Raw genomic sequence first — 141280 nt, 5'->3', positions numbered from 1 at the left:
CGGACGGGCGGCGGGGCCGGGATTGGAACCCGCATCCCCCCCCCCCCCGGGCCCGCGCTCCCGCCGCCGGGCCACGCGGCTTCCCCGTACGGCGCCCGGCGGACGCCCCCTCCCCTCCCCGGCCGGGGTCCCGGGGCCTGACCTTCATGCCCACGAGGTTGTTGTGGAAGTCGACGCGGGCGCGCAGGTCCTTGTTGGCCTTCTTCCCCAGGAAGTCCTTGACGAACTTGGCGCCGTACTTGAGGTTGTCGCCGCAGCCGCCCCACTGCCAGGCCTCGCGGTTCTCCAGGTCGGGGGCTTCGTCGCAGGTGCAGCGCTCCAGACGCCCGGCGCTGCAGGCCTTGGCCAGCGCGTGGGTCAGCCCCGCCGACGAGATGGCGAAGAGGAAGGCCGTCTCCTTGAAGCCTGCCGCGCCCCGGGGCCGGGGCGGAGGGGAAAGGCGCTGAGGACCCCCCGCCCCGGGCCCCCCGATCCCCCCCGCGACCCGGCCCGGGTCCCCTCGGATTCATTTCTCCCTCCCTTTCGCTCTCCGCCTCCCCCCTCGGGACCGTCATCCGCCGGATCGTCCGTTCCAGGCGCTCGGTACGGTGCCCCGCTCGTAGCAGGCGCTCGGCGGGCGCGACCGAATGACTTTATTGAGCGTTTGCCGCGGGCCAAGCGCTGGGGGGGGCCCGGTCGGACGACACGACGAGCCGACGGTCCGGAGGGGGTCGTTCGACCCCCCGCCTCCCCGGCCGCTCGTTCTCCTTCGTTCGATTCGACGGGCGCAGGGCGCCGGGCTAAGCGCTCGGGAAAGCGCAACGTGACAACGAACGGACGCGTTCCCCGCCCGCGATGGGCTGCCGGTCCAGAGGAGGCGGTTCGAACCCTCTCAGTCCTTCATTCCTTCGACTGGATTTATCGAGCGCTCGCTGGGTGCGGAGCGCTGGGCTAAACGCCTGGGGGAGCACGGCGCGACGATGAACGGACGCGTTCCCCGCCCGCCACGGGCTGACGGTCCAGGAGAGATGCTTGACCCCCCCCCCCCCCCCGGTTCGTTCATTCGATTGGATTTACTGAGCGCTTGCCGTGCGCAGAGCACCGTACGAAGCGCTCGGGAAAGTAGGACGCAACGTGATCCTAATGTCGGTATCTGTTAAGCGCTCACTGCGTGCCGAGCACCGTTCCAAGCGCCGGGGGAGGTACGGGGTCATCGGGTCGTCCCCCGTGAGGCTCACGGTCAATCCCCATTTTCCAGATGAGGTCGCCGAGGCCCAGAGAAGCGAAGCGACCGGGCCCCGGTCACCCGGCTGCCGAGGGGCGGAGCCGGGATTCGAACCCATGACCTCTGACTCCCAAGCCCGGGCTCTTTCCGCTGAGCCCCGCTGCTTCTCTATAAATAGCGGCGTTCCGCGCCCGCTACGAGCTCACGGTCCGGATGTGATCGTTCATCCCCTGTCATTCATTCGACCGTACTTACTGAGCGCTTGCCGTGCGCAGAGCACCGTACTGAGCGCTTGGGAGAGACAATGCGACAATAAACAGACGCGCTGCCTGCCCGCAACGAGCTGCCGGTCCGGAAGAGATGTGTGAGCCCCCTCCCATTCATTCGTTCACTCACTCAATTGGATTTATTGAGCGCCGTGTGCAGGGCACCGTGTCAAGCGCTTGGGAGAGGACAACGAAAGGACAGACAGGCTCCCTGCCCACGGCGAGCGGTCAGTCCAGAGGAGATGGTGCAAGCGCCTCTCATTCATTCATTCGTTCGTTCATTCATTCAGTCGGCTCCACTGAGCCCCGTCACCGGGCCCCTGCCCCCTTTGCCCCCGGGCCCCGCCCACTCGCCCCCGGGCCCCGTCCATTTGCCCCCGGGCCCCACGCCCTCTGACCTCCGCGGAGCAGGCTGGCACGGTAATAATAATGATGATAACAACGTTGGAACTCGTTAAGCGCCCACTAGGTGCCGAGCACTGTTCTAAGCGCTGAGGGACGCACAGGCCGATCAGGCTGTCCCACGCGGGGCTCACGGTCTTCACCCCCATTTCACAGATGAGGGAACTGAGGCCCAGAGAAGTGAGGCGACCGGCCCGCAGTCACACGGCTGCGGCGCGGCTCAGTGGCAAGAGCCCGGCCTTGGGAGTCAGAGGTCGTGGGTTCGAATCCCCGCTCTGCCACCTGGCAGCTGGGGGACGGCGGGCGAGGCACTTGGCTTCTCGGTGCCTCAGTTCCCTCATCTGGAAAATGGGGATGAAGACCGTGAGCCTCGCGTGGGACAACCCGAGGCCCCTGGATCTCCCCCCAGCGCTTAGAACGGTGCTCTGCACGTAGGAAGCGCTGAGCAAATACCAACGTCATTAGGTGGCGGAGCCGCGATCCGTACCCGTGACCTCCGACTCCCCAGCCTGGGCTCTTTCCACTGAGCCGCGCTGCTTCCCTAGCGCCCCTCAGCTGCCCTCCAGGAGGCTCCTCCCCGGGACCCGCCCCCCCCCCCCCCCCCCCGGTCCCCAGGGCACGCCCCGGTGTCACCGCGGCCGTGCCCCTTGCCACCGGGCCGGGCCCGTCTGCCTCCGGACCCCGCTCCCTTGCCCCAGGCCCCGCGACCTCTGGCCTCCGCGGGGCAGGGCGGCCCGGCAGTGCCCCCTCGGTAGCCCTCCGGGGGGCTCCTCCCCGCCCCCCGGCCCCCTCTGACCTCTGCGGAGCAGGCTGGCACGGTAGCGGCCCTCCAGGGTGCAGTTCCAGCGCTCGAAGCGGAACTGGTACTGGCACTCGAGGGCGCTCATGGTGACGGCCTCCATGAGGGTCTCGGCGACCCCGGGGTCCCTGCGGCAGAGGCGCCGCTGCTTCTTCTCCAGCTTCAGCCTGTCGCACAGCTTGTAGTGCGCCCGCAGGGCCGCCTCCTCCAGCTCCGGGCTCAGCGGCAGGATGGCCAGCGGCTCGCTGCCCGTCAGCCTGAAACACAGGGACCGTCCCCCGGCGCGGGGTCACCGTCTGGCACCCGGACCCCGGCGCCCCGCCGGAGGAGACGTGGCCGACCGGCCCCCGGGCGGGGATGCTCCGCCGTCCGCTTCCAAGCGCTCGGTACCGGCGCTCGGCGCGCAGTGAGCGCTCGATGAACGCAACGGGGCGAAGGAATGAATAATAATGACGACGTCGGCATCTGTTAAGCGCCCGCTACGTGCCGAGCGCCGTTCTACGCGCTGGGGTGGACACAGGGGAATCGGGTGGTCCCCCGTGGGGCTCGCAGTCTTCATCCCCATTTTCCAGATGAGGGGACTGAGGCAGCGAGGAGTGAAGTGACTCGCCCGCGGTCACCCGGCTGACGCGTGGCCGAGCCGGGATTCGAACCCATGACCTCCGACTCCAAAGCCCGGGCTCTTTCCGCCGAGCCACGCCGCTCCCGCGTCGCACCCTCCCAAGCGGTCGGCACGGTGCTCGGCGCACGGCAGACGGCCAGCTCGCGGAGGGCGGCGTCTCTTAACTCCCCGGTCCCGTTCCGGGCGCTCGGTCCGGCGTTCCGCACGGCGGTGAGCTCCTCGAGGGCAGGGATTGTGTCCGCTCGCTTTATAGCTACTCTTCCGGGCGCTCGCTACAGCCCTCCGCACGTAGTAGACTGCCGGCCCCTCCAGGGCAGGGACCGTGCCCACCGCCGACGGTACTCTTCCAGGCGCTCGGTACGGCACTCGCACACACACTAGGCGCTCAGTAGAGTGGACGCCTTGGGTTGCCGCTGCCTCGATCGGTGGTATTTATCGAGCGCCTCCCGCGTGCAGGGCACTTTGCTGAGCGCTTGGGAGAGTACCGCAGGGCAGAATTAGTAAATCCGTGCCCTGCCCGCGAGCTTACAGTCTAAATAACGACAGTCGTCATTATTACGGTGCCGGTTAGGAGCCCACTACGTGCCGAGCACCGTACTGAACGCCGGGGTAGGGACAAAGGAATCGGGTTGGAACTCGGTCCCCGTCCCACACGGGGCTGCCGCTCTTAGAGAAGCGGCACGACGTAGTGGGTAGGGCGCGGGGCCGGGAGGCAGGAGGTCCCGGGTTCCAATCCCGGCTCCGCCCCCGGTCTGCCGCGTGAGCTCGGGCGAGTGGCTTCCCCTCTCCGGGCCTCGCTTCCCTCCTCTGTAAAATGGGGACGGGGACCGGGTCCAGTCCGAGTTGCCTGGCTCCATCCCAGCGCTCAGTACGGTGCTGGGCACCCAGCGAGCGTCCGGCAAGACGGCAATTCTTCTTCTTCTTCCCAAGGCGAGGTGACCGAGGCCCGGGAGAAGTGAAGTGACTTCCCCGAGGTCCCACGGCGGAGCTGGGCCGCGGACCCGGGACTCCCCGGGCTCTACCCACTAGGCCACGCTGCTTCCAAGAGTCTGGTCCCGAGCGCTTAGCGCACAGTCGCCGCTACCAGCGGCAGGGCTGGGGTTCCCAGGGCCCGCAGAGGGCGCCGTCCCCGGGGGGACCGCCGGCCGCCCCGGCCCCCCGCCCCCTCCCCCAGCCCTCACCCCCCACCCCGACCATGTGGCCGCGTCAATCAGCGCCGCCTGTATCTCACTGCCATCAATCAGGCCTCGTGTCACCGGTCACTCGGCCCGCGCTGTGGGGGAGGGGCGCTGCCCCTCCGGGGGTGGGATCCGGGGACCCCCTTGTCCCCCCGGACGCGCCGGGGGGGGGGGGGAGAAGCGGCCGGGGAGGCGAAGCCCTCCACCCTCCCGCCCCCAAACTCCCCATCTTTTTTCTATTTTCATAATATCCGTTAATAATGATAACGTCGGTATTGGTTAAGCGCTCCCCATGTGCCGAGCACCGGGGGGAGGTCCGGGGTCATCGGGCGGCCCCACGTGAGGCTCGTCCCCATTTTCCAGATGAGGTCACTGAGGCCCGGAGAAGCGAAGTGCCTCGCCCACAGTCGCCCAGCCGACGGGCGGCGCAGCCGGGAATCGAACCCATGACCTCTGACTCCCCGGCCCGGGCTCTTTCCACCGAGCCACGCTGCTTCCCTCGAGTGACTGGTCCGAGGTCGCGCGGCCGGCGGAGCCGGGATGAGAACCCGGGTCCCCTATCGGCTCTGCCACCTGTCAGCTGTGTGACTGGGGGCAGGTCGCTTCACTTCTCTGTGCCTCAGTTCCCTCATCTGGAAAACGGGGATGAACCGTGAGCCTCCCGCGGGACCACCCGACGACCCTGGATCTCCCCCGGCGCTTAGGACGGCGCTCGGCACGTAGTGGGCGCTTAATAGATCCCAGCGTTATTTATGTTGTATATATTTAGTGGGCTCTACCCACTAGCCCACGCTGCTTCGTCCGTACCAAGGGGATGAAATATTGGTTTTCCCTCCCGGCTCTTCAACTGGGAGCGCCGTGTGGGACAGGAGCTGGCCAGGGAATGTGTCCATTTATCCCAAGCGCTTAGCACAGTGCTCTGCACACGGTAAGCACTCAATAAATACCACGGATTGACCAACTAACACCAGGGGGTCAGTTCTAGGGGGGCGGACGCGATGAGCCAGAAATTAGATATGATAATAATAATAATGATGGTAATAATGATGTTGGTATTTGTTAAGCGCTTACTAGGTGCGGAGCACTGTTTTAAGCGCTGGGGGAGATACGGGGTCATCGGGTTGCCCCTCGTGAGGCTCCCGGTCTTCATCCCCGTTTGACAGATGGGGGAACTGAGGCCCAGAGAAGCGGAGTGACTCGTCCACGGTCACCCAGCTGACAAGCGGCAGAGCCGGGATTTGAACCCATGACCTCTGACTTCCCAGCCCGGGCTCTTTCCACTGAGCCACGCTGCTTCTCTCACAAATGCGGTGCTCTGCACATAGTAAGCGCTTAACAAATCCCAACAATATTATTACTATTAAATACCTCGACTATCATTACTACCGGCAACGCACCTCAGGTGGCAAGTGCTCAATAAATACCATCGATAAGAATCAGTTGGGATCCGTTAGGTGCTTACTGTGTGCTAGACACCGGGGCGGATAGAATAATGATGATGACGGTATCTGTAGGCGCTTACTACGTGCCGGGAAGGTGATCGGGGCGGACGCGGTTCCCGTCCCCCGTGAAGCTCCCGATCTTAAAGGAAAGGGAGACCGCGGATTGAATCCCCATTTTACAGGTGAGGAAACTGAGGCCCAGAGAAGTGAAGTGAGTTGCCCAAGGTCCCGCGGCAGGGTGGAGATTAGAACCCGGGCCTCGGGACTCCCAGGCCCGTGCTCTTTCTGCTGGGCCGCGCCGCTTCGCTCCCGGATGGACCGACTGGAAGCAGTGTGGTCTAGTGGGTAGAACCCGGGCTTTCAACCCGGCTCCGCCACTCCATTCATTCATTCAGTCGTATTTATTAATAATAATGACGGTATTTGTTAAGCGCTGACTACGTGCAGAGCACCGTTCTAAGCGCTGGGGGAGATCCGGGGTCATCGGGTCGTCCCACGTGAGGCTCCCGCCCTTCGTCCCCATTTGACAGATGCGGGAACTGAGGCCCAGAGAAGTGATGTGACCTGCCCACGGTCACCCAGCTGACAAGTGGCAGAGCTGGGATTTATCGAGGGCTTACTGTACTAAGCGCTTAAGGACCGTATTAAGCGCCTGACTCGACTGCTGTGTGACCTCAGGCGAGTCCCTTCACTTCTCCAGGCCTCGGTTTCCCCCATCTGTAAAACGGGGATGAAGGCAGCGAGCCCCACGCGGGACAGGGACCGGGTCCGACCTCATTCATTCATTCATTCAACCTCATTCATTCACTCAACCTCATTCATTCATTCAACCTCGTTCATTCATTCAACGGCACTTACCGAGGGCTGGCAGTGTGCGGGGCGCTGTACTGAGCACTCGGGAGGGTCAAGCAGAACGATAAACGGACACATCCCCCGCCCACGACGAGCCCCGGCGCTTAGAGAAGCAGCGCGGCTCGGTGGAAAGAGCCTGGGCCTGGGAGTCACAGGTCGCGGGTTCTAATCCCGCCTCCGCCGCTTGTCTGCTGCGTGACCTTGGGAGACCACTTCGCTCCTCTGGGCCTCAGTTCCCTCGTCTGTCAAATGGGGATGAAGACCGTGACCCCACGTGGGACAACCCGATGATCTTGTATCCCCTCCCCAGCGCTCGGAACGGTGCTTGGCCCCTAGCAGGCGCTTAGCAAATACCATCATTATGATTATTATTATTATTATTATTGTTACGGTGTCCGGCCCGGAGCGAGCGCTTAAATATCACTTGGAAAAAACCGAGCGATGGAATGGAAACTGCCTCGCTGCGGCCTGCTCCCCTAGAGAAGCGGCGTGGTTCAGTGGCAAGAGCCCGGGCTTGGGGAGTCAGAGGTCATGGGTTCGAATCCCGGCTGTGCCACTTGGCAGCCGTGGGACTGTGGGCGAGTCGCTTCATTTCTCTGTGCCTCAGTGACCTCGCCTGTCAAATGGGGATTAACTGGGAGCCTCACGTGGGACGACCCCCAGCGCTTGGAAGCAGCGTGGCTCAGTGGAAAGAGCACGGGCTTTGGAGTCAGGGCTCATGAGTTCGAATCCCAGCTCTGCCCCTTGTCGGCTGGGTGACTGTGGGCGAGTCACTTCACTTCTCTGTGCCTCCGTTCCCTCATCTGTAAAATGGGGATGAAGACTGTGAGCCCCACGTGGGACGACCTGATTCCCCCGTGTCTACCCCAGCACTTAGAACGGTGCTCGGCACGTAGTAAGCGCTTAACAAATACCAACATTATTATTATTATTATTATTAACGGTGCTCGGCACATAGTAAGCGCTTAACAAATACCAACGTTATTCTCTGGGCCTCAGTTTCCCTCCTCTGTCAAACGGGGATGAAGACCGGGAGCCTCCCGTGGGACCACCTGATGACCCCGGATCTCCCCCAGCGCTTAGAACGGTGCTCGGCACCTAGGAAGCGCTTAACAAATACCAACTTTCTTATTATTATTAGGCCCCACGGGGCCTGTCCGGTTTAGGGAGGACGGGGCCCCCGCTCCCGGGATCCCCGGCCCCGGGCGGACGGGGTCAGGGGGGGACGGCAGACAGGAATGTACCCGGACGGCACTGCAGCTGTCGCGGGCGGCCGTGGCCGGGGGGAAGCTCGGGCCGCCCCCCGAGACACGGGGCTCCTGTTCCCCCTGCCCGGCCCGGGGCCAGCGAGGGCCCCCAGCTGCCGGCCCCCATTCGCGGCCGGGCCGAGGTGGGGCGGGGGTCCCGAGGCCCCCCGGGGGGGACCCTGCCCCGACCGGGACCCATCGGGCCTATCTACTCGTGACGTTCATGAGGTCCGCGGTCGTGAAGCGCTTACGAGGTGCCCAGCGCTGGGGGAGATACAATAATGACGACGACGTTGGTATCCGTTAAGCGCTCACTAGGTGCAGAGCACTGTTCTAAGCGCTGGGGGAGATACAATAAGAACGACGACGTTGGTATCCGTTAAGCGCTCACTAGGTGCAGAGCACTGTTCTAAGCCCAGGGGGAGATACAATAATAATGTTGGTGTTTGTTAAGCGCTTACTAGGCGCAGAGCACTGTTCTAAGCGCTGGGGGAGATACAATAATAATAATAATATTGGTGTTTGTTAAGCGCTTACTAGGTGCAGAGCACTGTTCTAAGCGCTGGGGGAGATAAAACATTAATAACAATGTTGGTGTCTGTTAAGCGCTTACTATGTGCAGTGTTCTAAGCGCTGGGGGAGATACAATAATAATAATGGTGGTATTTGTTAAGTGCTTACTATGTGCAGAGAACTGTTCTAAGCGCTGGGGGAGATACAATAACAATAATAATGTTGGTATTAAGCAATTACTATGTGCAGAGAACTTTTCTAAGTTCTGGGGGAGATACAATAATAATAATAATGTTGGCATTTGTTAAGCGCTTACTATGTGCCGAGCACTGTTCTAAGCGCTGGGGGAGATACAGGGTGAACAGATTGTCCCCCGTGGGGCTCACATTTTTTAATCCCCATTTTTACAGATGAGGTCACTGAGGTACAGGGAAGTTAAGTGACTTGCCCAAGGTCACACAGCAGACAAGTGGAAAGAGCCCGGGCTGGGGAGTCAGAGGTCATGGGTTCAAATCCCGGCTCCGCCGCTTGTCAGCTGGGTGACTTTGGGCCAGTCACTTCACTTCTCTGGGCCTTGGTGACCCCATCCGTAAAATGGGGATGAAGACTGTGGGCCAACCTGATGACCCCAGCGCTTAGAACAGTGCTCTGCACATAATAAGCGTTTAACAAATACCAACGTTATCATTATTCATCCCGGCTCCGCCGCGGGTCTGCTGTGTGACCTTGGGCGAGTCATTTCCCTCTTCTGTGCCACAGTTTCCTCAACTGTAAAATGGGGATTCAGAACCGGTTCTCCCTCCCGCCCCAGTGTTTAGGACATAGTAAGGGCTTCACGGGAAACCTCAAACAAACACCTCCCGCGCACCATTTGGCCGCGCACATTCCCCGCCCACGACGGGCTCACAATCTAGAGGGCAGGGACTTGTTTGATCTGCTTGACTTCCAGCTATCCATCAGCGGTATTTATTGAGCGCTTAGGAGATAATACGGTAGAGCGGACAGTCACGTTTCCCGTCTTAGAGGGGGGAAACGGAAACTAAAATAAATTTTTTTATTTCGGAAAATGGGGAGCCTTTCCAAAACCGGACCCCTCCCCTCGCCTGGAAAGACCGATTCGCTGCCTCCTCCAGGAAGCGTTCTGAGATTATTCATTCAATAGTATTTATTGGGCGCTTACTATGTGCAGAGCACTGTACTGAGCGCTTGGGACGTACAAATCGGCAACAGATAGAGACAGGCCCTGCCCTCCGACGGGCTTACAGTCTAATCGGGGGAGACGGGCAGACGAGAACGATGGCAATAAATAGAGTCAAGGGGAAGAACGTCTCGTGAAAACAATGGCAAACAATGGCAAAATCAAGAGAATCAGGGTGATGTTCAGCTCATGAAACAAAATAAATAGGGTGATGAAGATATAGACAGTTGACATTACACCCCCCCCCCCAAGTCTATAGAATTAGGTTCTGTTGCTCCCTGTGACTCTGAGCCCCCTGAGGATTTCTAAGCCTTAACCTCTCCCAGCATTTAATTCACCTGCACGGATGATTCAACGCTATTTATTGAGCGCCTATTAGATGCAGAGAACTGTACTAAGCGCCTGGGGGAGAACAATACCGCAGAGTCGGCAGACACGCCCCCCCCGCCCACAAGGAGCTTACGGTCCAGAGATGTAGGTACACATCTTCCCCTCTTGCCTTCGTTTCGGCTTCCGGCAAACCCCTTAAGGGCAGGGGCTGTGGCTGGTCCTCCGACCCCGTTGGACCCTCCCAGGCGCCCAGTACAGCGCGCAGCAGTCGACAATCAAAGACGACCGTACCGAGGGCTTACGGCGTGCGAAATACTAAACCGAGCGCTTGGGAAGAGTAAAGTTGGTCTTCCCCCGAGGACCTTAGGGGCCGGCGCTTGGCACAGAGTGAGCGCTTAGCGAATATCTGAATTATTACTGGATGCAGAGCACTGCGCGGAACACCGGGGAGAATATAACGGACCCGGTACACACAATCCCTGGCCTCAAAGACGCGTAGGGACTACGCGTATATGATGGAGAATACACTAGGGCTTCCATCGTATTTATTGAGCGCTGACTGGGTGCGGAGCATTCACTCAATTCATTCAATAGTATTTATAGAGCGCACTGTATTAAGCATTCACTCAACGAATTCAATAGTATTTATAGAGCGCACTGTAGTAAGCACTTAGAATATAATGGAGAACACAGAATAGACAAGAGGATATAAAAGAGAGTATACAAGAGAAGAGAGTCTGATAGAGAAAAAATAATAACAGAGAAAATAATAGCAGCTGACCATATTGGGTAGCCAGTACACGATGACTGACTGATAAACCGCCCAGCTCGGACAGACCCCCACCCTCCCTCTGTCTCTGACAACAGAGATCTCTGATTGCCCACCTTCTCACTCTCTGGCCTGAGATTAAGGATCCCAGAGAGGGCCCCTTCCGTCCCCCTTTGCGGGAGGGAGCGGGGGAACCTGACACGGCCAAATCTTGTCCTCGGCTGTCTCCCTCCCGGCTCTCCTTCAAGCCCCACTGGGCCAATAAATAATAATAATGATTACGGTCTCCGTTAAGCGCTTACTACGCGTCAGGCACCGTAAGGCCCGGGGTGGATCCAAGCAAATCGGGTCGGACACGGTCCCCGTCCCACATGGGGCTCACGGTCTCCATCCCCATTTTACAGATGAGGGAACTGAGGCGCGGGGAAGAGAAGCGACTCCCCCGAGGCCACACTGCGGACGCGTGGCAAAGCCGGGATTAGAACCCATGACCTTCCAGACTCCCAGCGCCGGGCTCTATCCACTACGCCACGCCCCCGATGCCGGTCTACTTGTCTCGTTGCCCGTCTGCCCCTTCCAGAGCCCGTTGTTGGGTAGGGATCGCCTTTCCAAGCTCTTAGGGCACTGTACCAGTAAGCGCTCAATAAATACGACTGAACGAACGACGGATGGCACCGGTCAGTGCAGAGACCCACTGGGGCGGGGCTGGGCTGGGTGACCCCGGGTGAGGCCCGAACCTCTCCGGGCCTTGATCCTCCTGCCTCCCGCCCAGCTTCCGAGAAAGCGGGGAAGAGTCGGCCAACGGGATCTGGAATATCGTTTCCCGTGGGCAGGGCAAAGCGGATCCCCCCCCTCTCCCCTCCTGCTCCCCCGGCCGGGGTCGTTCCCCACCCCCAGCTGGGTCCCGTTTGCCCGCCTGACCCCCGGGAGGCCGATCAAAGGTCAGATCGGAGCCGGGGCCATCCAGGCCCTGGAGCCAGGGAGAGGAAATAAGGAAACAACGGGCCCAGAGCGAAAAAAAAAAAGGGAAAGAGGAAGAGATTATAGACCCAGTGGCAGAGAGATAAGAAAAGCAAAGCCGAGAGATTGTGCTGACCGGTGGTAACTTATTGACAGGGAGGGTGGGGTTAAAAGTCGGGTTTTTTACCCTCCCGACCCCCGACCCCCCCAAGGCAACCCTGACGTCCCTCCCTTCCGCCGTCCATCCGGGCATCCGCTGCCCGGGTCAATGCCGGGCCAAGTTGGGCTCTGCCCAGGGCCAGCGGCCGTGGCCTGGGTCAGAGGAGTCGCCGGCCGGCGGGGGGCACGGAGGAAGAGGTGTCCGGCCCCTTCTCTGCTCCCGACCTGCCGTGTGACCTCCGGCTGGTCGCTCGCCCTCTCTGGGCCTGAGTTATAGAGAGGCGGGAGCCTTCGTTTTAGGACTCCAGAGGTTTTCCTCACTGGACTCGGCCCTTTGGGGGTCAGGTTTTTACACACCTACTCACTCTCCCTCTCTCCTCACTCTCTCCTTCTCTCTCCCCTCTCCCTCTCTCCTCTCTCCCTCCCACTTTCTCCTTTCTCCTCATTTTCTCCTCTCTCCCTCTCACTTTTTCCCTCTAAATTCCTCCTTCTCTCTCCTCTCTCCCTCCCACTTTCTCCTTTCTCATTTTCTCCTCTCTCCCTCTCACTTTCTCCCACCCTCTCACTTTCTCCCTCTCAGTTTCTCCTTCTCACGTTCTCCTCTCCCCCTCCCACTTTCTCCTTCTCTCTCCTCACATTCTCCTGTCTCCCTCCCTCTCTCTCCTTTCTCTCCTTTTCTCCCTCTCACTTTCACCTTCTCTCTCCCTCTCGCTTTCACCCTCTCTCTTTTTCCCTCTCACTTTGACCTTTTCTCTCTTTCTGTGTCACTTTCACCTTCTCTCTCCTCTCACTTTCACCTTCTCGCTCCCTCTCGCTTTCACCTTCTCTCTCTTTCCCTCTCGCTTTCACCTTCTGTCTCTTTCACCTTCTCTCTTTTTCCCTCTCGCTTTCACCTTCCCTCTCTCTTTCCCTCTGGCTTTCTCCTTCTCTCTCTTTCCCTCTCGCTTTCTCCCCGTCTCTCGCTCCCCCCGTCCGCCCGATCCGAAGTGTGAGCCCGGCTCCTCTCGAGGGCCTGGTTAATGAACAAATTCCCAGCCAGAACTTTACCAGTTGCCAGGGAGACCAGCGGGCCGGGAGGGCAGCGTGTGCGTCCCTGTGGTCTGCCCTTCTTATGGTCTTTTTTTTAAAAAACATGGTATTTGTTAAGCACTTATTACGTGCCAGGCACCGTTCTGAGCGCCGGGGTGATACAACCCTAACAGGTTGGACGCAGTCCATGTCCCACATGGGGCTCACAGTCTTAATCCCCATTTTACAGATGACAGGATTGAGGGCCCGGAGAAATGAAGTAGCTTACCCGAGGTCAATCAATCAGTGGTATTTATTGAGCAACTATTCTGTGCAGAGCACTGCGCCGAACACTTGGAAGAGTACAACGCCACGGAATCAGCTCAAATTAATTTGAATATAATGAGGAGACGGCTCACACAGCAAACAGGTGGCAGAGCCGGGATCTGAACCCAGGTCCTTCTGATTTCCAGGCCTGGGTTCTAGCCACTGGGCCATGCTTCATCTGCCAGGGATGGTCCCCTCCCTCTCCAAAAGGGGTGTCCACCAAATAGCACCCACCCCAGTGGTTAACACCCAGCCCAGGCACTTAAATGCAGCCTGATAATCGACTTTTTTTCTGCTATTTGCTCTGCACTTACTATGCGCCGGGCACTGTACTACCTTCATTCATTCATTCGATCGTATTTATTGAGCGCCTACCGTGTGGGCAGAGCACTGGACTAAGCGCGTGGAAAGTACGATTCAGGAACGGATAGAGACAATCCCTACCCAACAACGGGCTCACAGTCTAGCAAATAATTATGGTATCTGTTAAGCGGGTCCTGCGTGCCAGGCACTGTATTAAACGCTGGGGTGGATACAGGCAAATGGGGTTGGACACAGTCCCTGTGCCACGTGGGGCTCACAGTCTTAATCCCCACTTTACAGATGAGGTCACTGAGGCACAGGGAGGTCAAGTGACTTGCCCAGGGCCACACGGCAAGCAAGTGATGGGCCGGGATTGGAACCCGTTCATGCTGGGGTAAATAGAGAAGCAGCGCGGCTCAGTGGAAAGAGCCCGGGCTTGGGAGTCAGAGGTCATGGGTTCGAATTCCAGCTCCGCCGCTTAGCAGCTGTGTGACTGTGGGCATGTCACTTCACTTCTCTGTGCCTCAGTTACCCCATCTGTAAAAGGGGGATTAACTGTGAGCCTCACGGGGGACGACCTGATTCCCCCGTATCTCCCCCAGCGCTTAGAACAGTGCTCTGCACCTAGTAAGCGCTTAACAAATGCCAACATTATCATTATTATTACAAGAAAATCAGGATGGACTCGATCCCTGTCCCCCATGGGGCTCACGGTTCTCACCCCCATTTTACAGGCGGGAAAACTGAGGTCCAGAGAAGAGAAGTGACTCGCCCAAGGTCACCCCGCGGACAAGCGGCGGAGCCGGGAGGAGGACCCAGGTCCTTCTGCCTCCCAGGCCCGGGCGCTACCCGCTAGGCCACGCTGCTTCTCGCTCTAGGCCACTTCTCTTGCAGTCGTTACCTCCCGGCACTTGGGCTAATTTCCGTTAGATGCTTTTTGGTGGTTTGGGAATGTTTCCACAAATCCATCCATAGATGGCTATTTACTGAGCACTTACTGTGGGCGGGGCACTGTACTAAGCGTTTAGGAGAGGACAATAGAGTTGATCGACAGGATCCCTGTCCACAAGGAGTGAGAGGTCGCGAGGGAGTTCTAATCCCGGCTCCTCCGCTTATCAGCTGTGTGACTTCGGGCGAGTCACTTCACTTCTCCGGGCCTCGGTGACCTCATCTGGAAAATGGGGATTGGGTCTGTGAGCCCCGCATGGGACAACCTGATTACCTTTTATCGCCCCCAGCGCTTAGAACAGCGCTGGGCACATAGTAAGTGCTTAACACATACCATCATCATCATTATCATCATTAAGGAGTTTACAATCCAGGGGGAGAGGCCGACGTTAGATTACTGTAGGGTTTAGTGAGCACTGTAGGCAGAGCACTGTATTGAACGCTTAGGAGAGACCAGTCATTAGGAGACATGATCAAGTCATATTTATTGCTACTGTTTGTTACACTGTTTGTAATATTGTTATATTTATTGCTATTGCAATTATTTATTGCTATTGTTCTCGTCTGTCCGTCTCCCCCGATGAGACCGTAAGCCCGTCAGAGGGCAGGGACCGTCTCTATCTGTTACCGATTTGTCCATTCCGAGCGCTCAGTACAGTGCTCTGCACGTAGGAAGCGCTCAATAAAGACTATTGAATGAATGAATGGATTTATTGAGCGCTTCCTACTTGCAGAGCACTGTACTCACAACCACGGTCCCTGCTCAGAGTGAGCTGACGTAATAATCACCATTCATTCAATATTATTCATTGAACGTTTACTGCGGGCAGAGCACTGTACGAGGCGCTTGGGAGAGGGCAGCACAACAATAAACAGACACGCTCCCTGCCCACGATGAGCTTCCAGGTCCCGACTAATAATGATAACGATAACGCTGTTGAGTTCCTACTACGCACCGGGCGCGGTACTAAGCGCTGGGGCGGATCCTACGGGACCCCGTGGGCTTGGCTGAGCGTCAGGGCCTAAAGACAGCTTCTCCCTTCCCCCCAAGATCGCAGCCCTCCTCTCTCAGGCTGAGCCGGTCCAAGCAGCCAGACAGCCGGGAGGGAGGGGGCGAAGCCGTCCAGGAAACCTGCGAGTTCCCGAGGCCCGGATTCTTGGGGATTAAGCGGATTCCAGTCCCGCTGCCAGCGGATTCCAGCGGATTCCAGCGTTCGGCGAAGGTCCCCCCTCCCAGCCCCTACCCACCCACCCACCGCATCCCACTGGGACCAGAGACGGAGCCCCGGCCTCAAGCGGGCGGCCACGTCGGCCACGCCGCGGGGCCGCCCCCCGCGAGACCCTCGCCCCCCAAGGCCGGCCCGTCCGGAGGGGGATGATGGGGGGACCTGCCCCCCGGTCCTACCCCCCGACCCCTCCAGCGGCCAGCTCGGCCACACCCCTGCGGGGGCCCGAGGTAAACACCGGTCCATCTTGGCTCTCGACCTCGGCCGGGAAGGCCGGACTGGGTGGGCTGCCTTTCCGGGCTGCGGGCCCTGCCTCCGCCAACGCCCCCCCCCCCAAAATCCCCCCAGCGCTCACGCCCTGATCCCCCCCTCACCTCCGACGGGCTGTGTGACCTCGGGGAAGCCGTTTAACCTCTCTGGGCGTGCCCCCCTCGACCAGGCGAGGCCCGCTCCCGAGAGGTTGGCAGTTAGAAAACATGAATTTGCCTCAGCCTCATCCCTCCCCCGAGTTTTCCGGAAAGGCCTAATTCACTCAATAGCATTGACTGAGTGCTTACTGTGTGCAGAACGCTGTACTACGGGAGGAGACCGTGGGGTTCGGAGAGTCGAGGGACCCCCGAGTCTGCTGTGTGACTCCGGGACAGTCACTTAACCTCTCTGGGCCTCCGTTTCCTCCTCCACCCAACGGGGAATGAAAAATAAAAATATCTGCTCCACCTCCCCTTCGGATTCCCAGTGAGACGGGGGGGGGGAAAAAAAAATCAGTGTCCAATTTGATTATCTCCTCCCTCCCCACCCCTTCCCGCGCTCGGCACCGGGCTTAGGCGGAGGCGATGGTTAAGCGTCGTATTTATTAGGAGAGACGAGATGCTCGGGACCCGCACACTTTGGTACCATATTTTCTCTAAGAGACGAGCACACGACCAACGCACAACGGTAGCCCATTATTGGTGGTGAGATGCACCCTCTGGTTCCCTGTTTATCATCATGGTCCATATTTACTGAGCGCTCAGTGGGTGCAGAGCACTGTACTAAATGCTGGGGAGAGTGTACTACGACAGAGGTGGTAGAAACGTTCCCTGCCCACAACAAAATTAGAGTCTATTCACGTCTGTCGCCCCTTCTAGACTGTAAGCTCCCAGCGGGCAGGGAATGTGTCCGTTAACTGTTCTGTCGTCCTCCCCCAAGCGCTCAGTACAGTGTTCCGCACACGGTAAGGCGCTCAGTAAGCACGACTGAGTCTAGAGGGGGACAGATATGAATATAGCGTTTCTCCCCCACTGCCTCCAACCCGATTTGCTTGTATCCACCCCAGTGCTCAGGAACAGTGCCTGGCACCTAGGAAGCGCTTAACAAATACCATTATTATTAATAATTATTAACATCCCACCCAGAGGGAGGAGCCTACACGCTCCACCCCCGCCCCCTTCTCCCTAGACTTTAAGTTTCTCGTGGGCAAGGAATGTATCTGTCGGTTCTGTTATGTTGTACTCTCCAAAGTACAGTGCTCTGCACACCATAAGTGCCTAATAAATATCACTGATTAATTTGTCCCCCCACTGGCAACTGGGAAGGCACCGTATCTGCTTATTCTCATATTGTCCTCTCCCAAGCGCTTAGCACAGTGCTCGGCACACAGTAAGCACTCGATAAATATGACTGAATGAATGCCTGAATCTGGGATGCCGGCTGAGGGCACTGCCGGGCCTGGAGCAGTAGCAGAAAGGGTAATAATAATAATAATAATAATAGTAATAATAATTGTGGTATTTGTTAAGCGCTTACTACGTGCCAAGCACTGTTCTAAGCGCTGGGGTAGATACAGGTTAATCAGGTTGTCCCACGTGGGGCTCACAGACTTCGTCCCCATTTTCCAGATGAGGTCACTGAGGCCCAGAGAAGTGAAGTGACTCACCCAAAGTCACACAGTTGACAAGTGGCGGAGGTGGGATTAGAACTCATGACCTCTGACGCCCAGGCCCGCGTTCCTGCCACTAATTCTGAAAGGGTAGGTACTGAGTGGCTGCTGGAGCCCGTGCACTGAACTGAGCGCTTGGGGAAGTTAAGCACTTACTATGCGCCAGGCACTGTACTAACTGCTGGGGCAGATTCAAGGCAATCAAGTTAGACACCGTCCCTGTCGCACCCGGGGCTCACAGTCTTCATCCCCATTTTCCAGATGAGGGAACTGAGGCCCAGAGAAGTGAAGTGACTTGCCCAAGGTCACCCAGCATTACATGTGGCGGAGCGCAGATTAGAACCCACATCCTCCGACTGCCAGGCCCGAGGCCTTTCCACTAGGCCGCGCTGCTTCTCCGAATCGGTGGTATTTATTGAGCGTTTACTCTGTGCGGAACACTGGACTGAGCTCTTGGGAGAGCCCAACAATAATAATAATTATGGTACTAGTTAAGCGCTTACTATGTGTCAAGCACTGTTCTAAGCACTGGGGTAGCCACCAGGTAGTCAGGTTGGACACAGTCCCTGTCCCACATAGGGTTCACACTCCTCATTTTCATTTTACAGATGAGGTCACTGAGGCTCAGGGAAGTGAAGTGACTCTCCCAAGGCCACGCGGCGGACCGGTGGCGGAGCCAGAATTAGAATAATAATAACGGCATTTGTTAAGCACTTACTATGTGCCGAGCACTGTTCTAAGCGCTGAGGAAGATACAAGGTGATCAGGTTGTCCCACGTGGGGCTCACAGTCCTAACCCCCATTTTACAGATGAGGGAACTGAGGCCCAGAGAAGTCAAGTGACTGGCCCAAGTCACCCAGCTGACAGGTGGAGGAGCCGGGACTCGAACCCACGACCTCCGACTCCCAAACCCGGTCTCTTTCCCCTGAGCCACGCTGCTTCTCCGACCCGAGGTGAGAGAGCAGTGTTCTTCTCTAGAACCCACGACCTTCTGACTCCCGGGCCTGGTTCTAACCACAACCAGCCCGTCATTGGGCACGGATTGTCTCTATCCGTTGCCGCACTGTATATTCCAAGCGCTTAGTACAGTGCTCTGCACGTAGTAAGCGCTCAGTAAGTACTAGTGAATGAATGAACTGCTAGAGTTGGTAGACGCGTTCCCTGCCCCGAAGGAGCTTAGGGTCCGAAGCGGGACAGAGGGGCAAATTTGTGGAAAGGAGGAGGTGGCGGGGGGGAGAAAGAGAAGCAGCGTGGCTCAGTGGAAAGAGCACGGGCTTTGGAGTCCGAGGTCATGAGTTCGAATCCCTGCTCTGCCACTTGTCATCTGTGTGACTGTGGGCGAGTCACTTCACTTCTCTGTGCCTCAGTTCCCTCATCTGTAAAATGGGGATTAAGACTGTGAGCCCCACGTGGGACAACCCGATTCCCCTGTGTCTACCCCAGCGCTTAGAACAATGCTCGGCACATAGTAAGCGCTTAACAAATACCAACATTATTATTATTATTAACCCTCCCGGCCTGTCCTTCAGTAGCCCCGGGGGGCCAGAAGTCAGTCTGCCTACGGGGCTTGGGCGAGCCCTCTCCCACTCCTCAGCCCTGGGACAGATGTGGGGGGAGGTGGTCAGTACACTGGACACCGGGGACCCCATGGGGGGGGTGGATTTCAACCCCTGGAGGCCCAGAGAGGTCAAGCGACTTGCCTGAGGTCACAGGGCCCCTGCTCCGAGATCCCTCCCCCCCACCCCACCCTCGGGGCTGCAGGGGGAGGAAGCCCAGTGCTCTGCACATAGTGAGCGCTCAATAAATACCACTGAATGAAGGAATGGAGGAAGGGGGAGAGGGGCAGGGATTTCCCCGTGGCTCCTTTGGAAGCTTCGCTTCCTCCTAGAGAACGGAGGGAAAGCGGTGGCTTTGAGCTTCGTCCCTTAGAGAGGCAGCGCGCCTCAGTGGAAAGAGCCGGGGCTTGAGAGTCAGAGTCATGGGTTCGAATCCCAGCTCTGCCACTTGGCAGCTGTGGGCGAGTCACATCACTGGGCCTCAGTTCCCTCATCTGTAAAACGGGGGTGAAGACTGGGAGCCTCACGTGGGACAACCCGATGACCCTGGATCTCCCCCAGCGCTTAGAACAGTGCTCTGCACATAGTAAGCGCTTAACTACCAACATTATTATTATTACCCCACGGGGGGGAAGTCCGCTCCAACGTATCACCCACCCCCGACCCCCCAGACCTGGGGACGGGCCTGCCCTAAACCTGTACCCGGGGGGGTGAACCAGGCCCTCCTCCAAGCCCGGGCATAGGCAGGCCCAAACAGGGTAGGGGGCAAAGGTCACCTTGTCACACTACTGAAGGGGTTGGGGGGGAGCAAGGAGTCGGGGGGGGGGGGGGCAGGGGGATGGGGAGGAAGCCAGCCGGGCCTCGAGGGTCTGGGGGGCGAGGGGGGTCTGGCTCCGGGCCCCTCAGCTGCTGGCTCGGGCCCGGACCTTGTGGTCGCCGCCCCTCTCCAGCCCTCACACCTGCCGCCCCCCCGACCCCCTCCCCAGCCCAGCCGCCAGCTGCCGTCTACCCCACCCCCACCACGGGCGGTCGGGCAGTCGATCCTATTCACCGAGCGCTCACCGTGCGCACAGCACTGGGCCTGGCGCTGGGGAGAGCCCGCCGGGACGACAGGCGGGCGCGTCCCCCCGCCCACCCCCGACCGACGGCCTAGCGGGGGAGGCGGACGGGAATAGAAATCAATAAAAGGGGGGTAGGGACATAAGGGGTGAGGGGGCCGGGGCGCGGGAGGAAGAAAGGGAGCGAGTCGGGGCGACGCGGAGGGGAGCGGGAGGAGAGGAGGGCGCAGTCAGGGAAGGCCTCGTGGAGGAGGTGGGCGTTCCATAAGGCTCTGAAACAGGGGAGTCGTCGGAGGAGCTAAGGGAGGGTTGGGGGGACAGAGGGGCAGGGAAGCAGTGTGGCCCAGTGGCAAGAGCCTGGGCTTCGCTCCCTGGGTCACCCTGAGCAAGTCACTTCACTTGCCCAAGAAGCAGCACGGCGTAGTGGACGGGGTCCGGCGTCGACAGGTCGTGGGTTCCAATCCCGCCTCCGCCACCTGTCTACTGTGCGAGCTCGGCCAAGTCGCTTCACTCCTCTGGGCCTCGGTTACCTCTTCCGTAAAATGGGGATGGAGACCGTGAGCCCCGGGAGGGACGGGGACTGTGTCCAACCCCATTTGCTTTTCTCTAGCCCAGGGCATAATGCAGTGACCGGCACATAGCGAGCGCTTAAATATCATCATCATTATTATTATTATTCTCTGGGCCTCGGTTGTCCCTCCAACTTAAGAATGTGAGCCCCGTGTGGGACGAGGACGACCATGTCCAACCTAATTAGCTTGTACCTAGCTCAGCGCTTAGAACAGCGTCTGACACACGGTAAAGCGCTAATAGATACCCTAAGAAACCGAGGGGCCGAAGGAGGGTCAGCTCTTCTCCCCGGACCCCCGGGTCTCCCCATCCCGAGCCGAGCGGTCCGACCCCCGGGACCCCCTCGGCCGAGGCAGGAGGCCTCCGGGTCCAGAGAGCGGCGAGCAGTCCCCCGGGCCGGACGGCCACTTCGGGATCCCTGGAGGGGTCACCCGGACCATCCCCCTGCCCCCGGGCGGAGCCCACGCCGAGCCGGAGAGACAAGGCCGCCTCCGGACCCGTTTCCTCCAGCTACCGCCCTGGCCCTCCCCGTCGGGAAGTTCATTCATTCAATAGTATTTATTGAGCGCTTGCTATATGCAGAGCACTGCATTAAGCGCTTGAAGTTCTTCCTCGGCTCTACCCCGAATCCTTCCTGCTGTCCCTGGGGAACGCCGGGTCCCGGGAGCTCGGCCGGCTCCCCACGGCGTCCTCGGTCGTCCTGGGGGGACCCTCAGGCTGCGTCCCGCGATTGGCGGGGGCCGTTTTTTAAAAACGGTGTTGGATAATGATAAAAATAACGGTTTTCGTTAAGCGCTTGCTATGCGCCAGGCACTATTCTAAGTGCTGGGGTAGATACGAGCTCGTCGGGCTGTCCCACAAGGGGCTCGCCCTCTTAACCCCCATTTTACAGATGAGGCAACTGAGGCAGAGAAGCGCCTTGACCAAGGCCACACAGTCGATCGCATTTATCGGGCGCCTACCGCGGGCAGGGCGCTGTACTAAGCACTTGGGAGAGGACAATACGTCCATTCGATCGTATTTGATCGAGCACTCACTGCGTGCAGAGCACCGTACTCGGCGCTCGGGAGAGGAGAGGACGACAAAAGGCCGGGGAGAAGGGGGGACCGGCCCTTGGGTGACCCCCTCCAGGGGTGACCCCCTCCAGGGGTGTCCCCCGCTTGGCCTCTCCGCCCTGGCAGCTCCCCGCCTCCCCCCGGGCAGGCCTCGCTCAGAGCTCGTTAACTTCACACTCGATGCCGTCCAAAGTAAAGCCGGGTGACCTTCCCGCTCAGGGCAGCCCAATCCCCTCCCTCTGCTGACCGGCCCCTGCCCCTGTGGTCTGCGTGGCCGCCCCCGGGGGGTCCCCCCGAACCTCCCTCCCTGGTCAGGACCCCCCATCGCCCCCCCAAAACACCACCAGAGCCCCCCCAACCCCAGACACCACGCCCGCTTCCCCCCACACCCCCTCTCGGCACGGCCGAGAGAAGCAACGGGGCTCAGTGGCTGGAGTCGGGAGGACCTGGGTTCTAATCCCGGTTCCGCCGCACGTCTGCTGAGTGACCCCGGGCGGGTCACTTCGCTTCTCTGGGCCTCAGTTACCTCGGCTGTAAAATGGGGATTAAAGAGTGTGGGAAAGGGACCGTGTCCGACCTGCTTAACTCGTATCTACCCCAACACTTAGCATGGTGCTTGGCACATAGTAAGCGCTTAAAGAGTACCACGATGACGATGATGATTAGCCCCGTCAGAATAGATCATCAGCAGGAGATTCAATCTGGCAGCGCTATTTACTGAGTGCCCGGCTCTATACTGAACATTTGGGAGCCAAGACTCATGCTCCAGTCAGTCGTATTTACTGAGCGCTTACTATGTGCAGAGCACAGTGGGCAAGCGGCGGAGCCGGGATTAGAACCCAGATCCTCCGATTCCCAAGCTTGAGCTCTTAGTAAATTGAGGGCAGGGAATGGGTCTGTTAGAGTGTCCTCTCCCAGGCGCTTAGTACAGCACTCTGTACACTCGAAGTGCTTAATAAATAACACGGATTGATTGATTGGGTCCGGTTGCTTCTCGTGCCATAAGGGAATGTGTCCGTTCATTGTTCTGTCGTCCTTTGCCCGGCGTCTAGTATTAGTGCTCTGCACACAGTAAGCACTCAATAAATACAATTAAAGAGCCCCTTCCAGGACCCCTGGTCTGGGACCCCCAGGTCTCACCCCCCCACCCCCACCCGGCCCCAGGGGTGTCCTTGGTGATGGGGGAGGGGAGGGAGGTCAGAGATCAGCCCCTAGACCCCGGGGGTATCTTTGGGGATTCATTCATATGTATTTATTGAGCGCTTACCGTGTGCAGAGCACCGGACTAAGCGCTTGGGAGACGACAGAACAACAGGACGGACACATCCCCTGCCCACAGGGAGCTGACATTCTAGAGGGGGAGACCGACATTAATAGAAATAAATTAAATGAGAGATATGGACCTAAGCGGTGCGGGGCCGGGACGGACGAAGAAAGGGGGCGAGTGGGGGCGACGCGGAAGGGAGAAGGAGAAGAGGAAAAAAGGGGGGGGTGCAGTCAGGGAAGGCCTCTCGGAGGAGACGGGGCTTCGATACGGCTCTGAACGGGGAGGGGAAGGGGTGACGGGCGTGTGTGGGGAGGGGTCAGAGGTCAGCCTGGCACGGCCACGTCCACAACCGAGTCACCGCAGCCCCGCTCTCCCCCGACTGCCTCCTCTCCCCTTCCCCGCCCCCTCGGTCCTCCCCACAGCTGTGACAGATTACGGCTCCCCCAGCTCCCCCCCCCCCCCACCGGCCCGGGCGTCCCCCCCAAGCCCAGCCCCCGGCCTGCGGTCCCCGGAGCGGGCCCAGGCGGAGTGTGGCCCGAGGCCAGTGGGGAGGAAGTGGTCAGGTGGGCAGCCGGCAGAGAACATGATCTCAGACGGTCATCATTCGCGCTGCGCACTGATTCAGACTTCCCCCGCCGCCCGCAACGCCTGGAGTCTCGGCCCAAGTCCACCGGACCGGAGGGACGGAGAAGAAGCGGCCGGCACGCTGCAGGCGGAGAATTCAGTCAGTCATTCACTCGATCGTATTTATTGAGCGCTCACTGTGGGCAGACCACCATCCTAAGCGCTGGGGAAAGTACAATACATCGATGAACGCCGACGTTCCCTGCCCACATCGGGGTCACGGTCCGGAAGGGGAGACGGACATCAATACGAATAAATAAAATGACCGACCGGGACATAAGTGCTGCGGGGCCGGGGCGGGGGGGTGGGGGGCAAGTCGGAGCGACGCGGAAGGGAGCGGGAGGTGAGGAAAAGTGGGGTCGGGTTCAGGGAAGGCCTCATGGAGGAGATGGGCCTTCGATAAAGCTTTGAGGCGGGGGAGAGTCATTGTCTGTGGGATTTGAGGAGGGAGGGCGTTCCAGGACAGAGGTGGGACGCGGGCCGGCGGCGAGACGGGCGAGACGGGGGCCCGGTGAGAAGGTTGGCACCAGAGGAGCCGAGTGTGCGGGTTCGAGAAGGAGGGAAGTGAGCTGAGGCAGGAGGGGGCGAGGGCAAGGTGACGGAGAAGCAGCGTGGCCTAGCGGCTCAGGGCGTCGGAAGGACCCGGATTCTCATTCCGGCTCCACCACTTCTGTTGGGAGACCCTGGCTGAGTCCCTTCACTTCTCTGGACCTCAGTGACCTCATCTGGAAAATGGGGGTTCAGACTGTAAGCCCCACGTGGGACAGGGACTGTATCCAACCTGATTAGCTTGTATCTACCCCAGAGCTTAGTATAATTCCTGGCATAGAGTAAGTGCTTAAGACAGAGCACGGAACCTACGTCCTCTGTAAATTGGGGGTTCAGACCGGGAGCCCCACGTGGGATTGGAACTGCGTCCAACCTGATTAGCTTGCATCTATCCCGGCGCTTAGTACAGAGCCTGACACGTCGGAATCACTTAAATACCATAAAAGTAAAAAGGCAGCCGAGACAGATCGGCTCCTTTAACGTCCGAACCCCCAAAGAGCGGCAGCCCCCCTAAAATCGTGAGCCTCCGGCAGGATCTGCAGCAGCAGGGGGCTAAAATAAGGATGGCTTTTGTTAGGCCTTTCCTACGTGCCAGGCACTGTTCTAAGCGCTGGAAGCAGAACCCAAATCTCCACCGAGGGAGCGGATTCGAGACCCGGGGTCTCGGAGCCGGGCAGGGGGGCGGGTGGGTAGTTCCCACGGCCCGAGGACCCCGCCGGACACCCGCCCGCCTCGGTGTCCGGGGGCAGCCCCGGGATTGGGGGGGGGGGGGGACGAGCCACACGCCCCATCCAAAGCCCCCGTGGCCTCCACACCCAAGCGCGAGCCAGTCGGAGTTCCACAGCAGCCGCACAACATTCACAACGTTGTGCGACGCGATACACACGGCTCGTCGGGCACGGTGGACAGGGATTTTCCTCTGGACCGTCAGCTCGTCGTGGGCAGGGAATGTGTCTCTTTCTTGTTCTACTGTCCTCTCCCAAGCGCTTACTTAGTACAGTGCTCTGCGTATGGTGAGCGCTCAATAAATACCTTTGAATGCATTAATTTCCCCCTCCATCACCGGCCCCGGGGGCTGTCGGAAACCCGCTCCGCGTGGATTTTTGCAAAACGACTCTTCCCCTCGACCGTATCGTTTTTTCCAGACTCCTTTTTGTCCAGACAGCCCCCTCCCAGCTAGAAGACCCTGATCTCCCCCCGCCCCCCGCTAATTCAGTCTGTCTGGAGATGGAGAACCCACCCCAGCTCCTCTCCTAGAGAGGCTCTTCTTCCTCCTGTCTCTCTGGAATTTATTTATTTCAAGATCCGTCTCCCCGGCTAGATTTTCAACTGGCTGGGAGCGGCGATCGTGTCTACCGCCTCCATTGTAATAATAATAATTGTGGTTCTTGTTAAGTGCTTATTTTGTGAGGCCAGCCCTGTTCTGAGCGTCGGGGTGGATACAAATTATTCAAGTTCCCGCGCGGGCCTCACGGCCTGAGTAGGAGGTAGAATAAGAGGGAGAACGGGGATTGAATCCCTATTTTGCGGATGAGGGAATCGAGGCACAGAAGCCAACCGTCTTGCCCGAGGTCACGCAGCAGACGAGCGGCAGAGCCGGGATTAGAACCCAGGCCCTCTGACTCCCAGGCTTGTGCTGCTTCCTCTAGACCAGATGATTGTCTCTATTTGCAGTATTGTACTTTCTAGGCGCTTAGTACAGTGCTCTCCATACAGTAAGCGCTCAATAAATACGACTGAATGAATGAAGCTCCTCGAGGGCAGAGATCACGTCTACTGACTATAGTCCTTTCCCACGTGCTCAATACAGTGAGCTGACCACGGAGGGCACTCAGTAAATACTCCCAATTGATCACCTCCCATCTTTCCCACCCAGATTGTGACCCTTATTAGGCGCTCACTATAGGCCAAACGCTGTACCGATCGCTTTTGAGAGAGCCACAGAAGCCGGACACAAGTCGGAAACAAACCCACGGCCCGCATCTCTAATATATCTCTAATTTATTGATTTCTATTCATGTCTGTCTCCTCCTCTAGACTGTAAGCTCGTGGTGGGCAGGGAACGTGTCTGCTCTATTGTTCTATCGGACTCCCCCAAGCGCTTAGCACAGCGCTCCGCGCACAGTAATCGCTCAATAATACGATTGACTGACGGACCCTAACCCCAAACACTTCCTGATCCCATCGTAATCATACTAACCGTGGCGTCCGCTAAGAGCTTACGACGGGCCAGGGACTGTACGAGGCGCCGGGGTGGATACACGCAAATGGGGTTGGACGCGGTCCCTGCCCCACGTGGGGCTCACGGTGTCCACCCCCATTTTCCAGATGAGGGGACCGAGGCCCAGGGAAGTGAAGCGACTTGCCCAAGGTCACACCCATCAGCGTGCCTGGCCCCCGATTTTGTCTCTACCCCAGATCTTGGCACGTAGTAAAGCCCTCCCTAAATCCCATTATTATTATAATAATTACGACTGAGTCATCCCCGCTAGAACTGAAGAGTCCCGTTTTATGGGAAAATCGTGGGTTTGGATGCTTCGAAAACATCCTCGGGATTGCCTCCGCTCCATCCACATTCCTACATAATCGTCTGGTTCTTATGCTTTGACCGCCGGCCTTTCCCTGAGATTTTATCGTATTGAACCCGGTTCGTTACCCTAGAGGAGCGGCGTGGCCTGGTGGCTAGGGCCCGGGAGTCAGAAGGTCCTGGGTTCTGATCCCGGCTCCGCCACCGGTCGGCTGCCTGACCTCGGGCAAGTCATTTCGCTTCCCCGGGCCTCGGTTCTCTCATCTGTAAAATGGGGACTAAAACCGCAAGCCCCACGCGGGACAGGGACTGTGTCCAACCCGATTATCTCAGCGCTTAGAACAGTGCCTGGCACATAGTAAGCCCAGGCCTGGGAGCCAGTAGGTCCTGGGTTCTCATTCCGGCTCCGCCACCTGTCTGCCGTGTGACCTCGGGCAAGTCGCTTCGCCTTTCTGCGCCTCAGTTCCCCCGACTGTAAAATGGGGATTGAAACCGTGAGCCTCACACGGGACGGGGACTGTGTCCAGCTCAATCTGCTTGCGTCCCCCCCAGCGCTTAGTACAGCGCCTGGCACCTGGTAAGCGCTTAACCAATACCGTTATTATTGTATTGTTACTACGGAAAAATACCCTTAAAAACAAACAAACGGAGAGCAGTGAATCCTGCCAGGTACAGTTCACTACCGAACGTCACCGGACGCATCGTGTTCTACCCAGACAGACTCACGCTGTGGGAAGAGGGGCCCCGTCCGCTCCCCCCGACCCTCTTCCAAATCGAGACAGGAGGTCGGGTGGAACGGACGGTACCTTTGAGGAAGGAAACTTCCGTCTCCCATCCCTTCCCTGACCCGATTTTGATGGCTTCTGCTGGGGGGGGAAGAGTTCTGACCCAGCCATGGGCCACATTTGGCGATAAGTGGTGATAAAGCATGAGTCCTTTAATTATTAAACGCTCCGGGCGGTGTTTAAGCGCAAGCTGCTCTCTGGGGAGAGTTAATCATTGCTCTGTACTACCCCCCTAAACCGGGTTTTCCCCCCCTCCCCAGACCAGGTGGGGGGTAGGCCTTATTACCTCATCTGTAAAATGGGAATTGAAACTGTGAGCCCCGCGTGGGACAAGGACTGCGCCCAACCGATTTGTGCATATCCACCCCAGCGCTTAGTATGGGCCTGGTATGCAGTAGGCGCTTAATAATAATAATAATAATAATGTTGGTATTTAAGCGCTTACTATGTGCACAGCACTGTTCTAAGCGCTGGGGGAGACACAGGGTCATCGGGTTGTCCCGCGTGAGGCTCACAGTTAATCCCCATTTTACAGGTGAGGGAACTGAGGCCCAGAGAAGTGAAGTGACTTGCCCACAGTCGCACAGCTGACAGGCGGCAGAGCCGGGACTCGAACCCATGACCTCTAACCCAAGCCCGGGCTCTTGCCACTGAGCCACGCTGCTTCTCAAAATAATTATGGCATTTGTTAAGCGCTTACTATGTGCAGAGCACTGTTCTAAGCGCCGGGGTAGACACTGGGTAAGCAGCTATTCCCACATGGGGCTCACATTTTTTAAATCGCCATTTTTACAGATGAGGTAACTGGGGCACAGAGAAGTGAAGTGACTCGCCCAAGGTCACATAGCAGACAAGTGGCGGAGCCGGGATTAGAACCCATGACCTCTGACTCCCAAGCCCGGGCTCTTTCCACTGAGCCACGCCGCTACACAAATTCCACTATTATGAAGATTATCACGGCTTCGATACGTTCGGGCGGGGGGGCCGCGATTCGAAACCAGGTCCTCTGACTCCCAGGCCTGGGCTCTCCCTGTTGGGCCACGCTACTCCTCTGGGGTGGGGGCAGAGGGGTGGCTAGCCTAATAATAATAACAATAATAATAATAATAATAATAATAATAATTGTATTTGCGAAGTGCACCACGTGACAAGCACCTTATTAAGCACTGGGGTAGATACAAGATCACCAGGTCCCCCAACGGGCTCACGGGAAGGAGAAAAGGTCTCGATCCCCACTTTCCAGATGAGCTAACTGAGGTCCAGAGAAGTGACTTGCCCCCAAGGTCACCCAGCAGACAAGTCGTGGAGTCAGGATTAGAACCCAGGTCCTCTGCCTCCCAGCCTCGGGCTCTTTCCGCTTGGCCTAAACCGCTCCCATCTCTGCGGGAGATAAGCCTGGGTGTGTATGGAACTTGCTAGCTCCACCCCAAGTCTAACCCTAATCCCCCCGACTGCCACGGCCGCCCTCCTTCCCTACGTTCTGGTCAATCGACGGAGAGTATTTATGGAGCGCTCACTGTGTGCCGAGCGCTATACAGAAGGGGAGGCGTAGACGCCCCCGGCCTACAGGGAGCCGACAGGGAAGACTGACAAATCAGCGGCCGAGGGCGGTCTCCTCCTAGATCACGGTCATCGGTCAGTCGGTCGCCTTTATCGAGCGCTTCCCGGTCATTCAGTCGTCTTTACGGAGCTCTTACTGTGTGCAGAGCACTCTACTAAGCGCTTCGGTGAGTACAGTAGAACAATACATCGGACCTTCCCTATCCGCAATGAGCTTACAGATAATAATAATAATAATAAAACAGATGATAATAATAATAATAATAAATACCGCGGTGATTATCACACCACCAGAACCGGTTCTGGGGAGATGGTCGGGACAGGCTCGAGCAGTGGGAGATGGGGCGGGACGGCGGGGGTGGCCAGGACCCCTCCCCACTTCAAAACCCATCCGGTCACAGCCCCCTTCCCCGGAGCGTCCTCCGTGGCGTAGTGGCAAGTGGCCGGGAGTCAGAGGACGCGGGTTCTAATCCCGCCACTTGTCTGCTGGGTGACCTTGGGCAAGCCGCTTAACCTCTCGGTGCCTCGGTGACCTCGGCTGTCAAATGGGGACGAAGACCGGGAGCCCACGTGGTTACCCTGGTGCCCCAGCGCCGAGAACGGTGTTCGGCACGTTCGATCTCCGGGCTCATCGGGTTGGAAACGGTCCCACGGTCTTCATCCAAGTTTTACAAATGAGATTCCTTCATTCGGTGGTATTTATTGAGCGCTTACTATGTGCAGAGCACTGGACTAGGCGCTTGGAATGGACGATTCGGCAACAGAGAGAGACCGTCCCTGCCCATTGGCGGGCTCACAGTCTAATCGGGGGAGACGGACGGACAGAAACGAGACAACTTAATCGCGATTTAAAAAAAAAAAATAAATATATGGAACGCTTCACGAGATAACGGGTTTCGAAACCAGCTCCTCTGACTCCTAGGCCTGGGCTCTTCCTATTAGGCCACTCTGCTCCTTTGGCAGAGGGGTGTCTAGCCCAATAATAATAATTAATAATCACGATCACTGTTATCGGTTCAGCCTTTTCTACGTGCCAAGCAACGTAGTAAGCACTGGGGCAGATAGGAGATCATCAGGTCCCACACGGGGCTCACAGGAGGGAGAACGGGGATCGATTCCCACTTTTCCAGATGAGGTCACTGAGGCCCAGAGCAGTGAAGTGACTCGCCCGAGGTCACACAGCAGACAAGAGGCAGAGCCGGAATCAGAACCCATGTCCTTCCGACTCCCAGGCCGGGGCTCTAATAATCATAACAATGTTGGTATTTGTTAAGCGCCTACTCTGTGCAGAGCACTGTTCTAAGCGCTGGGGGAGATACAGGGTCATCAGGTTGTCCCACGTGAGGCTCACAGTCTTCATCCCCATTTGACAGATGAAGGAATCGAGGCCCAGAGAAGTGAAGTGACTCGCCCACAGTCACCCAGCTGACAAGCGGCAGAGTCGGCATTCGAACCCATGACCCGTGACTCCCAAGCCCGGGCTCTTTCCATCGAACCACGCTGCTCCTACCCGTTAGGCCGCGCTTCTCCTGACCTGGTTACGTCTGAGCCCCCCCGTTTAGACCGCGAGCCCGTCATCGGGCAGGGGCGGTCTCTCTCTGTTGCCCAATCCTCCATTCCAAGCGCTTAGTCCAGTGCTCTGCACATAGTGAGCGCTCAATAAATACTACTGAATGAAGGAATGTTTTCCCCAGGGCTCAGCGCGACATTACCGCTCTATCGTCAGAAGCAGCTTGGCTCCATGGCCTGGGAGTCGACGGGCCACGGGTTCTAATCCCGGCTCCGCCACTCGTCTGCTGTGCGACCTTGGGCAAGTCACTTCACGCCTCTGGGCCTCGGTGACCTCATCTGGAAAAAAAACGGGGATTAAGGGTGTGAGCTCCACGCGGGACAGGGACCGTGTCCAACCTGATTAACTTGTATCTACCCCAGCTCTGAGAACGGCGCTTGGCGCACAGTAAGCGCTCAACAAGTACCATAAGGATAATTATTATTATTATTAGCATCTTTGGCATTTCGACAGGGAGACGGACAAAAGGGAAGGCCAACCGCCAGCTGGGCAATGAGGGCAGGCTGCCTACCTCGGCCACAGCTGTCACCCCCTCTGCCCGGGGGCCGGGGGGTGGGGGAACAGCGGGGTGACATCTGTCCGGTCGCACAGCTGAACGGAGATGGCTGCCCCCCACCCCCGCTCCCAGAGCACGGGCCACCCCCCAGTCTGAGCACTCCCGTTCCTTCGGTCAGCCCGTCCTATTTACTGAGCGCTTATGGGACGCGGAGCACTCTACTTGGCCCTTGGAAGAGGACCGCATGCGCGGCTCAGTGGAAAAGAGCCTGGGCTTCGGAGTCAGAGGTCGTGAGTTCGCCTCCCGGCTCTGCCATTTGTCAGCTGGGTGGCTGGGGGCGGGTCACTTCACTTCTCAGGGCCTCAGTTCCCTCATCTGTAAAATGGGGATTAACTGGGAGCCTCCCGTGGGACAACCTGATGACCCTGGATCTCCGCCAGCGCTTAGAACAGTGCTCTGCACATAGTAAGCGCTTAACAAATACCAACATCATTATTATTATTATTATTGAGCGCTTATTGTCTGCGGAGCACCGAACTGAGCGCTTGGAACAGGACGACGGATTCATTCGCATTTACTGAGCGCTTACCGTGTGCTGGGCACTGTCCGCTACGTGCTTAGGAGAGTACGACAGAACAATAAAAACACACACCTTCCCTGTCCACGACGAGCTTACCATCTAGACTCTATTCATTCAATTATTTGACACTGTCTCCCCCTATTATTAATAATAATGACGATGGTATTTGTTAAGCGCTTACTACGTGCCAAACGCTGTTCTAGGCCCTGGGGTGAATACGAGGAAAGCAGGTGGTCCCACGGGGGACTCCCAGTCTTAATCCCCATTTCACAGATGAGGGAACTGAGACACGGAGAAGTTAACCGACTCGCCCAAAGTCACGCAGCTGACGAGCGGCAGGGCCGGGATCCGAACCCGTGACCTCGGCCTCCCAAGCCTAGGCTCTTTCCACTGAGCCGCGCTGCTTCCCCCGGGTGACTTGCCCAAGGCCGTAGGGCGGGACTAGAACCCAGCTCTGGCGAATACCAGTCCCGTGCTCTCTCCACTGGGCCGCGTTATTCGGTACTTCTGAAGCAGCCAGTGGAGGGTTACTGCTGTTACCCGGATCCCACGCCGATCCGGATCGATACACAGATGCCTTTTAGGAGAGGAACCGAGAAGCCCCCCTCCCGCTCAGTGCTATTTATTGAGCGCTTATGGTGTACAGAGCACCGTACTAGGTACCGGGGAGAGTACAGGATTCCTCTCACGCCAACCTTCTCGCACCGCGCCTCCATCTCACCTCTCTCGCCACCGCCGGCTCGTCCCCGTCCCGCCTCCCTCCTCGCATCTGTCAGACGATGAGTCTCGCCCCTTTCGAAGCCACCTCCTCCAGGAAGCCTTCCCCGACCAAGCCCGGCCTCTCCTCTTCTCCGTCACCCTGACCTCCTCCCTTTCCTCATCCCCGCGCCGCTCAGGTCCCGACCTCTCATTTACTGATTTCGATTCGTTTCCGTCTCTCCCTCCACACTGGAACTTCACCGCGGTCAGGGAATGTAATCTATCGTCCTCTCCTCAGCGCTCAGTACAGTGCTCCGACTGGCCGGGGCGCTTACGGTCCAGGGAGGTTTCCAACCCTAGAAGAGGAGGTGGTCAGAACGGAGGGGGGGGTGGGAGAAGCAGGGACAAGGGGGCATCTTGCGGTCATCCTGTCCACGCCCCTGCTTCCGGGCCGGATTCTGCCTCCTTGGCAGAGAGGCCGTCCGGCTCCTTGCTGGGAGCTAATCTCCACTCCGATGAGCTTGGATCTACCCCGGCGCTTAGACCAGTGCTTGGCGCAAAGTAAAGCACTTAAAGAAGAAAGAAAAAAAAAAAGAGTCCATCCCACCTTTCCCGGACCAGACCCCCGTCTTGGGCTCCGGTCTCGGACCAGCCCACGATCCAGCTCAGAGTGACGTATGGCCTTATCTGGATCCCTGTTTATCAAATGTACGTATTTACTGAGCGCTTACTGCGTGCAAAGTACTGAGCGTTCGGGGGAGGGCAAGAGAACAATGAGAGAGACACCTTCCCTGCCCGCGCCGAGCTCACGGGTTAGAAGGTATTTCCTCTCCCCTGCCCGCCTCCAGAAAGGGAAACCGGAGGCCCAGAGATGCGCGGCGGCTTGCCCCGCGTCACACAGCAAGTCAGAGGAGAAGCAAGAACCGGAGCGGGCGTGACTCCCGGACGACCGCTGTGGCCACCGACCACGGTGGACAAGCCACCGTCTGAGTCACAATCATACTCAACCACGGCATTTGTCGAACGCTTACTCTGTGCCAGGCACCGCGCTGAACGCCGGGGTGGACACAAGCGAACCGAGTCGAACACGGTCCACGTCCCACAGAGGGCTCTCGGCCTTAACCCCCATTTTACAGCTGAGGTAACTGAGGCCCGGGGAGGTGAAGGGACTTGCCCAGGATGACCCGGCGGACAGGTGGCAGAGCCGGGATTAGAACCCAGATCCGGGCTCCGCCCACTAGGCCTCGTTGCTTTGTTTTCTCAGGGCCGAGAACCGCACCCGCCTTCAACGTGTTTACGATCCAGTGGGGTAAAGGCCGGGGGGGACGGGGGGACAGACACCTGTTATTTATTGTACGGCATAAAGATAGGGGCAGAACTGGCAGCTGGAGAGATTAGCAATCCGGGCCCGGAAGGCCTTCGCGAGGAGATTAATAATCGTGATATCTCTTCGGCGCTTACTGGACGTCAAGCACCGCACTAAGCTGGGGAAGATACGAGTCAGGTCCCACGGGGGGCTCGCAGTCCGAACGGGAGGGAGGAGAAGAGGCATCAAACGCCCCTCTACTTGTTTTGTCTTGGTGTCCGTCTCCCCCCGTCTAGACCGTGAGCCCGTTGTCGGGTAGGGATGGTCCCTATCTGTCGCCCAATTCGACTTTCCAAGCGCTTAGTCCGGAGCTCCGCACCTAGTAAGCGCTCAATAAATACGACCGCACGAAGGAACCGAAGCTCCATTTTGCGGCGGAGGAGACCGAGGCACAGAGAAGTGAAGCGTCCCACCCGAGGACCCGGAGGGGATGAGTGACCGAGCTGGGACGATTGGAAGCCGGGACCTCCGCCCCGCCCCCAGACCCGAGTTCTTTCCACTAGGCCACACCGCTCCGCAGGAGTGAAATTTATCAACACCCCGAGGGAGATAAAAAGATCGTCAGGGTGGACGCAGTCCCTGTCCCACCCGGGGCTGAAAGTCTAAGGGAGAGGGAGAAGGGGTGCTGAATCGCCACTTTACAGAGGAGGAAACTGAGGCCCAGAGAAGCGAAGTGACTCGCCCGAGGTCACACAGCGGGCAAGGGAGGCTTTGAAGACGGGGGAGAGCAGTGGTCCGCCGGACGGGAAGGGGGAAGGAATTCCAAAACTGCTCAGCAGAAAAGAAAAGAAGGAGTTAGTGAGCCGCGGTGTGATGTTTGCTGTTGAGTGTTGGGGGGGTATTCATTCATTCATTCATTCATTCATTCAGTCAGTCAGTCAGTCAGTTGTACTTATCGAGCGCTTACTGTGTGCAGAGCACTAAGGGGGTAGATGAAAGACGTTGGGATCAGACCGGGCCCTTCCCGTTTAACAGGGAGGGAGAGCAGTGGGGGTCCTTATTCTCCCCTTTTAAGGCCCAGCCAAGTTAGGTGACCGGCCCCGGGTCACGCAGCAGAGCCGCCCACACCCCAGACCCTTCGGGCCCGCGCTGGCTCGTCCAGACAGCCGGGCGACACCCTGAGTCCCGCCGCCTTGTTTCCTTTAATAAGAACGATCATAACAGTGGTATTTGTTAAGCGCTCACTGGGTGCCAGGCACCGTATTAAACGCCGGGGTAGACGTCATCAGGTTGGACACAGTCCCCGTCCCACGTGGGGCTCACAGTCTCCATCCCCAATTTAGAGACGAGGTAAGGGGGCCCAGAGAAGTGTCGCCCGGCGGACGAGGGGCGGAGCCGGGATTAGAACCCGGGACAGGCCCGGGCTCCATCCACGACGCCATGCCGCATCTCTAAACCGCCCAAGGGGTCCGCCCCTTCTCGCCCCCCCGACGTTCCCCCAGGTCTGCCCGCCTTCTACTCCGCGAATCTTCCCAAGGTCTGAGCGTTTAACATCCCGACACGCAAACCCGGGTGGTGGGATCGACCGAGAGGGGAGGGGAAGGGGTCTCTTCCGCCTGGCCCGGCCCAGCTGGGGGGCATCGGGCAGGACGGCCGGCTTTCTGGGGGTCCCGGGGGGAAGACAGCTCGGGGGGTGCTCGAACACCACCGACGGACAAGGAGGAAACAGCGAGCACCCAGAGAGACGACCTGCTCCGAGGAAGCTTAGGCGGGAGAGGGGAGAAAAGGGGAAAGGGAGAGGAGGAGGAGGACGAGGAGAGGTGGGGGAAAGTGAGGTCAGGGGTCGTGATTTGTGCCCTTCTGCAAGGTTGCATTAGAGGGGAAAAAAGGGGAAAGGGAGAGGAGGAGGACGAGGAGAGGTGGGGGGAAAATGAGGTCGGGGTCATCATTTTCGCCCTTCTGCCAGGATGCATTAGAGGGGAGAGGCGTCTTACTCGGGAGCAAAGAGACCGACAGAGACGGGCGCTCTCCAGGCTTGCGGCCTGGTGATTTGGGGCCGAAATCCAAGCCGGCCCATTTGACCCAGTGAGTCTCTCTCTCTCTCTCTCTTTTTTTGTTGGACGGTATTCGTTAAGCACTTGGTACGTACCAGCCACTCTATTAAGCGCTGGGGGAGATAGAAGCTATTCAGGTTGGAAGCAGCCCACGTCCGGCGTCCACCGTCTCAATCCCCGTTTTCCAGATGAGATAGCGGAGGCCCGGAGAAGTCAAGCGACGTGCCCACGGTCCCACGGTAGACGACCGGGATTAGAACCCACGACCTCCGACTCCCAGGCCCGGACTCTACCCACTAGGCTCCTCGATATAATAACGTTGGTATTTGTTAAGCGCTTACCATGTGCCGAGAGCTGTTCTAAGCGCTGGGGGAGGTACGGGGTCATCAGGTGGTCCCACGTGAGGCTCCCGGTTAATCCCCATTTGACAGATGAGGGAACTGAGGCCCAGAGGAGTGAAGCGACTCGCCCACAGTCGCCCGGCTGACAAGCGGCCGAGCCGGGAGTCGAACCCATGACCTCCGATATCATGACCGTGATATCAGAGCCTTAAGACTAGACTTGGTGGCCAAAGCGTCTAAGAACCAACCCTTCCCCGGCTCCACGGCCACCAAAGCCCACGCTTCTCCGTCCGCTGCGTGGCCCTGGGCAAGCCACTTGACTCCTCCGGGCCTCGGGGACCTCTCCCGTCCAGGGGGATCGAGACGGTGAGCCCCGCGTGGGACAGGGCCTGCGTCCAACCCCATCTGTCGTGCTCAGTGGAGTCCCCGACGCCTAGGAAGCGCTTAACCGATATCATTATTACTATTATTCTTGCAGGGAAGGATTGTTATTATCCTCGCACCCTCTGAGACGCCCCCCTCGCCAAACACACGCGCAGACCGGTCCGCCAAAGGGGTTTCCACGCCCTCCAACAGCCCTCCCCTCCGACTTCCGAGCCCACCGAGGCCAAGTCGGCTAACCCCGTAATAACCAACGCCACGTGGCTCGGCGGAAAGAGCCCGGGCTTGGGAGTCAGAGGTCGTGGGGGCGAATCCCGGCTCCGCCGCCCGTCAGCCGACCGTGGGCGCGTCGCCTCGCCTCTCTGGGCCTCAGTGACCTCGTCTGCAAAATGGGGATTAACCGTGAGCCTCACGTGGGCCGACCTGATTCCCCCGTATCCCCCCCCCCAGCGCTCAGAACAGTGCTCGGCACATAGCAAGCGCCGAACAGACAGCCACATCATTAAGTCCCCGAGATTCCGTTCCGTCGCTTGTAACCCGGAGGCAAGCGAAAAGGGAACGGATCCTCCCCGGGAGAAGAGGAGAAGAAAGGGAAAGGAGGCGGTTGGGGGGGGGGGGGGAGGGAAAAAAGAGAGAAGGGAGAAAGAAAAACACAAAAGGAAATTTTCCCAGGAAAATGTTATTTTCTTTGAGAACAGGATACACCTGCAGCGGGCCCGGCGCCCCTCATTCCTGGGAAAACTCGTCCCTCTGCTGGCCGGAGCGGGAACTGCGCCTGCGCGCACCGCTAGGTAACAGGTGATGGAGAGGAGGAGAAAAGGAGGCAAAAAAAGGGGAAAAAGAAGGGAAAGACAGGAGGAGAGAGGCGACGGGGGCTAACCGTGGCTCCCCCGAAACCACACGCGGTGGGGACCAGGCGGGGGTGGCCTGATCGGGAGGGAAAAACGTACAGAAGTCATCTACTCCAAGAGAGGGGTGGAGGGAATCCAGGACAATCTGGAAGAAGCCACAGACAAAACCGCTGCTCCCTTCTTTTTTTTTTTTTTTTCTTTCCAAGCTCTTAAATAAATTCATCTGGAAGCAACTGTAAACAGGCAGCGGGGAAACTGGGACTCCCGGTGTCGCCCTGCCCAGCCCGGAGGGAGGTTTGGGAAAGCCCCTCCTTCTTTTTCCTCCCTCCCCACCCCCCAAATTCCCTCTCCTTAGAGCTCCGGGCTCCGCGGGGCCTAGTTCCAGCTCTTGTTTTTGTGTTTTTCTGGTCCTTTTTCAACCGGCGCAGAAGGTCTGAAGTGTTTCCACCCACCGAGACCCCTCGTGCACGAGGCGTGAACCCAAGGAAGGGTGGGGGTGGAAAAGGGGGGGGGGCGGGGGACGGGAAGGGGGGCAGGCTGGACACAGCCTCTCCGGCGCTCAGCGTGCGCGCCCGAGGGGCGGACGCTCTTGGCTCTCAACTGGGTAATATCGACCATCAATCTGACAGACACTTTCCCCGGAGGTTAAAAAGAAAAAAGAAAACGCAAGAAAAATAAATCTCAGGGTTCCCCCCCCCCCCCCTCTCTTTAGGGCACGGTACAAAGAACATCTGGATTCGGTAAGGCTTTTTCAAGAAGTTGAGGAGGGGTGGGGGGGGGGAAGAAGGGGAAAAAAAAAAAAAAAGAAGAGGGGAGGGACAGAAGAGAGCCGGCTGCTCGGAAAAAGTCAAACAGAAAAGAGTTCCCGTCCGCTGGGGTTTCTCTGGGCGTGGAGCAAAAGCACCACACACACACACACTCTCCAAAATCTGGCCTCCAGGGCGCTCAGTACACTGCTCCGGCCCGGAGGACGGTGCCAGGCCCAGAGTGAGCGCTCGACAGAGGCCTTGACGGTTAGGTGTCCCAGGCCGGACCCTCCCCTCTCTCCACGGCCCCCCCGAAAGTGTCCAAGGGCCATCGTTATCGGTCGTATTTATCAGGCGCCTACTGCGTGCAAAGCGCTGCGCTGAGCGTTTGGCAGAGGGCAACACCCGACGCCTCCCCGGCCCCCCGGCGGGCGCACAGTCTAGACTTTTATTAGTAGGACTCCAAGGCTGGAGGCCGTAAGAGACGCCCCTCGGGACCCCCCCCCCCTCCATCTAGAAGGGTCAGCCTGAGCGTTTAGTACAGCGCTCCGCACGCAGTAAGCGCTCCGTACGATTGTGTCCCGTCCCCCCGAAAGTGTCAACCGACGCCTAAGCGCTCAGTACAGTGTTCCGCGCTCTGTAAGCGCTCAGGACGATTGACTAAGGTTCCCACCCCCGCCCAGAAGCGTTAACCCATGCCTAAGCGCTCAGTGCAGGGTACCGCACGCTGTAAACGCTCAGTACGATCGAACGAGTCCCCACCCCAAAGCGTCAGGCCGTGTCTAAGCGCTCAGTACAGCGTTCCGCACGCAGTAAGCGCTCAGTACGATTGAATAAGGTTTCCACCCCTCCCCCCAAAGTGTCCAAGGCGGTGGGGGTCGTTTGAGGGGACAAGGGGGGGGGTCCCAGTTTTGACAGGTCGGAGGGGGGTGTCGGGGGGGTCACCCGGACGCGGGGGGAGGGGTGGGGGCGTCTCCCCCAGCCCCGCCCCCCCCCCGGTTCCCCCCGGCTCCAGCCCCCGCCCCCCGGATTGGGTTGCAAAGTCCGCGGGCGGAGAAGGCGCAGCTTGGAAAAGGCTCGGGGGGGCGGGGGGGGGGGGAGGCGGGGACGGGGGACACCGCGGGGGACACGCGACACACGACACCCCCGGGACCCCCCCCCCGGGACCCCCCGGGCCGCAGGAAGGACGGGGGGCGGAGAAGATGGGGGGCAAAGGGGAGAAGAAGAGGAGAAGAAGCGGGGGAGAGTATGAGAAGACGAAGAGGGGGAAAAGGAAGGGGGAAGAGAAGAAGGGGGGAAGAGAGGAAGAGGGGGAAAAGGGGGGGGGGGGAAGAAGAAGGGGGAAAGGAGAAGGGGGGAAAGGAGAAGGGGGGGAAGGAGAAGGGGGGAAAGAGAAGAAGAAGGGGGGAAAGAGAAGAAGAAAAGAAGGGGGGAAAGAGAAGAAGAAAAGAAGGGGGGAAAGAGAAGAAGAAAAGAAGGAGGGAAAGAGAAGAAGGGGAGAAGGAGAAGAAGAAGGGGGGAAAAGAGAAGAAGAAGGGGAGAAGGAGAAGCAGAAGGGGAAAAGGAGAAGAAGAAGAGGAGAAGGAGAAGAAGAAGGGGAGAAGGAGAAGAAAGGGAAAAAGAGAAGAAAGGGAAAAAGAGAAGGGAAAAAGAGAAGAAAGGGAAAAAGAGAAGAGAAAAAGAGAAGAAAGGGAAAAAGAGAAGAAAGGGGGAAAGGAGAAGGGGGGAAAGAGAAGAAGAAGGGGGGAAAGAGAAGAAGAAGGGGGGAAGAAGAAGAAGGGGGGAAGAAGAAGAAGAAGGGGGGAAGGAGAAAAAGGGGGGAAGGAGAAGGGGGGAGAAAGGGGAAAAGAGGAGGAGAAGAAAAAGGGGGTAAAAGAAGGGGGTAAAAGAAGGGGGTAAGGAGGGGGCGCTGGGGGAGGAGGGCGGGCGGGCGGGCGGGCGGGCGGTCCGGGGGTATCGGGGGTCTGTCGGGGTGTGTGTGTGTGTGCGTGTGTGCGTGTGTGTGTGCGCGCGCGCGTGTGCGCGCTCCGGCGTCCCGGGCGTCGCGGGCCGAGAGAGACGTACCCGAAGTAGGCGGCGTTGGGGGAGAGGGCGGCGAGCAGCAGGAGCAGGGCGAGCGCGAAGGAGGCGCGGAGCGTCCCGCGCGGGGCCGCGGGCGGCGCGGGGGGCTGCGGCGGGGCGGCGGACATGCTGGCGCCGCGCGGAGGCAGAACATCGCGCTGCCCGGGGCGCCGCGGGGACCCCGCACGCGCCGCCCGGCCTTCTTATAGCGCCCCGCGACGCCCACCCCGCCGCCCGCCGCGCCCGCCGACCCCGCCGGGAGGAGCCACGGCCCGGGGGCGGGGACCGCACGCCGGGGACGCGCCCCCCCCCGCCCCGCCCCGCTCCTCCAATCGCCGCGCCCGGAGGGGGCGGGGCCCGGACGACGTCACCGGGAGGGGCGGGGCTTCGGAGGGGGCCCCGCCCCCGAGCGAAGGGAGCCGCGAGCGACGTCACGGGGAGGGGCGGGGCTTCGGAGGGGACCCCGCCCCCGAGCGAAGGGCGGTGCGGGTGACGTCACGGGGAGGGCGGGGCGTCGGAGGGGGGCCCGCCCCCGAACGAAGGGAGCCGCGGGCGACGTCACGGGGAGGGGCGGGGCTTCGGAGGGGGCCCCGCCCCCCAGCGAAGGGAACCGAGAGCGACGTCAGGGGGAAGGGGCGTGGCTTCGACTGGACCCCCCCCGCCCCTCGAGCGAAGGGACACGCGGATGACGTCACGGGGAAGGGGCGTGGCCAGGGAGGGGGACCTCCAGCGGGAGAGGGCGGGGCTTGGAGAGGTGCGAATGACGTCATGGGGAGGGGCCTGGGGCCCGGAGTGGGAGGGCGGGGCTCGCCTTCGGGGGAGGGGCTCCGGTGACGTCACGGGATAAGGGGCGTGGCTCGGCGTCGGGCCCCGCCCCTGCTGGGGAGGGCGAGGCGGTGACGTCACGGGAAGGGGGCGGGGCGCCGAGACCCACCCATCTGTAAGGGGCGTGGCCCGAGCCGTGACGTAAGAAGGGGCGTGTCCCGGGTGGGGGAGGGGGGAATCTCCCTCCCCTTCCCTCCTCCTCGTTGGACGCCCGGGAGGGACCGAGGGGATTCCCCGAATTTGCATACCAAGCCCCCCCCCTGCAAATTAGCATGCCTCCTCCGCCTCCCGCGCATGAAGCATTCATTCATGCATGCATGCATGCATGCACGCTTGCATTCATTCATTCATGCATGCATTCGTTCGTTCGTTCGTTCGTTCATTCGTTCGTATTTATAATAATAATGATGGTATTTGTTCAGCGCTTACTCTGTTCAAAGCACTGTTCTAAGCGCTGGGGGAGATACAAGGTCATTCATTCATTCATTCATTCATTCATTCATTCATTCATTCATTCATTCAATAATCGTTATTGAGCGCTTACTATGTGCAGAGCACTGTCCTAAGCGCTTGGCATGGACAATTAGGCAACAGTTAAAGACAGGCCCTGCCCAACAACGGGGCTCACAGTCAATCGCATTTAATAGTGATAATGATGATGGTATTTAATAATAATGTTGGTATTTGTTAAGCGCTTACCATGGGCCGAGCACTGTTCTAAGCGCTGGGGGAGAGACAAGGTCATCAGGTTGTTTCCCCCCCCCCCCCGTAGGGCTCACCCGGTCTTCGTTCCCATTTTCCAGATGAGGGAACTGAGGCACAGAGAAGTCAAGTGGCTTTCCCAAGTCACCTGGGAGACGAGTGACGGAGCCGGGATTCGAACCCACGACCTCTGACTCCCAAGCCCGGCCTCTGTCCTCTAAGCCACGCTGCTTCTTGAGAACTTACTGTGTGCAGAACGTACTGAGCGCTTGACAGTAATAATCGTGGTATGTGTTAAGCGCTTACTAGGTGACAGGCACTGGACTAAGCGCCGCTGGATACAAGGAAATCGGGTCGGACACGGTCCCTGTCCCGCGTGGGGCTCCCGGTCTTCATCCCCATTTCACAGATGAGGGAACCGAGGCCCAGAGAAGTGAAGTGACTGGCCCCAGGTCACACAGCAGACAAGTGGGAGCCGGGATTAGAACCCAGGTCCTTCTGACTCCCCAGCCCCGGGCTCTAACCACTACGCCAGGAGAAGCAGTGTGGCCCAATGGAAAGAGGACGGGCCTGGGAGTCAGAAGGACCTGGGTTCTAATTCCGGATAATAATACTAAGGGAAGTGACTTGCCCAAGGTCACACAGGAGACAAGTGGCGGAGCCGGGACTGGAACCCAGCTCCTTCTGACTCCCGGGCCCCGGGTTCCATCCGTTTAGGCCTCTATTTGGGCGAGTCATCGACTTGTCCGGGCCTCAGTTTCTTCACCTGTAAAACGGGGATTAGGACTGCGAGCCCCATGTGGGACGGGGACTGGGCCCACCCTGAATGATAATAATGATAATTTACATTTAGCGGAGCCGGCATGAGGACCTAGGTCCTCTGACTCCCGGAGAAGCAGCGAGGCTCAGTGGCAAGAGCCCGGGCTCGGGAGTCCGAGGTCATGGGTTCGAATCCCGGCTCCGCCGCTTGCCAGCTGGGTGACTTTGGGCGAGTCACTTCACTTCTCTGTGCCTCAGTGAGCTCATCCGTCAAATGGGGATGAAGACCGTGAGCCCCACGCGGGATGACCTGAGGACCTCGTATCCCCCTCCAGTGCTTAGAACAGTGCTCGGCACATAGTAAGCGCTTAACCAGTACCACAAGAGTATCTACAATCCGAAGGGGATATTTCTTCCTATTCTATTACCTCCTCCCATCTATAATTTGCCCAGGGGTCTGCCTCCCCGGCTTGAAGGCGGGGATCGTGGCTGCCAGCTCCTTCGCACACTGTTCGTTTAGCACACCGCCCCGCTCCCAGGAGACTACAGGTCGCTCGGCCGATCGTATTTATTGAGCGCTTCCTGTCCTTAGCGATAACGCTGTCGTCCTAACTGTACCGTCGCTGACGTAGCGCTAGAGAAGCAGCCTGGCTCAGTGGAAAGAGCCCGGGCTTGGGAGTCAGAGGCCGTGGGTTCGAATCCTTGGCAGCTGGGTGACCGTGGGCAAGTCACTTCACTTCCCCGGGCCTCGGTTACCTCATCTGCAAAAACTGTGAGCCTCACGTGGGACGACCTGATGACCCCGTATCTCCCCCAGCGCTCCCAACAGTGCTCGGCACACAGTAAGCGCTTAACCAGTACCAACATTATTATAAATGCAGGATCTCGATGGATGCCCGCAGGGCTATCGACAGCCCCCGGCCCGATGTCCGGGCTGAGAGACGATCGATGGACTGTCTCTATCTGTTGCCGACTTGTTCATCCCAAGCGCTTAGTACAGTGCTCTGCACATAGTAAGCGCTCAATAAATACTATTGAATGAATGAATGAATGGCTTCCAGGTGCATCCCGGCGAGGGACCTGGGCACGGGAGGGGCAAAGTGGGTTAGGATTCTGCCTCCGTCCCCCCCCCCCCGCCAGGCCCCCTTTTCCTCCAAACTGCCCGTCTGCGGGGGGTTTAAACTCCCTCCTCACGCCAACCGCAACCCCCGGACCTCGGCCTCACACCCAACTGTCGTTTCCAACGGCCTGCTCTCCTCGGGTTTTTCCGGCGGCCCGTCCCCACCCACCGCGCCCCTGCATTCCTCCTCCTCCTCCTCCCGTCCCCGCCGGGCCGGACAACTCACCATTCCTTATCCCGGGCCCCCACCCACGGGCCCGGGAGGAAACGGACCCTGGACGAGGGTGGGCCTTTGCTTCTGTCCACCCCGGCGCTGACAACGGTGCCCGCCACACAGGAAGCGCTTAACAAATCCCACGATCATTAGTATTATTATTACAGCCGGCCACCGGCCCTGGCCTTATCGTCGCAAGGAGAGCGGGGAGGCGGCTGGACCTTATTTTCATCCAGGGAGATAGCGATAATCGTGGCGATCAATCCGTCCGTCCATCAATCCGTGGTATTTACGGAGAGCTTGGGAGGTCGTGGACGGTGCGGTCGATTACGCTATCGAATCCTCTTTCCCAAAACCCGGTCTCCCTCCTACTTAGACTGCGAGCCCAGTGTGGGTCCGGGACTGACCCGATTAAGTTGTATCTTCCCCCCACCGGGGCTGAGAACAGTGTTTAGCACATGGTAATAGTAAAAACTGTGGTATTTAGTAAGCGGGCCCCGTGCTAAGCTCACGAGTAAATGGGGTTGGACGCAGCTCCACATGGGGCTGCCAGTTGCAATCCCCATTTTACAGATGAGGGAACTGAGGCTCAGAGGAGTGACGTGTCTCGCCCAAGGTCACAGAGCAGACAAGTGGCAGAGTGGGATTAGAACCCAGCACCTTCTGACTCCCAGGCCCGAGCTCCACCCACTAACCTGTGCTGCTCTTAACAAGTAGAAGAGTGCTTGGCACATAGTAAGCGCTTAGCAAATACCATAATTATTATTATTAAGTATTATTAAGGATCATTATTATTACGATCATCGAATCCTCTAGAACATAAACTCTCTGAAGGCAGGGATCCCGTCTACCAACTCTGTTGTAATGTGCTCTCTGGAGTGCTTAGTAAAGCGTCCTGCCCCTTTTAAGCCCCCGATAAGTCTGATGGATTGACGATTGATTGACTAGAGAAGCAGCGCGGCTCAGTGGAAAGAGCCCGGGCTGGGGAGTCAGAGGTCATGGGTTCAAATCCCGGCTCTGCCGCTTGGCAGCTGGGTGACTTTGAGCAAGTCACTTCGCTTCTCCGGGCCTCAGTGACCTCATCTGTCCGGTGGAGATTCAGACGGCGAGCCCCACGTGGGACAACCGCATCGCCTTGTATCCTCCTCAGAGCTTAGAACAGTGCTTTGCACGTAGTAAACGTTTAACAAATGCCATCGTTATTATTCTTATCGGAAGGACCTGGGTTCTACTCCCGGCTCCGCCACCCGTCTGGTCTGTGACCTCGGGCAAGAAGTCGCTTCTCCGGGCCTCAGTTCCCCCGTCCGTAAAACGGGGATCACGACGGGGAGTCCCGCGCGGGCCAGGGCCTGTGTCCAACCCCATTATCTTGTATCTACCCCAGCGCTTAGGACAGTGCCTGGCGCATAATAAACGCTTAACGAATACCCTAAAAAAAATGAAAAATCGCTTCACCCTCTCTGGGCCTCCCTTTCCTCCGCTGTACAGCGGGGAAGGGGCTCTGGCCGCCCCCTCGCCGACCGAACAACGTCGATCCGATTATCTTCTATCAACGCCCAGCGCTGAGTGCAGCGTTTAATAAAAGCGCTTCATAAATACCTTCATCATCATTATGTTATTATGGTCGTGGCCCGCTCCTGACTCAGAAGCCGGTGGCTTAAGGCGGCCCCTGAATATTTTCCAGCCCCCCGAGGGGGTGAGGGGCAGGGGGTGACTAACCCTACTCAGTTTCCCCGGACTCCTCCCGCCCTCACATCTCCCCCACGGCCCCTCCACATCTGAGGGGGACGAAGCCCCTCCGCCTCCACTAGAAAGGGCATTTACGGGCCGACACCGGTGGGGAGGTAACCACATGAATCGACGTTGCCCAAGACGCGCACCCTGTTTTCGGAGTCGAAAGGACCGTAAAAATTTGGGGCGCACCCCTGAGCCCTCCCCTGAGGTGAAACCCGCCTGAGGAAGAATTGGGGATGCGGGGGGTGGGGGGGGGGGTGGATGCTGTCTCTTGGGGTCCGAGACTTCCCTCTGTAGTCACGTCCCTCCCGGCTATCGGCTCGTCGTGGCAGGGGATGTGTCTGCTCAGTGTTCCGTGCACTCTCCCGAGCGCTTAGTACAGTGCTCGGCACACAGGAAGCGCTCAATAAATACCGTCGAATGAATCCGATGAGGGAACGCGTGATCTCCCTCTAGACTGGAAGCTCGCTGTGGGCGGGGAACGTGCCTGCCATCATCTTATTCGACTGTACTCTCCCAAGCGCTTATTCATTTATTCGATCATACTTACTGAGCACTTACGGTGTGCAGAACAGCGAACTAAGCGCTTGGGGGTGTCCAACGGAACAATAAACAGACACAGTCCCTGCCCACCACCAGCTTCCCGTCTAGACGGGGAGACCGACGTGGAGATAAATGGGGAAGGGGGACGTATGAGCTGTGGGGCCGGGAGGGAGGAGGAATAAAGGGAGCGAATCAGGGAGACGCAGAAGGGAGTGGGAGAAGAGGAAAGGGGCGCTTCCTACAGTGCTCTGAAGCGCTCAGTAAGTAAGAGCGACTACGAGTGACTGTCTGAGCTGGGAGGGGACGTACCACGACCGTAACAGTGTTGGTTTCTGTTAAGCGCCTACTACGTGCCGAGCGCTGTTCTAAGCGCTGGATAATAATAACGATGGTTAATAATAATAATAATAATGTTGGTATTTGTTAAGCGCTTACTATGTGCCGAGCACCGTTCTAAGCGCTGGGGTAGACACAGGGGAATCGGGTCGTCCCACGTGGGGCTCACGGTCTTCATCCCCATTTTACAGATGAGGGAACTGAGGCACAGAGAAGTGAAGTGACTCGCCCACAGTCACACAGCCGACCAGTGGCAGAGCTGGGATTCGAACTCATGAGCCCCGACTCCAAAGCCCGTGCTCTTTCCACTGAGCCACGCTGCTTCATAGCTGCCGCATAGTGGTTAAGCACTCACTATGTGTCAAGCACTGTTCTAAGCACTGGGGTAGATACAAGGTCATCAGGTCATCCCACACGGGGCTCGCGGTGAGCTTCATCCCCATCTTCCAGGCGATGATGATGGTATTGATGAAGTGTTTTTCTTCAGCGCTGCGCTCAGCCCTGGGTGTTGGCAGCGGGGAAAGAGCAAGGGCTTGGCAGTCAGAGGTCATGGGTTCGAATCCCGGCCCCGCCACCGATCAGCTGTGTGACTTTGGGCAAGTCGTTTCTCTGGGCCTCTCAGTTGCCTCATCTGGAAAATGGGGATTAAGACCGTGAGCCCCACATGGGACAACGTGATCACCTTGTATCTACCTCAGTGCTTAGAATAGTGCTCGGCACATAGTAAGCGCTTAACCCCTGCCGTTATTATTATTATTATTATATAGGAGAGAGTCTGGGAGCCCGAGGGGGAAGGGTCTGTTCAGGGGGACGTTGGGGACAGGCAGGAAGGGGAGAAGGATGGGGGGATGGGAGGCTGGGGGTGGTCGGGGGGAGGAGAGGTGGGAGGTGGAGGAGGGGGAAGAGGGAAGGAGGGGTGGGAAAGGAGAGAGGAAAAGGGCAGGAGGGGAATAACAATAATAATAATAATAATCATGGTACTTGTTAAGCACTTACTATCCAAGACAATCAGGTTAGACACAGTCCCTGTCCCACATGGGACTCACAGTCTCCATCCCCTTTTCACAGATGAGGGAACTGAGGCCCAGAGGGGTGAAGTGACTCGCTTCAGCTCACCCAGCACATGATCGGCGGAGCCGGGATTAGAACCCACGACCTCAGACTCCCAAGCCCGGGCTCTTGCCACTGGGCCACGCATGCTGAGGGGGGCATGGAGGGGGGCGGGGGGCCGGGGGGGAGAGGTGACAGATGGTGAGGGGAGAGGGAGAGAAGAAAGGAGGGATGGAAGAGGAGGAGAAAAGAGAGGAGGGGGAGAGGGGAGAGGAAAGGGACGAGAGGAGAAGGGGGGGTGGGAAGCCGCGGGGGGACGGGGGAAGAGGGAAGAGGGGAATGGGAGGCGGAGAGGGAACACAGGGAGAAGAAAGGAGGAGGAGGAGAGAGGAGGTTGAGGCCCCGGTGATAATAATAATAATAATAATTCTGGTATTTGTTAAGTGCTTACTATGTGCCAGGCACTGTACTAAGCGCCGGGGAGGATACAAGCTAATCGGGTGGGTCGCAGTCCCTGTCCCACGTGGGGCTCACAGTCTCAATCCCCGTTTTACAGATGAGATAACTGAGGCACAGAGAATTTAAGTGAGTTGCCCAAGGTCACACAGCAGACAAGCGGCGGAGCGGGGATCAGAACCCAGGTCCTGACTCCCAGGCCCGGGCTTTAACCACCAGGCCGTGCTGCTTCTCGGCCATGCTCATAGTAATAATAAAAATAGCATTTGTTAAGCGTCTACTACAGGCCAACCGCTATTTTAAGAGCTGGGGGAGGTATAACGTAATCCGGTGGGACACAGTCCCTGTCCCACATGGGGCTCACGGTCTTAAACCCCATTTTCCAGCTGAGGGAACTGAGGCCCAGAGAAGTGAAGCGCCTCGCCCACGGTCCCCCCAGCAGACAAGCGGAGGGACCGGGATTAGAACCCAGGTCCTTCCGGCTCCCAGGCCCGGGATCTCATCCACTAGGCCGCGTCGATCGGCTAGGAGCGGGAAGGGACAGCGGTGTCTCAGCCGCACCCCGTGACCCCCCGCTTCGGCTTCGACGGGTGCCCCGATAGTCGCCCCCGGGCCCGGCCGCCCGAAGGCCGGGGTCAGAGGGATCCCCCCGAGGCGGGCAGCGCCCGGAAGCCGGGCGGGCCCGAGGCCCCGACGCCTCGCTCCCGGCCGCGGCCTCCTCCGCCGGCCCGACCGGGCCCACCCACGACGCACCGGGTCGGGAAAACTCAGCCCGCCCTTCCCCGGCCCCTCCGCCACCCCTTCCCTCCCCTTCCCGCCCCCGCCGCCGTCTGCCCCGAACGGAGAGGTCGTCCCGGCGGGGGCCCGGCAACGGCCACGGACGGGGGCGCGGGGAGGCCCGGAGGGGACGGGGTCGGGAAAGGAGAAAGATGGCGTGCGACCCCGGGAGCGCCTTCCCGGCGTGGGTGCGGGCGAGTCCCGGTGACACCGGCCTTCCAGGGAGAGGCCGGGGGAGGCCGGGGGCGGGAGGAGGTGGGCAGGGGGGCACAGGGTTGCCCCAAGGTGGTGTTGTTTTGCGCACAGGGCCGCTACTGTTTACGCCCATAAAGTCAAACGGCGGCGGCGGACGCTGGAAAAGATGAGCAATGCTACTTATGGCCGGGCAAGATTAACCCCGTCTTTCCAGAATCCACGAGGCCGTCGGTCGGGCGGTGAGACCCCGGCCCAAATCTGGGTGGTCCCTGTCGCCCCCCGGCCCCATCGTGCACACGCGCACACACGTTCGCACACGCAAACACGCACCCCGGCTTCCCCGACGAGCACCTGTGTGGCGTTTACGGGTCTGCTAAGCCGCCTTGATCCACACGGGCCTGACTCCCCGCCAAGTCTGAGGTCCCGCTCGCCCCACCCCCGGCCCACCGCCCGGCGGGGCGGGGGGACCATCCAGTCTAGCCTCGGACACGGGTTGGGGCCAGAGGAAATCTGGCGGCGGGGCCTGGTGAAAACCAGGCGACGGGCCTGGTGGGAGCTCGTTCCCCTCCCGTCCCCCGCCGGGCCCCGACACCTTCGTGCATTCATTCGGTCCTATTGATTGAGCGCTTACTGTGTCCTGAGCGGCTGGGAGAGGACACTATTACAGGAGACACATTCCCTGCCCGCGACGAACTTCCCCTGTATCTCCCCCAGCGCTTAGAACAGTGCTCTGCACATGGTAAGCGCTTAACCAATACCAGCATTATTATTATTATTACAGTCCGGGGGGGGGGGGGCGGACTGCCCCCCCACGGGCCTAGTGGGGAGAGCACGGGACTGGGGGCGGGGAGACCTGGGTTCTAATCCCGGCTCCGCCGCCTGCGGGCTGTGTGACCTTGGGTAAGTCGCTTCACGTCTCTGAGCCTCCGTTTCCTCCTCTATCAAATGGGAATCCGATTACCCGTGAGTCTTTCGCTCCTTCATTCGGTGGTATTTGTTGAGCGCTTACCGTGCACAGAGGACTGTATTAAGCGCTTGGAAAGTAGAATTCGGCATCAGAGACAAATCCCTACCCAATAACGGGCTACTTCTTGCTCACCATTCGCCGTGTGGGACAGGGACCGGTGCCGAGCACAAGGCTCGGCACAGGGTGAGCGCTCAATAGACACCGTGATCATCGCTTGATAATATCGGCGAGTCCCTCCTGACTCCACCCAACTCCACGCCTCCCCACACTAAGATGGCGAGCCTAGCGGATAGAGCCGGGGCCTGGCAGCCGGGAGGACCCGGGTTCTAATCCCGGCTCCGCCGTGTGTCGGCTGTGTGACCTCGGGCACGTCGCTCCTCTGGGTCTCCGTGACCTCATCTGTAAAAGGGGGGGTGAAGAACCTGAGCCCCACGTGGGACCGGGACTTTGTTCAACCTGATAAACTTGTATCCACCCAGCGCTTAGTACAGGGCCTGGCGCGGAGCAAGCACCTAACCAAAAAAACAGGAAAAAAAATAAGGCTGGGGCCTGGGCCGCTTGAAATGGCCACTCCTTCAGGGGTGACTGACCACCGAAGACCCATCCGGTCCGTCGTGAGAATCCACAGGTCGTATCAATTATTACTGTTTTTATTATCAAGTCATTGATCCATCGGAGGGATGGACTGGGCATTCTGCACCGCTCTAAGCACTCGTGGTCTAGTGGATGGAGCTCGGGGCCTGGGAGCCAGGGGAACCCGGGTTCTAATCCTGTCTGCTGTGTGACCTTGGACGACTCACTTCACTTCTCTTGCCTCTAGGCTGTGAGCTCGTCGCGGGCAGGGGATATCGCTGTTTAGTGCTTTCTCAAGCGCCTAGTACAGTGCTCTGCGCACAGCCAGTGCTCAATAAATACGGCCGGATGAATTGAGTGAACGACCGAATGTGCCTCGGTTCCCTCATCTGGAAAATGGGGATTAAGACTGTGAGTTCCACGTGGGACAGTGCCCAACCTAATCACCCTGTATCTATCCCAGCGCTTAGCACAGTGCCTGGCACGGTGTAAGCGCTTAACTATCATCATCATTATTATTAGTCTGAGACCCCTTCCCCTCACCCCCAGAAGCAAGCCCCCATCCTCCAGTGGTTCTCGATCTAAAGAGGGGAGCCGGCCGGGCAAGAGTGACTTAGGGAGGAAGCGCTCAGTACAGTGCTCTGCACACAGTAGACGCTCCAGCAAAGCCTATGACTGATGGAAGGAAGGGAGCGGGGGGGCGGGGCGGCGTCCGACGGACCACGGCCCGGCGAGGTCCGGACGGGTGGGTGGGCGGCCGAGGGACTCCCCCGGGCCCCAGCCGCCGGAGGAAACGGCCCATGAGGTCACCCCTCGTCCCCCGCCGTCGACGGCGGGGCCCACCCAAGATCACACCCACCTCCTCCTCCTCCTCCTCCTCCTCCTCCTCCGCTCCCGGTCCGGTTTCCCATGACTCACCGGCGGGCCTGCCCCGAGACCCCTCTGCCGACAAACCGACGGATCTCGTCCCCGTATCAGGAAGCCGTTCCCTCGGCCCGGAGGCCGAGCTCCCCCCGCCCGCAGGACATCCCCCTCCTCCTGTAAACACCACCACCGTCCTCCCCGTCCCCCGGGCCCGTAGCCTTGATTTTCTCATCCTCCCCTCATCTTTCTCCGTCAGTTTGCCAAATCCTGTCGGATTTCCCATCGCTGGAATCCGTGCTTTCCTCTCCGTCCAACAGGCCGCTACGTGGATCCAGGCCCTTATCCTAACCCGCCCCCTCCCTGCCCTCCCTACCTCCCGACTCCCCCGACTCCGATCCCTATTTCTCTCCACTCCCCGGATCATTTTTCCAAAGAAAACCTTTCAGTCCACCTCTCCCCACTCCTCAAGGACTTCCATCCGCCCTCCTGCCTCCTCTAGACTGTGAGCTCGTTGCGGGCCGGGAAACGCTCAGTACATCAGACCGACCGACTGCCTCGAACACCGTCCCCTGCTTCATACCCAACGGACCACGGCTCTCCCCACCTTCAAATCCTGCTAATAATCGTAACTCCTCCAGGAGGTCTTCCCCGACTAATATTTCATTTCCCCACCTTAATTCACCGGCCCTTCTGCGTACTTGTGTCTGTACCTATAGGCACTTAGATACTCACTCCCGCGGCCCGTACGTCTATATCTCTCTACTTTGCCGCTTCCCCTATCTGTAATTTATTTTAATGTAATAACGACTGTGGTATTTATCGAGTGCTTACTGTGTGTCGAGCATCGTACTAAGCCCCGGGGTAGATATAAGATCATCAGGTCAGACACAGACCCTGTCCCAGATGGGTCTCGTGAATTAGGAGGGAGACAGGGAGTGCCCGTCTTGGTCCACTACTATCTACCCCAGGGCTTAGTACAGTGCGTGGCACATAGTAAGCGCTTAATAAGTGCCATAAAAAACCAGGTATGGAATCGCCATCCTGAGGAAACTGAGGCCTAGAGAAGTTAAATAATAATGTTGGCATTTGTTAAGCGCTTACTGTGTGCAGAGCACTGTTCTAAGCGCTGGGGGAGATCGAGGGTAATCAGGTTGTCCCACGTGAGGCTCACAGTCTTAATCCCCATTTTACAGACGAGGTAACTGAGGCACCGAGAAGTAAGGGACTTGCCCACAGTCACACAGCTGACCAGAGGCAGAGTCAGGATCAGGCAGACAGGCAGGCGATCGTATTTATTGAGCGCTTCCTGGGTGCGGGGCACTGTACTAAGCACCTGGGAGAGGACAATAGAACCATCGACGCATTCCCTGCCCACAGTGAGCTTTCGATCTACGGCGGGAGACGGACAGTAATATAAATCAGTAAATTAGCAAATTAGAAGCAGCGTGGCTCGTTGGAAAGAGCACGGGCTTTGGAGTCGGAGGTCATGGGTTCGCATCCCGGCTCGGCCACTTGTCAGCTGTGTGACTTTGGGCAAGTCACTTCACTTCTCGGTGCCTCAGTTACCTCATCTGTAAAATGGGGATTAAGACTGGGAGCCCCAAGTGGGACAACCTGATTCCCTGTGTCTACCCCAGCGCTTAGAACAGTGCTCGGCACATAGTAAGCGCTTAACAAATACCAACATCATCATTATTATTATTATTATTATTATTAAATGACAGCTACGGTCATAAGAGGAGGGGGGCTGGGAGGAGGGGATGAATAAAGGGGGCGAGACGGGGCGACGCAGAAGGGAGCGGGAGAAGAGGGAAGGGGGTTCCCTGTCCTCCAGGGGCTCCTGGGCTCGACGGAGAGGCAGGCCTAAAAATATTTACCAAATGAGTAATTGGAATAAATAATCAAGCGTACAATGGATCGTACGTTTATTTCCAAGAGCCGAGGGAGGTCTGAATCAACACCTAGGCTCCGGGACTGGGGCGGCCCTCAAATAAATACCCGCCACGCGGGGGTGTGACTCAACGCTGATGTCATGAAACGTGCCCCCACCCCCTTCCCCGGCATCATCTCGATTTTCCCTCTCGAGAGACGGTGCCCGGGGTGACCCACGTGGCATCAGGGCCCCGTTGGCGACCGAGAGCCCGGGGTAGACCGGCGGCGACGGGGTGGGGGCGGGTGAGCGGGCGGAGGAAACGGGCCCGGCCGATCGCAGCCCCGGTTAAATGAAAATTCGGACCCCCTGGGAGGCGTGTTGTGAGGAATTAACCTTTAATAATACGGTTTATAGAGGCCTTCTCATGATAGAGAGCACAGGAAATTAGATAAGCGGGAAAATATTTTCCTTATGGATTGATCCAGTTCTGCAAGACCTGTCCCTGTTTGCGGAGAGCCGTGCGCCGAGAGGAGGTCGCAATTTAAGCCAGATGTGCTCTGAGGAGTGCCAGCTTTATTTATTTTACTACCTGTTCTCCTCCCTAGGAGGGTGCCTGCCAGTTTAGGAAGAAACCGACCCGTAAAAGGATCTCATTTTTTCGGGGATTTAATTTTTAATCCTATTTCCCTGCGGTGATTTTGAGTTCGGGGGCTCTCGAGTCCCCTCACACCCAACAAGGGGCGATGGGGTTGGTTCGCCACTGGAGATTTGGCGACCAAGGCGGGCAGAGGGGGGAGAGAAGTTGAGCTTCTTTCGCCCTCCTGTCTCTCCTGGCTCCCGTCCGGACTTGGATCTGCTGCCCGGATAGTTTTTCTAAGAAAACGTTCAGTCGGTGTCTCCCCACTCCTCGAGACCCTCCGGCGGTTGCCCGTCCATCTCCTCATCCAACAGAAACTCGTCCCCGGCGGCCTTAAAGCCGTCCATCCCCTCGCCCCCTCCTACCTCACCTGGCCGCTCTCCTACGCCAACCAGGCCCGCGGGCTTCGCCCCTACGATGCCAACCTCCTCCCTGTCCCCCCATCTCGTCTCTCTCGCCGCCCACCCCTCGCCCACCTCCTCTTCCCTATCCTAGAGCTCCCTCCCCTCCACACACGCCAGACCACCCCCTCCCCACCTTCAAAGCCTTATTAATAATAATGTTGGTATTTGTGAAGCTCTTACCATGTGCCGAGCACTGTTCTGAGCGCTGGGGGAGGTACCGGGTCATCAGGTCGTCCCACGTGAGGCTCGCAGTTAATCCCCATTTTGCAGATGAGGTAACTGAGGCACAGAGAAGTGAAGTGACTTGCCCACAGTCACACAGCTGACAAGTGGCAGAGCGGGGATTCGAACCCATGACCTCTGACTCCCAAGCCCGGGCTCTTTCCGCGGAGCCACGCTTATTGACGTCACATCTCCTCCAAGAGGCCTTCCCTGATTAAGCCCTCTTTCCCCCGGCTCCTTCTCCTTCCTGCGCCGTCTCTCCGCCTGGATCTGTGACCTCTGGACATTGGATATTCGCCCCGACCTCGGCCTTACGGAACTTCCGTACCTGTCTGTAAATTATGTATTACAAATTCATTCGTTCATTCAATCGTATTTATTGAGCGCTTACTGTGTCCCGGGCACCGTACTAAGCGCTCGTGGGAGTACGGTGCAACAGTAGACAGATTTCCTGCCCCCAGTAAAAAGCTTAAAATACTATATATTAGAAATTACATTATAATTATTGGTACTTAGGTCTGTCTCCCCCTCTATACTGTAAACTTAGACCGTGAGCCCCTTGGACCTCCGGGCTCTGTTCCTGCCATGAATAATAATTATAGTCATAATTACGGTATCTGTCAGGTGCTTACAATGTGCCAAACACTGTACTAAGCGCCGGGGTAGATACAAGATGTTCAGGTTGGACGCACTCCCTGGTCCACACGAGCCTTAATCCTCATTTTGAAGAGAAAGGAACTGAGGCCCAGGGAAGTGAAGTGACTCGCCCCAGGTCACCCAGCGGACGAGTGACGGAGGCGGGATTAGAACCCGGGTCCTTATGGCTCCCAGACCCGGGCGCTAGCCGCTAGGCTTCGCTGCCTCTCCTCAGTCCCTACTGTGCGTTGAACACTTTACAGGACTCCTAGGAGGTGGAAAGGGCTGTGCTGGACTCCTACTGTGCTCTGGGGACTCTACTGGGTGTCTAATCATAATAATGTTGGTATTTGTTAAGCGCTTACTACGTGCCGAGCACTGTTCTAAGCGCTGGGGGAGATACAGGGTCATCACGTTGTCCCACGTGGGGCTCACAATCTTCATCCCCATTTTCCAGATGAGGGAACTGAGGCCCAGAGAAGTGACGGTCACACAGCTGACAAGTGGCAGAGTGGGGATTCGAACCCATGACCTCTGACTCCCAAGCCCGGGCTCTTTTCCACCGAGCCACGTCTACTGTAGGCAAAGCACTGTATTGGGTGTCTGCTGTGCTCAGAGCCCTATACCGAGCAGACACGATCCCTGGCCTCAAGGAGCTCGCCGTCTGCTTTGTGCTGAGCACTGTACTGAGCGCTGGGGAGAGTCCAATAGAGTTAGAAACAATCCCTGCCCTCGAAGAGCCCACAGTCTAGTAGAGGAGACCGATCTCTAGACGAAGCTCTCTGCGGGCGGGGAACGTTTCTATCGTCTCTGTTGTATCGTCCTCTCCCGAGAGCTTAGTACACTCTAGTACGCTCTAAGCGCTCAATAAATACCACTGATGATCGAGAACGATCTTCCACCGAGAGGAAGGAGGGTGTTGTGATCCCACCCCGAGGTGAGTCACTTGCGGAAGATGCCGTTTCATAAACCAAAAAACAGTAAACCGTCTGTCCGGCATCGTGGCCTAGAGGAAAGAGCCCGGGCCCGGGAGCCAGAAAGATCTGGGTTCCAATCCCCGCTCCGCCACGTACCTGCCGTGGGACCCGGCGAGAGTCATTTCACTTCTCTGGGCCTCAGTTCCTTCGTCTGTACAATGGGGATAGATACTACTGAATGAACGAATGAATGGGGATTAAGACGGTGGGACAGGCGCTGTGTCCATCCGGATTAGCTTGTAGCTATCCCAGCGCTTAGTACGGTGTCTGGCCCACGGTCAGCGCTTAACGAATACCAGAAGAAGAAAAAAAGCGACCCTCCCCAGGCCACACTGTGGATTCGGGGTCGGGAACCGGACCTCTGGCTTTCCTGCCGGTGCCCCCCAACCCCGAGATGCCTTTCCCGAGGCGTCCCCGCACCCTCCCTCCCTCCGCCGCTTGCCCTCAGAACCCCTCCCCGCGCCCTCCCCTTGGGGTCTGAAGCGGTTTATAGTTGTGAGAGAGATTTTCACTCCCAGTTCCCTTTCTCTGGAAGCCATAATTTCCCCCTGGGTGGCGGTGACAGCGGTGGAGGGTGGGGTGGGAGGAGAGGGGAGATAATCACAACTTGGGCCTCTCCCGCCCCTTTCATCTATCGGATCTCAAAGCGCCTAGGAAGCAAACCGGGGTGATTCGAGGCCACGAACAAAAACGACCGTGGGGCCTGTTGAGCGCTTACTAGGTGCCGTGCACTCTACTAAGCGCTGCGGTGGACGCAAGCTAATCAGGCGGGGCACGGTCCCTGTCCCGCGTGGGGCTCACGGTTCTCGGCGCCGTTCGCCGGGCGGGGGAACCGAGGCCCAGAGGGATGAGGTGACCCGTCCAAGGTCGCGCGGCAGATCGGTGGCGGAGCCGGGGTCGGAACGCCCGTCCTCTGACTTCCAGGCCCGTGCTCTTTCCGGTAGCCCGTGGCCGGGTCTTGTAAGCGGCAGCTCCAGATGGTCCAAAAAGCTGCCCCTGACCCTCGGTGCTGTGGGAATGCGGGTGAGGGGCGGCAAGGAGCGCGTGAGAATATGCGCGTGGGCCTCATTACGTGCCCGTGTGCACGTGGGGATCTGATCGTCCCGAACTGTGCGTTCCAAGCGCTTAATACAGAGCTCCGCACGCGGTAGGTGCTCAGTAAATACGACAGTGAATGAACGCATCGTGTGTGTGAGCTCGGGTAGTTTGTACACGGAAGTCTCACCGTAAAGAGAAGACGGCCGGGGCCTGCACGTCCGTCCTCCCCTCCCCTGACCCACTCCGCCCGTGCTGAGGTACTAAGCGCTCAGTACAGCGCTCTGCACGCAGTCAGCGCTCTATAAATCTCATCGATGGATGGACTGGGGTAGCCGGTGGGGGCTGGCCAGACCGGGTAGGTGGTAAGGGAATCGGGGAAGGCCTCCCGGAGGCGGTGACTTTCTAGGAGGGCTTCGCGGGCCCCAGGAGGGGCGTGGTTTGGGGAAGGGGACGGTGGAGGGTGGTCCGGGCCTGGGGAGAGGCCTGAGAAAGGGGGTCAAGGGGGTCATGGAGGCGGGAGAGCGGAGAGAGCCGGTGAAGAGAGCGGGACAGGGAACGGGGGGTGGCGGGGGGACGGCCGGCCGCTCTGGGTGGCTGTGCCGAGGCAGGGGGATGGACGCTATGACCTCTCGCGGTCCCTTCCGGCCGGCGGGGGGTCTCTCGGGGGGCGATTCACGGCTCAGGCGCGAAGACGGGCAGATGGACAGAGGGACGGACGGGCAGGTGGAAGGCGACCTCTGGTCCTCAGCCAAGCGCTTAGTCCGGGGCTTGGCACCCAGTAAGCGCTCAGTAAACACGACCGAACGAAAGAACCAAAAGCAGGGAGGCCGATCGGAGGCAGACGGCAGACAGACGGACAGGCGGAGTTGGCAGGCCGAGGGGAGTCGGTCCGGAAAATGAACCGGACTTATTGATTTCTCCCTCCTGAACTAGGACCCCGGCCCGACCCCCGGCCACGGTGAGTCCCTCCCTTCACAACGACCCCCAAGCCGGGACCCTAAACGGGACCCGGGGATCACACGCCCTGCGGATCCCGGGGGCCGAGGAGAGCGGGCGAGAGCCGAGGAGACCCTCAGAGCCCCCCTCCGGCCGCCGCCACCCCACCCTTCCCCCCCCGGCGGGGCCTACTGGGTCAACACCCTGTCGAGGGCCACTCCGGCCTGCCGGAGCCCGGCCTGGCGGGGGGCCGCGGGGGGCCGGAGAGGTCCGGTGGAGTGTTTGTTCCGGACGGTGGGAGGGGGCAGTGGCCTGGAAGTGGAGAGAGCAGAAAAATCGCAGCCTTTGAAGTCGCCGCCCGCCCGCCCGCCCCCCAAATCCGGCCCTCGGCCCTCCCCTGCCCCTTCCGCCCCCCACCCCGCAGCCATCAGCCACCAGTGCGGGGAGGGAAGCAGGGTAGAGTCCACAAGCTGAGGTGATAGGGGAGGGGGTCTCCCGCCTCCGGTGCCCCCTCCCAGCTTTGGTCCCTGGCGGGCAAGTTCACAGGAAACCTGCCCTGTCCCCCCCACCCTTGGCCTTCTCTTCTTCCTCCTCCTCCTCCTCCTCGCCCCCGGCACTCCAGGCGTGGCCTAGTGGCCAGGGTCCGGGCCTGGGAGTCAGAGGGATCTGGGTTCTAATCCCTGCTCCTCCACGTGTCTACTGGGTGACCTTGGGCAAGTCACTTCGTTTCCCGGTACCTCAGTTCCCTCATCTGTTAAATGGGGATTGAGACCGTGAGGCCCATGTGGGACAGGGTCTGGATCCAACCCAATCTGCTTGTATCCACCCCGGCGCTCAGTCCGGTGCCTGGAACCTAGTAAGTGCTTAACAGATTCATTCATTCGATCGTATTTATTGAGCGCTTCCTGTGGGCGGAGCACTGGACTAAGCGCTTGGAAAGTACAATTCGGCAACAGATAGGGACGATCCCTGCCCAACAACGGGCTCACGGCCTAGAACAAATACCATAATTATTATTATTAGACGCAATTGTTGCAGAAGGGCAGGGTCTTGGGCGGGGATCCTAGATCCTGGGCGGGCTCAACCGCCACAAACTCCCATTCTGGGGTCTTTGAAAGTGCTCTATCCTCTCCCAAGCGCTTACTCCATTGCTTTGCACAAAATAAGGGCACAATAATCGCTCAATGGAGAAGCGGCGTGGCTCGGGGCAAAGAGCCCGGACCTGGGAGTCAGAGGTCATGGGTTCTAATCCCGGCTCCGCCACTTGTCAACTTTGGGCGGGTCGCTTTAACCTCTGTGGCCTCAGTGACCTCATCTGGAAAATGGGGATGAAGACTGGGAGCCCCACGAGGGACAATCTGATGGCCTTGTGTGTGTCCCCAGCACTTGGAACAGTGCTTTGCACATGGTAAGCGCTTAACAAATACTATTACTGTTGTTATTATTGTTATTATTGTTGTTGTTGTTGTTGTCATTATCATTATTATTATTATTATATGCCAATAAGTGAAAGAACCGGGTCGGGTCAGAGACTCGGCCTGGGGAGGTGGGAGGGCGAGGCGGGCGTCCAGCTCAGACAGCAAGTGGCTTGACCCCCTCCGGCCTTTCCCTTGCAGGGTGCTCGGCGCGTAGCACGGCGCACAGTGTGCCGCAGTGTGTCACAGGGCTTCGCACTGTGAGAAGCAGCGTGGCGCAGTGGAAAGAGCACGGGCTTTGGAGTCAGGGCTCATGAGTTCGAATCCCAGCTCTGCCCCTTGTCAGCCGGGTGACTGTGGGCGAGTCACTTCGCTTCTCTGGGCCTCAGTTCCCTCATCTGTCAAATGGGGATGAAGACCGGGAGCCCCACGGGGGACAACCCGATTCCCCTGTGTCTACCCCAGCGCTTAGAACAGTGCTCCGCACATAGTAAGCGCTTAACAAATACCAACATTATTATTATTATTATTATTGTTGCACACGCCCCCGCGCCCTAACAAACACCTGCTGGCGAGGCGGCGACCGGTGGAGAGCCTGCGCCACCTGGTGGTCGAAAGGGGGATGGCCCGCGCCGGGGGGGGGGGGGGGGGGAGGCCTCAGCCGTGGGGAATAATTGCAATAATAATCAGAATCCGAATCATAATTAAGCGCTTACCATGTGTCAGGCACTGTTCTAAGCGCTGGGGTGGATACAAGCCAGTAGTAATGATAATAATTAAGGTATTTGTTAAGCGCTTACTATGTGTCAGGCACTGTTCTAAGCGCTGGGGTGGATACCAGCTAGTAGTGATAATAATAATTATGATATTTTTTAAGCGCTTACTATGAGTCAGGCATTGTTCTAAACGCTGGGGTGGATACAAGCTAGTAGTAATAATAATAATGATGGTATTGGTTTAGCGCTTACTATGTGTCAGGCACTGTTCTTAGTGCTGGGGTGGATATAAGCTAGTAGTGATAATAATAATTATGATATTTGTTAAGCACTTACTATGAGTCGAGCATTGTTCTAAGCGCTGGGGTGGATACAAGCTAGTAGTAATAATAATAATTAAGGTATTTGTTAAGCGCTTACTATGTGTCAGGCACTGTTCTAAGCGCTGGGTTGGGTACAGGCTAAGAGCAAGAATAATAAAGACGGTATTTGTTAAGTGCTTACTATGTGTCAGGCACTGTTCTAAGCGCTGGGGTGGGTACAGGCTAAGAGCAAGAATAATAAAGACGGTATTTGTTAAGTGCTTACTATGTGTCAGGCACTGTTCTAAGCGCTGGGGTGGGTACAGGCTAAGAGCAAGAATAATAAAGATGGTATTTGTTAAGCGCTTACTATAAGTCAAGCACTGTTCTAAGCGCTGGGGTGGGTACAGGCTAAGAGCAATAATAACGTTGGTATTGGTTTAGCGCTTACTATGTGTCAGGCACTGTTCTAAGTGCTGGGGTGGATGCAAAATAGTAATAATAATAATTAAGGTATTTGTTAAGCACTTACTATGAGTCAAGCATTGTTCTAAGCGCTGGGGTGGACACAAGCTAATAGCAATAATAATAAAGATGGTATTTGTTAAGTGCTTACTGTGTGTCAGGCACTGTTCTAAGCGCTGGGGTGGATACAAGCTAAGAGCAATAATAATAATTATGGTATAATAATGTTGGTATTTGTTAAGCGCTTACTATGTGCAGAGCACTGTTCTAAGCACTGGGGTAGACACAGGGGAATCAGGTTGTCCCACGTGGGGCTCACAGTCTTCATCCCCATTTTACAGATGAGGGAACTGAGGCACAGAGAAGTTAAGTGACTCGCCCACAGTCACACAGCTGACAAGTGGCAGAGCTGGGATTCGAACTCATGAGCCCTGACTCCAGGGCCCGTGCTCTTTCCACTGCGCCACGCTGCTTCTCGCTGGTATTGGTTAAGCGCTTAGTTTGTGTCAGGGACTTTTCTAAGCTCTGCGGTGGATATGAGCTAGTAGTAATAATAATAATTATGGTATTTGTTAAGCACTTACTATGAGTCAAGCATTGTTCTAAGCGCTGGGGTGGATACAAGCTAGTAGCAATAATGCTGATGGTATTGGTTTAGCGCTTACTATGTGTCAGGCACTGTTCTAAGCGCTGGGGTGGATACAAGATAGTAGTAATAATAATAATTAAGGTATTTGTTAAGCACTTACTATGAGTCAAGCATTGTTCTAAGCGCTGGGGTGGATACAAGCTAATAGCAATAATAATAATGATGGTATTGGTTTAGCGCTTACTATGTGTCAGGCACTGTTCTAAGCGCTGGGGTGGGTACAGGTTAAGAGCAATAATAATAAAGATGGTATTTGTTAAGCGCTTACTATGTGTCAGGCACTGTTCTAAGCGCTGGGGTAGATACAGGCTAATTTTGATATTTGTTAAGCAGTTACTTTGCGTCAGGCACTGTTCTAAGCGCTGGGGTGGATACAAGCTAAGAGCAATAATAATAATTAAGGCATTTGTTAAGCACATACTGTGCATCAAGCACTGCTCTAAGCGCTGGGGTAGATACAAGCTAGGAGTAATAATAATAATTAAGGTATTTGTTAAGTGCTTACCAAGTATCAAGCATTGTTCTAAGAGCTGCGGTAGATACAAGCTAAAAGTAATAATAATAATGATGATATTTGTTAAGCACTTATTATGTGTCAAGGATTGTCCCGAGTCCTGGGATAGATGGAAGCTAATAGTAATAATAATAATGACGATGGTGTTTGTTAACTGCTTACTATGTGTCAAGCCCTGCTCTAAGCACTGGGGTAGATACAAGCTAATCAGATCAGATACAGTCCCCGTCCCACATGGGGCTCACAGTCTCAATCCCCATTTTTGAGATGAGGAAACTGAGGCCCAGAGAAGTGAAGCGACTTGCCCAAAGTCACCCAGCAGACAAATGGCAGAGGCGGATTAGAACCCAGATCCTTCTGACTCCTAGGCCTGTCCTCTAATCACTAATCCACGCTGCTTCTCCCTTGAGGGTAGGAATCATGTCTACCACGTCTACTGTATTGTTTTCTCCCAAGCGCCTCGTACAGGGCTTTGCACATAGGAAGCGTTCAGTAAATACCACTGACTGCTTGATTGTTCCCCCTGTTTTGGGCTGTTGCACCTGGAAATTCTTCCTTGAGTCTAACCTCGTTCACCCCCGCTTCAATTGTGTGGCCCAATGGAAGAACTCGAGCCTGGGAGCCAGAGGATCTGGGTTCTAATCTCGTGGACTCCTCTGCCCTGCCCTCTGTTCCTTGGGTGGGAGCAAGGGGTTAGAGTCCAGACCCGGGAGTCAAAAGGACCTGGGTTCTAATCCCGGATCCTCCACTTGTCTGCTCTGTGACCTTGGGCAAATCACTTTGCTTCTCTGTGCCTCAGATCGGTCATCTGTAAAATGGGAATGAGGACGGTGAGCCCCACGTGGGACAGGGACTGTGTCTTACCTGATTAACTTGTATCTACCCCAGCGCTTAGTACAGTGCCTGTCACATAGTAAACACTTAACAAATATTGTTTTTAAAAGAGGGGGGAGGGACTGGGGCCTGGAATGGGACCCCGAGATGATGTATCAGCCGACTGTGGTGGTTGGAGGGTGTAAGGAACGGTGTGGCTTAGTGTAAAGAGCCCAGGCTTGGGAGTCAGAGGACGCGGGTTCTGATCCCGGCTCCTCCCCTTGTCAGCTGTGTGACCTTGGGCAAGCCACTTCACTTCTCTGGGCCTCAGTGACCTCATCCGGAAAATGGAGATAATAATAATAATAATACTGTTGGTACTTGTTAAGCGCTTACTATTTTCAGAGCACTGTACTGGGGGAGATACAGGGTCATCAGGTGGTCCCACGTGGGGCTCCCAGTTAATCCCCATTTGACAGATGAGGCCACTGAGGCCCAGGAGAAGTGAAGCGACTTGCCCACAGTCACCCAGCTGACAAGTGGCAGAGTCGGAATTCGAACCCATGACCTCTGGCTCTCAAGCTCTTTCCACTGAGCCACGTTGCTTCAGATTAGTGAGATGAAGACTGTGAGCTCCGCGTGGGACAACCTGATGACCTTCTATCTACCCCAGCGCTTAGAACAGTGCTTGGCACCTAGTAAGCGCTTAACAAATACCAACATCATTATTATTATTATGAATAATAATGATAATAATTATTATTATTATTAAGTTCAGCCAGTAGATGGGGCTGCGATTCCACACACGCTCCTCTCCCGACTATCCCGGAATGGGCAGAGAGGAAAGCAATTGAGTCTGGCCAAGCCAACTATTAATCAATCGATCAGTCGTATTTCCCGAGCACTTAACTCTGTGCGGAGCACTGTACTAAGCTCTTGGGAGAGCACGATACAGCAGAGTTGATAGACATGTTCCCTGGCCGCAGTGAGAGAGTACAGTATGGTATTTGTTAAGTGCTTACCATGTGTTAAGCATTGTTCTAAGAGCTGGGGTAGATACAAGCTAAAAGTAATAATAATAATTACTTCTCAAGCGTATTTCTCAAGCGCTTAATAATAATAATGGCATTTGTTAAGCGCTTACTATGCGCCAAGCACTGTTCTAAGCACTGGGGTAGATACAAGCAAATCGGGTCGGACACAGTCCCTGTCCCTGGGGGGGCTCACAGTCTCCATCCCCATTTTACAGATGAGGGAAGTGAGACCCAGAGAAGAGTGATTTGTCCAAGGTCACACAGCAGATGTGGGGAAGCCGGGATTAGAACCCATGTCCTTCTGATTCCCAGGTCAGTGGTCTAACCATTAGGCAGTGCTGCTTCTCATATAACAATAAACAGACACATTGCCCGCCCACAACGGGTTGACAGTCTAGAGCGGGAGAATGACGTTAATATCAATCAATAAATTACAGATATGGATATAAGTAATAATAATGATGGCATTTGTTAAGCGCTTGCTATGTGCCAAGCACCGTTCTAATCGCTGGGGGAGATACAAGGTCATCAGGTTGTCCCACGTGGAGCTCACAGTCTTAATCCCCATTTTACAGATGAGGGAACTGAGGCACAGAGAAGTTAAATGGCTTGCCCAAGGTCACCCAGCTGACAAGTGGCGGAGGTGGGATTAGAACCCACAACCTCTGACTCCTAAACCCGGGCTCTTACCACTGAGCCACGCGGCTTCTCCTCCTCTACTGGGGAGGCCGAGGGAGAAGTGAATAGAGAGTGCAAATCCAACTGGATATTTGAATATTATCCGGATATTCCTGGATAATTTTTTATGATATTTGTTAAGCGCTTACTACGTGACCAGGCACTGTGCTGAGCGCTGAAGTAGATGGGAAAGTACATCACAGTTGATACTGTGACTAATTTACAGAGGTTGGAAACTGAGGCACAGGGCAGTGAAGTGACTTACCCAAGGTCACACGGCAGGTGAGAGGCGGAGCCGGGATTAGTACCCAGGGCCCATGACTCCTGAGCTTTGGCTTTTTCCCCTAAGCCTCACTGCTTTCTCCCGCTTGCCCTTCTCGAGGAGCGGTGTGGCCCAATGGAAAGAGCCCGGGCTTGAGAGTCACGGGATGTGGGTTCTAATCCCGGCTCTGCCAAGTGTCTGCTGTGTAACCTCGGGCAAGTCACTCCACTTCTCTGTGCCTCAGTCCCCTCTTCTGCAAAACGGGGACTCAATCCTTCTCCCTCCTACTTCACTTTTGAGCCCCAGGTGGGATCTGATTATCTCGTATCTGCCCCAGCGCTTCCCCTCTCAGCCTTCATTCATTCAATCCTATTTATTGAGCGCTTACTTGTGCAGAGCACTGTACTAAGCGTTTGGTAAGTACAATTCGGCCACAAAAAGAGACAATCCCTACCCGACAACGGGCTCGCAGTCTAGAAGGGGGGAGACAGACAACAGAACAAAACAAGAAGACAGGCATCAGTAGCATCATTATAAATAAATAATAATAATAATGTTGGTATTTGTTAAGCGCTTACTAGGTGCAGAGCACTGTTCTAAGCGCTGGGGTACATACAAGGTAATCAGATTGTCCCACATGAGGCTCGCAGTCTTCATCCCCATTTTACAGATGAGGGAACTGAGGCCCAGAGAATGAAGTGACTTGCCCACAGTCACACAGCCGACAAGTGGCAGAGCTGGGATACGAACCCATGACCTCTGACTCCCAAGCCCGGGCTCTTGCCACTGAGCCACGCTGCTTCTCTAGAATTATAGATATACCCACATCATTAATAAAATAACTAGAATAATAAACACGTACTTAGATACACAAGGGCGGGACGGCACAAGGAGAGTTTCCAGTCCTCTACCGGTCTCGGCTCCGGGAGGGAGGGTCAAGCAGAGGCCTGTCCATGCCATTCCTAGCTCGGGCAGCGGCTAGCGAACGGAAGGCCGTCAAAACTCGGGCAGCGGAGGCACGGGAGAGAGTCAAAGGCGGAGACTCAAGCTGACCGCACGGGAGAGGGCAACGGTCAACCACTTCCAGACTTTTCCCGAGAAAACTCTACGGATCCACTACGGGAACGACTGCGGATGGAAGCGGGGCCTTCCGGGAGAGATGCGTCCGTGGAGTCGTCCCTCGGCGGCTTGAGGCAGGACGAGACACCCCAGGGCCTGTCCAATAGTAAGTGCTTAACAAATAATAATAATAATAATGTTGGTATTTGTTAAGCGCTTACTAGGTGCAGAGCACCGTTCTAAGCGCTGGGGTAGATACAGGGTCATCGGGTTGTCCCACGCGAGGCTCGCGATCTTAATCACCATTTTACAGATGAGGTAACTGAGCCACAGAGAAGTAAAGTGACTTGCCCACAGTCACACAGCTAAGAGGCAGAGTCGGGATCCGAACCCACGACCTCTGCCTCCCAAGCCCGGGCTCTTTCCACTGAGCCACGCTGCTTCTCTAATGCCTCAATTTGATTATTATTATTATTACTTCCCTTCAGAAAAATGCAGTCCAGGGGTTGTACCCTGCCATGTGGGTTGAGTTTCAACCCCGTCCTTGGGGAGGCAGCGTCCTCCAAGGAAGAGGAGGGAAAGCGGCCTCCCTTCAGCCTTCCCAAGCTTTCCCCTTTTGGGAATCTCCGCCTGATGTCGCTCTCAGCCCGATTTCACCGGCCTTGGCTTCGGGCCAGGACCCGGTGCAAGGCGAAGACTGAGAAGGGTTTTTGATACCGTGAGAGAAACCTCGCAAATTCAGATCGCTTTCACCAGCCCGCCTCCCCGGTAGGGAATCAGCTTGCTGAGCATCTCCGTCTCGCCGGGTTTATGTCCAATCAACCAATCAGTCGACCGATCAATCGTATTTATTGAGCGCTGATGTTCTGGGTCTGTGGTCCCCAGCCCTCACACCCCCAAATCCCTTTCACTTCCTCTCTTATAACGTCCCTTTCCCCCCCCGCAATCGATCAATCAATGAATGGTATTTATTGAGCTCTTACTGTGTGCAGAGCACCGTACTGAGCGCTTGGGAGAGTACGATGCTACAGAGTGACACAAAATCAAACAGTCGGTGGTATTTATTGGGTGCTGAGGCTGTGCAGAGCACTCTACTAAACGCTTGGGAGAGTATAATGGAGTCGGCGGACGCGATAGCCTCCCTCAAGGAGCTTACAATCCTAATGGGGAAGACAGACATTAAAATTAATTCATATAGGGGAAGTGACATAAGGATACGGATATAAGTGTCGTGGGCTGGGGTGAATATCAAGTGCTTAAAAGGGTAAAGACCCAACTGCAAGGGTGCTGCAGAGGGGAGAGAAGATAGGATAGGAAGTTGAGGATTTATCATCCATGGTATTTACTATGTGCAGAGCACTGGGAGAGTCCAGTACAACAGAGTTGGCAGAAGCGTTCCCTGCCCTTAATGAGCTTACAGTCTGGAGGGGGAGATGGATATTAATATACATAAATGCTTTACAATGCCTAATTTAATATTTAATCATTGGAATGGAGCAAAGGTGATCCCCGGGACAAACTGTGAGTTTGTGTGTATGTGTGCGTTTGTGTGCTTGAGGAGGCTTTCCATCTCAAATCCTCCGTTCAAACTATCCCAACGTTGGTCAGTGAAACGTGGAGCGGGGTTGAGGGCTGGGAATGGCTGGAAATCCATCCCCTAGTTTCCTGCACCTCTCCCAGGCTGCCTTCATTCATTCATTCATTCAATCGTATTTACCGAGTGCTTACTGGGTGCAGAGCACTGTTCTAAGCGCTTGGGAGAGGACAAAAGAACAACACCACAGGGTGTGTTACCCCATCAGAGGGGTGGGGGGAAGAGGGGAACAGGGCACAGGATTAGAGGTGGTGGGAGGTGTGTGCTGTTGGTGAGAGGATGAGGGAAGTGGGTGTGAGAGAGGGTCTCTGGGGAGTCCAGAGGAGAGTCGTCCTTGGATTTCAAAGAAAACACCACCACAAGTTCTTTAGTGAGGCAAATTACTTCAGTTAATAGTGATAATAATAATTATTATGGTCTTTGTTAACCACTTACTATGTGTCAAGCTCTGTTCTAAGCACCGGGGTAGACACAGGTTAATCAGGTTGGACACAGTCCCTGTCCCGCATGGACCTCACACTCTTATCCCCATTTTACAGATGAGGTAACGGTGGGACCAAGACGTGAAGAGGTTTGGCCAAGGCCATACAGCAGACATGTGGCAGAGCCGGGATTAGAACCCAGGTCCTTCTGTGCTCTATCCCCGAAGCCAGGCAGTTCTCTGCGCCTCAGTGACCTCATCTGTAAAATGGGGATCACACCATGTCCCCTCCTTTCTCACCTCGCTACTCTCTTTCTCCAGCCCGTGTGTTTGGCTCCTCCAAAGCCAACGTGCTCACCGGGCCTCCATCTCATCTACCTCATCCCCGATTCCTTGCCCACATCCTCCCTCTGGCCTGGAATTCCCTCCCCCTCCATCCAAACCACGGCGCTCCCCACCTCCAAAGCCCTCCTAAAATCACCTCTCCTCCACGAGGCCTTCCCTGATTAAACCCTCTAGACTGGAAGCTCCTCACGGCAGGAAATATGTCTGTTGCTGTATTGTCCTCTCCCAAGCTCTTAGTACAGTGCTTTGCACACCGTCAGCGCTCAGTAAATACGAGTGAATGAATAAACCCTCATTTTCCCTCCTCCCTCTCCCTTCCGCGTCACCCTTGCAGAAGAGAGACGCTGAAGGTTCTTCATCTTGAAGCACTTGATATTCTGGCTCTGCCTCTTTTAACAATAATAATAATAATAACAATGATGGTATTTATGAAGCGCTTACTATGTGCCAAGCACTGTTCAAGCGCTGGGGGAGATACAAAGTTTAAGCATTTAATATTCCCCCCAGCACCAAAGCACTTACGGCCATATTTCTAATTTATTTTCATGTCTCTCTCCCCTTCTAGACTGTAAGCTACCGGTGGGCAGGGAACATGTCTTCTGACTCTGATTCATTCATTCATTCACTCTATCATATTTATTGAGCACTTCTTTTGTGCAGAGCACTGTACTAAGCGCTTGGGAGAGGACAATAGAACAATAAACAGACATTCCCTGCTCACACAGAGCTTACAGTCTAGAGGGGGAGATGGACATCAATAGAAATAAATGTCAGAAAACACTCAATAAATACCATTGATTGCCTGCACTGTTTTCTCTTTTGCCTCCTTCTCTCTCTTTCTTCGATAGCTTTTGCTCCAGTCAATCAATCGATGGTATTTATTAAGCGATTACTATGTGCAGAGCACTGAACTAGGCACTTGGGAGAGTACAATCGAACTGGGTTCCTAGACACTTTCCCTGCCTCCTGGGAGCTTAGGGTCTAAGAGTGTCACTCCCTTCTTGGTGGCAATGTGATATTCATTCATTCAGTCGTATTTATTGAGTGCTTACTGTGTGCAGAGCACTGTCCTAAGCGCTTGGGAGAGTGCAATATAGCAATAAACAGACACGCTTCCCGGCCCGCAAGGAGCCGACAGTCTAACGGGGTGGGGAGAAACAGTCTAGAGCCATGAGGGTTTGTCCTCAGACACTGATTCCCCGTTTTCAGCTGGGACACAGGATCGTCGGCTGTTTCATTTCGTCGCGTCCTCCAAGGCGTCCTCTGCTCTGTCGGCTTTCGATGTCCCCATTTCGGCGTTCCCCACGGCGGCTCTTGGGGTCCCCCGCTGCCTCGGCGCGAAGCGTCGAACGGAGCTCCGAAGCTGGGGCTCTAACTTCCTTCAGTGGGGGCAACGGCACTCATCATGTGCTTGTGGCTTGTATCTGTGCTTGTACCTTACCGTGTGCCGAGCACTGTAATAACAATAATAATAATAATGATGTTGGTATTTGTTAAGCGCTTACTATGTGCCGAGCACTGTTCTAAACGCTGGGGAAGATTCAGGGTCATCAGGTTGTCCCACGTGAGGCTCACAGTTAATCCCCATTTTCCAGATTAGGGAACTGAGGCACGGAGAAGTGAAGTGAGTTGCCCACAGTCACACAGCTGATAAGTGGCAGAGCCGGAATTTGAACCCGTGACCTCTGACTCCCAAGCCCGGGCTCTTTCCACTGAGCCATGCTGCTTCACTGTACTAGGCGCTTGGAAAGTACAATTAGGCAACAGACGGAGACAATCCCTTATTGACGGTCTCCCCATCTAGACTGTAAGGTCGTTGTGGATACGGAATGGGTCTGTTATGTAGTTTAATCGTACTCTCCCAAGGGCTTAGAACAGTGCTCTGCACACAGTAAGGGCTCAATAAATACGACTGACTGAGTGTGTGTCCGTGTGCACGTGTGGACGTGTAAGAAGGCCGGCACAAGAACACATGGGTGTTGATCCGCCCACACGTAGGTACCCCAGGCCCCCCTCCTCTCCATGTTGGCGCTCTGACCCTCACCCTAACTCTCCCGGCCCCCCTACCTGGCAAGACCCCCGAATGTGAAATAGTAACAAGAGTTGTGGTATTGCGTTGTCTTTTTTAACAGTATTTTTTAAGCACTGACTTTGGGCCGGGCACTTCACTAAACGCTGGGGTAGATCCAGGCTAATCAAGTCGGACACAGTCCCTGTCCCACGTGGGGCTCACTGTCTCCATCCCCATTTGACAGATGAGGGAACCGAGGCCCAGAGAAGTGAAGCGACTCACCCAAGGCCACCCAGCAGACAAGTGGTGGTGCGTGGATTAGAACTCAGGTCCTTCTGACTCCCAGGCCCCGGCCCTCATCCACTGGGCCGCGCTGTTTGTCTTGTAGAGCCGCAGCCTGGCTTGGTGGGTGATGAAGAAGTTTGGCACTGGAGTTATGCCCTTTCACTCGATCCCATTCCCTAAACTTGTGAAGCAGCGTGGCTCAGTGGAAAGAGCCTGGGCTTTGGAGTCAGAGGTCATGAGTTCGAATCCCAGCTCTGCCACTTGTCAGCAGTGTGACTGTGGGCGAGTCACTTCACTTCTCTGTGCCTCAGTTACCTCATCTGTAAAATGGGGATGAAGACTGTGAGCCCCACGTGGGACAACCTGATTCCCCTGTGTCTACCCCAGCGCTTAGAACAGTGCTCTGCACATAGTAAGCGCTTAACAAATACCAACATTATTATTATTATTAATAAACTTCCCATTCCCTAAACTTCCCGTTCCCCAAACTTCCTCTAGGCCATAAGCTCACTGTGGGCAGGGAATGTGTCTGCTTATTGTTGTAGCGTACTCTCCCAAGCGCCTAGTACAGCGCTCTGCACACAGTAAGCGCTGGATAAATACGGTCGAATGAAAAAATGAATTAAACGGGGTCCCCTGAAAACTCCATGGTGGAGAGAAGCTCGTTGTGAGCAGGGAATGTGTCTGTTTGTTGTTCTATCACTCTCTCCCAAGCTCTGCACGCGAGAAGCGCTCAATAAATATGATCGAATGAATGAATCTCGAAACCGTGAGCCCCTCGTGGGCCAGGGACTGTGTCCAATCCGATTTGCTTGGATCCACCGCAGAGTTAAGTACAGTGCCTGGCACGTAGTAAGCGCTCAACAGATACCCAAATTATTACTACGATTATTAGTACTATTAATAAATGGATGAATGAGAGACCAGCTTGGGTATCCCTGGACCTCAAAGAGGATTCTGAGGTCATCTGGTCCATCCCTCCCCACCCCCCCCCATCACCTCCCACCTCCAGGCAGGTGAGTAACTGCCCATCCTAGAGGCTCAGGAAGTTACCTTTCTCCGGAAAGGTGTTAATTAAGGACATTCTAATTGGATTGAGGTGAGGGGAGGGGGCATTTGTTTGTATTTCAAAGACAAGGTCCCCTCACAGGCTCTCAGACCATAAATCGTTCAGTGGGGGAGGTTTTGGGGGCTGGGGGACTCTCCAAAGAGGGGAGGGCCAGGGGCTGAATTTCCTCAGTGTATTTCCTTGGCTCCGCGGGGGTGTTTACTGAGGGCTTAGTGTGTGCAGAGCACTGTACTGAGCGCTTGGGAGAGTGAAATGAGTTAGTAGACAAGATCCCGGCCCTCAGGGAGCTTACAGTCCATTGTGTGCAGAGCACTGTACTGAGCACTTTGGAGAGTAAAAGAGAGTTAGTAGGCAAGGAGCTTACAGTCTTTTGGGTGCAGACCACCATCCTGAGAGCTTGTGAGAGCAAAACAAAGATAGTAGACAGGATCCCCTGTCCTCAAGGAGTTTACAGTCTATTTAATAATTTTAAGACTAATGTTGGTATTTGTTAAGCACTTACTATGTGCCAAGCACTATTTAAAGCCCTGGGGCAGAGGCAAGGTAATCAGGTTGGGCACAAACCCTGTCCCGCCTGGGGCTCACAACCTTAATCCCCAGTTTACAGATGAGGTCACTGAGACCCAGAGAAGTGAAGTGACTTGCCCAAGGTCACAGCAGATGAGAAGCAGAGCCGGGATGAGAAGCCACAACCTCTGACTCCCAAGCCCGGGGTCTTGCCACTTGGCCATGCTGCTTCACTTTATCGGGTGCAGAGCACCTTACTGAGCACCTGGGAGAGGACAATAGAGTTAGGAGGCCCAGTTCCCGTCCTTTATTGTGTGCAGAGCACTGTACTGAGCACTTGGGAGAGCACAATACAGCAGAGGTGGTAGACACGTTCCCTACCAGCAACGAACTTAGAGTCTAGAGGGAATCCTTGGATCATTCGTCAGGGTGCATCTACTTGGCTTCCTCACACTGGACCAGAAGCTACTGAAGGTGGAGATTGCATCTTCCCTTGTCCCTAAGCGTTCAGTACATTGCTCCGGACACAACGAGGGCTCCAGATGCTCAGTACGGTGCTTTGCACCCGGCAGTTGTCTAGCCCAGAACTGTGCACACAGCAGGCGCTCAGTACAGCACTCTGCACCCAGGAGGAGCCTAGGAGAGCGCTCTACACGAAGCAATTGACCAGTTCAACACTCCGGGCACAGCAGGCGCCCAATACAGCTATCGTCTCCTCTATCCCGCTGCTGACCTCTTGTCCACATTCGGCTTCTGGCCTGGAACGCCTTTCCTCCTCATATCCGACAGACAATGACGCTCTCCCCCTTTTAAAGCCTTATTGAAGGCCCATCTCCTCCTCCAAGAAGCCTACCCTGACTGCGCCCTCCTTTCCTCTTCTCCCGCTCCCTTTCTTCATCCCCGTCTCCCAGGCCCACACCACTTATGTCCATATCTCTCATTTATTTCTTTTTATTCATGTGTCTCCCTCTAGACTGTCAGCTGGCTGTGGGCAGGAAATGCCTGTTGCTCGTTGTATTGTCCTCTCCCAAGCGTGTAGTTCAGTGCTCTGCACATAGTAAGCGCTCAGTCCGTAGGATTGATTGGCTGCCTAGTGCGGTGCAGAGGCCCCAGGGACTCCCCCCGTTCCGCCACACCTAATTGGGATTCGATTTCAACCTGCGCCGAAGCCAAACCAAATCCGGGTTTAAATCACGGCACATGGGGAGAGCCGAGTCACAGGATCTCCCTGGCGGCCCCATCGTGCATGGAGCCATCTGCCTGCCATACGTGGAGCCGGCAGGGGAAACTGAGGCGGAGGGGGGCAGAGGCAGGCCTCAGTGAGACCTCCGGAGTGGGGGCAACTGAGACCGGGGGTATAGGCAGGCCCCGGTGTGACCTCCTCTTGAGGGAAACTGAGACAGAGGGGGCAGAGGCAGGCCCAATGTGGGACCTCCAGCTGGGGGAAACTGAGGCATGGGGGGCAGACAACACCACCATCTTCCCGTCTCACGAGAATTATCCTCTACCTCTCTCTCATTCAATCCACATATTCGACGTCACCAAATCCTGTCGGGTCAACCTTCGGGACATCGCTCAAATCCGCTCTTTCTTCTCCTTCCGAACAGCTACTACTCTGATGGGAGAAGTTATCCTCTTCCGCCCCAATCCTGTATCAGCCTCCCCTCTGGCCTCCCCGCCTCCCGTCTCTCCCCATTCCGTTCCACACTTCACTCTGTTGCCCGGATCATTTTCCACAGAGATGCCGCGTCCATATTTCCCCACTCCTCGAGATCCTCCAGCGGTTACCCATCCAAAACTATAATAATAATGTTGGCATTTGTTAAGCGCTTACTACGTACAGAGCACCGTTCTAAGCGCTGGGGTAGATCCAGGGTCATCAGGTTGTCCCACGTGAGGCTCACAGTCTTCATCCCCATTTGACAGATGAGGTCACTGAGGCACAGAGAAGTTAAGTCACTTGCCCACAGTCACACAGCTGACAAGTGGCAGAGCCAGCATTCGAACCCATGACCTGTAAGTCCCAAGCCCGGGCTCTGTCCACAGAGCCACGCTGCTTCTGTGGTAACGGTAATGATTAAATACTCACCATGTGCCGAGCGCTGGGATCAAGACGAGAGAATCAGATCGAACCCAGTCCCCTTCCCACACGGGGCTCACGGTCCCAAGAGAAAGACAGCGGATATATTATCCCCATTCTAGGGAGGAGGAAACTGAGGGGCAGAGAGGTTAGGTGACTCTCCCGCGGTCACCCAGCAGGCTAGGGGTAGAGCTGGGGCTAGAACCCAGGTCTCCTGGCCCCCAGTTCTGTGCCCTGTGGACCGGGTCAAGCTGTGGATAAGCTCCTTTTCTAACCAGGGCCTCACCCGGGCCCCAACCAGGCCCCTTCAGTCAGAACGGTGAGAGAAATCCATCATGGCAGGGAAATTTAGACCTGGCCCTGCTTTCCTACTAGTCACAGACTCCTCGGGGTGAGAGGAACACCTGAGAGGTCAAAGGAACCATCCCCCTGCCTCCACCCCTCGAGCCAGGCCCTGAAACATCCACCTACTCTATCGCCTCCCTAGATGTCAGATCCGCTACCTGAGCCCGGGCCTGGGAGTCAGTAGGTCACGGGTTCTAATCCCGGCTCTGCCACCTGTCTGCTGTGGGGCCTTGGGCAAGTTACTTGACGTCTCTGGGCCTCGGTTCCCTCATCTGTAAAATGGGGATGAAGACTGTGAGCCCCATGTGGGACAGGGTCTGTGTCCAACCCAATTAGCTGGTATCTACCCCAGCGCTTAGAACAGTGCCTGGCACATAGTAAGCGCTTACCAAATACCACAGTTATTATTATCATGGCCCAATCGCGAGGTGGGAGAGAAGGCAGGGAAGAGAAACCCATCCCACCTAAATGCTGCTGGATTGTCAGCTCCTCCAGGGCATTCATTCATTTAATCGGATTTACTGAGCGCTTACCGTATGCAGAGCGCTGTTCTAAGCGCTTCTTAAGCACGGCAGGGATCGGGTCTGATGACCCTATTGTCCTTTTCCTAGCGTTCAGTACAGTGCTCTGCATACAGTAGGCCGGAAGCTCCTTGAGGGCAGGAATTGTGTCTACCAACTGACTATTGTGCTTTCCCAAGAGCTCAGTACACAAGGAAGACCTCATTCTCTCTGTCCCAGAGGAGTTCGCAGCCCAAGGCAGGAGCCGGACAGACAGACCGACAGACGGATGAGCACTGCGTCTCTCCCCCTGCAGAGATCAACACTGATTCTTATTCTCCAGGAGCAGGGAGGGAGGGGGCTGGGGGCCCGAATTGGGCAACTGCAGACAAGTGTGTGTGTGTGTGTGTGTTGGGGAAAATAATTCAGAAACAGGAGCAAGAAAAAAAAAGTTCCAGCCCTTCACCGGGAGCCCTTTCTAGCTGTCTAGACTTGGATGTGTTGGGGGAGCTGATCTGGGGAGGGGTCGCGGCGGTGGGGTGGGGGGGAGGCTGATGTGAGGGGGTCCCGAGGATGAGCTGGGGAGATCAAAGGTGCGGGTCGCCAGAGATAGCTGGATCAGCAGGGTACAGAGACATCTCCCCCTCCAGCCGACCCTACTCACCCTTCTTCTCTCTCTTCTTCCCTACCACCGCCTCCCCCCTCTCCCCGGGGAATCTGATCTTAGAGCCTTGAACTTGGGAGAGGGGCCATTTTGGTTGAAAAGAGAGAGAAATCCCCTCTCCAAGCCCCTCAAAGCCTCAGTTCTTTCCAGTAATGCTGTAATTGGGGAAGATTTTCACCGAGAGAGCCGGGGAGGCTGGGGGGAAGGGGGAAGGGGGAGGGGGAGGAAAGCCCTTAAGATGATTTTCTCTCCCTGGAGCCCTCTCCCTCTTCCCCCTCCGCTCTGGCATCCCGTCCCATTGTCCCACAACCCAACTTCCCTTTCCAAAGCTGCCCAGGCTTCAGGACGGTGGGACCGGAAGAGGGGAGGGGGCTGGGGTCGGGGGATTCTGCAGCAGGAACTGGACCACTCTACCCGGGTCACCTTCGCCCACCAAATCCACTCCCCCTGCCCGCTTTCAAGAGTGCCAAGGCGTTTCCCTTGCCTCTGCCCTCCTCTGCCTCCCCAAAGACTTCCTGCTGCAGGGAGGAGAGGTGAGGGGCTGCAAGCGAGGCCCAGGAGCTGCAGGAGAGTTGCAGGGAGGGTGGGAGAGGCGCAGGAGCTGCAGGAGAAAATGCTGAGAAGGTGCGAGACCTGCAGAAGGGGGTGGGAGCTGCAGGAAAAATGAAGAAAGGGGGTAGGGATGGCCGAAGATGGGCAGAAGCTGCAGAAGTGCAGGCGCTGTGGGCAAAGAGCCAGGAGCTGTGAGATGCAAGGACTGCAGGAAGGGTGCGGGAGCTGCGGGAGAAGCACAGGAGCTGCAAGAGAAGTGCAAGGACTATGGGAGAGGAGTAGAAGTCGCGGGAGAGGAGCGGGAGCTGGGGAAGAAGTGCAGGACCTGCAGAAGAGGAGCAGGAACTGTAAGAGAGGTGCAGGAGATGCAGGCGAGGCGCAGGAGATGCAGGAGCGGTGCAGGAACTGGCAGGAGAGGGGCAGGAACTGCAGCAGAGCTGCAGGGATCGGGGGAGAGTGACCGGAGGTGCGAGAGAGAGGCAAGAAAGGGGCAAGGCCTGGGGAAGAGCTTGGCACGGAGTGAGCGCCGACCGAATACCCCAAGTATTATGATCATCATTCTTATCCTGACGATTATTCGCTCCGCCACTGGTCCGCTGTGTGACCCTGGGCAAGTCGATTGACTTCTTCTGTGCCTTAGTTCCCTCCTCTGTCAAATGGGGATGGAGACATGGGACATGTCCTAGGCGGGACAGGGACTGTATCCAACCCGGTTTGCTCGTCTCCACCCCGGCGCTTGGTCCCGCGCCTGGCACCTAGTAAAGACTTAACAAATAGCCCGGTTATTATTATTTTTATTATTATTCGCTCCTCCAAGGGGCCAGGGGGATGGTCCGCGGCCTCGGGATGAAGAGGGGCTCAGGCCGGGCACCCACAGACCTAAGACACCCATCTGCAAACCACGTGTGCACCCGTTGACGCCCATGGAGATCCACTCACGGGAGCACAACCGCGCAGTCACACCCCCACAGACACACCCCCACAGACCCCCACACGCATCCCCACACACGCGTGTCCCCCTCCAGGGTGGCATGCGCAGTCAGTCTCCCGCACACGCCCCCCTCCCACTCCCCACCCGTGCCCTTGGGCCATCCCGGGCGGCGGCAGAAGTGGGGAGGGGGGAGGACAGGCCTGGAAATCAACCGAAGTGGAAAGCAAGTCCAAGCCAGCCGGGGACCCAGGCGTCCCCCCACCCACCCACCCCCGCCCAGGCCCCGCAAGGACCCCCCACTCCCAGCCCGGGCTGTTGGGGGGGCGTGGAGGGGTCTCCAGGAGCCAGTCCTGGGAGGCCGGGAGAGGGGGGCGAGGGGGAGGGTCTCTGCAGCCCTCCCCTTCCCTGGTCCCGGAGGGGTAAATAGGGAAGGGGGTTGGGGGGGCGGGAACCAGATGTTTCCAGGGGAAAATCCTGTCCGGAGCTGGGACACTGAGCCCGCCCGCCCCCTCCCACAATTACGGGAGATTTCGCTGGGGGGGCTAGGGTCAAAGGGGGGGCTTCCCCCGCTCTGGGGGTCGGGTCTTTCTGGGTTAAATGGGGAAGGGGCGTCGCCCAGGTAACAATGGATCCCCCTGTCTGGACCCGTTGGACTCGAAAACCGATGAAACGGGACCGAGACAGAGACAGAGAGACGTAGGGAGATAGAGACCCCCGAGAGACCCCCCCCCCCCACCAATCGCCCCCGGGACATCTCCCCGTCTCTCCTCCCCGTCCCTCTGTCTCTCCTTCCTCCCGACCGTCTCTGGGCCCTTTTCAGTCTCTGCCTCTCCCATGCCCCTGAGAGACTCGATCTCTCCCTTGTCTCTAACTCTCGGTGTCTCTGCGCCTCGACCCCTTTAATCCAAGGCCGGTGTCTCGTGGGGGACGGTTGTCTCTGCCAGTGTCTCTGTCTCTGTGTCTCTAACCCTCTCTGTCTCTAACTCTCGGAGTCTCTGCGCCTCTCTGCCTTTAATCCAGGCCCTGTGACTCACTGTCTTTAACTCTCTGGATCTGTCTCTGTCTCTAATTCAGGCTCCGGGTGTTAATTCTCTGACTCTTCACTCTCCGTGTCTCTCTCCGTCTCTGCCTCTCGGGGTCTCGCCGTCTCTGCCTGGGCGACTACGTTTACGACGCCTCCAATTCCGTCGCTCATTGTCTCTGTCTCCCCCCGATCAGTCCCCCAGGTCTCTCGATCTCTAACTCTGGGGGTCGGGGGTGGGGGGGTCTCTGCCTCCCCTTCACCTTGGGTCTGACCCCCGCCCCACTGTCTCTGATTTTCTCTCTGCCTCTCGCAGTCTCTAAATCTCTCCGGAGATCTCTGGGAGACGAGACGTGTGTCTCCACTTAAATACCCCCTCTTGCCCCTCTGGGTCTCGCTGCCTCTGTCTGTCTCTGAGTCTCGCCGTCTCTGCCCCTCTGCATCTCTCTGTACCGTCTCTCCGTCTCTGCCCCTCTCTGTCTCGCTGTCTCTGTCTCTCGCTGTCTCTGCCCCTCTATCTCTCTGTCTCTCCCTCTCTCTCTGTTCCGTCTCTAAGTCTCTGCCACTCTGCTTCTCGCTGTCTCTCCCCTCCCCTCTCTGTCTCTCTGTCTCCCCTTCTCAATCCAGTCTCTGCCCCTCCCCGTCTCGCTGTCTCCCCTTCTCCGTCTCTCCTGTCTCCCTCTCTGTCTCTCCCGTCTCGCTGTCTCTCCCTATCTGTCTCTCTGTCTCCACCTCTCTGTCTCTCCCTCTCTCTTTCCCGTCTCTCCCCTCCGCGTCTCGCTGTCTCCCCCGTCTCCTTGTCTCTCCCTGTCTGTCTCTCTGTCTCCCCCCGTCTCTGCCCTTCTGCGTCTCTCTGTCTCTCCCCCTCCGCGTCTCTCTGTCTCCCCTTGCGTCTCTGCCCCTCCGCATCTCTGTCTCTCCCCCCTCCGCATCTCTCTCTCCCTCTCAGTCCCGTCTCTGCCCCTCCTTGTCTCTCTGTCGCTCCCTCTCTGTCTCCCCCCGTCTCTCTGTCTCCCTCCTCTGTCTCGGTGTCTCTCCCTCTCTATCTCTCTGTCTCCCCCTCTATCTCCCCCTGTCCCTCTGTCTCCCTCTCCATCCGGTCTCTGTCCCTCTCCGCCCCGTCTCTGCCCCTCCTTGTCTCTCTGTCTCTCCCTCTCTGTCTCCCCCTTGTCTCGGCCTATCTCTCTGTCTCCCCCCATCTCCCCCGTCCCTCTGTCTCTCCCTCTCCGTCCCGTCTCTGCCCCTCCGCATCTCTCTGTCTCCCCATCTCCGTCTCGGCGTCTCTCCCTGTCTCCCTCTCCTTCCCGTCTCTGCCCCTCCTTATCTCTGTCTCTCCCTCTCTGTCTCCCCCTGTCTCTCTGACTCCTCCTCTCTGTCTCTGTCTCCCTCTGTCTCTCCCTCTCCGTCCCGTCTCTGCCCCTCCTTATCTCTCTGTCTCCCCTTCTCCGTCTCGGTGTCTCTCCCTCTCTGTCTTCCTCTCCGTCCCGTCTCTGCCCCTCCTTATCTCTCTGTCTCTCCCTCTCTGTCTCCCCCTGTCTCTCTGTCTCCTCCTCTCTGTCTCTGTCTCCCCCTGTCCCTCTGTCTCCCTCTCTGTCCCGTCTCTGCCCCTCCTTGTCTCTCTGTCGTCTCTCTATCTCTCTGTCCCCCCCCCCCGTCCCTCCGTCTCTCCCCCCTCCTTGTCTCTCCATCTCTCCCCCCCTCCGTCTCTCCCCGCGTCTCTGCGCGTCTCTGCGTCGCCTCCCGCTCTGCATTTTCGCAGCTTCGACCTGAGGAGGGAAACTCGAAGTAGGTTGTTATAGCTACGAAAACCCGCAGGGGATCTATCGCTCTATTTAAAGCGCCTTCCCCCTCTAAGCCGCACCGACTCCGGCTCCGAGCGACACCGGCTCCCTGAGAACTATTAAAACGCTATCATCCCCCCCCCGGCTCCCTCCGCCCGGACGCCCTCCGGGATTGACACCCCAGCCGTCCAGACCCGCTCTCCTCTGCCCTCGGCCACCGGGCCTCGTCGGACCCTTCCCTCCCGACGAAGCTCCCTCGAAGACCTTGCTTTTTCGAAGATTTTTGTTCCCCCCACCTCGCCCCTCTCCCCACTTAAGGGAGGGTTTTGGGGGCCCTTGGGTTTTGCTGATTATTTTTCTTTTTTTGGGGGGGGGCGGGGGGAGGGAAGGGGACCTGGGTTCCACCTGGGCCTCGTTGGGAGCGTTTTATCCGATTCCCTCGGAACAGGGCGCTCCCCTCCCCCCAGCCCCCGCCCGAGGGACAGGTTGGTTTTGTTTTTTGGGTGTTTTTTTGGGGGGGGGGTTGTCTTTTTTTTTTTAAAGGGGATTGTGCTTTTCCCTTTTTTTCAACTTTCCCTCTCTTGGATCCAAGGGGATTTTGTTGTTGTTGTTTTGGGTTTTTTTTGGGGGGGGCGAGGAGGGGTTGGATTTTGGGGGGGGTGTTTTTTTTCAAAATAAGCCCAAATACTTCCTACATTTTTCTCCGGGGGGGGAGGGAAGGGGGTGCTGCTTGGGGGGGGGGGGTTCGGAAATGGCTTCGTTTGGATATTTCTTTCTGCTCTGCGGACTGAAGCCGGCGATAGCTAGTTACCCGATCTGGTGGTGAGTACCCGCCCCCCCAACCCCGACCACCCCCCCTTCCCCCCTTTTCCCTCTCCCCCCCTCCCCCCCCACCCGTTGCCCCCACCCCCCTGGGAGCCACCCCTCCACTCCTGGGCCCGGGTCCCCCGAGGGCGGGGGGCGAGGGGCGGGATCAAGCCGTGACGGGGATCGGGATTTGGGGAGGGGGGGAGAAATTAGGGGCGCCCCGGGAAGCGGAGTTGGGAAGAAGGACCTATTCCCGAGGAAATTCTGGAAGGGAGGGCGGGGGTCCGGGAAAATTGGGGGGAGTGGGGGGTCGTCTCCCCCGGAAAAATCAGGGGGGACCTGCCCTGGGATGGGGGGGGGCGAAGAAATCAGGAGGGGAAAGCGGAGATAAATGGGATAAATGCGGGGGAAGATAGGGATAAATTAGGGTGGGAAAATGGGGGGTGGGAATAGGGATAAATTAGGGTGGGAAATTGGGGGGGTCCAGGCTGGGAAACTGGGGTGGGGGGGTCTTATCTCTGGGAAAATTCAGAAGGGGGGGTCGTGTCCCTGGAATAATTGAGGAGGGGGGATCGTGTCCCCGGGAGAACTCGGGGGACGGGGAGGGAATTGGGGTGGGGGTCGTGTCCCCGAGAGATCCTCGTCCCGGGGGGCTGAGGGGCGTGGGAGGGGACGGGAAGGTCAGCTGCCAATTATTTTCTATTTCCCTTCCACCCCCTCTCCGACCCCCGCCGCATTTCTCTAATTTTGGGTCGGGGGGGGGCGAGGGAGAGGGACCGGTGGGGTTTCTTTTCCTTCCCTCCCCCCGTGATATTTCTCTATTTGGGGGAGGGGGCGGGAGGGGGGGAATGGGTTGGACGCCTGCTCTGGCCACAAGTTACCTGTCTCTTCCCTTCCCCGCTGGCTGCAGCGGATCGAAACGGGGGCGCGTTGTATCGGGGGCGGTCGAAATCGAGGCCGCGGAGGTGCTCCGGGTCGACACAGCGTGTCGCGGAGCGTGGGGTTAATCGGGGGAGTGGCGGGGGGGTGGGGGGGATGAAGAGATCTCTCCCGCCCGGCGATCCCGCCTCGCCCCCGCGTTGCCCCGGGGGGCGAAGGGGGCGGGAGGTTCGACAGATCTCAGAGAGGCGCTTAGTACAGTGCTCTGCGCCGTAAGCGCTCAGTAAGTACGAGGGAAGGAACAATCTTCGCCAGGCGATGCGGGGGTGGGTGCACGCGCGAGCGTGTGTGTGCTTGTGCGGTGTGTGTGTGTGTGTGTCACGAAGGGTGGCGTGTGTGTTTGTGTGTGAGTGTGGATGGGATAGGTGTGGGGGTCAAAGTCCAGTGCGTGGGGTGGGTGGGTGACAAAAGAGTGATACTGACAGCAATAATGGCATTTAATAATGATAACGATGGCATGTGTTAAGCGCTTACTATGTGCCGAGCACTGGTCTAAGCGCTGGGGGAGATCCAAGGTCAGGAGGTTGTCCCACGTGGGGCTCCCAGTCTTCATCCCCATTTTCCAGAAGAGGGAACCGAGGCCCAGAGAAGTGAAGTGGCTTGCCCAAAGTCACCCAGCCGATTCTGTGTCTGGCTGTCAGTCTCCCCCTTCTCGACTGCGAGCCCCGTTGTTGGGCAGAGGCGGTCTCTCTCTGGTGCCCAGTTGTCCATTCCAAGCGCTTAGCACAGCGCTCTGCACCCAGGAAGCGCTCAATAAATACGACCGAACGAAGGAATAAGTGGCGGAGCCGGGGTTAGAACCCACGACCGCTGGCTCTTATTTGTTAGGCGCTTACTCGGTGCCAGGCACTGTAGTTTGGGGGAGGAAGGGGGTGTGTGTGTGTGTGTGAGAAAGTGGGGGGGTGAAAGGGAAAGTGTAAAGTGTGTGTTGGCGGGAGGAGGGAGGGGTGCGGGAGAAAGTGCGGTGTGTTTGCGTGGCGGGGTGGGCCTGGGCCGGGGAGTCCCTTAAAACGCCCGGATTTGTGTCACCACATCTGATTTACTGGCTGGGTGGGGGCGTTTCGAGTGGGTCCGAGTGTGGGTGCGTGTGGAATTTGTTTCTGAGTGTGTGTATGTCTACGTGTGTGGGTGTGTGTGGAGTTGCTCTGCTAATAAGAATAATGGTATTCGGTAAGCGCTTACTATGTGACAAGCCTAATAATAATACTAATCGTATCTGTTAGGCCCTTTCTCTGTGTCAGGCACCGTACTAAACGCTGGGGTGGACACAAGCCAATCGGGTTGGACCCAGTCCCTGCCCCACATGGGGCTCCAGGTCTCCACTCCCATTTTAGAGATGAGGGGAGCGAGGCCCAGAGAAGCGCAGTGACTTGCCCAAGGTCACACAGCAGATAAGTGGCGGGGGTCGGGATCAGAACCCAGGACCTTCCGAGTCCCAGGCCCGGGCTCGAACCACCGCACCGTGCTGCTTCGAGCCTAAGCGTGTGTGTGCGTGTCTTTCCCGCGCCCCTTCGACGGCAACCCCTCTCATCCCCCGATCGAGTGGCGATCGAGTCCCGATCGAGTGGCGATCGAGTCGCGATCGAGTCGCGATCGTCCACCCCGGAAAGCCTGGGTGGATAAAGCTTGGGTGGATCCTTCGGGGGACCCCTCGAAGGCCGGGGGTGGGGGGCGAGGACCCAGGCCCCCCTCCCTCCCGACCCCCCCCCGTCGGTTGCGATATCTACACTCCACGGGGCGGGGGTGGGGTGAGGGAGAAATTACCACCGTTTTGACTTGCAAATCGCGATTGGTTGAGACTCCGCCTGGGCGGAGGGTTTACCGTAATTACGCGAGGGGAAGGACGGGGGGGGGGGGGGGGAGGACGGGGTCCCGGGGCGGCGACAGAACAATCCGATTCATCCCCAGTGGATCGATATACATCCCCTCTCTATCCATTCATCCCCAGTGGATCGATTCATCCGCGATGGATCGACTCCTAGCTTTCCGTCGGCGTCCTTCGGGTGCTGGGCCGGGGCACGGCCTGATGGCGGGTGGACCAGGGCCTGGTTCCAGGGAATAATAATAATAATGCTGGTATCTGTTAAGCGCTTACTATGTGCCAAGCACTGTTCTAAGCGCTGGAGGAGATACAAGTTTATCGGGTTGTCCCAAGTGGGGCTCACAGTCTTCATCCCCATTTTACAGATGAGGTCACGGAGGCCCAGAGAAGTAAAATGACTTGCCCAAAGTCACACAGCGGACCAGGGAAGCGTCGTGGGGGTCTCTAGGGGGGCTGATCCCGTTCTGATTCCCCATATTCCCCAAGGAAGGGAATGTGGGATCCTGAATTCCCTTTTTTCAGGGTCCGTGTTAAAGGCTCATCATGTGCCAGGCACTGTTCGAAGCGCTGGGGTAGAGAGACGATAATGAGGTTGGACCCTGTCCGTGAACCGCGTGGGGCTCACGGTCCTGAGCCCCCTTTTTACAGCTGAGGCCCAGAGGAGTGAAGCGACTCGCCCAAGGTCACACGGCAGACAAGCGGCGGAGCCGGCATTAGAACCCGGGCCCTGGCGAATCCCAGCCGCGCTCTCTCCACTAGGCCACGCTGCTTATTATCCTTATTATTAATAATAATAGTAGTAATTGTGGCATGTGTTAAGCGCTCACTGTGTGTCAAGCACCGGGGTGGAGACCGGCAAATCGTGTCCCTGTCCCACGTGGGGCTCACAGTGTCCACCCCCATTTTGCAGATGAGGCCCAGAGGAAGTGAAGTGACTTAGCCAGGGTCACCCAGCAGACAAATAAGGTGGCCGAGCTTCTGTCTCCCCTCCCCGCCCCCAGCTCCTCCGGGCTCGGGTCCCTGGGCCTTTTAAAAGCTTGGGAGGGGGCTCACGGTGGGGGGGGAGGAGGGGGTCTCCGGAGGTGGGGGACCCCCGGGTCCCTGGGGCCGAATAGATCGGAAGGGAGGGGGGCTAATCGCTGACCCCCGCGTGCCCTTCTCCACGGACCCTCCCCCAGCGTGGGAGTCCGAAGCCGGTCCTGCCGTGCGCCCATCCCGCCAGGACGCGAAGCCCCCCGCCGCTTGCACACGCCCCGGGGACACGCTCCCCGTGCACACACGCGGGCACACGCCCCCCACCCCCTCCGAAGACGGTAGCGGGCTAGAGCCTCCGGGGGGGGAGAGATTTAGCTCCCGGGCCGAGCGCCCGGGACGCCTGGGTTTTGGAGATGGGAGAGACCCCACTCAGGCCCCCCCTCCCCGGGAATATGTCAGGTTATTGTTCTATTGTCCTCTCCCGAGCGCTTAGTACGGTGCTCTGCACGCAGTTAAGCACTCAATAAATACCACTGAAGGAGTGAATCTCATCTTAAGCCGGGACGATCCCCACCACACACACACAGACACACACAAACACCCCCCCCCCCCCCCAGACAGTCCCTGGTTCCCCTGGAGGGACCCCAAGGGAACGTCTAATAATAATAATTACGGTATTTATTCAGCACTCACTAGGTGCTAAGCCCTGGAGTAGATAACCAGATAATCAGACACGGTCCCCGTCCCCCATGGGGCTCCCAGTCTGAGGGGGAGGAAGGGCGGGGATCCTAATTCCCCCCTTGTAGGAGGAGGAAGGGGAGGCCCAGAGAGGCCAAGGAACTCGCCCGTGGTCACACAGCGGAGCTGGGGCTCGAAACCAGATCTCCCAATTTCCGGCCCTATGCTCTGTCCGCTGGGCCGGGCTGATCTCCCGTGGGCGGGGAACGTGTCTGTTTATTAATGATATTATGAATAATAATTATCATTGCTGTGGCACTTGTTAAGTGCTTACCATGTGCCAAGCACTGTTCTAAATGCTGGGCTAAGATACAAGTTAAATCGGGTTGGACACAGTCCCTGTCCCACATGGGGCTCACGCTCTATCCGCACTTGAAAAATGAGGAAACTGAGGCCCAGAGAAGTGGAGTAAAGGGTCACCCAGGAGACCGGTGGCGAAGCTGGGACCGGAACCCAGGACCTTCTGACTCCCAGGCCCGTGCCCTACCCACTGAGCCACGCTACCTGCTGCCACGGGGGTATCTGCCTTTGTGGTTAGAGATGGATCGGCTAATACTTCTGATGCCCCTCTCCATCCCTGACCGTCCCCCGGTGACCCAGCACGGACCATCCCACACCCTGACTGTGCCCTGTCCATCCCTAACCGTCCCCCAGTGACCCAGCACTGACCGTCCCTCCCCCCGACTCTCCTCCCCTCTCCATCCCTGACCCTTCCCCACTGACCCAGAACGGACCATCCCACCCCCCGGACTCTCCCCTCTCCATCCCCGACTCCCCAGTGACCCAGCAGGGACAGTCCAGGCCCCCGCCCCCCGACTCTCCCCTCTCCATCCCTGACTCTCCCCCAGGGACCCACGGTGGACGCCGGTCCAGCGGGGCCGTCTGCTCTCCCCAGCTAAAGCCTGCTTGATCAAAGTCCGGTCTCCGAACGATCTCGGATACCCAATCGTCTGTGGGTAACTCCGCTTAGGGCCTCTAGGTACTCCGTCAGCTCGCCTCTAGACCGTAAGCTCCTTGCGGACAGGGAACGTGTCTATTTATTGCTATAGCGTACTCCCCCGGGCGCATAGTTCAGTGCCCTGCGCCCGGTCAGCGCTCAATAAATACGATGAAATGAATAAGCAGGACTTCCGATCGCTTCCCAACGGGGACGAGAAGATGAGTCTAGATTTAAGCTCACTGCGGGCCAGGAATGTGTCTGTTTGTCGTTGTACGGCACTCGCCCGAGCGCCCAGTCCGGTGCTCCGCACATGATAAGCAGCGTGGCTCAGCGGAAAGGGCCCGGGCTTGGGAGTCAGAGGTCATGAGTTCGAATCCCGGCTCTGCCACTCGGCAGCTGTGTGACTGTGGGCGAGTCACTTCACTTCTCTGTGCCTGAGTTCCCTCATCTGGAAAATGGGGATTAACTGTGAGCCTCACGTGGGACGCCCTGATTCCCCTGTGTCTCCCCCAGCGCTTAGAACAGTGCTCTGCACCTAGTAAGCGCTTAACAAATCCCCAAATTATTATTATGGTGATAACGCTCGATAAATACGATTAAATGAATGAATGGAGAGCGAATCCGCCGGCCGGAGACCGTCGAGACGTCTCTCCATCATCAGTCGTTCACCCACCGCCCCCTCCTCTCCGTCGGCCCACCTCGCCTGCTGGCCGAGGAGGTGGGCGAGGTGGCCTTGGCCAAGGAGGTGGGCGGTGGCGGGCTGTAGGCCGGACAATACGGTAGCCCGGGCCCGGGCGGTGTATCAGAAAGTGAGGGTGGGAGGGAGTTGAGGTGGGCTATTACCCTTTGAAGTGGTGAGACCCGAGGTGTGACTGGAGGTAGGGGCTACTTTGAAAGCTAACACCACCGGGGAATGGAAATGGAGGGGAGAGGGGGGGTCTCCTGCTCCCCCAATCCCACCCCCACCCCCAGCTCTGACTTCCAGCGTCCTGCCGAGGGGCGTCCAGACCAAACCGGGGAGGGGCGCGGTTGGGGGTGGGGAGGGGAGGACCCCATCTGCACCTTTCTCCTCTCCCCCCCCCCCCCCGTGACACCCTGCTTCTTCCCACGGTCTTCTCCGCCCCCCGACCCCCCAAAAGTGGTGTTTATTGAGCCCCTTCTGGGTGCGGAGCACTGGGCCGAGCACCTGGGAGAGTCTAATAGAGAAGCAGCATAGCGGAAGCAGCAGCAGCCCAGTTGGCCTGGGTTCCAATCCCGGCACCGGCATCCGTCTGCTGTGTGACCCTGGGCAAGTCGTTTCACTTCACTGTGCCTCAGTTACCTCATCTGGACAATGGGGATTGAGACTGTAGCTCCGTGTGGGACAGGGACTGCGTCCCACCTTGTATCTACCCCGGTGCTTAGGACGGTGACTGGCACATAGTAAGCGCTCAAAGAATACTATTATTATTATTAATTGAGTTAGTAGACAACGACCCCTGCCCTTGAGGAGCGGACAGCCTTCTGTGAGTAGAGCACTGTACTAAACACTTGAGAGAGTGCGGTGAAGGTCGTAGACAGGATCTCCGCACTCAAGGGCCGCGCAGTCTGCTGTGTGCAGAGCCCTGTGCTGAACACTGAGTTTGTAGTCACAATCCCTGCCCTGGAGAAGCTCATAGTCCAGCCGGGGAGGGGGGTTCAGCTTTCTTCCAGCCTGGCTGAGTGTCTTGGACCTGCAGAAAGTTATCACCCTGTTTTACAGAGAAGGAAACTGAGGCCCAGAGAGTTCAAATGACTTGTCCAAGGTCACACAGCACCCCAGGTGTCTCTGGACTTTCGGGCAGGGGAGCTTTCCATTTCCGACCCCGCCTGCACTCTTTCCCTCTCCCTCTTTCGCCCCACACGCTGGCTCAATCGTATTTCAAGCGTATTTATTGAGTGCTTACTATGTGCAAAGCACTGTTATATCGTTAAATTGTCCTCTCCCAAGAGCTTAGTACAGTGCTCAGCATACAGTAAGTGCTCGATAAATACCACCGGTTGATTGATCGATTGGCCTCTCGGCCCCCGACCTCTAAGCTCGTTGTGGGCGGGGAATGTGTCTGTTATATCGTTATATCGTCCTCTCCCAAGTGCTTAGATCAGCCAGTCGATCGTATTTATTGAACTTACTGTGTGCAGAACATTGTACTAAGCGCTTGGGAGCGTGCAATGCTCCAGTAAGCGTTCAATAAGTACGATCGACCGGCTGATCTGATGAATTGTACTTTCCAAGCGCTTAGTACAGAGCTCTGCCCGCAGTAAGCGCTCAGTAGATACGATTGAACGAATGAACGGTGCCTCGGCCTCTCCCAGCCCCAACCTCCGCCCTCCCCCAGCACCTCAGCAGGTCCCTTGCTTCAGATTTCTCCGATTTTGTCATCCTCCTGGCGATGGAATGTATCTTCCTTCCTGTCCTGCGCGGCCCGGCCTTGTCAGCCATAAATAAAATCTCCCCCCGTCCATCCCACCCTCCCCTAGCTGGGCCCCTCTCCCAGGTAGGCTGCCTCCCTCTTAAACCATCCCTTAATATAAAGATCGTAATAACTACGGTACCTGTTAAGCGCTTACTATGTGGCGAACGCTGTTCTAAGCGCCGCGACTTAATCCTGTCCCTGTCCCACGTGGAGCTGCCTCTCTTATCCCCATCTTACAGATGAGGTAACTGAGGCCCAAAGAAGTGAAGCGACTTGCCCAAGGGTCCCACGGCAGACGTGCGGCAGAGTCGGGTTTAGAACCCAGGTCCTTCTGAGTCCCGGGCCCGGGCTCTAGCCACTAGGCCAGTTCTCTTCCCACCGCACCCCAGCTCTCGCTCTAGCCTCCTGCCGGCTCATTCAGTCGTATTGATTGAACGCTTACTGGGTGCCGAGCTCTGTACTAAGCGCTTGGGAGAGGACAGGAGAACGGAGAAGCAGCGTGGCTCAGTGGAAAGAGCACGGGCTTTGGAGTCAGAGGTCATGAGTTCGAATCCCAGCTCTGCCACCTGTCAGCTGTGTGACTGTGGGCGAGTCACTTCACTTCTCTGGGCCTCATTGACCTCATCTGCAAAATGGGGATTAAGACGGTGAGCCTCACGTGGGACAACCTGATTCCCCTATGTCTACCCCAGCGCTTAGAACAGTGCTCTGCACATAGTAAGCGCTTAACAAATACCAACATCATTATTATTATTATTATTAACAATAAATAGGCACAGAGCCTGCGCACGGGGAGCTTACAGCTCACCACCCGCTCTCCCCTCCCGGCCTCAACAGTCCGGAACTCCCTCCGCCCCAAATCTCCCAGACTGTGGCCCTCCCCCCCTCCCTTAATAATCCGTCAAGAGCTTACTATGCTCCAGGCTCAGTGCTGAACGCCAGGGGAGATATAGGATAATCCGATTAGCTCCCGTCCCTGTCACAGATGGGGCTCCAAGTCCAAGGGGAAAGGAGAACAGCTATTTCATCCCCCTTGTCACAGGAGGAAACCGAGGCCCAGAGAGACGAAGCGACTTGGCGGAGGTCATGCAGCAGGCGAGGCGCGGCGGGGAGCCGAGATTAGAATCCAGGTCCCTCGATTTCCCAGCTGCCCTCCTCTTCCCACTAGGCCATGCTGCTTCTCAAAGCTTCGTGGAAGGATGGGAGTCACGGGACGTGGGTTCTAATCCCGGCTCTGCCACTCGTCTGTCGCGCGACCTTCGGCAAGCCACTGAAATTCATTCGTTCCACGGTATTTATCGAGCGCTTACTGTGTGCTAAGCGCACAGGACTAAGTGCTCGGAAAGTACAGGGCAGCAATAAAGAGAGACCATCCCCGCCCACGGCGGGTTTACGGCCCAGGGGACGGGCTTACGGTCTAGTTAAGTCTAGTTAACCTCTCTGTGCCTCAGTTCCCTCATCTTTAAAATGGGGATTAAGACTGTGAGCCCCACGTGGGACAACCTGACTACCTTATATCAACCCCAGCGCTTAGAACAGTGTTTGGCACGTAAGTGTTTAACAAATACCGTAATTATTATCCCCTCAGCCATCCTAGCACTTGTGCGTTCTCTGTCCACCCGTTGAATGATCTCTGTTTATTTCTCATCCATCATAGCTGAGATTTTACTCTTCTTGGGTCCCGTCCGCCCGTGGTGGTAAGCGCCTCGACAGCAGGGATGGTCACTTTTACTTCTACTCGATATTTCCCACCGGACCCAAAATAAGCACCCAGCACAGCGCTCTGCATACAGTAGGCACCTGGCACCACGCTCTACACACCCAGTAGAGAAGCAGCAGTGCCTGGGGGATAGAGTCGGGGCCTTGGAGTCAGAAGGACCCGAGTTCTAATCCCGGCTCTGCCACGTGGCTGCTGTGTGACCTCGGGCAAGTCACCGCGGCTGTGAGAAGCGGCGTGGTTTAGAGGAAGGAGCCCAGGCTTGGGAGTCAGAGGTCACGGATTCTAATCCCGGCTCCGCCACTTGTCGGCTGTGTGACTTTGGGCAAGTCGCTTCACTTCTCTGGGCTTCAGTGACCACATCTGTCAAATGGGGATGAAGACTGTGAGCCCCAAGTGGGACAACCTGATGACCTTGCATCTCCCCCAGCACTTAGAACAGTGCTCTGCCCATAGTAAGCGCTTCACAAATACCAACATTATTATTATTACTCCAGGGCTTAGAACAGTGCTTGGCACAAAGTAAGCGCTTAACAAATGCCATTATTATTATTATTACCTCACTTCTCTGGGCCTCAGTTTCCGCATCTATAGAATGGGGATTAAGAGTTTGAGCCCCATGGCCAACATGATTAAATGGCATCTACCCCAGTGCTTAGAACAGTGCTTGGCTCATAGGAAGTGCTTCACGAGTACCATAATTATAACGATTACGGCTATTATTACCCACTAGCTCTCATCTTCCTGCGTAGCATCGAGGAACTGCGTCACACCTCAGACGTGGCTGCGATTTGGGGGTGGGGTTGAGGGTGAGAACGGGGGAATCCCTCCCCACGGAGGCTGGGCAGCCAGAAGCACCCGAGGGGTTTGGGGAGATTCACGGACAAGCCTCCTTTCTGGGTCAGTGGGGGACAGTTGGGGGTGGAGAGGGAAGTCAGCATTTAGTCCAGTGCTCTGCACATAGTAAGCGCTCAATAAATACTATTGAATGAATGAATGAAAGTCAGAGGTGACCGAGGGTCTGTGCCGGGTCCCTGGGGGACAGTCGGGGATGGAGAGGGGACAGTCGGGGGGTTGGACGGTGGGTACTGGGCTACTGGGGGAGTCAGGGACGGAGAGGGGAGAGTAAGAGATATTGGACAGGCCATGCCGGGTCTGTGGGGGTCCGTCAGGGAGGGAGAGGGGAGATGGTCCGTGCCTGGTCGCCGGGAGAGAGTCGGGACTGGGAATTCTCAGCATTCCCTTCCTCCTCCCCAGCCCGAGTTGTAGCCGCCACTTGGACAGTTGGATGGACACAAGTTAGGGGAACCCCGTTACTAATGGTGGCGTTTGTTCAGCGTCAACTCTGTGCCAAGCACTATGCTAAGTGCTGGGGGCCAGGTCGGGGTGGGGGGGGTGGAGGAGGAGGACACAAGATAACCACCCTAGATTTTTCTCAGAAGTCATGCATTTGGTCCTGTCCTCACTCCTGCCTCAGCTCCTTGCCACATAACTCCACACTTGTGGCCCTTCATTCCCCCCGTTGATCAACTCGTATCAACCCCAGTGCTTTGAACAGTGCTTGGCACATAGTAAATGCTTAACAAGGACCGTAATGAAGCAGCGTGGCTCAGTGGAAAGAGCACGGGCTTTGGAGTCAGAGGGCATGGGTTCGAAGCCCGGCTCTGCCACTCGTCAGCTGTGTGACTGTGGGCGAGTCACTTCACTTCTCTGTGCCTCATTCACCGCATCTGTAAAATGGGGATTAAGACCGTGAGCCCCACGTGGGACAACCTGATTCCCCTGTGTCTATCCCAGCGCTTAGAATGGTGCTCTGCACGTAGTAAGCGCTTAACAAATACCAACATTATCATTATTGTCATTATTCTCTCCAAAGTCCCCGTGCAAGTCCCGGCTCCGCCCCCGGCTTACTCTGTGACCTTGGGCAAGTCACTCGCCCTCTCTGGGCCTCACCTGTAACGTGGATATTAAATCCCAGCTCTTCCTCTTAGCCTTGGAGGTCTGGGTGGGATGGGGGCTGAGACTGATCTGAATCTCTTGACTCCAATCCAGGGACCATGTCCAATCTGGCCATCTTGTAGCCACCCTAGGGCTTAGCACAGTGCTTGGCACAAAGTAGACACTTAGTAAATACTATCATTATCATTGTTAGTATAGATCTGCCTCTCCCACTCTGGACCTAGGGGGATCGGAACCTCCAGCTGTTGCCATGTGAATTAGCAGTTCACTTTAGGTGGAACCCGTCTCCCTGCCCTTTATGTTATTATTTTTATTATTATTATTATTGTATTTGTTAAGCACTTACTATGAGCCAGGCACTTTACTAAGCACTGGGGTGGGTAAAAAGAAGTCGGGTTGGACACAGTCCCGGTCCCACATGGGGCTCACATTCTTAATCCCCATTTTACAGATGAGAGAACCGGGGCATAGAGAAGTGAAACGATTTGCCCAAATTCACACAGCAGACAAGTGGCGGAGCCGGGATTAGAACCCAGGTCCTTCAGACTCCCAGGCCCGGGCTTTTATCCTCTGGGCCACACCGCTTCTCTAAAAGCCGCTTCGCTTGGCATGGATTCCTCCTTCCGAACCGGGGGAACCTAGGGAAGCTCGTGTGGGCAGGGAATGTGTCTGTTGATTGTTCTATTGTCCTCTCCCAAGCGTTTAGTACAATGCTGTGCTCTCGGTCAGCTCTCGATAAATAGAAGTGAACTGAATTGAAGCTGGGAAGCTGCTCTGCCTTTATTACCATCTCTTTCCCTGCCCCTTCCTCTTACCGGAAGGACTTGGGCTATCCATCACACTCTCAGATGGCACCTGTCTCCAAAAAAAGCGGATAATCCATTAGCCTCTGGTGTCTTTGGATAATCTTCCTCTCTTGCAATCTTCCTGTTCGGGGCTGGGACTGGTGGGAGAGGGAGGGCAGTATTTCTATTAATGTCCCTCTCCCCCTCGTGACCGTAAGCTCGTCGTGGGCAGGGAATGTGTCCGCTCTGTTGTTCTGTTGTCCTCTCCCAAGCGCTTAGTGCAGTGCTCTGCACACAGCAAGTGCTCAATAAATATGACTGTCTGAATGAATGAATGCTCTGCCTAGTGAGGGGGCCACCGGCTTACGGGTTGGGTCCAATAGCAGGTGGGAGATGGGGGAGGCTGCAGTTACCCGACCTGTTTTGCGTGCCCCCAGCGGGTCCTGGGCCAGGGGTCCTGGGTAGAGAGCGGACACGGCCCCTAACAATAATAATAATAGCAATAACTGTGATATCTGTTAAGCGCTTACTACGTGCCAGGCACCGTACTAAGCGCTGGGGTGGATACAGGCAAATGGGGTTGGACACGGTCCCTGTCCCACGTGGGGCTCGCAGTCTCCGTCCCCATTTTCCAGATGAGGGAACTGAGGCCCAGAGAAGCGAAGTGACTTACCCAAGGCCACGCAGCTGACAAGTAGCGGAGCCGGGATCAGAAGCCATGACCTTCTGACTCCCAGGCCCGGGTTCTAGCCGCTGTGTGAAACTGCCCCTGTCTTCACCCCTGGGGAGCCCCGGTTCGGCGGGGAGAGGGGAAGGACGTTCAGACAGGTCCCCCTCGGAAAAGCAGAGGACTCTGCGGGGCGGGAGCGGGTTACAGTGAACAGGAAGGACTTCCTGGAGGAGGTGATTCCGAGCTGGGGTGGAGAGGACCAGGGGACCCCGGTGTCCTTGGAGGTCGTCGCCCACCACCCACCTAGCTTATCATCCCTTCAGTCCCTGCTCCTCTCTCAAAACCAATCAAGCCATCCATCAATCATATGTACTGAGCACCTACCTTGGGCAGAGCACTGTACTGAGTGCCTGGGGGAGTGCAATACAGGTAGGAGGCATGATGCCTACCCTCAAGGAGCTGATTGTCGCTGTTTGACTGGACTGAGCCCTTGGGAGGGTTTAAAAAAGTTAGTATTCGCCACCCTCAGTTGTGAGCAGGGGATGTGTCTGTGGTTATATTGGACTCTCCAAGCGCTTAGCACAGTACTTTGCACACAATAAGTGCTCAATAAATACGATCAAACTGATGAATGATCCCCACCCTCAAGGAGTGAACTGGGTGCAGAGGACTGGGTGAATCAGTCATCCTTCAGTCAAGCGTATTTATTGGGTGCTTACTTTGTACAGAGCACCGTACTAAGTGCGTGGGAGAGGACAATATAATGATAAATAGATCCATTCCCTGCCCACAAGGAGCTTAGGGTTTAGAGGGGGAGACAGATATTAATAGAAATTAGTAAATTACGGGTATGTACACGAGTGCCCTTGGGGCTGAGGGTGGGGTGAATGAAGGTGCAAATCCAGAAGCAGAAGGGAGTGGGAGAAGAGGAAATGAGGGTTAATTTGGGAGGCTACAATAGAGTTAGGCGGGATCCCTGCCCTCTGGAGGAGCTTACAATTTACCCCTCTCCTCATTCTCCTCACCTCCTGAGGAGACTGTAGGAGACAAGGTGTTATATCTCACTGCCACTCTCTCCTCCAGGATCTGGTCAGTCAGTCAGGCAGTCGTAATTATTGAGCGCTGACTGCGTGCAGAGTACTGTTCTAAACGCTCGGGAGAGTCCAATTGAACGACACGTTCCCCGCCCACCACGAGCTTCCCTTCTAGAGGGGGGAGACAGACATGAATAGACTGTAAGCGTGTTGTGGGCAGGGAACAGCTCTCAACTCTGTTGTAGCGCACTCTCGCAAGCGCTCAGTCATCCCAGCGCCGCCTCGGACCCCTTCCCGGGACCGGCACGCTTGGCCTCAGTTTCCCCCTCAGTCACGCTCCCTCTGCTCACCCTCCCTCGCCACCCCCTCCCCCGTCGCCCCTTCGGCCTCAGATTCACTCCTTTTTCATTCATTTACTCATTCATCGTACAATAAATAGGATGGACGGCCTCTGCAGTTGGATCCATCGGTCAGTCAACGGTATTTATTGAACGCTCGATCCTGACCACTTGGACTGGCCCTTGAGGGCTCCGGAGGGGAGATGCAAGGGTCTTTCTGCCCGTCTCCTGGACAGCTTTGGTGTTGCCAGACTGTTCATTAATTAATTAATTCATTAATTCATTCATTCATTCGTATTAATCCAGTGCTTGCTGTGTGCAGAGCACTGTTCTAAGCGCTTGGGAGAGTCCAGTGGAACAATATAAATAGACACAATCGCTGCCCACAACGAGCTTACGGTCTAGAGGGGGAGACAGACGTGAATAAAAAAAATATAATAAGATAATTAAATATGCCACAATGAGTAGACACATTCCCTGCCCATAACCGGCTTACAGTTTAGAGGGGGATTCCAGACGCAAGGTAGTCTAGACAGTCTAGCTTACAGTCTAGATCGGGATTCCGGTTGTGGGTTTTCAGGGAATTTCAGGGCATTTCCCACCCAGGAAAACCAAAGCTTTCCAGGCATCTGCTGCCCACGCAGCTGCCCGAATTCCAGGGGCAGGTTTCCTCCTAGGGTGACAGGAAGGTCCCACCGCCCCCTGCCACTTCTCCCCTTCGTCTGGGGTTTCCAATCCCTTCACCTAGGTGGAAAGAACAGAGAGGGCGAGGGGCTCACTCAGGTCATCTAGCACGTAGTGGGGGCCCAGCCAGAAGCAGATGTCCGGGAGGGGGAGGGACGTCCGGGGTCCCAGCCGGACGGTCGGGGTCTCCCCTTTCCACCCCAGCCCCCACAGGGAGCCCTGCAGGCCGTGTCCCGGGGACCGCTGACTCCTGCCGGGGTACAGGATAAATGTGGGGACCGGTCAGGAGTGGACAACTGAGCCGGTCTCCCCGTGTGGGCAAAGGACAGCTCAGAGAGGATGAGCTCTTGCCCAAGGCCACACAGCAAGGAGGAGGAAAAGCCAGGACCCAAGCTTTCTGATGCCTAGCCACTTGAACAATCAATCAGTCGGTGGTGTTTATTGAGTGCTTCCTAGGTGCAGAGCACTGTACCCAGCGCTTTGGGAGACTATAACACAAGAGAATTAGAGGACGAGTTCCCTGCTTACAATCTAGAGGGAGTATGGACTCTAACCTTAGTCCTTCTGGCTGCAATAAGAGCACTTTCCCCCTTGCCTGACCTCAGGGAAGAGGGAGGACAGGTGGAGGTGGGGTTGGTCCATGCTGGGTCACTGGGGGAGACTCAGTGATGGGGGGGGGGGATCAGGGGTGTATTATGGTCCACTTTTAACCAGGTGGGTAGACATCGAGGAAGGAGACCAGAACTCGGATCCTTAAAGCCTCCAGGCGCCCCCTTGGCAGATAGAGTCCTGGCCTGGTTGGGCCGAGGGTCCGACCTTGGGGCTGACCGAGGGGCTGGCCGGGAGCATCGACCGGGGTCCCGTAGCGGACCGCCTGGTGGGCCCGGGGAACTAGGGTTTGGGACAGGATGGGACCCCAGTTCAGTAGACGCTGATTCCCCGGGGCACAGACGAGTGTGTGTGTGTGTGTGTGTGTGTGTATGTGTGTGGTGGGGGGGAGGCCCCGGGGAATTATGAGTGATGGCTAATTTGGGGCTCCCTCCCCCCCATCGCACTCTCATCTGTCCCCTAGGGCCACCTGAGACCTTTAGACTGTGAGCTCGGTCCTAGGCAGGGAATCTGTCTGTTGTTCTACTGTCCCCTCCCAAGTGCTCAGCCCAGTGCTTTGCACACGATAAGCGCTCTATAACTACGATCGAATGAATCGATGAATCTCTGGAGGGGGTGGGGAAGTCAGGAGGGGGAGAGAGGAGTGGGGGAGGGGAGTTGGATGGGACCCCGCTCCTGGAGGCCGGGCCCCAGATCCTCTGGGGGCGGGGTAGCCCCGAGGCAGGGGGCTGTCCCGGTTGACCTCCGCGGGAGAAGGAAAGCAGACTCGGTGCCCGGGGCGGGGTTTGACCGGTCTGGTCAGGTCAGGATGGCCGGGCCTTAATCTCTCCCATCCTGCCCGTCGGCCAGGTGACCCGGCTGACCACCCGCCACCGGACGGATGGAGCCGTCGCCCGCCCGCCCCCCCCACCTCCCGCGTGCCGGCAACATTCAGGACGAAGCCCAACGTGTCGCTCGCAGTGGCAGCCGGGGCAGGGGCAGCCCGGCAGCGGGCGAACGCGTGTCCCAGGGCGGCGGCGGCGGCTCGGGATGGGATGGGATGGGATGGGATGGGATGGGATGGGATGGGATGGGATGCGAAGTGTCTCGGGGGGCCTGCCCGGGCTTGCTCCAAGAATGCGGCGGCGGCGGCGCGGTGATCCGAGGGGCCGGGCCACACTGAGAGACAGAGACCCAGAGAGACGCTCGGGGAGACAGCCGCTCCGGGAGAGACACAGATGGGCAGAGAGAGAGACTGTCGGAGAGACAGGGAGGGGGTCAGAGAGACAGAGGCAAAGGGAGAGAGGCAGGCAGGGAGAGAAAGATGGTCAGGGGGACGGAGACAGGTAAGAGAGAGATTTTCGGAGAGAAAGATGGTCAGAGAGACAAGAGGCACAGAGAATGAGAGAGACAGAGAGAGAGAGACCATCAGAGAGACAGGGAGAGGGTCAGAGAGACAGAGGCACAGGGGGTGAGACAGATACAGAGGAGAGAGACCTTCAGAGAGAGAGGAAGATGGCCAGAGAGACAGAGACAGGGAGAGAGATCCAGAGACCTTCAGAGAGAGAGAAAGATGGTCAGAGAGACAGAGGCAGAGAGACAGACAGAGAGACCTTTGGAGAGAGAAAAATGGTCAGAGAGAAAGAGATACGGGAGACAGAGACCATCAGAAAGAAAGACTCTCAGAGAGACAGAGACACAAAGAAAGGGACCATCTAGAGACAGAGATGGTCAGAGACTAAGACACGGGGAGAGAGACAGACACAGAGAGAGACAGAGACTGTCAGAGGGAGAGAGATGGTCAGAGAGAGACACACAGAATGGAAGACTAGAGGGACCTTCCAGACTGTTCGGTCAGGGAAACGTCCGCTAATTCTGTGGTGTTCTTTTATTCAACTCATTCAATCGTATTTACTGAGCACTTACTGTGTGCGGAGCACTGTACTAAGCGCTTGGAAAGTACAGTTGGGCAACAGGTAGGGACGATCCCTACCCAACAACGGGTTCACCATCTAGAAGGGGGAGACAGACAACAAAACAAAACCAGTAGACAGGCATCAGTAGCACTCTGCCAAGCGCTTAGTACAGTGCTCTGCAAACAGTAGGTGCTCCATATACACCGCTGACAGAATGAACGATTGGAGATGGTCAGAGAGAGACAGGCAGACAGAGTTAGAGCCAGGAGACTGAGCGAGACAGACGGGGAGATGGTCAGAAAAACTGACAGGAGGGAAAATCTCTGCCCTGTCCCCTCCCCGCCGCGATGGGGCCAACGGGTCCGTGACTATCGACCCTGCAAGTGGATCCAAATCCCCTCCGGGTCCTGGATCCTCCACGGAGTCCGGGCTCAAACCCTCTCCCCACTTGGGGTCCCCCCCCCCCAACCCCCGCAGGTTGCAGAGAACCACAGTCTGTAGAGACACAGCGTGTGTGTACACACACTGGTGATGGGGTTGCGGCAATACGGCAGCAGCGTGTCCCGTTATAAATATGCTCCCCTAGTCTGTTGAGCCTCGGTTTTGGCCACATCAGGGAGTGTGGGGGGATGGGGAGGGGGACGGGACCCCCTCCTTTGACAGGTGAGTGGGTGGGTGGGGGGAGTCTCCCCCAGGGGTGCTCCTCACTGGATACGAGAGAATGGCTGGACCCGGGCTGGGGCGAGGTTTGGCTTCTTCCAACAAGGCTAGATTCCCTCTCCCGACTTGTGGGATCCCGGTCTAACTCCCGGCGGGAGACCCAGGAAGACTCCCAGGAGGGGGTGGCTCAGTTTGAGGCTGGGGGAAGGCAAAGACGAGGCCTGAGATGGCCGGCCTTGAAGTCATTCTGGGTCTGAGACCGTCGCGGCGTGTTTCGAGCCCGGTCGTGGTCTGGGACTGGACTCCTATCCCGTTCTTATCCCTTCCTCCCACGCTGTGTGACCTCGGGCAAGTCAATCCATCTCTCTGGGCCTTCGTTAGGTGTGTCCCGTCCCTAGCTCTGCCTTCTTTAGTAATACTAATGATTATGGTACTTGTTAAGCGCTTACTATGTGCCAGGCACCGTACTGAGCACCGGGGTGGATACAAGCAAATGGGGTTGGATGCAGTCCCTGTCCCACATGGGGCTCGCAAACTCAACCCTCATTTTCCAGATGAGGAAACCGAGGCTAGGGAAGTGAAGTGACTTGCCCAAGGTCACACAGCAGACAAGCGGCGGAGCAGGATTAGAACCCATAGCACTAAGAGAGGTGCCGCCAATCCCTAGGGGCCCCGGCCGGCGTCTGGGTCGAGGTAGTGGGACCTCAGGGCTTGCGGGGGCCTCAGGGATGTGTTCCCCCGGGGTCGGGGGAGGGAAACCGAGGACATAAGGTGAAAGGAGTTGGGGGGGTGCGCCTTATAACCGGGATCTGTGCATCTCTAGACCGTCAGCCCGTTGCTCCGTCGGTACTGTCTTCTTCCAAGCGTTTAGTCCAGTGCTCCGCACACAGTAAGCGCTCAATAAATACCACCGCCGATGAGGTTCCGCGGGCTCCTGCCTCCCCGCCGCCCGCTTTCTAGCCAGCTCCGCGGCCCGGACGTACAATCTGCCCCGCGCCTGGTCCGGTTTTGGTTGGCTGACATAAAAGTCAATTTTGTGACGATTTGTTTCCGAGCTCTTTCAGAGGCTCCTCTAGACTGTAAGCTCGTGGCGGGCAGGGAATGTGTCTGTTTACTGTTCTATAGTCCTTTCTCAAGCGCTTAGTACAGGGCTCTGCACACAGTAAGCGCTCGATAAATAGGACTGAATGAAGGAATGAATGAAACGAAATATCATCGAATGAATATTGTTCTATTGTCCTTTCTCAAGCGCTTAGCGCAGTGCTCTGCACATAGTAAGCGCTCAATAAATCCGACTGAATGAATGTATGAAGGAAATAATAATGATGGTATTGGTTAAGCGCTTACTGTGTGCCAAGCACTGTTCTAAGCGCTGACCGGTGCATGAATATTGCACTGGACTTTCCCAAGCGCTTAGTACAATGTTCTGCACACAGTAAGTGCTCAATAAATACGACTGACTGAATGAAATACCACTGAATGAATATTGCACTGTAGTTTCCCAAACATTTAATACAGTGCTCCGCACACGGTAAGCACGCAATAAATCCAATTGAATGAATGAATGAAATACCTTTGGATGAATATTGTTGCTTAGTACAGTGAGAAACAGCACGGCGTAGTGGATAGAGCCTGAGCCTGGGAGTCAGAAGGTCATGGGTTCTAATCCCAGCTCCGCCGCTCGCCTGCTCTGTGAGCTTGGGCAAATCACTTCATTTCCCTGTGCCTCAGTTCCCTCATCTGCAAGATGGGGATCGAGACCGAGTCCCACTTGGGACGGGGACTGTGTCCGGCCGGATTTACTCGTATCCACCCCGGCGCTTAGTACAGTGCCTGGCACGTAGTTAGAGCTAAAGAAATCCCACTGTTATTATCATTAGAGTGCTCTGCGCCTAGTAATAATAATAATAATAATGTTGGTATTCGTTAAGCGCTTACTATGTGCAGAGCACTGTTCTAAGCGCTGGGGTAGACACAGGGGAATCGGGTTGTCCCACGTGGGGCTCACAGTCTTAATCCCCATTTTACAGATGAGGGAACTGAGGCGCAGAGAAGTGAAGTGACTCGCCCACAGTCACACAGCTGACATGCGGCAGAGCCGGGATTCGAACCCATGACCTCCGACTCCAAAGCCCGTGCTCTTTCCACTGATAGTAAGCACTCAATAAATACGATCGATGAATGAATGAAATGCCACTGAAGGAACACAGGGCCCGGCACCTAGTACGGGCTTAACCGACACCGCGGGCGTCCCCGCCATCTCCCGGGCCGGGGGCGGGGCCGAGGTGGGAAAGGGGGTGTGGCGGTTTGGGGGTGCTGGTCGCGGGCGTGGCCGGGGCCCAGCTGTCGGGGCGGCCCCGGGTACCCCGAGAGCCGGGGCGCGGCCTGGCAGCGGGAGCCGTTGTCTTCGCCGCGTGCTCGGGGCCCGGGGCCCGGGCTGGCTGTGCCCGCGGGAGCTGGGCCGGGCGGCTTGCGTGTCGGAGCTGGTCTCTCCCGCTGCCGAGGCAGTGGTCCCGGAACGTTTCCCCCCCTTCTCCCGCACCCCTCCCGCGCTGGCCGGGTGCCCGGGGGCGGTGGAGGCGGTGGCTTGTACCCGGGAGCTGGGGAGGGCAGGGAAACCAGAAAACCATTACCGCGGGCCCCTGGGGGCGGGGCGGGGGGCCGGGTGTGGGTGTGTGGGTGGGAGGGGGGTGCCCTGCTCCCCCGCCGGGGAAGAAGGCTGCCGCCCTGCCCCTGCCACCCTTCGGGAACGGGGTCATCGGATCCAGCCCCCTGCCTCCACGTCAGCCCTCCCGGATTCGCCCCTCTTCGAGACTAAGCTCGTTGTGGGCTGGGAACGTGTCTGTTTCCTGTTGGATCCGACTGTCCCAAGCGCTCGGTACGGGGCTCTGCGCACGGCAAACGCTCGATAACTGTGATTGAATGAATTCACCCCCCGTCCCCAGAGTAAGTCAATCGGTCGTATTCATCGAGTGCTATGTGCAGGACACTGTACTAGGCGCTCGGGAGAGGACGGCGCGATAATATAATACGTTCTCTCTTGAGGCTCTGGAAAGGGGACACCTCCCCCGGGGGTGGGGAGGGCACCGTTTATTGCCCCCCATCCCCACGGGTGACCGCACCCACCACGGCCAGAGAATGTGACCCATGGCCTTCCCTTTCCTCCTTCCCAGTGCGGTCTCCGGGGGAAACTAGGGAAGCTCGTTGTGGGCAGGGAATGTGCTTGTTTGTTGTTCTGTTGTCCTCTCCCAAGTGCTTAATACAGTGCTTTGCACACAGTAAGCGCTCAGTAAATATGAATGAATTGAATTTCCCCTGCCAGGCTGCGCCGTCTGCGTACCCGCGGCCGATCCTGGGCGGTGGCGGGCACTGCTTTGCGCTCCCTTGGTCGCCCGGTCCGCTGAGCGGCCAGGGTAGGTCCTTCCTCCCCTCCCCCCGGGGGGCTGGGCAGGGGCACGAGGGGGGGAGACGGGAGGGATGAGTCTTTGCCCCCCACCCCGGTGGCCCCAGCCATCACCGCGGGGGTCTGCCAGAGGGGCAGCAGGGAAGGGATAGGGCTCTCCGAGCCTCCATGCACCTGTGCTCCCTCCCGCCTCCCCCGGGCCGGCCCCCCGCTCGCTGCCCCGTCTCGGGTAGTCCGGGACACTAGGGCAGCAGCGGGCACGGACAGAGCTGAACTTCGCCCAGGAAACGAAGCTTTTTGTGCCTTCCCCAGCCCGGGCCCGTGGTACTCAGCTCCCCCAAACCCCCATCCCCAAGTCTGACCCCCTCGCCGGGGAGGAATCGGGAAGCCCTCCCGGTGCCAGCCACTGTGTGACCTCAGGGAAATCTCCTAGCCCCTCTGATCCTCCAGCCGCGGGATTTTTTTTTTTAATATTTTTTTTTTGAGTTCGTTTTTCTCTGGAAACTCCCTCTCCCAGGCAGAATCTCCACAGGTGCCACTCTGCCCTGGGAGTTGCCGCCTCTCGGCATCGGAGGGCGTTGGCAGGCTGAGGAAGCGGGCCCGGGGGCGCACGGGGGGCTGGCTTGCCCCCCCAGACCACCCTGTCCCTCCCCCGATTAGTCAGTCCATCAGCGCTATTTATTGGTCACCTACTCTACACTGTGAATTCATTGTAGGCAGGGAATGTGTCTTTTGTTCTATTGTCCAAACGCTTAGTACAGCGGCCTGCACACGGTAAGCGCTCGGTAAATACGATTGAATGAACACTGTGTGCAGAGTACTGTTTGGAGCATTTGGGAAATAGATAGTAGACCATCCCTGCCTTCTAGGAGTATACTGTTCTACTGAATGTGGAACACTGTACTGAGTTCTGGGGAGAGTCCAGTAGAGTCAAACCCTGCCCTCAGGTGCTCCCAGTCTAATCCCGATCCTCAGTCCAGATGTGAGGAGGAACCGAGTTCTGTTTCTCCGGAAGATGTCCTTCACCCCAAGCATCTTTTAAAATAATAATAATAATAATATACTAAGGGCTGGGGTAGGTACAAGATAATCAGATTCCACCTGGGGCTCACTAAGTAGGAGGGAGAGCAGGTATTGGATCCCCAAGCTCTGCACACAGTAAGCGCTCAATAAATACGATTGAGTGAATGAATGAATTTGGCAAATGAGGGAACTGAGGCACAGAGAAGTGAAGTGACTTGCCCAAGTTCTCGCAGCAGGTACCCCTGCTCTTTCCACTTTCTTCCCCGCCCCCGTCCGTATCCTCGCTGCAGACCCCACCCGGTAAAGCCGGGGAGACGGGGCAGCGGTAAGCGCTCAGTAGAGTGCTCTGCGCACGGTGAGCGCTCAATAAATGCGATCGACTGAATGACTGTCCTACCTCTGGGGAGGCCCGGGCCCAGTAGGGAGATTGAACGGATGGACACAGATCCGGACTTTGTGGAGCCCTGGACGGGTTGAGGGCGGGCGGGGGTGGACAGACGGACACGGTCCCATCCTTGAGGAGGCCGGGTCCACTAAAGAGGCTGGATAGATGGATGCAGACTGACCTTTGGGGAGCCCCAACCCAGGGGGATGACTGGACGGACAGACAGACAAGGTCTGGTCCTCAGGGAGCAATGGTCAGGCGAGGAGGGGGTTGGACACGGTCAGCAATCGTATTTATTGAGCGCTTACTGTGTGCAGAATACTGTATTAAGCAGTTGGGAGAGGGCGATTTAACAACAGTCACGTTCCCTGCCCCCAATGAGCCTACAGTCCAGGCCTTGTGGATCCCCGGTCCTGCAGGGAGGCCGGACAGAAGGACGCGGTCCAGCCACCCGGAAGCCCTGGCCCGGCAGGGAGGTCGGACAGGTAGTTTTACCGGCAGGGATGCCCTCCCCCTGCAGCTGGATTGAGGTCGGGGGGCCGGGCAGCGTCTGGGATGGGGGCAAGGCCGGGGATGTTCCGGAAAGAAGTGACGGACGGTCAACTCTTTTGGTCAGGTGGAGAGCAGGGGAAGGGATTTTCAGCCAGGTTAGTCCTGCAGCGGGAGGGAGGGCGGTTGGACCCAAAGACCACTCCCGGGGCAAGAAGTGAGCCGGGGGGGCGGCCTGCCGTCCTCCCGGGAGGCGAGGGAACGGACGGAGCGACCCGAGGACCCCTCACCCCGCAAGGCCCCGTTTGTCCCCGGCCCCTCGGAGCCCGGGAGGGAGACGGAGGGAGAGGGAGAGAGCGCGTCTGCAGTCCTAAATTAGAGAGCGGGGAGCAGGGCTGGGCTTAGCCCGAAACAGCTGTGAGCCGGGTCTCCGGTCGGGTGGGTGAGTCTCAATCCACCTGGTAGGTTTCTTCAATTAGAAAGCATGCCGCAGCCTGCAGGAATCAAAACGATTTCTCCTCCGCTCCCGGCTGGGGGCCGACACCGCTCAGGGTGACTCAGCTAAACCCCCACCCCCACGGAGCCCCGGCCCGAGGACCCCCGACTCCAGCCCCGGAGGGAGGGGGCGGCCCCGGACGGAAATCCGACCCCCATCCCTCGCGCTCTCGCCCCAGCGGCTCCCTCGGCCTGCTCCGGGCCCGTCGGCTCTCGAGGCCCCAGGCCTGGGGCGGCAGGGGTCCCGGCTCGCAGGGGGACCTCAAGCCAAATGGAGGCCGGAGTGACGTCCCCTCCCCCGGCCTGACACCCCCTCCTCATCTGAGAAACAGTGTCGACCGGAGGCTAGGGCCCCCTCCTGCAAGGCAGAAGGACCTGGGTTCTAATCCTGCCTCCGCCACCTGTCTGCTGCGTGACCTTGGTCAAGTCAACCGCACTTCTCTGTTCCTCACTTCCCTCCTCCGTAAAATAGAGGTTGAGACTGTGAACCCCACGTGGGACAGGAACTGATTTGCCTGTCTCCACCCCGGCGCTTAGTACGGTGCCTGGTACATAGTAAGCACTTAACAAATACCACAATTATTATTAATATTCAAACAAAGCAGCATGGCAAAGTGGCAAGAGCCCAGGCCTGGGAGTCAGAAGGTCACGGGTTCTAATCCCGGCTCCGCCACCTGTCTGCTGGGTGACCTGGGGCAAGTCACTTCACTTCTCTGGGCCTCAGTTCCCTCATCTGGAAAATGGGGATTGAGACTGTGAGTCCCATGAGGGACAGGGACTGGGTCCAACCCCATTTGCTTGTCTCCACCCCAGCACTTAGTACAGGGCCTGGCTCATAGTAAGCACGTAACCAACACCACGATTATTATTATTATTATTCAAACGCCATTCCCCAGTGGTCCGGTACTGGCCCAAGAAGGGCGGGTGGGGGTGTCATGATATGTGGACAACTCCAGCCGGAGGGGACTCTGAGAGGGTCATTGCATCCATCCCCCTGCCTTCCAACAGGACTGCATGTAGTCTATCAAGAGCAGGTGAAGCTCTCTCTCTCTCTGGAGTCTTTCACTACATAATAATAATAATAATAATAATAATAAATTGCCAGACTCGTACTACGAATGAAGCGCTATATTAAGCACTGGGGTAGATACAAGCTAATCAGGTCGGACACAGTCCCTGTCCCACAGGGGCCTCACAGTCTAAGAGGAAGGGACAACAGGTATTGAATCCCTATTTTGCAGAGGGGGAAACCGAGGCCTAGAAAAGTGAAGTGACTAGCTCAAGGTCACCCAGCAGGCTAGCGGCAGAGCCAGGATCTCTGAGTCCCAGGCCCGGGATCTTCCCGCCAGGCCATACTGCTCCTCCTCCCTCTCGCTGCTCTCAGCCGGCCCCCTGGGATGGGCATCTTGGTTGGATTGATGCCCCGTGGCCCAGGATTTGGGGGTGACTGGCATCACCCTCCCTGGCCGATTTCAGCAGGAAGGATTTGGGGTCCTGAAGGAGAAGCGGTGTTGCTTAGTGGCTAGAGCCCTGGCCTGGGAGTCAGAAGGACCTGAGTTCTAATCCCGGCCCCTCCACTTGTCCGCTGTGTGACCTTGGGCAAGCCACTTAATTTCTCAGTGCCTCAATTCTCTCATGTGGAAAATGGGGATTAAGTCTGTGAGCCCCACATGGGACAACAAGATTACCTTGTATCTACTCCAGTGCTTAGAGCAGTGGTTGGCTCGTAGTAAGTGCTTAACGAATATCATCTTATTATTATATTATCAGTTCCCGCATCTGTAAAAAATAGGAATTAAGACCATGAGCCCTATGTGGGACAGGGACTGTGTCCAAATTGATCACCTTATATTCACCTCAGCACTTTGAACAGTGTCTGGCACGAGGGAGTAAGCGCTTAACAAATACAAGAAAAAGGATGCCAGAAACAGGGAACGTGGCCGCTGGGTTTTAGGCTCCCCTCTCCCTCCATCACCCTGTCTCTGTGACTGGCTCCCAAGACCCTCCTTGCCCCGTGCCTCGGTTTCCCCAGGTGGAAGGGGAGAAGGGGAGGGGGCGGGAAAAGGTGTGGCGGGGAGGTCTGGCCTCCCCAGCTCCAGTCCCGGGGTGAACCGGGCTGGACGACGAGATTTTGGGTTCGGTCGGCCGCAGGGCCGGACGCGATGGGGCTGCGACCCGTCATCTGTCCGGCTGGGGTCTGGAATCAGGGGGACCAGCAACTGGGTAGTGGCGCTTGGTCCTGGGCGAGGGGGGCTGAAAAGGAGGAGGCCTGGTGGTCTTGGATTTGCCTTGTGGACTCAGGGCATCCACTCCACCTCTCCGGGGCCTCAGTCGGGAGGCCCCTCGGTCGGGGGGCGCTGGGAGACCACCTCCACCTGACTCCAGGGTTCGGCCGGGTGAAGAGGAAGCGGGGCCGCTTACTCAAGAGGACGGTTTCCGGGGTAGGGAGGGGGTTTCCCGGGAGAGTTGGCACAGCCAGCGGCCCAAGGGTGCGGGTTTCGGCTGAGGTGGGCGGGCAGAGGAAGTGATTCACTTTGTGCTGCCCATGTGACCACGACCCGGAAGCCAGAGGAGAGGTGGGGGGCAGTGGGCCGGCCCTCTCCTCCTTGCTACCCCAGTGGGGGGAGAAGGGGGTGTGGGAAGGTCTGCCAAGCACAGGGGTAGTGGAGCCCCGACCCGGGGAGGGTCCTTCAGCGGCAGGGAGATGGCTGAGTTGACCCAGCCCAGATCACCTCAGCCCGAGGGTCACCCACACCCCGGGGCCAGGGCCTCAGAGAAATCAGGTCGGGGACCTAAAGGAAATCGGACGGTGGGCTTGAAAGGAACTGAACTGATCTCTGCTCTTCCTCTCTCTTCCGGGCATGCGGTCTCCGCTGGCCCCCGAGGATCAATCGTCTCTATCGAGTCCCTACTGTGAGCAGAGCATTCTACTCAGCGCTCAGGATAAGGCAATAAGACAATGAACAGACGCGTGCACTGCCCACGTTGAGCTTACCGTCTAGAGGGAGAGACAGACAGGAATATAAATAAATCAGAGCTATGGGCATGAGTGGTGTGGGGCCGGGAGGAAGGATGAAGAAAGGGAGCAAGTCTGGGCGACGCAGAAGGGAGTGGGAGAAGAGGAAAGGAGGGCTTAGTCAGGGAAGGCCTCTCGGAGGAGATGGGACTTCAGTGAGGCTTTGAAGGCGGAGAGAGTCATCGTCTGCTGGGTTTGAGGAGGGAGGGCGTTGCAGGCCAGAGGCAGGATGTGGGCGCGAGGTGGGAGTGAGACAGCAGCTGGGGGTCGGATCGCTGAAGGGGATGCTGGAGGGGTGGGTAGAGCGCGGTCATATAGGGTCTGTAGGGCCTGGGGGGTCGCGGGGTCACAGAGGGTGTTGGGGTGCGTGTGGGATCTGGGTGACGGTGGGTGGGGTGGCACGCCCGGAGGTGGTGGGCCCTGATGGGCGATGGGTCCCTGGAGGGATAACGGATGAAGCGAGGGGCGTCGACGGGGCCGGGGCGGGGCCCGGCCGATGCGGCCCCCTCCCCCAGCCCGGCGCTGACCGTGCCCTCGTCTGCGACCGCAGGTCTCTGGCCATCGGCCCCCAGCACTCGTCCCTGGGCACCCAGCCCATCCTGTGCGGCTCCATCCCCGGCCTGGTGCCCAAGCAGCTCCGCTTCTGCCGGAACTACGTGGAGATCATGCCCAGCGTGGCCGAGGGCGTCAAGATCGGCGTCCAAGAGTGTCAGCACCAGTTCCGCGGACGCCGCTGGAACTGCACGACCGTCAGCGACAGCCTGGCCATCTTCGGCCCCGTCCTGGACAAAGGTAGCGCCGAGACGGCCGCCCCGGTCACCCCCGGTCATCCCGGTTGTGCTGGATGCCCCGGTCACCCCGATCTCCCCGGCTCATCCCGGCCGTGCTGGCCACCACGGCCATCCCGGTCGCCCCTGGTCACTCCCGCCACCTAGATGCCCCCGGTCACCCTGGCTGGGCTGGCCGCCCCAGCCACCCTGGACACTCCCAGTTACCATGGCTGTGCTGGTCATTATAGCTACCCTGGTCACCCCAGGTCACCTGCCCCCAGTCTCCCTGGCTGGGCTGGCCACCAAGACCACCCCGGTCACTCCGGTAAACGCACGTGGATCACCCCCGTCAGTCGTGCTGGCCACCCCGGCCACCCCAGCCACTCCCGGCCGCCCCGGCTGTCCTGGCCACTCAACCGCCTCCCCGTGCCCCGCTCTGTGCCGGTCTGGTCACCATCTGCCGTGCCCTCGTCGGGACTCTGCCCACGCCGCCCCTCCCCCCAGCGCAGCCGGGCCGCTCCACTCCCAGATCCACTCCCTTGGCCTTGGGACATTGCTCTCTCCCACTTGGGATAATCCCTTCCTTCCTTCCTCCCCCTCCTCCCGCTAACCCCACCCCGACCTCTAGAACCGGCTCCTGTCCAGCCTGGAGAGGCCAGTTGGCCTGGGGGGCGGCGGGGGGAGGGTGATGGGTCACCCCCAGTTCACGACTCCCCCGCCACCCTCCGCCTCGTCCCCAGCCCGCGAGGTTCTCCCCGCACCCTCTGACCACCGCCTGACCCCACTGGTCCGCCCCATCTCTCATCGCTCACCGTAGCAGGGGGCGGGGGAGATGAGGGTGGGGAGGGGGCCGGCGGGAAGCTGAGCGGCTCTGGGGAGGGGGCAAGTGGGTGAGGAGGGCAGCTGGGGGCTACTGCCGGGGGCGGGGGGCCGGATGTGGGCACTGCAGCCTGCAGCAGGGGTGGGTGGGGAAGGACCAACCCACGGACAACTGACACAGCGGGCGTCCGGCTCCCAAACGGTCGAGGATCTTGTACCCCGAGCGGACCTGTCGCCACGTTGAGGTGCTTGGGGGGATTTGGGAGGGGGCTGAGCCGAGGGGATCCCCTCCACCCCATAAGGCCTTGACTCGAGGCCTAATGGTAAAGGCTTCCGGCGAGGGGGGCCTGAGCTTGGGCCGGGGGGCCGGCGGTCTCGGTCGTGGTTTGGGCTCAGCCTTTTCCCATCCCTCCTGACCCTATCCCGGACCCCAGCTCATCCCTTCATTCGTTCATTCATTCAATCGTATTTATTGAGCGCTTAGTGTGTGCAGAGCACTGAACTAAGCACTTGGGAGAGTCCGACAGAGCAGTAAACAGACACGTTCCCTGCCCATGCAGAGTTTACAGTCCAGAGGGGGAGACAGATGTTAATATAAATAAATAAATGAGAGATAGGGATGTAAGTGCTGTGGGGCTGGGAGGGGAGATGAATAAAAGGAGCAAGTCAGGGCGACTCAGAAGGGAGTGGGAGAAGAGGAAAGGAGGGCTTAGTCAGGGAAGGCCTCTTGGAGGAGACGGGTCTTCAGTAAGGCTTTGAAGGGAGGGTGGACGTGTGGGGTGGAGAGGTTGTGACTTTGGAGGGTGGGCGTAGTGTAATTTGTAATATCCCGGAGGTGCGGTTCGGCATGAGGGTTGTGGTGCTGCCGAGGTGAGACGTTCGGTAATAATAACAATAATAATAACCGTGGTATTTGTTAAGGGCTTACTCTGTGCCGAGCCTCCTCCTAAACGCTGGGGTAGATAGAAGGAAATCGGGGTGGACGTAGTCCCTGCCCCGTGTGGGGCTCACAGCCTCAATCCCCATTTTACAGATGAGGGAACTGAGGCCCAGAGGAGTGAAGTGTTCTGCCCGAGGTCCCACAGCAGACAAGCGGTGGAGCCTGGATTAGAACCCAGGTCCTCTTGAATCCCAGGCTCGTGCTCTAGCCACTAGGCCAAGCTGTGCGATGTGAGTTGTAATGCCCTGTAGATGCTATATGGGGCTGGGTTGGGTGAGTTGTGACACGCTCTATCTGGGACGGGGTGGGGGTCGTGAGATTTCTACGCACGGTGGGTCGTGGGAGTCGTGGTGCGCTGTAGCCGTGTGGTGTCACGGGAGTCGTGGCGTGCTCTAGGTGTAGCGGGGGGTGTGTTGCGGGAGTTGCGGAGCCCCGTAGATGCGGTGTGAGCTGAGTCGGAGTTGAGGCACACCGTAGGTACAGCGTGTGGTGTGTTGCGGGACATGCGGTGCGCCGGAGGAGCGGTGTGTGGCGTGCTGTGGGAGCTGTGGCATGCTCTAAGTGCGGCGTGTGGTCGGATGGAGCCGAGGCACGCCCGTAAGTGCAGCGTGTGGCGTGTTGTGGGAGTTGTTGTGCGCCGTAGGTGGTGAGCCGTCTCTCCGCCTCGGAGCCTCTGCGCCTTTCCCTCCGACCGTGCGGAAGGCGAACTGCTTGGCCCACCTCCTTCCTACCCTCCCTTCCTCCGCCTTCCGTCCATCCGTCCGGTCGGCCGGGGGCCACCAGCGTGACGCAGAGATGATTTGGGGGGGGGGGGTGTCTGGATTCCATCCGGGCCTGGGACCCCCGGTCCGGCCGGGGCAGTGGCCGAGCCGGGGCTCTCGGGGCGCGGGCCTTCCCGCCGGTCCGGGCGGTTGCTCGGACCCCCTCCACCTCCACCGGCCTCCCCCCCCAGCCAGCCCGGCCGCATCGATCAGCTGGATGCCAGCCCCTCCCTGTGCCCCCCCCCACCCCTCCCCCGTCTGCAGCCCCCCGCCCCCCGCGGCGGTCTGCTGGCGTCACGGGAGCCCAGACGATCCCAAGACTTAAGAATGCTGCTACCCCTTGGGGAACGGGGGGTGGGAGGGAGGCTGCAGCCCGGGCTGGTGGGCGGGGGGCCGGGGGCCGGGGGCCGGGAGAACAGGGTGGTATAGGAGGGGAAAGGCAGCCCCACACACCACGGCTACATTCTTCCCGCAGATTCCCCTAGGGGGGAGACATACCTGAGATATCAGAGGAGAGCGACAGGGAGGGGAGTTGTCTGTTGTAGGGAAATGCCTGCATCCCCCCCCCCCCACTCCCCAAATACGAGGGATTGGGGTGAGAGTTCAGGACGAGCTGTTCCGGTGGTGAGGGTGAGGGCTGGCTGGCTGGAGGGGTCGAAGGGCAGCTGAGGATGGGGCCCGCCCGGGCCCGGGCCCGGGCCCGGAGACCGGGGGATGGAGCGGATGACCTCTCGACCCCCAGCCCTCCCGCCTGAGGCAGCGAGCCTTCTGGGAAGGCAAGAAACCCAGTTGCGGGGAGGGGCGAGGGGCGGGAGGGAAGCCAGGTCGCCTCCCCGACCCCAAAATCCCACTTCCTCCAACGAGCTTTCCCCAGACTGGTGTCCCAGCCCCTGAACGAGGTCTTCCCTTCGGCCGGCTCTAGCGCCCACCTACAGATTCTCCCCGCCTCAGCGATCGTGTCTACATACCTTGGCCCATAGTAGCGCTTGACAGACACCGCCATCATAATCATAACTGTCGTGACGTTTATGCTCTCACTATGTGCCGAGCACTGTATTAAACCAGATAAACGGGTCGGGCACGGTCCCTGTCCCAGTCTAAAGATGAGAGAGCACAGGTAGTGAATCCCCATTTCCAGACGAGGAACTGAGGCCCAGAGAAGAAAGCGACTTGCCCAAAGTCCCGTAGCAGGCAAGTGGCAGAGTCAGGATCAGAAACCCAGTCCTCCGGCTCCTAGGCCTGGGCTTTTTCCACTGGGCCAGGTTGATTCTCACGGGTCTCATGTCTCCCCGCTCCCATTAGAGTGGACATTGCTCGGGTGCAGAGGTCACTGTGAAATTCTGAACTTCCCAAGCATCTAGTACAGAGTTCTTCCTCTCTGAGGAGTTCGGTAGTTCCCGCTGTTAAAGATCCTGTAATAAGTTTGGCGAGACGAGGTAGGATCCGGGTTGAGGGGTGGGAATTGGGGTCATTTAGTTCTTTCTCCGACTGCCAGGTGACCTCATCACAGGAGTTCAGAGACCTTACCCCACCCCCCGCCTTGGAACCTTGGTAGCCTCCTCTCTGAGAAGGCAATCCTCGATGACTTAATTAACCCTCCCTGCACCCATCAGGGTAATAGTATTTATTAAGTTCTTACTGCATGCAGAGCCCTGTATCCAACACTGGGAAGAAATACTCAGGAGGGGATTAGACTCGGCCCCGTCCCTAAGGGGGCTCACAGTCTAAATGGGGAGAAAGGATTGGATTTCGCTGAATTCCCCCAGCCCTGGTGACTTTCTATCCCCAGGTGTACACTCCAGCCGTTTCCCCACATTCCCCGCCAAACCCTGCCCTCTGGAGTGGTCCAAAATTTGATTGGTGGTGGGGATGGGGCGGGGGGCTGCCAGGGTAGCAGAACTCTGGTGTTGCCACATGGCCAGAGCCAATCTCTGCCTGGGCACGGAGCTTCCTTGTGCCACGGGACAGCAATCGAGTCTTCTAGCTCTATCGAATGCTCCCAAGAGCTCAGTACAGTGCTCCGCTCCCAGAAGCTCTCAGTATAGACTCATTTCCAATCCTGAATCCTTCTGCGGCCCAGAATCCACGGCCATTTCTCCCCTGGGTGGGACCGAGGGGGTCTCCCAGCACTCCGCCTGAGTGGCGGGGGGCTTCTGGGACGGTGAGTCGGAAGAGGTTTCCCAGAAGTTCGGCGAGGGGGGAGGCCCGGGGGGTCTTCTGGAGGGCCCGAGAGAGGCCCTCATCCATTCAATCGATCGGTCGCTCGATCCGGTGTCGACTGAGTGCTCGGCACCGGGCCTAGGGTTGGGTAGCGAGGCTCGCCGTCCCTGCCCTGGAGAGGTTTACGGTCTAATACCTGCCGAGCACTGTACCGACCGCTATGGAGAGTACCACTGAGTTTCCCTGCCCTCGAGGAGCATGTGCAGAGAGCACTGTTCCGGGCTCTTGGGAGCACACATTACCAGAGTTATCAGGCACGATGCCTGGTGGGCAGGGAATGTGTTTATTGCTCTATCGCACTCCCCAAGCACTTAGTACAATGCTCTACACACGGTAAGCGCTCGGTAGGTACGATCGACTCAAGAAGTCGACAGTCTGTTTGTAGAGCACTCCACCAGGCGCTAGGAAGAGCTTACACTCCTGCCGGGACTTTGTGACTCTGCTGTCCCGGGTACCACCTGCCCGTACCACCGGCGGGGCCGGGCCCCAGGAAAAGCGGGGTGCCGGAACCCGCTGGACTCTAGCCAGCCTGGACGGCCCGGACGGTTGGGTTCCTCGAGTCCCCAGGGCAATCTTCCTCTCTCTTCGATCCCGAACCGGGTCCACCCGTCCACACACGGGCCGGGCTGTCGTCACGGCGACCGGATCCTGAAACCATCTCTGGTCCGCGCCTCGGACCTGCCCGCCCCCCCCCCCCCGGTGGTCGTCGGGGGGAGGCGGGGGGGAGCCGGAGGACTGGAGCCCAGGTGCTCTGGCCCGCTCCCATGGGAGGGGGGGGAGGACAGGAGGGAGCCGGCCCGCCCGCCCTCCGTGACTCAGAGCTGAAGAATTGGGCCTGGGGGTGCGAGCGGGAGGGAGGAAGAGGCGCTGCTCTGTGTGTGTGTGTGTGAGTGTGTGTGTCTCCGTCTTCAGATGGGATCTCTGACCCGCTCCTCTGATCCGCCCCCCCAGTCTGGCATCTGCTCCTGAAAGGGGCGGGGCGGGCGGGTAGGGGGAGAGTGTTAGGGTGGTCCCGCTCCTTATGGGTCAAGCCCAGGCCCACACGGTGGGTGGCTCGGGGTCGTCCCCATTCACCCCCCACCCGGCTCTTCCCACACCTCAGCAGACCCGACCTGGGGTAGGTAAGGCAGCAGGACAGGCCTGGGTTCTGTGCACCGCCCCCCCACCGCCCCACCGAGGCACAGCTGTGCTGGGTGAACGCTCCCCCCGCCCCACCCAATTCGGCGTCCTGCACCCCCAGGCGGGGCTGGATGGCCCCATCCCCCCCCAGCTCTCACCTGAGAAGGGGTCGGGAGCACTCTCTCAAACCCATCTACGCTTCCTCGACCCCCCTTGCCCTTGGGGGGCACAGACGTAGGCACCTCCTCCAAGGGTGGGCTTCCAGGGTCTTTCGGCGGGAAAGAGCTCAGAGGCTAGGGGTGTGTGGGGGGGGACTAGGGGGGTCGGGTAAATCTGTGGCTCCTCCCCAGCCGGGGGGCCGGGTGGAAACTGTAGCAGGAGGGATCCGGAAGAGACGGAAGGCAGAATTTTGCCGTGGAGGGGGATGGAGAAATTTAGGAACCAGCAGAGTGCTCCGGGTTAGTCCCGGCCAGGAGGCAGGGGGCTGGACTGGATGACCCTGGAGTTTGACACCGCCGCATCCTGGGCAGATCCGTCCGGAGGTGGGGATGGGGTCTTCCCCGCCCGTCCAGGCTCCCAGAGACCCCCCTCGGTTAGGGATGGCGGGGGGCAGTTGACGGGAGCGGGGACTCTGCTCTGGGTGAGGGACCCGCCCCCCGTGACTAGCCAGACCCCAGCGAGAGCCTCGGGTCCGGGTGGACTGCAGCTGTCCTCGTCCAGGGGTTGGGTGCCTGGCTGGATCTCCATCTCTGGCCCATCTCCCTGTCTCTGTCTCAGTCTAACTCTGATTCCTTCTGTAGCTTCGCTCCTTTTTGCTCTCCCAGCTCCTTAATATTGTGCTATAATAATAATTAAGGTGCTTACTATGCACTCAGCACTATTCTAAGAACTGGGGCACTATCGTGCTCAATAAATACTACTGATTGATTGTCCAGAACTATCTTCTGTCTCTGTCTCTCTGTCTCTCCTCTCCCCTGCCCCTTGTAAACTGAAAGGAAGAGCCCAGCCCCCTCCCTTCCCCTCTTCCTCCTCCTCCCCTGCCCCCACGGCCCCTCCTGCCCCCGGTGCCCTCCCCCTCTCCCATCTTCCCCCTTCTCCCCATGCCCTCCCCCCTCCCCGAACCCCGGCCCCGCCCCCAGCCTCCGGCCCTCCCAGCCTCCAGCTGGCCCGTGGAGCTGAGAAGTGACCTGTCGTCATTGTGGACGGGACAGTTCTTAATGAAGTCGGGCAGACTGACAGACCCATTGATGGAGAAGCGGGACTCGAAATCGTCCCGCTTCTGAAACAGGTTCAGCTCCGAGCCCATTGTGGGGTAACTCCCCAGGTCTTCCCCGATGGGGGCGGAGGGAGGAGGGGCGGCGGGGAGTTTGGGGGGGTGGTGCCGATGGGGTTTCTGCTTTAGTTAATCAATCTGATTGGATCAGGGTCACTGCGACGCCTAATAATGTCAAAGGTCGCGCCGGGCGGATTCTGCGGTCGGCGGCTGCTCCTTTCAGGGCCTGTGGGGCGGCCTTGTTGACGGGGGCTTTAACACTCCGGGGCCCCCTTCCCGAGAATAGGGTCCGCCCCGTGTGTGTATGTGTGTGTATGTTTGTGTGCATGTTTGCGTGTGTGAGAACAGGAGCCCGCCGACTCCCGCTCCCCCTGTTCTGGCCGGCGGGGATGGGAGGATCGGTGGGCTTCGGGGGGGCTCCCCACGTAAAATTATTCCCCGGCAGGTTGGCCATGGAACACCCCTCCCACATACACACACACACATACACCCCCCCCCACATCTCTTCACACCCTCTAGGGCGTGCCAACTGGGAGGGCGATGCGGCCGTCCCCCTGCCTCTGCACGGCACGCCCTCGGTCCCCCTGCCACCCAGCGGGCACCTACCCTGTCCCGGAAGTGCCCCTTGGGGGCAGAGGCGGCGAGGTGGGTTGGGGGACGGGGGGTGGCGGGAGAGGGGCCCGGCCCCGTGGTCTGACTCGGGACAGGCATCGACTCCTCGGCCTCAGCCTGGCTGGAGGCAGGGGACGGGCTGGGGAGGTGCTTTCCTCTCCCCTCCCCTGCCCTCCTCTCCCTGCCCTCCAGGGGCTGCCGGTCTGAGGGGGAGACGGGGGACACAGACACACGCGGACACACAGACACGCGCACACCTGTCTCGGCCTGGGGTTGCCGGAGGGACCCGGAGATCCCCCCAGCCCCAGGCCTGGAGGGTCTCAGACGAGGGCCCGGGTGGACAGGGGTGGGGCAGGCGGGTGCCGCAACCCCCGGTGACCCCCGGATCCTCCCCGGCCTCCTCGCCGCCCGGGCCCGGTTTCCATAGCAACCGCCTCCGCCGCCGGGCCCCGCGCCGTAGCCGGCCACTGCGTCCGCCCGGCCCCGCGGAGCGCGGCCCCGCGGAGGGAGCCCCGCGCCCTGGGTCTGGCCCGCCGGGTGACCTCGGTACGACGGGGAGGGATTGCCCGCTCTCCCGCCCTCTCAGGCCGGGGTCCCCGTGGTCTTCCCGCCACCCCCTGCGCCCCCAGATCCCCGACCCCCTTCCGCCTTCCCACCCCCGGAGCCCCGGCCTGTGGCGGGGTTGGTCCTCCCCCGTTGTACAGGTGGGAAAGCGGGGGCCCAGAGAGGTCAGACGATTTCGGCAAGGTCACGCAGCGTGCCAGAGGTGGCGGGGGCGGAGGGGAGTTCGGCTCTGCCCTCTGCCACCACACCATCCGTTAATTGGTTTAATGAGTTAATTAGGGAAAAGGTAGCTCGCCGCCGGCCAACGGGGGGCGGGAGTGGGGTGCCCGGGGTCTCCGAAGGGAGAGCCTTCGGTGTCCATCCAGCCGGCCGCCTCTGCTGCTCGCTGGCCCCCTTCCTTCGCGTCCGGTTCGCTCACGGGCTTGGGGTCGCCCTCTCTTACCCCGACCCCTGGGGCCTCCAGAGTCAGAGGACCCCAGAACCAGAGAAGGACCCTATCCCGCCGTCGATTTCTCCTCAGACTGTTCCCCGCGGCCTCATTTCTCTTAAATGCAGCCTGCGAGGCTCTCGACCCCCATCCCCAGACCCATTCCTCTCCCGGAGCCTCCCCGCCGCTGTCTGTCCGCAGCAGAGCCGCCTCCCCGGGGTCGCTAGTTCCAGCCCCCCGCCTCCAGACCCCCTCCTCCGCCGTCATCCCCCATCCCCAAGGAGGGCCGACGCCGGGTCCCGGGCCCGAGGGAAGGCCGGAGCCGGGCGGCGGGCCCCGAGACGGGGAGACCCGGCATCTCTTCCCAGCGGCTGCGACGGACGGGGGACGGTCTGGCCGCTGTCCACCCAGATGCCTGTGACTTTTACTTATTCGCTTTTTTTTTTTAATTCGCTCCGACCCCGCACGGGGCTCCCCCTCGGCCCTCCGGCGCGCCGAAGAGCCCCTCGGCGGCGGGGAGAGGCGGTGGCGGGAGCCGGGGTGGGGGGGCGGGGGAAGGCCGGGTGTCCCAGGATCCAGGTTGCGACCTCTGACCCCCGGATGAGAAATGGTTGCCATTTAGGATGTGTCGGGAGCACTGCGCTTTTCTTTGCCTACATGTTCCTACTTGCTGGGGGAGCCCGGCTTCCCCTCCTCCTGGTATATCATTAACTCCCAGAAAAGCTCACGCAGAAAGGGTTTTCAGGGACCTCAGCCTGTGCCCCGCTGGGCCTGCTCGGAACACAATATCCCAGCTACCATGAGATTAAGCTAAAGAGAAAAGTGAAAATGCTTTTCACGATTCACACGCCCTTTAGATTGTTTTTATTAAACCATTTCTATAGAGCTCCCCCATCCCTCGCCCGTGGGGCTCGAGGTGCACATAGTTGCAGGTTGCTATGACTTAGGAGTGCTCTCACTAATCACTGGCGTGGGGGAAATTCATATCAAATATCTGGGCACATTGACAGGCTAACATGGCGTGACGCGCCGGACACAAAGCCAGATTCATTCACCTCAGCAGGGTTGCAGGGATGGTTTGCCCTAAGCCGTCGGGGGCTCTGCCAGAGAGCGGCCGCCCTGCGTCCCCCCGGCCGTCCCCACGTCCCCTCCCCGCCCCGCGTCCCCCCTCCCCGGCCCCGAACCCCCCGGTTCTCCGTCCCCTCTTCCCCACGGGCTGCCCATCTCTGTGTCCCTCCGTCCCCCTTTCCCTAAATCCCTGCGTCCGCGCCCAGGCCGCGTTCCCCCCGTCCGTCCGTCCCCCCGGTGTCCCCACGTCCCCCCGCCCCGCTTCCTCCACGTCCTCCCCATCTCTGCACCCCCGGCCCTCCACGTCCCTTCCGTCCCCCGAAAAGACCCCGCCGTTCCCATCACCCCGATATTTTGAGCAAGGGCGGGCTGGAGCCGACGCTCTTGTCCGGTCTTAGGCCGTCGAGTCGTCTCCGACCCAGAGCGACTCCATGACGCGCCTCTCCCGGACGCCCCCACCTCCCACCCGCGATCGTTCTGCCGGTGGAATCCGTAGAGTTTTCTTGGGAACATCCGGAAGCGGCTTACCGTTGCCTTCCTTCCCCGCAGTCAACTCGAGTCTCCGCCCTCGACTCTCTCCCGTGCCGCCGCTGCCCGCACGGGGGAGTTTGTGGGAAAGGTTTAAACCGGGCCATACTATTTACCGGACGGCTGTTGGTTGGGTCTACCGTCAGCAGAGTGCTGTATTTTTGGGTCTCCGGTGAAAAGAGCGCTGTACTGAGCGTCTTCTGTAGGGCCGAGGCCGTACCGAACGCCTCCTGGGGGTCACGGGGCTCTAACGAGGGTCTCCTAAAGATTGCGAGCCCTGTGTGGGACGGGGACCGTGTCCGACCCGATCATCCCGTCTCCATCTCCCCCGGTGTTTAGAACAGGGCTTGACCCATAGTAGGTGCTTATCAAATACCAAAATTATTATTATTAAGAGCACTGTACGGTGTGTCTACTATGAAAGGAACACTGTCCCGAGTATCTACGGTGAGCAGAGCGCTACGATGAACACCTATTTTAGGCAGAGCTCTGTACTGAGCATCTACTTCAGGCAGAGCTCTGTATTGAACACCTACTATGGGCAGGGGACTGTACCGATCGTCTACGACAGGCAAAGGACCGTATGGGGTGCCTGGGAGAGGACCAGGTGCCGTCGGAGTGGAACTGGACGATCAGTTTACCCAGAAGATGGTTTCCGGGAGAGACGTCCTGAGGCTTCTTAGTCCCTTAGCCGCATCTTTCTGGAGAGAGTCCGGCTTCCCGTTTGCTGTGTGACCTCGGACAAGTCGCTTCACGTCTCTGTGCCTCAGTTACCTCGACTGTACGGTGGGGATGAAGACCGTGAGCCCCATGTGGGACAGGGACCGGGTCCAACCCAATTTGCTGGTATTTCCCCCCCCCCTCCACGGTGCTTAGTACAGTGCCTAGCCCATAGTAAGCGTTTAACAAATACCATTTTAAAAAAAATGATACCTATGGAGCGCTTTCTATGTGCAGGGCACTGTACTGAGCACCGGGGAGAGCACAAGACAACAGAATCGGCAGGCACATTCCCTGCCATAATGAGCTTACTAGGAGAGGCCGAAAACAGGGGTGGCCGCCCCCTCCCACCCCTGGAGAGTGAACTGGGGACCCCCCGCCCCCCAACAACCCAATGGATCGATCAGATTGACCGAGCACGTCTCCGGTCCGTCCGTCCGGACCCCTCGATCCGCCTCGGGGAATGCCCGGACTCCACGTGGGCGGGGAGGGCAGAGATGTCCCGTCGATGACACAGGCCCCCGGCCAGTCGCCAGCGGGGCCCCGTTCGATGGTTCAATTCATTCAATCTTATTTAGTGAGCGCTTACTGTGTGCAGAGCACTGTACTAAGCACTTGGGAAGTACAATTTGGCAACAGATAGAGACACTACCTAGCCAACGACGGAAGCGACGCCCCTCCTCTGCTGCCTTGTGTTCTCAGGGTGCAGTTAGGCGGTACGGCGTTTAGTAGAGTGCTCTGCACACAGTAAGCGCTCAATGAACGCCACTGACCGATCGATAAATGCATCCTGGAAGAACATTCTCATCGCCCTCCTCCTCCCAGTCCTCTTTGCTCGTCCCCTGCTTGGACACTTTTGAGGTCAAGGACGGACCGTCCAACACCCCGCCTCTCCTCTCTCCATCCACGACTGTCCCCAGTGACCAAGCCGGATTCGGTCGTATTTATTGAGCGCTTACTGTGTGCAGAGCACTGTACTAAGCGCTTGGAAAGGACAGTTCGGCAACCGATAGAGACAATCCCTACCCCACAACGGGCTCACAGTGTAGAAGCTGGATCTCCCTAGCCGCCCTGGATCTGCCCGACCCTCTCCGCTCTTGGACCCGGTTTCGTTCCCATCCTCGGCCGGAAGGCCGGGCTTCCGGTCAGCCCAGCCCACGGGATCGGGGCAGCGCTTCGCGTCCGGATGATCCGCAGAGGCAGGTTTGTGCGGCACGGCCTAATGGCTAGAGCCCAGGCCTGGGAGTCAGAAGGACCTGGCTTCTCATCCTGGCTCCGCCACCTGTCTGCTGTGTGACCTCGGGCAAGTCGCTTCACTCCTCTGGGCCTCAGTTCCCTCATCTGGAAAATGGGGATGGAGACTGGGAGCCCCCAGGGTGGGACGTGGACTGTGTCCAACCTGATTAGCTTGCTATTGTTTTAATGAGATGTTCTTCCTCCCTCGATTCTGTTTTATCGCCATCCGTTCTCGTCTGTCCGTCTCTCCCCGATTAGACCGTAAGCCCGTCAGAGGGCAGGGACCGTCCTATCTGTACGATTTGTACATTCCAAGAGCTTAGTACAGTGCTCTGTACAGTGCTCTGTACGTGCTTTGGAGAAGCAGCGTGGCTAGTGGACAGAGCCGGGCTTTGGAGTCAGAGGTCATGGGTTCGATCCCGGCTCTGCCACTCGTCAGCTGTGTGACTGTGGGCGAGTCACTTCACTTCTCTGGGCCTCAGTTACCTCATCTGTAAAATGGGGATTAAGACTGTGAGTCCCACGTGGGACAACCTGATTCCCCAGTGTCTACCCCGGCGCTTAGAACAGTGCTCGGCACATAGTAAGCGCTTAACAAATACCAACATTATTAATATTATTAAATACTATTGACTGAATGAGTGAATATCCCCAGCGCTTACTACAATAGTAAGTGCTTAACCATACCATGAAAAAAACCTTGTGCCCATGAGAGGGAGGCAGCCGTGCCCGTGCCGGGTGCCAACGGCGGATCCTCCCACGCCCACTCCCGGGTTCGAGTCCCCGTCAGTGCCCGCCGGACACGGTTTTCCGCTGCACATCACGGTGCACGGGAGTGCTATGCTTTGATTTCCATCCGGAATAATAATACCAATAATAATGATGGCATGTGTTGAGTGCTTACTGTGTGCCAGGCACTGTACTAAGCGCTGGGATGGAGACAAAGCAAATCCGGCCGACGCAGTCCCTGTCCCACCTGGGGATCACAGTCTCAATCCCCATTTTACAGTTGAGGGAACTGAGGCCCAGGGAAGTGAAGTGACTTGCCCGAGGTCACAGGGGAGACGAGTGGCGGAGCCGGGATTAGAACTCGTGACCTTCTGACTCCCAGGCCCGTTTGCTCTGTGCAGACCACTATACTGACCGCTTGGAGAGTAACGATAATAGCAGACACTCTCCCTGTCCTGGAGGAGCTTAGCGTCCTCCGTGTGCAGAGCACTGTACTGAGCACTCGGGCGAGTACCGTAGAGTTGGCAAACACAGTGTCCGTCTTCAAGGAGCTTCCAGTCACGGGGGGAGGAGACAACCCAGGCTGCTTTACAGACAGGAGAAAAACACGTGGAAAGAAACGGTGATGAATTGCGAACCTCAGTTTCCCTTCTTCCCACCCCTGAATACCGGGCCTGGGTCTGTCTCTGGGACCCTCCCTCTAGACTGGAAGCTCCTTGTGGGCAGGGAAACCAGTCATCCCAGAGAAGCAGTATGGCCTGGTGGCAAGGGCACGGGAGTCAGAGGTCGTGGGTTCTAATGCCGGCTCCGTCACTTGTCGGCTGTGTGACCTCAGACAAGTCCCTTCACTTCTCTGTGCCTCGGTTCCCTCATTTGTAAAAGGGGGATTGAGACTGTGAGCCTCACGTGGGACAACCTGATGACCTTGTACCTACCCCAGCGCTTAGAACGGTGCCTGGCGCATAGTAAGCGCTTAACAAATGCCATTATTATTATTATTATTATTATTATCCCAATCCCCGGCCCCTCCAGATAGTTCAACCGCAGACTATCGGCTCGTTGTGGGCAGGCAACGTTTCTACCAACTCTGTTCTATCGCTCTGCACACAGGAAGCGCTCAAGAAATAGGATTAATTGATCGACTGATTCGACCCCAAACTTTGCATTCGGCGTGTGCGTGTTGTGTCCTGTCTCCTCGTCAGATTGTAAGCTCCCCGTGGGCAGGGAGGGTGTGCACCAACTCTGCTGTAATGTCCTCTCCCAAGCCCTCAGTACAGTGCTTTGCGCAGAGTCGGCACAGAATAGATACCATTGACGATCGTGATGGGGATCATTGGCAGCCCCTCGGGGGCAGGCCCGGGACAGTGTGTGCATACGTGTGTATGCGTGTGTGAAGAAACTGTGTAGCCACTCAAGTCCTTGCTCTGCTCTACTATGTTTTTTGACGCTAGAGAGCCTTTCCCTCAGAGGGGGCTTGATCTGCAGTGGGAGGGAGCTAGGTTAGATCTCCGGACGAGATCTTAGAAGTAGCGAGGTTTAGTAGACGGAGCCCGGGCCCGGCAGTCAAAACGATCTGGGTTCTAATCCCCGCTCCGCCACCTGTCTGCTGAGTGACCTCGGGCAAGTCGCTTCACTTCTCTGGGCCTCGGTGACCTCCTCTGGAAAATGGGGATTACGAGCGTGAGCCCCACGTGGTCCAACCAGATTATCTGGTGTCCACCCCAGCGCTTAGAAGAGTGCTTGGCACTTCCAGGCGCTTAGCAAGCACCGTAATTATTATTATTACCGTTGTTGAGCACTGATGAAGAGCTGGAGGCCCGGATGGGGGAGGAGGGGCCGAGCAGGGTCAGAGACGGGAGGGATGGAATCCCCTTGGGGCCCCGAAGCCCCAGCGGGACCCCTCCCCACAAACCCCGGGCCAGCCGGAGGCAGGGGGAAGGACGGGATGACCCACAGGTCTCCGGGCGGGCAGAGCTAGAGCGATTGTTGGGGAGGGGACTGGGGGGGAAGAGAAGGGGGTCCGCCTCCCTCCCCAGGCCCCCTCCCCATGCCGTGACACGTGTGAAACACGGCCTGGGATTCCGGCGGTGTCTCGTCTCGTCTGGGGAGGCCAGCGGCAGACGGGGGAGCGGGGATGTCCCCGGGCGAGGAAGGAAGAGTTTGGGGCCGGCGGGGCGAGGCGGGGGGCGGCTCGGTGGGGGGATCCGCGGAGAGGGGGTCCCCCCCGCCCCGGCCCCTCCCCGCCGGCCGGCGCTCCCGTCTGTCTCCGTGATTGATGAGTCTTTGTTCTTGCTACTCCAGCGCCCAGCCCGGCCCGCACAACCGGCATCTGCCGTCCGGCCTACTCCGGCGCGGGGGTCGGCGCTGGGGCCGGCTGCCCCCCACCCTCCCGCCCATGGACTGGCGGCCCCCTGAGGGCGGGGACCGTGTCTCCTTCTCCCTCTGTCCCTCCCCCAGCGCTCAGCACAGTGTGTGTGTGACGCGCGTGTCGGTGGTGTTCGTGTGTTTCCTGTCTCCCATCGGACCCGCAGCTCCTCGAGGGCAGGGGCTCCGTCTCCGCTTTCCTCTCTCTATCCCTCGCCAGCACCCAGCACTCTGTTGTGTGTGTGCGTCCATCCGGACTTCCGTGTCCGGCTGGCAGCCCCCCAGGGCAAGGCGGGACAGGGCCGGGGTCTTCGCCCCTCCTACTCCTCCTTCTGTCTCTCCAGGCGGTGACCGTCTCTAGTTTCCTTAACCAGAGGCCCGGGCTTGGCTCCTAGGGTCTTCGCCTCCTCCCAAACTAACATCAGGCCTCAGAGGGGTGGAATTCGGGGACACGCGGCAGGGGCACCCAAAAATCCCGTCCTTCCCACGTCTCCGAGCCGATCGAGGAGCAGCCCGGCTCGGAGGCAGGGGTCGGCCGCGATGACCCCTAACCCGGCCCTCCGGCCTGGGAAAACCATCCCAGTTTGGCACCCTCCCCTTGGGGAAGCATTCAGCGCGGCGCTCCGCGAGTAGTCAGCGCTCCATAAATATCACTGACCGATCGATTGGAAAGGCTCCACGCTTGCCTTGGGCAAGTCACTTCACTTCTCTGGGGCCTCAGTTCCCTCATCTGTAAAATGGGGATTAAGACTGTGAGCCCCACGTGGGGCAGGGATTGCGTCTGACCTGATTAATTTGTATCTACCCCAGCGCTTGGAACGGTGCCTGGTACCTAGTGAGTGCTTAGTACAGTGCTCTGCACATGGTAAGCGCTCACTAAATACGACTGAATGAATGAATGCTTAACAAATACCATAAAAAAATCTCAAGTCTGCCCCCCGGAAGGGTCATTCATTCATTTCCATTCAGTCCCTATTTAATAAGCGCTTACTGTGTGCCAGAGCACTGTCCTAAGAGAAAGCAGCCGGCCCAGAGGATAGAGCACGGGGCTGGGAGTCAGAGGATCGTGGGTTTCTAAATCCCGGCTCCCGTCCCTCGTCTGCTGTGTGAACCTTAGATAAGTCACTTCACTTCTCTATACTCAGTCACCTCATCTGTAAAATGGAGATTGAGACTGTGAGCCCCACGTGGGATGGGGACCGGTGCTCAACCCGATTTGCTTGTAATGAACCGAGGGCTTAGTCCAGTGCCTGGCACGTAGTAAGTGCTTAATAAACACTATTATTATCATTATCATCGCTTGAGAGAGTACAGTGTGACAATATAACAGACACATTCCCTGCCCACAATGAACTTACAGTCTAGAGGGAGGATCATGGGGAGGTCAAAACTGTCGCCTCCCCTGCCTCTTCCTCAGCGGTCCACCTTTCCTCCTCCCTCCGGCCCCCCGATGGCCTTTTTATTACTAGTATTATTATTTATTACTAACTACTAATAATAATTGTGGTATTTGTTAAGCGCTTTACTTACGTGCCAGGCACCGTACTAAGTGCCGGGGAAGGTTCGAGATAATTTGGGTTGGACGAAGCCCCTGCCTGACTCAATCCCCATTTTCCAGGGGAGGGAACTGAGGCCCAGAGAAGTGAAACGACTTGCCCCAGGTCACACACAGCAGGTCCTTCTGACTCCCAGGCCCGGGCTCTATCCACTAGGCCACGCTGCTTTTTTCGAGGGGGAGGGTCCCGAACGCCCCAGGTGTCCGGCTGGGGACCGCCGGCCGCTGACCGGCCGTCTGTGTCCCCCCCCCCCGCCCCGTCCTTCCCGCAGCCACCAGGGAGTCGGCGTTCGTGCACGCCATCGCCTCGGCGGGCGTGGCCTTCGCGGTGACGCGCTCCTGCGCGGAGGGCTCGGCCACCATCTGCGGGTGCGACGCGCGGCACAAGGGCCCCCCGGCGACGGCTGGAAGTGGGGCGGCTGCAGCGGACGTGGAGTTCGGGGGCATGGTCTCCCGCGAGTTCGCCGACGCCCGCGAGAACAGGCCCGACGCCCGCTCCGCCATGAACCGCCACAACAACGAGGCCGACGCACCGTAAGATCCCCGGACGCCCCCGCCTCCAGCGCGCGGTCCCGGGGGAGGGACCGGGGAGACCCCGGGGGAAGGGGCACGGGGGAGGGCGGGGGGCTGGAAAGGGGGTCTCCCTGGCCACCAGAATACAGGTCTGCTGCCTCTAGGACCCCAGGCAACCCTTTCCAAACACCCACCCGATGCACATTCACCTCCCTGCCCTTCTCCCTCTGCTCCTCCCCCTCAAGAGCCCCCCTCCTCCAGTGCCCCCCGTCCCCGCCCCAATCGTGACCCCAACCCTCTCTCCCTCTAGTGACCCAACCCCTCTCCCTCTGGGCGCCCCCAGCCCACTCCTCCCCAGACTCTCAGAGAAACCAGGTTGGGTTTAAGGGAAATGGGCCCGCAGGGAGGCCGACGTTGGCTCATCCCTCTGGAGCCTGGGGCCGTGGGAGGAGGCTAGCGTGGTGGGGACCCGGGAGAAGCCCGCGCCGCCCCAGACTAACGTCCCACCCCGCCCTCTCTTTCCCCAGTCCATCATCGATCACCTGCACCTCAAGTGCAAATGCCACGGGCTGTCGGGCAGCTGCGAGGTCAAGACGTGCTGGTGGTCGCAGCCGGATCCGGGTCATCGGGGACTTCTGAAGGACAAGTACGACAGCGCGTCGGAGATGGCGTAGAGAAGCACCGGGAGTCGCGCGGCTGGGTGGAGACCCTCCGCCCCAAGTACACCTACTTCAAGGCCCCCACCGAGCGCGACCTGGTGTACTACGAGGGCTCGCCCAACTTCTGCGAGCCCAACGCCGAGACGGGCTCGTTCGGCACGCGGGACCGCGCCTGCAACGTCAGCTCGCACGGCATCGACGGCTGACCTGCTCTGCGCGCCGGCCCAACACGCGCACGAGCGCGGCGGGAGAAGTGTCGCTGCGTCTTCCACTGTGCTGCTGTTCAGCTGTCGGAGTGCAGCGCGTCTACGACGTCCACTGCAAGTAGCCCCGGGCGGCCGCCCGCCCGCCGACCCACCCTCGCCCGCCGGACCGGGCCCCGCCGCGGTGCCACGCGGCCGTCGCGGTGTGGATCTCGCGCGATGGGGGGGGCTTGGATGGAGGCGACCCCGAGACCCCCTCTCCGCCCCAACTCGACCCGCCTTCATCCACCCACCCCACTTCGGCTACAGAGAAGGGAACGGGGCCGGCCGGGAGACCCTCCCGCCGTTGGCTAGAGGCTGAAGATGGAAGGAGCGGGCACGGGGGCACCCGGTCGGTTTTCGGCTCAGGGGCGGGCCCCTGATGAAGTGGCTGTGATACCGACCGCGGCCCTCGCCCACCCTGGGTGGTTTCCGGGCCCCCGGGTACGGGGAAGAGGACGGGTGCGAGGGGGCGGCGGGGAACACGGGTAGTGTAGGGCACCTCTCTCCGGACTCAGCCCGTGTGCCCCGACGACCTTCCCCGTGCCCGGCTCTGCCGTGCCTTTCCGAGGTGCCGCTCTCCGTTATCGGGGGTTGGCCTTCCTGTCCGTAGATTTCCAGGCCCCGGGGGTATGCGGCTCATATCCACGAGGGAGACAACTGTGCCGGAGAGCCCATCGAACAAGGGCGGGTGTCCACACGCTCCCCACTTACGGGGTTGCCACTGTCACCCACCAACACGCACGGACAGATGGCGGACACGGACGCACGCGGAGGACACCGAAATGCAGACAAATCTCTCCCTTTCTCTCTGACACCGCCGCCTCCTCGACAAGGTTCCCTGGAGCTAGTTGAGCACGAAGGTGGTTGTTTTCTTTCTATGAAAAGAAATTGTTTTAGTTGTAGCTTTGAAAGAAAAAAAATACAGAAAAAAGGAAAAAAAAATACATTATTCTCCTGTGACGTCGGCCTGCTACTTTCTGAAGTTCTCAAAGTCCCAGGACCCCCCGGACTGAGGACGTGGAGGGGCTCGGGCTGCCCGGTTGAGAGGCGGATTTGGGGAGGGGGCTTGTCCCGAGGCCGTGCCGGGTCTGAGTTCTGATCCTGTCCCCGTCCCCACCCACTTTGCGTCCGATCAGTCCAGGGGATTTACGGAGCACTTAACTGGCTGCAGAACACTGTATCTAAGCGCTAGGGAGAGTGTAGTACAACAAGTCGGTTTGGTACGTTCCCCACCCCCGCCAAGGAGCTTCCGGTCCAGAGACATCCCAAACCTTAGTCCCCCGGCAGGCCCTGGCCAGCCGAGGTGGGAGGTGGAAGGGAAATGGTCAAATCAGGGAGGTCAGTCAGTCGATGGTATTTATTGTGTGTTTCAGAGCGCCGTACTAAGCGCTGAGGGAGAGGACAATACTACAGGTAATCGGACCCATCCCTGCTTGCAACGGGCCTGACAGTGTAAGAGGGGGAGACAGGTATGAATAGAAATAAATAAATGAGAGATAGGGACATAAGTGGTGGGGGCTTGGAGGGCGGATGAAGAAAGGGGGCGAGTCGGGGCGACGCAGAAGAGAGTGAGAGGACGGGAGGGCTTAGTCAGGGAAGACCCCTCGGAGGAGACGGGCCTTGGATAAGGCTCTGAAGAGGCAGGGGGAGAGCCGCTGTCTGTAGGATATGAAGGAGGCAGGGGCGTTCCGGCCCAGAGGCGGGACGCTGGGCGAGAGGTCGGCGGGCGAGATAGAGGAGATGGAGGGACAGACAGTTAGGTGGCATTAGAGGAGCAAAGTGTGCGGAGCCGGGTTTGGAGGAGGACAGAGCCAGGTGAGGGAGGAGGGGGGCGAGGCGAAGACGGGGATTGCTGGCTTGGTGAGTTTGGAGGGGAAGGCAGGACGGATGAGACTATGACGGGAGCATCTCGGGAAGAATGGAAGAGAGCGGCCAGTCAGGGTATGGAGGTGGCCCGGGATGTGACTGGTTCCCGCCGGCGCCCCCCGCCCCGGAGGGGCTCGGCCTCGGGGTGGGTGGAGCGTGAGAGGTGGCGGCCTGGGCCGCACCCCCGTCTCTGGGGCTCGGGAAGGTGGTCTGGTTGGCACCGAGCTGGGACTGCCCGGGGGGGGTCGCCCGGAAGGTCGGAGGGCGGACCGGCCGTCCCGGACCCCGGGGGTTGAAGAGGACCCGGAAGGGCTTTTCCACCTGTGGGGAGGCCCCGAGGCCCCTGGGACTACAATTCCCAGCAGCCTCGGGCATGGGGGTAAGTGCCCCCGGGAATGGGTCCAGGTGGGACCGGCACCGGCCACCGGGATGGACCCAGGCGCTTGTGCCCTGCTGGCGGAGGGCAGTGTCGGGGTCCCCCGGGGGTACGGGAGCCGGCCGGCGCTTCTGGCCATGATTCTGCGAGCGTGGTGGACCCGATCAATCGGTGGTATTCATTGATACTTACTGTGTGCAGGACACTGGACTGTGCCTTCGGGAGAGCACCGGATAACGGAGCTGATGGACACGTTCCCTGCCCGCAAGCAGCTTTACGGTCCAGAGGGACGAAGGGGGCGGACCCGGCTTCAGACCCGCGGACCCGGGGGCCGCGTGACATCCCCGTGGCGTGGACGCCTAAACTGGTCCCGGACTTGCCCCGCTGTCCCGGAGGTGGGGGGAGCTTCTGCAGTGGGGGGCCGCCTTCCGTTCGATCAATCAGTGTTATTTACTGAGCGCTCACAGTGCCTGTAGACCCGTTCCCTGCCCACAACCAACTTCCAGCCTCCTAGGGGGCCACAGACCGATCGCTGACCCAAAGGGAGGAAACCAATTTAATAATGATGGCATTAGCACTCACTATGTGCCGGGCACTGAACTAAGCGCTGAGGTGGATACGAGCAAATTAAGTTGGACCCAATCCCTATCACCATGTGATGCTCACAGTCTCCATCCCCATTTTGCAGATGAGGTCACTGAGGCCCCGAGAAGTGAAGTGACTTGCCCAGGCAGACAAGTGGCAGAGCGGGGATTAGAACCCGGGACCTTCTTGACGCTCAATGCCCGTGATCTATCCACTAGGCCAGAGGGATTCGGGTGGGACTCCAGGAAGAACGTCCCGAGGATCTCGGGCGAGAAAAGCATAGGGTCGGAGAGGGAGGGGGCTGAAGGAGAAGCCCCGGGGGGTTGTCAGGGGTTTGGGGGGGGTGGGACACTCCCTGGGCGGAGAGACGATTAGCGCCTGATCATTAATTATCCACATATTCCATAGACTCCTCCCTCCGGGACATCTCCAGCGGGGGGCCCAGAGAGGTGGCAGGGACACCCCTGGGGTCCACACAGGAGCTTAGTGGCCACGGGGGCGCTGCGATGGGATAATCATAATAATAATTATCATGGTAATTGTTAAGGACTTACTGTGTGCCAGGCACTGCAGTAAATGCTGGGGTAATGCAGCAGATCGGGTTGGACACAGTTGCTGTCACCACGAGGGGCTCACGGTCTCCAACCCCATTCTCCAGATGAGGGAACTGAGGCCCCGAGAAGTGAAGTGACTGGCCCAAGGTCACACAGCAGACAAGTGGCTGAACCAGGGTTAGAACCCATGACCTTCTGACTCCCAGGGCCCGGGCTCTACCCACTAAGCCATGCTGCTGCTCTTAAACCGGCACCCAGGCCAGGGCCCGAAGGAGCCTGGGGGAAAGAGTTGGGATTCCGTCCCGAGCGCTCAGTACAGTGTTCTGCACCCAGAATGTGCCAAGTAAATACCGACTGATGACCGACTGAGACCGTGTCTCAGCTGGAGCTTAGTACAGTGAATCGCACATAGTAGCGCTCCATAAATAGCATTGACCGAGTCCAGGTTTTTTAGGGTGTTAAGCGCTCACCACGTGCCAGTCCCTCAACTAAACGCTGGGGTGGATGCAAGCAAACGGAGCTGGACACGGTCCCTGTCCACCGGGGGCCTCGCAGTCTCCGTCCCACGGATGAGGGTCCCGAGGCCCCGGGAAGTCAAGTGACTTTCCCAAGGTCACCCAGCAGGCCGGTGGCGGAGGCGGGATCGGCACCCGTGACCCTCTGACTCCCAGGGCCGGGGTCTCTCCACTAGGCCGTGCCGCCTCGGAGCCCCGTCCCCCTCAGCCCGGGACCCCAGCGGGGATCGGGGCTTCGTCGACCCTTGGGAGAAGTCGGGGGTGGGGGGATAATAACGGTACCGATAATAACGAGGGTATCTGTTGAGCCCTTACTACGTTCCAGGCGCCGTGCTAAGCGCCGGATGCCCTCACCCCTCCCGCCGAGCATGCCGGGAAACGGCTCCCACGCGGGCCTCCCGGCCCCCTCCTCGAACGCAGGCTCCGATGAAGGGTCCCTCTCCCCCCGCCCGCCCCCTCCCCGGGAATTAAGAAATAATAAGCCGAGATATGAATGGGCCCCTCCGAGCCTCCCCAGCCGGGCGGGCCACCCCCGCCGGATAATGGGGAAGGGGGGCCGGTGGTAATTTAGGGCTGGGGGTTCCGGTGGCGATATTGTGGCGGGATGAATGGGGGAAGCGGGCTCGGCGGGCTGGTCCTAGGCCCGGACTCACGCCCGGCGGCCTATTCAGGCTCCGGCTAATCGCCTTCCTCGCCCGCTGCAGGCCGGCCCTCCCCTCGCCTCCGACGGCAATCTCTTTCTGCGTTTTGTTAGTGTTTCTTAAGGAGCTCAGCTGGGCCGCCGAGGCCTGAAAAGGCCGGAATTATGAAAGGTTGGTGGAGGAGCCCAGGAGAAGGGTTTAGGCAGAGAATGACAGTATTGTCTCCCCCCCGGAGACCCCGCTTTACACTGCCAGCCAGGGGAATTCTCCGCCCGGCCTTTGTGTCTCTGCGCCTTTCAGGGCAAACAAAATAATATTTAGCTTAGACCAAAATACCTTCTTTTTCCCTTCTAATCCCGTCGGGGGTTTTCTCTCCCTGTGTCCCTAACCCTAACCCTAACCCTCACAAGTAGATTTAGATCCCCCCCCGGCCCTAAACAATCTCCGCGGTCAGAGGGGGAGAGGACTCCGGATTAATGGAGAAATAAAAATGGGCTGGGAAATGGGGAACGGGATGCTTCGTCTCTCTCCCGCGCCGTGACCCCTTCCCCCGTGGCGAGGGGGGCGGATTAAGCCCGGGGCCGGCGGAGTCTTCCCCAGCTCCTTCTCGCTGCAGTGGCGGGTAATGGGACCGCTAGGAAGAGATGGGAGATTGGGGGGGGTGGGATGAGGGAGGAGGGCCTCCCCCCCCCCCCGGAGTCCATCGGGCGCGACCCCGATTTGATCGTTGCGTTGGGGGGCGGAAGAGACCCTCCCCACGCCCGGATTCCACCCTCGGCCCAGGGAAGAAACAACGGAATTGGGTTAGATTGCTAGACGGGGACTGTGTCCAATTCTATTTGCTTGTATCCACCCCAGGGCTTAGTACAGTGTCTGGCTCACAGTATGCGCTTAACAAACCCCACAGTCATCCTCATCAGGTAACGGAATCGTGGCACTGTGACGTCCTCTCCTCCTCCTTCCTCCCTCTCCTCCTCCTCTTCCTTCCTTTTTCCTCCTGCTGCTCTCACTTTTCCTCCTCCCCTTCCTTTCCTCCTCCTCCTTCCTTCTTCCTCTCCTTTCTTCCTCCTCCTGCCTCATTTTTCCTCCTCCCCTTCCTTCTTCCTCCTCCTCCTCCTTTCTTCCTCCTCTCACTTTTCCTCCTCCCCTTCCTTTCTTCCTCCTCCTCTTTCCTCCTCTTCCTCCTCCTCCTTCCTCCTTCCCCTCCTTTCTTCCTCCTCCTGCTCTCACTTTTTCCCCTCCCCTTCCTTTCTTCCTCCTTCCTCCCTCCTCCTCTCTCTCTCACTCTTCCTCCTCTTCCTCTAAGGGGAGGGGGCCATGGAGGGCCCGGAAAGTGCACCAATCCCCCTGCCTCCGTGACCCTCCGTGCTGTGCCATTCACAGTGCTCTGCACACAGTAAGCGCTTAATAAATACAATCGAATGAATGAATTCACCCGGAGCCGGCTTGGCTCCCCCCCAGTTGGTTGCCCCCAGCCCTGATCTCTTTCTCTGCCAAGCCGATTCTCTCTTGACTTCGCCCAAGCTCCGGGAAGTAATGGCGAAAAGAAGAACGGGAGAGAGAGACAGAGACGGGGAGAATCAGAGAGATGGAAAAGAACAGGGGAGATAGCGAGAGAGAGACATCTCAACCGGGGCTGTTGGAAAGTGGAGAGTCCTGCTGGGGTTATGAGCGGGGATGTAAGTGAGTTAGAATGACCCAGAATAATAAAAATGATAGTATTTAGGCACTTACTATGTTCCAGGAGCTGTACTAAGCGCCGAAAACGAGCCATCTATCTAGGCTAGACTGGAAGCTCACTGTGGGCAGGGAATGGGTCTGTTAGAGGGCTCTCCTGTCCTCTCCCAAGCGCTCTGCACAGGGTAAGCGCTCAACAGACGCGATGGATCGATGGCTTGATCTGTCAAAAGCTAAATAATAGCGCTGGTATTTGTTAAGCGCTTACTATGTGCAGAGCACTGTTCTAAACTAAATCCTGGCTCTCCCGTCCACGGTGCATTCGTTTCAAAGCAGATGTTTTGGGGGGGGGTTGGGGGGGTTGGGAGGGAAAGGGGGCTTGTTTCTGAGCTGCCTCGACGGCTACACAGTGGGCGGGGGTAACCCTGGCATGGTGAGCCCACCCCCCACTACACAAACACTCACACACCGTCCAGTTACCCTGTCTCTACCCCAGCGCTTAGTACACTGACTGACACACGGTAAGCGCTTAACAACCTGAGGACCTTGTATCTACCCCAGCGCTCAGAAGAGTGCTTGGCACATAGTAAGCACCTAACAGATACCACCATTATCATCATCATCATGGGCCTGGGACTCAGGAAGTCTTGGGTTCTAATCCTGTCTGCCGGGTGACCTTGGGCAGGTCACTGCACTTGGCCTGGATGCTCTCATCTGTCAATTGGGGATTGGGACGGTGAGCCCCACGGGGGACAGGGACTTGGCCCAACTCGATTGGCTTGTATCCACCCCAGCGCTTAGTACAGTGCCTGACACACAGTAAGCACTTAACAAACACTATTATTATTATTATTATTATTATTAATAATCTCCCCGACCGCTGCCCCCCGCCCTCCCTCTCTCTGTTTCTCTCCCCTCTCCTCCCGGCCCGTCCCCGCCCCCCGAGGCGACCGCGGGGGTGCGGGTGGCGACTGAGTCAGGGGGGTGGGTGGGAACGGGGCCCTAATAAGCGGGTCCGGGCCTTTACGCGGCGTCGGGGCCCTGGACCGTCCCACGCGGCCTTTTACAAGCTCCAGCCGGCTTGGGAAACCGGGGACGATTGGCGGGGGGGCGGGGCGGAGAGCCCAGAGACCCCCTAGAGATGGGGGTCCCCCCCGCCCAGGGCGCCACTGGAACTTCTTCTTCGGGTCTAGCCTCAGTCCTTGCCACTGCGGTTTGAGCCCCTCGCCCCTTCCTCAGAAGATCTGGGTTGGGCACCGGGAGAATCGAAACAACCCCTTGGGGAGAGAGAAGCGCTCCGCTCCGGGGATCTGTCCCCCGGCTTTCCGGCATAATAATAATTGCGGTAATTTGTTCGGGGCTTACTGTGTGCCGGGCACTGTGCTAAGCCTGGGGTAGATTCAAGCAAACCGGGTTGGACGCAGCCCCTGTCCCACGTGGGGCTCACGGTGTCCAACCCCATTTGACAGATGAGGGAACTGAGGCCCAGAGAAGTCAAGCCACTCGCCAGAAGCCACACAGCAGAACTTGGTGGACCGTTGGGCCTCGGTCCTGGGTCTCTCTGTCTCCGTATATAAACACGTACACACGTGCACCCACAAAGACCCGTGAACCTACACACATAAACACATACATAACACACAAACCCAAACACATCCGTACACACGCCCATGAACACACAGACGCACACACAAAGACACATGCACGCACAAACATAAACACGTACAGACACACAAACACATACGGACACAAAGCCACATACATAAACCCACATGACGACATCCAGCCTGTTGGCAGAGGCCCGGGGGAAGAGGCCGTGGCGCACAAGGAAGACGGGGAGGCTGTCGGGGCCCGGCGGTGCAGCGAGAGACAAGGGAATTCGGCTGAAATCGAACCCCGCCCCGGAAGCTGTGCAACCTAGGGGCAAAGCCCTCGACCTCTCTGGTCCTCCGTCTCTTCCATCGAGGAGTGAGGAGCGTGCCACCTCAGTGGGTCCGGGAACCCCCAGGAGGACGGGCAGAACGCCTTGAGAAAAGCAATCGATCGTTCGGTCGCATCTACTGGGGAAGCAGCGCGGCTCAGTGGAAAGAGGCCGGGCTTGGGAGTCGGAGGTCGTGGTTCTAATCCAGGCTCCGCCGCTTGTCAGCTGGGTGACTTTGGAGAGTCACTTTCGCTTCTCTGGGCCTCAGTTCCCCTCATCTGTCAAGTGGGGATGAAGACTGAGCCCCGCCGTGGGACAACCTGATGACCTTTGTACCTACCCCCACAGCTTAGAACAGTGCTTGGCACATAGTGAGTGCTTAGTAAATACCATCATTATTATCTATTGAGAGCTTACTACGCGCAGGCCCGGTGGTCATAAATATCCAACCCCAGACGACAGGTTTATCAGGAGCAGGCCAGAGAGAGGGCTCTGGATGTTGCCCAGCCCACGCTCCAGCCTGGGGATCTCCAAGCGCCCAGCGGGGCTTAATTAGCCGGCTCCGCCCGGGCCCTGCTGGAGATCGATATCCCATTTCCCGCCTGGCCCTTGGGGCGGGCGGAGGCCCAGAGACGGTGTGCGCCTTGCCCGGGGTCACCCAGCCGACCGGAGCCTCACCCCGCCGCCATATCGACCACCCATCTCCCCGATCCTCCAGGAGGCGACCGGGCCCCGCCTACGGAGTGGGGAAACTGAGGCAGGGAGGCCAGCGGGGGGGAATCGAGGAGGGTCAACCGAAACTCCCTCCCTCGTCTGGAGGTGGATCAGACTGTGTCCCTCCCCACCTTCAGAGCCTCCCGAAGAGTCCCGCCCTTCCGGAGGTCTTCCTTGATGGGACGGGCCTCCCCGGCCTCCCCCCTCAGCCTCTTCACCATCCTCCTCCTCGACCTCTTCCCCCTGCCTCCCCGTCTCCTGACCAGCCTCTCCCAGTCTCCCCTCCAGCCTCCTCCCACAGCTTTCCCTCCAGCCTCCTCCCAGGCTCCCTGCCGGCCTCCTTTCCAGCCTCCCACAAGCTTCCTCCTCTACATCTTCCCCTCCAGCCTCCTGTCAGCTCCTTCCCCAGCCGCCCCACCAGCTTCCTCGACACCCTCCCCTCCAGCCAACCTCTCCCTAGCCTCACCTCACCCCACAGGGCTGTGGATCCATTTGTCTGACCGCTACCTAGCCTTCGATCCGCTCGGTTACCTCTGGGTGGAGATGCTCACTACGGTGCCATCAGCAGCAGGTGCCATTTCAATGCTCTGCACGCAGAGAGTGCTCAGTACACGGCAGGTGCCCGATACAGTATCCTGCACGCAATAATAATCATGGCTGTATTTGTTAAGTGGAAAGAGCAGGGGACTGGTAGTCAAGGGACCCGGGTTCTCATCCTCTGCCTGCTGTGTGACCAGGAATGAATCACCGAATTTCTCTGTGCCCCATTTTTCTCTGTGTAAAAAGGGGATTAGATACCCGTTTTCCCTCCTCCTTAGGCCGTGAGGGGAAAGGGACTGTGTCCCACCGGATCAACTTGTGCGTGGCTCAGTGGAAAGAGCCCGGGCTTTGGAGTCAGAGGTCATGGGTTCGAATCCCGGCTCGGCCCCTTGCCAGCTGTGTGACTGTGGGCGAGTCACTTCACTTCTCAGTGCCTCAGTGACCTCATCTGTAAAATGGGGATGAAGACTGTGAGCCCCCCATGGGACAACCTGATTCCCCTGTGTCTACCCCAGCGCTTAGAACAGTGCTCGGCACATAGTAAGCGCTTAACAAATACCAACATTATTATTATTATTATTGTGTCTACCTCAGTGCTTAATACAGTGCCTGGCACAAAATAAGGGCTTAACAATCGTATTTATCGAGCGCTTACTGTGTGCATAGCACTGTACTAACCACTCGGGAGAGTGTAATATAACAGCGTCTTTAGACAGGTTCGAATACCACAATTAAATGTTTCTTTTTGTAGAGGGGTGGGATATAATTGCCCTGGTTAGTTTTGGGGATTTTTTGCCTGCAGGCCTCTGCTATTCCTCAGGTTCTCCGCTGCGGGATCCCATCCTTTCTCCCGCCTCTTCGATAGATGAGTCGATGAATCAATCCATCGATCAGTGAGCGCTAAACCGTGTGCAGGGACTGTACTAAGCCCTTGGGAGGATACAACACACAATATAATTAGAACAGTGGTTGGCACAGAGTAAGCCCTTAACAAATGCCATCATTTTTATATAACAAGCACATTCACCGCCCACGACGAGCTGACGGTCCAGGAGTGGAAACATGGAGGAGTTGGGAAGGTTTTTGTAGAAAAGTGATCCGGGCAGCAGAGCGGAGTGGGGACTGGAGCGGGGAGCGACTGGAGGCAGGGAGGTCAGCGAGGAGGCTGATACAGTCATCCAGGCGGGAGAGGATGAGGGGTGGTGTTAGTGTGACAGCCGTTGGGATGGAGAGGAAAGGGCGGATTTTAGTGACGCTGTGAAGGCGGGACCGACGGGATTGAACGTGCGGGTGAATGAGAGAGAGGGGTCAAGGATAAGGCCAAGGTTAGGGGTTTGTGAGGCGGGAAGGACGGTGGTGTCGTCTACAGTGTTGGAAAGGTCCACGGGGAAGACGGGAGCTCCCGCTCGGGCTTCAGCAGGCCACTGGGGTCTAATGGATAGAGTCAGAAGGACCTGGGTTCTCATCCTGGCTCCGCCACTTGTCCGCCGTGTGACCTTGGGCAAGTCGTCTCACTTCTCATGTGCCTCAGTTCCCACCTCTGTAAAATGGGGATTAAGACTGTGAGTCCCACGTGGGACGGGGACTGACTCCAACCCGAGAGCTTGTATCTATCTCAGCGCTTCGTATGGTGGCTGGCACATAGTAAGCGATGAACAAATACCATAATTATTAGTTATTAGTAATCATTGCTTCGCTTCTCTGTATCTCAGTTTCCCTCATCTGTAAAATGGGGATTAAGAGCCCCATAAGGGACGTGGACCAGGTGCGACCCTAGTAGCTTGTATCTACCCCAGCGTTTAGTACGGTGTCAGGCACATAGTAAGTGCTTAGCAAATGCCACGTTTATTATTATTATTATCATTATTGCCCCTCCCCGATCATCTGAGAGGACCAGGCCCCCCTCGCCCCCCACCGCCGAGCCCGGCTCTTCGGCCGCCGGACGGTCCGGCTCAGCCCCACCCCGCGGTGAGAACCCGGGCCCTGCCCAGGCCGCCAAGCGGACGACGGCGCCGAGGCGAGGAGGGGGAGGAGGAGGAGGGTGGCCGAGGAGGCGACTCGGTGGCTGGTGCCGCCGCTGACTCAGTGGGTGCCCGGCGAGATGCCCGCCTCGATTAGCCAATGGCTGATTGTAAAGGGCTGCGTAAACACCCAGTGCATAGGGCTGTTATTTGCCAATAATAATAACTTGGCATTACCAAACTGGGGAGGCAGGGTGGCCCAGTGGGAAGACCACAGTCCCGGGAGGCCCGGGTTGGCGTCCCGGCCCGCCGTGTGTCCCCGGGCAAGTCACTTACCCTCTCTGGGCCTCGGTTCCCTCCTCGGGACAACGGGGATCGGTGTCCCGCTCTCCCTGCCCGGCTCCGACTGGGCGTCCCGTTGGACGGAGACCAAGGGGCAGCTGGACAGAGACACACGTCTCCTACTCATTCGATCGTATTTACTGAGCGCTTACTGTGGGCAGAGCACTGCGTTAAACGCTTGGAAAGAACGATACAGCAATGAAGAGAGACAGTCCCTGCCCACAGCGGGTTTACAGTCTAGAGGAGGGGAGACAGACCCTTCTGTATCGCCCTGACTCGCTCCCTTTATTCATCCCCCTTCCCACCCTCCCACCGCTTATGTCCATATCACTCATTTACTGATTTCAATTCATGTCTCTCTCCCCCCCTAGACTGTAAGCGTTCAATAAGTACGATTGAATGAATGAGTAAATACGATTGATTGACCGAGACAGTCTCCTCGGGGTGGGGTTGGGGCCTCCCCCTCACCCCGTCCAGCCCCGAAGCGATGCCAACCCACTGCCAGGGGCCGGGGCGGGATGCCAGTCGGGGCATCTCACACCGGAAACGGTCCGATCGGGAGGGCGCGTTGACCGCCAGCCCGCGGGCCCTCCCAGGACCCCGGAAACCGGGCAATGGGTAGGGGTTGGCATGGTGCCAGGCCCCGGGGAGACCCTGGGTTTAATAATAATAATAATAATAATGCTGGTATTTGTTAAGCGCTTACTATGTGCCAAGCACTGTTCTAAGCCCTGGGGGGGATACAAGTGATGAGGTGGTCCCACGTGGGGTTCACCGTCTTCATCCTCATTTTCCAGATGAGGTCACTGAGGCCCATAGAAGTGAAGCGACTTGCCCACAGTCACACAGCTGACAAGCGGCGGAGCCGGGATTAGAACCCATGACCTCCGACTCCCAAGCCAGGGCTCTTTCCACTGAGCCACGCTGCTTCTGGACGACGGGGTAGGGAAGGCCAGAGGTCGGCCCCGGGGAAAGGCGGGCAGGGGACGCCCAATACAGCGCTCTGCACACAGCAGGCACCCAATACTACGCTCTGCACATAGGAGGTGATCAGTACAGAGCTCTGAGCACATATGGTGTTCCGTATACTCACAGTAGATGCCCAGTACAACACTCCGTAAACAGTACTGCGTAGTTTGATGGATAAAACGGGGCCCGGGAATCAGAAGGACTTGGGTTCTAATCCCGCTCCGCCACTTGTCTGCTGTGTGACCTTGGGCAAGTCGCTTCCCTTCTCCCTACCTCAGGTCCCTCATCTGTAAAATGGGGAATAAGAGGGGGAGCCCCTTGTGGGACAGGGACTGTCTAATGTGATTTGCTTGTCTCCGCTCCAGGGCTTAGTCCAGCGCTTGGCACATAGTAAGCACTTAACAGATCCCATGATAATAATTATTATTATTATCATCACCGTGCTCTGAGTGGAGCTGGCGTTCAATATAGTGCCCTTCCCTCCATCTAGACTGTGAGCTCGTTGTGGTCAGGGTTTGTCTCTGTTGCTGAAGTGGTTAGTAGTGGTTAGAGAAGCAGCGTGGCTCAGTGGAAAAGAGCCCGGGCTTGGGAGTCAGAGATCTTGGGTTCGAATCCCGGCTCTGCCACTCGTCAGCCGTGTGACTGTGGGCGAGTCACTTCACTTCTCTGGGCCTCAGTTACCTCGTCTGTCAAATGGGGATTAACTGTGAGCCTCACGTGGCACAACCTGGATCTCCCCCAGCGCTTAGAACAGTGCTCTGCACCTAGTAAGCGCTTAACAAATACCAACGTTCATTCATTAGTACGATGCTCTGCACACAGTGAGCGCTCGATACATACGATTGAATGAATGAATGAATGCACACAGTAGGCGCCTAGGAAATGTCATTTCCCATCGAGTTGAGAGTCTCCTGATGATCCAGGTTTCCCGGGAGCCCGCCCTGGTCTCCCCGACATTCCCTTGCCCCTTGCTGGGGGAGTCAAAGACCCCCCCCCCAGTCCACCGCCCCCCAAACGAGCCGTCCTGGGCCTCGGCTCAGGTTCCCCTCGCTGGGGCGGGGGGTCCCCTTCCTCCGCCCCCACCCCCAAACCCAGTCTCCGCTCAAGTACTCTTATCTCCCATCCTCCATCTCCGAAGATTAAAAGATCACACACACCCTCGGCGGCGGCGGCGGCGTGTGCTCCTCCTAAAGCCCAGAGAGAAGAGGGTCCAGTTTGTCGAAACCGTCAATTAACGGTGAGGCGGGGGGCTCGGGGGAGGCTATGGAATCGACCCCAATGGGGCTTTCAAAGGGGTGGCCCTCCTCCCGTCCCGCCCACGACCCCTGGACCGTCCTCGGGCCATCCCCGGCGGGGGCCGGCGGGGGATGAGGGGGTGTATGTTTCTTTCTCCCTCCTCTCCCGGCCCCCTCACCGCCACCCACGGCCCCGGTGGGATTTGGGGCCGGGGGTGGTGGGATGGAGCTGGAGGTGGAGCAGGAATCCTTCGAGGAGAACAAAGGCCCCGTAGAAGCGGGTTA

General features: G+C 58.0%; 2 protein-coding genes across 2 annotated transcripts in view; one reads left to right on the top strand and one right to left on the bottom strand.

Annotated features, from left to right (window-relative positions):
* The window catches only part of WNT9A (Wnt family member 9A), a 43736-nt gene extending 3219 nt beyond the window's left edge, over window positions 1-40517 (bottom strand). The window contains exons 1-3 of the mRNA XM_029078434.1: window positions 40312-40517; window positions 2669-2928; window positions 143-405 (exon numbers count right to left, since the gene is read on the bottom strand). Coding sequence (XP_028934267.1) covers window positions 143-405; window positions 2669-2928; window positions 40312-40436 — 648 coding nt within the window. The 5' untranslated portion in view covers window positions 40437-40517. The remainder of the gene's footprint in view (window positions 1-142; window positions 406-2668; window positions 2929-40311) is intronic.
* A 40393-nt stretch (window positions 40518-80910) lies between these two features.
* Window positions 80911-127182, top strand: WNT3A (Wnt family member 3A). Its single transcript, XM_029078073.1, is given in 8 exon segments — window positions 80911-80981; window positions 108528-108769; window positions 125955-126071; window positions 126074-126107; window positions 126109-126212; window positions 126718-126861; window positions 126864-127151; window positions 127154-127182. Coding segments are annotated over 8 exon segments (1029 nt in total).
* The last annotated feature ends 14098 nt before the right edge of the window (window positions 127183-141280 follow it).

The sequence above is a fragment of the Ornithorhynchus anatinus genome, chromosome 13 (assembly GCF_004115215.2).
Source record: "Ornithorhynchus anatinus isolate Pmale09 chromosome 13, mOrnAna1.pri.v4, whole genome shotgun sequence".
NCBI lineage: Eukaryota > Metazoa > Chordata > Mammalia > Monotremata > Ornithorhynchidae > Ornithorhynchus > Ornithorhynchus anatinus.
Note: the sequence above shows the minus strand (reverse complement) of the source record. Positions and strands in the feature narration are given on the sequence as shown.